Source organism: Molossus molossus, unplaced genomic scaffold, assembly GCF_014108415.1.
Source record: "Molossus molossus isolate mMolMol1 unplaced genomic scaffold, mMolMol1.p scaffold_m16_p_3, whole genome shotgun sequence".
Taxonomy (NCBI): Eukaryota; Metazoa; Chordata; class Mammalia; order Chiroptera; family Molossidae; genus Molossus; species Molossus molossus.
In genome coordinates this window covers 62,116,789-62,260,967 of record NW_023425366.1, presented here as the reverse complement: position 1 = coordinate 62,260,967, position 144,179 = coordinate 62,116,789, and positions in this window count along the sequence as shown.

Sequence of the window (144,179 nt, the reverse complement as noted above, 5' to 3'; positions counted from 1 at the left end):
GCTCTACAGAAGCTTTTTAGTTTGATACAGTCCCATTCATTTATTTTTGCCTTTACTTCCCTTGCCTATGGGATCAAATTTAAAAAATCTTCTCTAAGACCAAGCCCCATAATTTGAATACCTATGTTTAAGATTATTTAAGTCTTTCATTCATTTGAATTAATTTTTGTACATGGGGACAAACTAGAGTCTAGTTTCATTCTTACCACTCAACACCAAACAAACAAACAAACAAATTCAGTCAAAAAATGGGCAGAGGACCTGAACAGACACTTCTCCCAAGAAGACATGCAAATGTCCAACAGATATATGAAAAGGTGCTCAACCTCACTCGCTAATAGGAAAATGAAAATCAAAATGGGATACCATCTGCACCTGTTATAATGGCTATTATCAAAGAGTTAGGTAATAACAACTGTTGGAGAGGTTGTGGAGAAAAGGAACCCTCATTTGCTACTGGTGGGAATGTAAACCGGTACAGCCACTATGGAAAACAGTATGGCGGTTCCTTAAAAAATTAAGAATAGAGTTACCATATGACCCAGCAATCCCTCTTCTGAGTTTATAACCAAAAAATTTGAAAACATGTATCCACAAAGATATATGCACCTCTATGTTCGTTGTAGCATTATTCACAGTGGCAAAGTATCCTTCAATAGATGATTGGATAAAGAAGATATGGTACAGCCCAGCTGGTGTGGCTCACTGGTTGAGCATTGACCCATGCACCAAGAGGTCACCAGTTCCATTCCTGGTCAGGGCACATGCCCAGTTTGTAGGCCCAATCCCCAGTGGAGGTGTGTGGGAGGAGGCCAATTAATGTTCTCTCTCATCGATGTTTCTCTCTCTCTCCCTCTCCCTTCTTCTCTCTCTAAAAAAAATTAACAAAGGAAAAAAAAAGATGTGGTACATATATATAATGGAATATTAGCCATAAAAAAAGATAAAATACTGCCATTTGCAAAAACATGGATGGACCTTGAGAATACCATGCAAAATTAAATAAGTCAGTCAGAAAAAGCTAAGAACCATATGATTTCACTCATAAGTGAGGATATAAAACTGAAACTTGTAGATATAGACAACAATATGGTGGTTACCAGAGAGAAGGAGGTGGGCATGGTAAAGGGTAAAGGGGACCAAATATATGGTGATGGAAGAGAATTTGACTTTGGGTGGTGGACACACAATGCAATGTACAGATCATGTATCATAAAAATGTACATTTTAAACTTATATAATCTTATGAACCAATGTCATCCCCAATAAATTTAATTAAAAAAAAAACAACAGCATAGTTTTAGTAATGTTTCATCATGCTGCTGGAATACATTCATTTAATAATTATTTTTGAAAGGTCTACTATATGCCAGGCAATTTCTTTATTGTTGGGATACATTATTGAATACAAAAGTCAACTATCTCTGTCTTAGAATTTATATTTTTAGTAGAAAACAGACAATAAATAGTCAAATAGTAAGTAACTAAATTGTAATATTTTAGAAAGTGGTAAGTGCTATGAATAAAATTAAAAAGTAGAGCAAGTTCAGGAGGATGGGGGTTATAATTTTAAGCTCAGATTCTTCCTCACTGTGATGTATTGGAACAAAAACCTGAACAAGGTAAGAATAGCCATGAAGCTATCTGGGATGAGAGTGTTCGAGAAAGTAGCCCATGAAATGTGTACTGGAGGGACAGCGGGGGTTAGAGTGTCCCGATATTTCCAGCATGCCTTGTCAGCCATCTGACAAGGTGGGAAGTCAGGTCTCTCCTTCACTCAATCAAACATAGTACATGCCTGCTCAGCACCAAGCACTCTGCCAGGCTTTTGGGAAGATTGACATATTTCCTGGACTCTCAGCTTACAATCTATTAGAGAAAGTATATGTTAAACACGTAAGACCTTAATAATAAAGTGAAAAGTATTCCAAAGTATAAGGATGCTGCAGAGAAATATAATAGGAGAATTAACTTAACTCAGAACTCTGTGTTGATTTTCCCAAGGAAACAACTTTCTGGTGAGACCCAAAGGACAAGGAAGAGTGAGGAGCAACAAGGAGTGACTATTACGTTCTAGGTAGGGAGTTAGTCTGTGCAGTAGGAACTGAAGCAGGTCCGCAAGTTTATGGAGTTAGAAAAAGGCCAATGTGACTTGAGCATGGAGAATAGGAAAAGTGGCTTGAGTTGAGGCTGTTTGCTAGATTACTTTGTCTCTGAGATACTGTAATAGATTAATTGTATTCCCCCCAAATATATGTTAAAGTCATAACCCATGGCACCTCACAATGTGATCTTGTTTGGAAATAAGGCCACTGCAGGCATAATTAATTATTACTAGGTCATACTAGAGTAGGGTGGGCTGTTAATCCAATATGATTGATGTTTCTTAGATGGAGGAAGAGATTTGTAGGCACACAGAGGGAAGATGTCATTTAAAGAATGATGCAGAGATTGGAATGATGGAGCTATAGGTCAAGGAGTGCCAAGGCTTCCCAGTTTAACTAATTACACCTGCAAAGACCCTTTTTCCAAATGAAGTCACATGCACAGGTACCAGGAACTGGGACTTGAACGTATCTTTTTAGGGAAAAAAATTCAACCCACTATATTATCTATTGTTCTTCTCTCTAAAGAATAATCTATGATCATGGTTTTGAAGTTCTTACCATCTTATATAATCCTGGATAATTTGGTTTGTATTTCCATCACTATAACTAACTGCCATGATAAAAATCATCAATAATGCTCTAATTGACTAATTCTTTACATAATTTCTATTTTTAATTAAATTTATTGGAGAAACGTTGGTTAGTAATCTTATATGGGTTTGAAGTGTAGACTTCTATGATACATGATCTGTATATTGCATTGTGTGCTCATAATTTTTAATTCTCATCATACTGACCTTTTAATGTGTTGTCCACTTCTATCTTCTTCTTAAATTCATTTAGAGAGAGAGGAAGAGTGAGTGAGAAACATCGATGTGAGAGAGAAACATTGATCGGTTGCCTCCTGTACACACCCTGACTGGGAGTCAAACCCATAATCTAGGTACGTGTCCTGACCAGGAATTGAACCAGCAACCTTCTGTTACATGGGACAATGCTCCAACCAACTGAGCCATCTGGCCAGAGCAACCATTTAACCCTTGGTTTCAAACTCACATTTATACTTTTCTTGTACTTCTCTAAATTTTTTATTTTCTTTGTGTTACTCTTTTCCTCTGCCTGCACTTTTAAGCACTGGTTTCCTGAGAGTCCTATGCACTTTCTTCTGGTTCATTCACCCATCCCTGTGTATTCACTCACTGAGTACAAGTTGATGACTTTCAAATTTGCATCATTAACCAAGCCTGACTTGAGCTCCAGATTACAATGTTCAAATGAGTATCAAAATCTCTGCTTAATATATCCCAAACTGAATTTACTGTTTTATAGCCTAATCTAATCCACTTACTCTATTCTTTTCTTTTTTTACTTTGCAATTTTTATTAATTTATTTTTGTTACAGATGACCCCCCCCCTCTTCCCGATCCTGCCCCCGATCCCCAGTATTGTTGTCTATGTCCATTGGTTACACATATGTGCATATAAATTCATTGGTTTAACTCATCCCTTCCCCCGGTCCCTGCCTCTGAGGTTCATCAGTCTGAACCGTACTCCTTTCTATGTCTCTGCGTCTATTGTGTTCATCAGCTTATTTGGTTCATTACATTCCACAAATAAATGAGATCATGTGGTATTTGTCTTTCTCTGATTGGCTCATTTTGCTTAGCATAATGCTCTCCAGGTCCTTCCAGGTCATCTCAAAGGATAAGAGAGCTCTCTTTCTTATAGCTGCATAGTGTTCCATTGTGTATATGTACCACAGCTTTTTGAAACACTCATCTATTGATAGACACTTGGGCTGTTTCTATATTTTAGCAACTGTAAATAGTACTGCTATAAACATAGGGGTACATATATTCTTTCTGATTGGTGTTTCAGGCTTCTTAGGATATAATCCCAGAAGTGAGATTACTGGGTCTAATGGCAGTTCAATTTTTATTTATTTTTTACATTTTTATCCTCAGATAGAGTGAGAGGGAGGGAGAGAGACAGAGAGACAGACAGAAATATTGATGTGATAGAGCCATATTGACTGGTTGCTTCCTGCATGACTGATCAGGGCCAGGGACCAACCACAACCAAGGTATGTGCCCTTGACCTGAATCAAACCTGCAACTCATTGGTCCATAAACTGATGCTCTAACTGCTGAGCCAAACTGGACAGGGCTCAATTTTTAATTTTTTGAGATAACACCATATTGTTTTCTATAGTGGCTGCACCAGTCTTCATTCCAACCAGCAGTGTACCAGAGTTCTCTTTTCTCCACACCCTCGCCAGCACTTGTTCTTTGATGATTTGTTGATGGCAGCCATTCTGGCAGGTGTGAGGTGATACCGTATAGTTGTTTTAATTTGCATCTTTCTGATGATTAGTGACATTGAATATTTTTTCATATGTCCTTTGGCCATTTGTATGTCCTGTTTGGAGAGGTGTCTATTTAGGTCCTCTGCCTATGTTTTATTATTTGTCTTCCTTTTATTGAGGTGTATAAGGACTCTGGAAATTAACCCCTTATCTAATGTATCATTGGCAATATTGCTCTTCCATATAGTGGGTTCCCCTTCCATTTTGATGCTTATTTCTTTTGCTGTGCAGAAGCTTTTTAGTTTGATGTAGTCTCATGTATTAATTTTTTCTTTTGTTTCTCTTGTCTTAGGCATTGTAACATTGAAAATTCTGCTACTTGCAATGTCTGAAGTTTTGTTGTCTACATTTTCTTCTAGGGTTTTTATGGATTAATGAGTCACATTTAAGTCTTTTACTCATTCTGAATTTATTCTTGTGTATGGTGTAAGTTGGTTGTCTAGTTTCATTTTTTTGCATGTAGCTGTCCAATTTTCCCAATACCATTTATTTAAGAGGCTGTCTTTACTACACTGTATGCTCTTGTCAAACATTAATTGAGCATAGTGTCTTGGGTCAATTTCTGGGTTCTCTGTTCTATTTCATTGCTCTATATGCCTGTTCTTATGCCAGTACCAGGCTGTTTTGATTACAATGGCTTTGTAGTTTAAACTGATACCGGTATTGTGATCCCTCCTACTTTGTCCTTCTTTTTCAAGATTGCTGTGGCTATTCGGGGTCTTTTTTGGTTCCATATAAACTTTTGAAGTATTTGTTCTAGTTCTGTGAAATATGCTGTTGGTATTTTGATGACGATTGCATTGAATCTATAGATTACTTTGGGTAGTATGGACATTTTAATGATGTTGATTCTTCCAATTCATGAACAAGATATATGTTTCCACTTTTTTATATCTTCCTCTATTTCTTTTTTAAGTGACCTGTAGTTTTCTGCAAATAGGTCCTTTATTTCTTTGGTTAAGTTTATTCCTAGGTATCTTAATATTTTGCTGCAATGGTAATTGGGATTGTTTTTTTAGTTTCTCTTTCTGTGAATTCATTATTAGTGTATAAGAACACCATCAATTCCTTGATGTTAATTTTGTATCCTGCTACTTTGCCAAATTTGTTTATTAAATTTAGTAGACTTTTGATGGAGTCTTTAGGGTTTTCTATGTACAATATCATGTCATCTGCAAATAATGACAGTTTCACTTTCTCCTTTCCAATTTGGATCCCTTTTATTTTTTCTTCATGTCTGATTGCTGTGGCTAAGACTTCCAGTACTATGTTAAATAAGAGTGATGAAAGTGGGCATCCCTGTCTTGTTCCTGTTCTTAAGGGAAATGCTTTTAGTTTTTGCCCATTGAGTATGATGTTGGTTGAAGTTTTTTTATATATGGCTTTTATTATGTAGAGATATGATCCCTCTATTCCCACATTGTGGAGCGTTTTTATCAGAAAGAGGTGCTGGATTTTGTCAAATGCTTTTTCAGCATCTATTGATATGATCATATGGTTTTATTCTTTCATATTGTTTATGTGGTGTATCATATTTATTGATTTGCAAATATTGTACCAGCCTTGCATCCTTGGGACAAATCCCACTTGGTTATGGTGAATAAGTTGTTTAATGTATTGCTGGATCCAATTTGCTAATATTTTGTTAAGAATTTTGGCATCTATATTCATTAGGGATATTGGCCTATAGTTTTCTTTCTTTGTAGTGTCTTTATTTGGCTTTGGAATTAGAATTGTGCTGGCCTCATAAAACGAGTTTACAAGTCTTCCTTCTTCTTGAATGTTTTGGAATAATTTGAGAAGAATGGGTGTTAGTTCTTTGAAGTTTTGGAAAAACTGCCCCTTGAAGCTGCCCAGCCCAGGCTTTTGTTTGCTGGGAGATTCTTGATTACATCTGCAATTTTCTTAGTTGTTACTGGTCTGGTCAGGCTTTCTATCTCTTTCTGGTTCAGTTTTGAGAGACTATGTATTTCTAGAAATTTGTTTATTTTGCCTAGATTGTCCAATTTGATGCATATAATTGTTAATAGTATTTGTTAATTGCTGCGACCTGTGCAGCTCATCGAACCAGACCTGAGGAGGGGTGATGGGAGACTGAGAAAGACACAGAGACATTATAGAGAGAAAAGTTGGGGCCAGGTGGAACATTGTTTTCTGATGAAGAAACAGTGACTCCAAGCTAGCTCAGCAAGTTTATTATTTAGCTAATTGAAGGGGAGGAGCGGGGGAGGAGTTCAAAAGCTTCATTGTTTTCAAACACCAAATGTGTCCATTGGCCTCTGAGCTCAAGGTCCAGACTGTCAATACATTCTTGCCCGCGGCTCAGGATGCTTCTTTGTGGGCCTTGCCAGCATCCAGGGTCAACAAGTGGCCTTGGGACTAAAGGCTCCTGGGTGAGACCATGCAAACACCGCAGGAACAAGAGACTTTGGCTCAGACGCCCTCCACATCGTTTTTTGTTTGTTTTTCAAATCTTCCATTTTTCTGTCTTTAAATGCATGCAGTGAACATCTATTTGGATTCTTCGGAGTTGGGCTCAGAAGATCAGCAGCTGACTTACAGGAGAAAAACAGTATTATTAGAGCAATAACAAATCCAGGCAAGTACCATGCAGTATGTTTAAGAAGATTGAAAGGGTTGAAACTTTTAAGTTCATCCAAAATTTCTTTAGCCAGTTGTGCTGGATTAACAATATCATCATGGCTATTTTCAATATTCTGTATATGTCTACGCAGTTGCTGCAAATCAAGACTGGTATTATTATGAGTTCATATTCCTTGGAGATGTAACATAACTTTGTCCCAGTTCCACTGGGTCTTATTTTATGGGACTGAAGTAACACAGATAAAACTGTAAGGAGCATTGCAAAGCAACTTTTGTCGAGCTTTAATGCTCTCAACTTGATTTCCTAGCCCAATAACTGCGGCTTCCAAAGCATTTAATTTTGCTTCTAATTTGGTGTCAATATTTTCTTGATTGTGTAAAGCAGCAGAGGTATTTTGAGTGAAATCATTTATAAATAGGGCATTATGAATACTTTGAATCAGGGCTAAAGAAGCAGTTACATAGAAGAATAAGACCCACAATAGTGACAATGCCAAAAATAATCAATCTTAAAACTCTTTTAGCCAAGGTCATGCAAGCAACACAATTTTCACAGTTTCCGCCTTTTGCAAACTTTTACTTTTACCCTTTAAAACATTACTAACCCTTTTATTCCCATCTAATAATGATGATAAAAAAGGGAAGAAGGGTGAAGTTTCTCTTTGTCAACTTTCTGCAGGTGTGGGGTTGTCGTGGACTCCTAAAAAGAATTTTTTAGATAATTTCTTGGGAAATGGGGTGACAGGGTCCTTTTACCTGTGCTAGAACAAACTGTCCAGTTGTCTGGTTGACTAAAATTTGCAGTCAATTTTGTACAAACCTAGTCATCAGGAGCACAAAGTAGGGTCTGAAAAGTAATAATAATAAGGCTAATACTAGGGACCCTATGAAGAGGAGTAACCAGATTAGTTTAGGCAAGGCTGCTTAACTATTATAGCCAATTTCACAAAACTTTGGGTAACCTTGAAGTCTCTCACACTCTGGGGCTAAAGTCTCATCAGGGGGATTAACCTCTTTCACAGCTGTAGCGGCAGGTGATGGGGACGTCTTTAAAGACTCATAGCCTTTCTAGGCTTTCATCAAGTCTTTTACTACACCTTGCTTCTCCACCTTATTAGCCTCCTGCACAGGATCAGGGCAATCTCTAATTAGGGACTAAAGAGTAAATGTTCGTGCCCGAACCTTGTTCAGGACTTTCACTGTATCTCTGCCTCACAGGCACTTCCCTACCTTTTCCCAGGTTTCCAAGTTGATTATCCCCTCATTAGGAAACCAAAGGAAAGTTACATTTACATATTCTAAAAACTCGAAGAATTGATATTTCTTTACTGAGCATCCTCAAGCCTTAATCACAGCTCTTAACATAGACACATAGAGATCTCTTTCTTGAGACATAGAATTTCCCATATTTTACACCTGGCAATCAATCAGTTCCGCTCCCCTACCTCGCTTTTGCTTCTTAACGTGAGCACTTCATGGAGTAGCATCTCCTCGTTTGGGGCTTCAAGTTCCCCAGTTCTCAGGTCCCTGTTCAGGCTCCATTTTGCCGCGACCTGCTCAGCTAGTCAATCCAGACCTGAGGAGGGGCGACGAGACTGAGAAAAACACAGAGCCCTTATAGAGAGAAAAGCTGGGGCCAGGGGGGACACTGCTCTCTGGATGGAGAAACAGTGACTCTGAGCTAGCTCAGCAAGTTTATTATATAACCAGCTGAAGGGGGGGCAGTTCAAAAGCTTCATTGTTTTCAGACACAAAATGTATCCATTGGCCTCTGAGCTCAAGGTCCAGACTGTCAATATATTCTTGCCCATGGTTCAGAAGGCTCCTGTGTGGGCCTTGCCAGCACACAGGATCAACAAGTGGCCTTGGGACTAAAGGCTCCTGGGCGAGACCATGCACACACCACAGGAATAAGAGACCTTGGTTCAGCTGCCCTCCACAATTAATGATCCTTTGTATTTCTGTGGTATCAGTTGTACTTCTCCTGTTTCATTTCTGATTTTGTTTATTTGGGTCCTCTCTGTTTTGTGGTGAGTCTAGCTAAGGGTCCATCAATCTTGTTTATCTTTTCAAAAAACCAGCTCTTTGTTCTATTGATCCTTTAATTGTTTTTTTGGTCTCTATGTCATTTATTTCTGCTCTGATCTTTACTACTTTCTTCCTTCTACTTGCTCTGGGTTTTCTTTTTTTCTTCACCAAGGTAGGGAAGCTTTCTGCCACTATTTCTTGAAATATATTCTCTAACCCTTACTCATTTTCCTCTTCTTGTTCTGGAACTCCTATGATGTGGATGTTGTTATGTTTCATATTGTCCCACAGTTCTCTGAAGCTATCGTCCTAATTTTTAATTGTTTTCTCTTTTTGGTTCTCTGATTAAGTGACTTTTTCTATCCTATATTCTAATTCACTGATCCGGTCCTTGGCTTCCTCTACTCTGTTGGTTATTCCGTCCAATGTGTTCTTTATTTCTGCTTGGTGGTTTTTTATTTTCAATTGTTAATTTTTAGTGTTTCTATATCTTTACTCATGCTATTGAGCTCTTTACTCATGCTGTTGAGCTTCCTCATTATCATTACTCTGAACTCTACCTCTGATAACTCACTTAACTGCATTTCATTTATCTCTTCTTTGGTAGAGTTCTCTTGTTCTTTTATTTGAGATTTATTTCTCTGTTTCACCATTTTTGCCCTCTCAGTGGGTTTTGGAGCCTGACAAATTTTCCCTGTGGGTGTTGGTGTTCCGCTGGTTGTGGCTCCCTCTACTGGTTTTGGATGAGTGTGGGAGGACACATGTTAAACATCACTGTCAAGTCTTACTTTCCTTGGAAGATTTGCAGGCCCAGGAGAGGTTCAGTTATCCTCTAGCTTTTTTCCTGGAGGCTATTTATCTCAGTTACTTGATAAACCTTGGGTTGTAGCCTCAAATGAATGAAAAATCCCTCAGGTGTTCCAGGATAAGAGGATTTCCAGTGAGTGGGGAGGATGCTTGCCAGTTGTTAATGGGCTTCAATTTGCAATTTTCTGGCCTGGCTTGGTGGTGTTAAATTCCTGATGGATGGGCTGTTGCTTCTTCCTGGGGCTCTGGGATGAGGCTCTTTGAGTAATATGGCTTCTGTCCTGTGAGAGAGCGATTCAACACAAAACTCCCATCTCTCCAAGCTCCTAAGTCTCTCCACACAGTTCTAGTCCAGTCTGTCCTCCCTCTGCCAGAGCCCATGGTGAGTGTCTATAGCTAATTTAGTGCTCTGTCCCAGTCCTCTGTGCTATAGAGCTAGCTTGGGATTTTAACCCTGAGGGAACTGCTCACAGCTAAAACAGCTGCTGTCTGTGGGCTCCCAGCCCACCTTCTCATGCCTTTGCAGTTTCTACCAGGCTTGATTTAGTGTCTTCTTACTGTCCTTGGTTGTACGGGTCTTCTCCAGCTATTTTATGTTGGTTTTTCCCAATGATTTGTCTTTATTTTAGTTTTAATTCCAGTTTGGTCCTGGGAGATGGTCTGTGTAGCTTCCATTCACTCTGCTGCCATTTTGGAATCATCTCACTTACTCTATTCTTTATCTAATGAACAGCATCACCTTCTACCCATTCATCTAATCAGAGACCTGGACGTTTAGTTAGATCCCTCTGCCACTCTCATTTCTCACAATCATTTAGTTACCAATCCTTTTTATTCCTTTTATCTCCATTGCAGTGGCCTTGGATCTTAAACATTTCCAGCTTTATACTTTTTTAGTCTACTCTGTACTTTACCATCACAGGGAACTTCCTGAACAAGAACTTTAGGATATAAATCTGCATGACCCCTTGAGTTATCTTTTACTGCTTAGAGAATAAAGTTCAAACTTTTTAACATGGTGTCCACAATCAGCCTGTGCCTATAGTCTGTTTTTGTTTTTTTTTTTAACCTGCCAGCATTTAGATGATGCTTTACCCATACATACCCAGATGGCTGCATTTCTCCAAATATGCCAGCTGATTTTCATACCACTCTGTTTTCCTCATCCTCATGCCTATTAATAAAGCCTCATCCCTCAATCTACCTTGATGAATATCTTTTATCTTCCTTCAAATCTAAACTTTAGCATTGTATTTTCTATGAACTTTCTTCTCTGAGTCTCCCCATTTCCCACAGAAACAAATTTCCCTCCACTTTGAGATGTTCTATCATCATCTATGACACTTTATGAATTTAATGTGTATGCATCTTTTTCCTCTTCACACTGGAAATACCTTGAGGGCTCAGACTATCTTTACTCATGTTTTTATTCCCAGGACCTAAAAGAGTACCTACAATAACTAGTGCCCAGTGAATACTTTTTAAAGGCACAGAGTATGCAGTTTCCATGTACATCATTTTTAAAAGGAGCACAGTGATTTTAGAATTTTGATTTCTCTATGTACCAAATTATTTCTCTGAGTTATTCCCAAAGAGGAGAATATTGAAGAAAGAATATTTAGGGAAGAAAAAAAAATCCAGATGAATATAAAATCACTTCACAAAATAATGGATAACAAAATACTGTACATTGAAATTTTGCCATGTTCTACCTTCCAGTATACTCTGTGGTTAATCACTTTTGATTTTAAAATTCTAATTTGATCAAAAGATCATCACTCCATGCTCAGTAGACACTTTAGGTAAGAAAGTATTTTTTTAAGTCAGCGATGGCTGGTGAATGGCTAATTATTGTCTCCAGTTGAAAGGAGTTAGCCAACTTGTCCATGTTATAATCCTGCAGGACAGAGGGAGGTAGCGACTGTAAACAATAAGAGGAAAATCTTGCTTGAACTATGCGTGTCAATAAAGGTTTCCTCACAGTGAGGAAGCTGCTCTGGGCTCATTTTGAATGTTTAGTGCTGGGTGATGATGTTCCTGAATGGCTTTCCTCCTTTCTTTTCTCCCTACTTGGACCCCTCCCCTAAGGCTCAGGAACACGGTAGAGATGCTTTTTGACAGACAAGAGATAATCTTACACTTGACTTCCAACATCAAGGCATTTTAACCGCCACACTTTATATTGAATAATTCATGGGTATTCAAGCTTTACTTCACTCCACAAAGAAAGTGCTTTCTCTTAGCAGCCACAGTAGATATGAGCAGCTAATTCATTATTTAAAGAGATTAAGTATTAGCAACTGGTACTGGCTCTTCAGAGCTCTCTGTATTCCCTTTGCTCATGTTATCCCCAGCCTCTCCACTGCCTAGAACAATTTTTAGATTGATTTTACCATATTTAAGTCTTTTAAGAAACAGATCTACCCCCAAACCTCACTATTTTCAGACTGCTTCGTCCTATTTTAAAAACGTAAAGCAATGTCTGTGAATCTCTGTAGGCTCATGGGAATACATGCAATTCCAACACTTTTGCTTTCAGTTAAGAAAATGTGGCAGGTGGGAGGGATGTAAGAAATCTGAGTTGCTCAGATTCACAGACCACTTGCTGCAATAGGCCACGGAAGGCTTGGGTGTTTTAAACAGGTGGTGAAAGGGAATGAATCCTCAACTTTTAAGCATTGTGACTCTGAAAGGGAAAGTCCCTGTGGAGAACTGTTCTCTTTATGTTTCCTGAGAAAAAGAGAGGAGGAAGGATTTGAAATATCTGTTTCTCTTTTGTAGATGGATCCTCAGGTTGGATCTCATTCAGCACAATTTTTCACTCTTTTATTTCCAGTTAAGAAAGAAGAAATTTTGACAAGAGGGTATGAAGTTTCACTCTCTGTAGACCTTGACAGAGGGTAATATAACAACGTAATCAGGTCTGGAATGGTGAAATAGTGATAAAAAAGAAAAAAAATATACACACACACACACACACACACACATATATGTATAAAATTTCTTTAAAAAAGTACTAATTTAAAAAAATATATTTCTAAGATATGAAATAAAAGAAAACATTGGATATTATGTTGCTTAAAGTAATAAAAAATGCTTTTCTTAATTTTACATTTTAGATTAGAATTAGCCTATTCCAGGATTGTTTTAAAGTAAATATTCCACTACAGTGATAAAATAAATTGATGTTTTTATTTTTACTCTATATGGTCTGAAAAACTGGGTGCCTCTAAAACTAAGGAACTATGAATTTGTATCACTTTCTTTTTACATTAAAAGATATGGGTTATAATTGAATTCCCTATACCTCTACTATGCTCTTTAATTTGGGATCTCTTTTACTTACTGTATAGGGAATTTATTCCCTGTATAGGGAATTTATTATGTGCATATTTCAATCATTCAAACATTTCTTGAATGAGAAAAATAAAAAACATATAGTTGATGATCAAAAATATTTATTTATTGAATAATTGAACTTTAAATAAGTCTAGATATGGACACATTGTGAAAGTTTTGCTTTGAAAGGTAGAAAAATGAGTCTGCATCAGAGATTAAATGACCTTTTATGTGTTAAAGGCAAAGTCCTATACTGACAAATTGCAGACAGAAGTAAGACACTATCTTCACCTCAGAACACTTAGTGTCTACATTAGCCTTAAAGCCATGAGAGAGGAATAGAGAGGAAACTCACTGGAGACTAGAAGACCACCAAAGTTTTTTCTAAAGCTGATATTCTACAAGCTCTACAAGACTCTTTCTCATCTAATATGCAGCAAGAAGCCCAAATTAAAGTTTTCCATGTAGAAGAGTGCACAGTGGTACATAATGTGGCTTTTGAAGTTAAAATGACCTGTATCTAAAACATGGTTCTACAGTGTAATAGCTGTTGCTACCTTCTGACACTGGTGTGATCTCCCCATGCCTCCTTTTTTCATCTGTGAAATGAGGATTTTAATGGTATCTCCCTCATAGATTCGAGAATGAATGAGATAATGCCTAAAAATTGCTTAACATACACCCTGGCCAGTTGCTCAATGGTTAGAGCGTCGACCCGCGGACCAGAGAGTCCCGGGTGCGGTTCCCTCTAAGGGCACGTACCTCAGTTGCAGTTTGTCCCCAGCCCCAGTTGGGGTTGTGAGGGTGGCAACCAGTCCATGTGTCTCTCTCACATCGATGTTTCTCTCTTTCTTTTCCTCCCTTTCTCCCTCCTGCTCTGTCTGAAGATAAATGCAAAAAATGTCCTCTGGTGAGAATAAAAAAAAATTGCTTAGCATAGTGCTGAGCATTTGAGAAACATTCAATAGACCTCTTGATAAACCATAGAACTTATATGCATGTATGTATGAACAATGGACATGGACAACAAAGCTGGGGACAGGGCAGGGAGGGAGGGGGAGGAGGGAATCAGTGGGGGAAAAAGGAGAAACATCTGTAACAAAAATTAATTAATAAAAAAATGTGTTTTGGAAAATTAATGTGGCACTGACATAGAAATTTAATTTCCAGTTAGCATGGTAGAAGTGTAGGAAACTGTTGCATTGTACAGAATTAGGAGTTTTATGAAATGCTCCTGGTATTTTGACTTAATTTAAGTAGGCATTCCAGATCAGATGTACCAAAAAGGAGAGAAAACATTTGTATACTATTGTTGAACATAATTATCTATAGATATCAAAAGATACCTGCTCAATATAATAAGTAGCTATTGCTTCCATTGGGGTGCTTTTATATATCTTCACTGAGGTAAAATGTTTTTAAAAGAAAAAAAAAAATGTGGTTTTATTTATTTTGCAAAGTTTTGTAAACATTTTTAAGTTTTTGTAAAAGCTTGATATTATGTATTATGTTATATATTGATTATTTTAAGCATGACACTGAGATAGAAATGGGAATTGCAAGTCTTGTTTCTTGAATGAGAAAAAGGATTAGAGAATGAGAACCCTTCTATTATCATTTCCGAGACTTAGAACCTTATTTAGGAATCTAAATTTTCAAAGTCAAGATGGCCTGGTTGGAAATAAATCTCTAAGTCTCATAATTTAAATTGTGAATCTCAGAATTTAAGATTTACCTATTATATCATCTGTCATATAGAATCAACATGTTTCTTCTACTGGATTTCTTCCAGAGATATTTTTAGACAATATTACCTTATTTGAATACACACACATATATATACACACATTTATAAACAAAACTTTCCAATGTAGGCAGCCACCCCACTTCCTCTACATTGATGAAATCTCAGTAAAGAGGAGAAAAAATGGGGAAGACTAAAATATATATTTATAAATAATTTATAAATCATTCTAAAACTTGACAAAAGTAAGCTATTTTTTTCCTTTGTAAGCATGCTTACTTTGATATGGATTAAAAGTGCTGACAGCCAGTCTGTAGGAACAAATTGTGTTTGGCAGTTCTCATTTGCAATTAGCGAAGGGAGACCATTGCTCAATGTAGGGCCACCTAATGGATGTTGAGTTGAGTTCTACCCACAATTATTGAATATTGACCATATGCCCTCCTTGTGCCATATGCTAGGGATTTAAATAAGACATCACATTGAAAACTCAAGAAGCTAACAGTCCTATGAGGATGCTTTCAGTTGAAGGTAGATACTAGACTATTTGTATTATTTTGACGTGTATAGCAAGTATTTTATTACTAATAATAGTCAAAGAGTTAAAGTTTGGGAAGGACATTTAGTTTTCATCTGTCCAAAAGGATTTTCATCTCCTATAATGATTTTACTCTTACTCAGATACATTCTGATATGATTTTGAGAAGGCTGAGAAAAATCACAGACTCAGTAACCTCTGGTGACCAGACATTTCTGCTCCACAGCTGAGAGTTGTGTGTTAGAACATTTATAGAATTTGTAAATTGTGATATTGTAGTTCCTTCCAATGTCTTGTTCATTTTACCCATGAATGCACTTTTAATGAAAAGGTAAAACTAGAGAAAACAAGGATGTTTAGAGTTTTACATATGCATCATATTGAGAATGATGCTCTTTATATAAAAACGTGTTATAGCCTGTATATACTATATATTTTAATAAAAATGAGTTGTGTTTAATTATGAATATCCTTTAGTATTACATGATTGTTCAAATTATTAATATTATTTATTGAGTAGAATTCTAAAAAGTTCAAATTCATATTTAAGAAATACATTTTAATATCAAATTAAATATTATTTTTATTTGTTTTTTTCCTATAAAAACATTTTTTTAGATCTTTAAAAGTATGATTTAATTTTCATGCTTTAAAAATACTTTTTTTGAGTTTGGCCAGTGTGGCTCAATGGTTGAGTATTGACCCATGCACCAATGTCACTGGTTTGATTCCCGGTCAGGGCACATGCCCAGGTTGTGGGCTCAATCCCCAGTTGAGGGGGGTGTGGGAGGCAGCTGATTGATGTTCTTTCTCATCAATGTTTCTATCTCTCTCTCTCCCCCTTCCTCTCTCTCTAAAAATCAATAAAGAAAAAAGGACTTTTTTGAATGTTATAGCAGTGAAAATAAGACAGTATTATTGGTTTGTTTTTCTGATTTTCTTTGATCTTTTTACCTTTTTAAAAAATATATATAGTTTTGCCACTGAATTGTATGGCTCTTGTAAGCATCATCAGACACATGGAATACAATGGGAAGAGAAAAAGTTGGGACACAGTGGCCTAGTGGATTTCAATTGCATCTTTTCTCCATATTCTCCATTGTCCTATAAACAATATTTTAACAATTCTTGAGATTTATTAAATTTATAATGCTTGGCAAGCTAGTTTTGCCTCTGATGCTGTCAACCTGTCCATTTTACAAACCTCAAATTTCCTGATTTTTTTTTGTCTTATTTTGAAGAGGGTTAAGATTGCCCACTTCTCTAATATACTAATATTAGGGTTGAGCGACTCGTTCCAATTATTGACCAGTTCTGTCCAGACAAAGTAAATGAGATCCATTTTCAAATGCTCTTTGGAAAGAAAGCATTCTATTTAAATGCCTGAGGTTTGAATGATCAATCTTATTTCAGTTAATTGTCTTACTGTGTAAATTTTACATTTACAAGAAACTAAATTAGCATATGCAGAGTAATTCAAGAGTAGTAAGTTATTCCAAATTTTTTTCCAAACAACAGGTGTGTTTTAAAATAATGTGAGTCTAACAAGGCTGAAAAAGTTGAATGTATCTAGTAATAAACAGACCCATAAGAAAATAAAGATATATTGCTGGCCAACTTTGGTGTCAAGATTGTGAGTTTTAAAAGTTAAGTAATCAAGAGAGATGTGATAAAACCTTAGAGATTATGTTATCAACAGAGGAAAAGTGAGAGAAATAAACAAATCACTCAAATTCTTTTGGTGATTTTTAATGTATTACACTAATTCACTCTCTAAAAACAAAAATAATTAACTCGATAAATAACAATTGATCATAGAATTCTAGTGACTTTAGGATGACTCATCTTTATGACTATTGGTAGTCCAGCATTGGTCCATTAATAGTTAGATTTGGATTTAAAAGTATTTCTTTCCTTTTAACAACTTAAAAATTTTTTGCCACTTCAACTGTAGACAATTTTCAAAAAATGAAAACCATTTTTGTTTATCGTCCCCAGAGTATCATTTTTTAAAATAGAAGTTTAAATAATGGGTTCTAGAACACTTGGATCAAAACAGAGCAGATGTGGTATACTCAACTTTTGTCTCCAAAGGCTGTGTTATTACCCATTAATTCTAGTTAATGTAGACAAGTTTGAGACATTTTATCACTGAGAAGCATTATTTAACACAGTTAAAATGTCTAAGAAAATAGGATTAGAATTACTTCAGAATTTCATAATTTTAATGGTTGTTTTTATGTTAGTCAACTGTATTTTTAAAAGTTAAATTAACTCTCTATTATTCATATTCTTGTCAGTGACAAATAAGATAATGTAGAATACAAATATGCAAAAACTCAGTATGATTTGGGAAATATCATGTGAATTTCTGTTGTCTATTTATTTATCTATCTACGCAGATAATCTATCTCACATCTACTTATAAAATTTTAAAATATGATTACTAGATAAAAAGTAATAAAAAGCCAAGATCAAAATTGAGCCATGTAAAATCTATAAGATGAATCATTCTGCACATGGGAAATTCATGGGACAGTGATTTCTTGTGTGAGTTTGACATACAACAACACATAGAGAGAATTTTGTCAAACCCTAGGTTGACATTCTGTAGGAGTCCCTGGACTCAGATTATAAGAGAAGAAACACTCTGCCTTCCAGAAACGTTTATATATAAGGAATATGGCAAATGAAGGCAGACAAAGGAAACTGAAGTTTTTAACACTTGAATTTTTCCTTTATTTCAGTTTCTGAGAATGACTGAATAAATCTTGAAATTTGCCTATTCACAAAAGCCTGCCTATGTTGTCTGCTATCTATCTGTGTATCCACCAGAGAAACTTTAAATATAAATTATTTGATAGTGTCAGGACTTGCAGTATTTCATATAAATATATAGATGACTTTTGTACATAATGGAGGCATAATTTATAACTACACTTAAAAATCTTAACAATTTGAAGAAAGAACATCTTCAAAGTAGCAAATGCTCTTGAAGCTTCTTACAAAGAACACACAGGTCATAATTATTTCCTGCTAACTCAGGGTTAGGAAATATTTTGCTCCTAATACACGAAAGTTTGCAAGAGCCCCTGAAGTGTTTTGCCTCTTTCCTGAAGAGTTCATAGTGTTATGCTCTGGAGCACCGGTACATCTACTTTTATATTTTATTCTGTTTCAGCCACACTCTATGTTCATTCTTGTCCATGAGCCTTCTTTTGAAACCACCCTTCTGTTGATCTCCTAGCTTCATTCTACCATAATTTATATATTGTATACTACCTTATGCTGAGAGTCTTCACTTAATAGAATTTTTTTCTAGATATTGGTTTAACTAGGCTCCAAGGAAACTCCCGGGGAGCTATTCCATGACTGTAACATAGCATATTGTATTCAGAGAATTGCTGGAGAAATTATATTATTTGTACTTCTATATACTATGGGAAAAGTAGTTGATAATATAATTGATTAAAACACATGCCATTTGTCTGGCCGGTGTGGTTCAGGGGTTGAGCGTCACTCATGCACCAGGAGGTTGCCAGTTCGATTCCCGGTCAGGGCACATGCCCAGGTTGTGGGCTCCATCCCCACTGGAGAGCATGTAGGAGGCAGCCAGTTGATGTTCTCTCTTGCCAATGTTTTTATCTCTCTCTCCCTCTCACTTTCTCTCTTTCTCTCAAATCACTAACGGGAAAAACAAAAACAAAAAACAAACATTAAAAAACAACACACACACATGCCATTTACTGTGTCACATTTACAAGTAGGGAGTGTTACTATACATCTAATGCTATGACCCGTCCATTTTGAAATTCTATCTCTAGCATTTATGACTTTCTCATATTAACCTGATCAAATAGAGTTTACTCCCTAGAGACAGATCTAGCTCACTAGTATGCATTTTTTCTTTCTGTTTTAGCCCTTCTGTCTCTATGACTGTGGAGGTAAACCATCTTTAGTTTTTCTTTGAGGGTCTCCAAGCCTTCGTTTTTTGGGGGAAGAACAGAAATCCTTGTTTAGACCTTATTTCTAAACTTTGCTCTTCATGAGAGAAATTGTGTAGGTAGGTGGTGGCTGGGATAGTGAATGAAGAGAAAATAGGGAAACCTTTCCAAACTAGCAAATTATTTGATTTTTACTTAGCTACTGTTCCTCTTATGCATAGTTTTTGTTGTTGTTGTTGTTAATCCTCACCCGAGGATATTTTTCCATTGATTTTTTAGAAAGAGTGGAAGGGAGGGAAAGAGAGAGAGGGAGACATCAATGGAAGAGAGACACATTGATTGGTTGCCTACTGCATAATACCCACCAGGGCCAGGGATCAAACCTGCAGCCCTGGTACGTGCCCTTGACTGTAATTGAACCTGCATTCCTTTAGTCGGCAGGCTGATGCTCTAACCACTGAACCAAACTGGTCAGGGCTCATGCATAGTTTTTTGGCCAGAAAAACCAGAGGGAAAGACTACAAACCCTTCCCTGACCCCTGATACATTAAACATATATTTTGTTTGTCAATTTGTACCATCCATCTTGGCTATTTGGAGATTTCTGGGACTCTTGTTTAGTATTCTTTTTTCTTGACTTTTTATTTATTTATTTATTTTTTGAATGTTTTTATTTTTATTTTTTATTAATTAATTTTTGTTACCGATGTTTCTCCTTTTCCCCCCAATGATTCCCCCCTCCCCCTCCCTCCCTGCCTTTTCTCCAGTTTGTTGTCCATGTTCTTTATAGATGAGGCTTCTCTAAGTTTAGTTTTAGATATCTGATGTGGTATTCTAATTATTTTAAGAGAAAAAAATGATACTTTAAAATTTAGAGACTTGGATTTTATTTAAAAGGCTGTAGAGGGAATGAATGTTAAGTAAAGTTAACTTTGCTAAAGAGCTTTAACTACTCAAGTAAAATTTGGAGTTAAGAGAATGAGTTGCAGGCTTTCCAAGAAACCTTACACCAAATAATTTTCATTGAAGTTTTAGGAAAATAACTATTAGTTCTTAGATCTAGAAAAGAAAAATACCTGAGGTCAAAGCTAAAACCTAATTCAGATCACTTGTATTAAGCTCTGTTTAAGAGGTTCATATTTTTATATTAAAGAAAAAAAGCGATTTTCCCCCCATTTAATTCTACAAAATAGTCTCTTTGTTATGGAGATTTTGGTCTAATTTGTGTAGCTGGAGCCAAACTGAATTGCCATTTTTGAGTCAAATTTGTGATTGACTGAATCAGACCATTATTACTGGAAAGTGCAAAGAACGTTTAGCTGGAGCTTTTGAGGTGCTGAAGACATAACAATGTCTGTAGGCGAAAGACGACAACAGTTACATTTTTGTATGATATGACTGGACACTTATTAAAACTGTTTTGATCAGAACCCAAAGAAACAAACATATGCAAGTATATTCGAGCCCTTCCATGATGAAATAATCAAATCGCTCACACTTTGCACTGAAATGTTGGTGAGAAAACATTCCTCTGGGCTGGGGAAGTGGGGCTGGAATTGAGCTACTAAAACTATGGCGATCTTCGACTTAGCTAATAGACCCTTAGGAGAGACACTGGGCTCCTGTTTTGAATTACTAAGCTATTACTGTTGAATTTTGTGTAGTTCGATATCCCTGGCTTTCCATTTAGCATTTACTAAACCACTTACAGGATTTCCTTCTGCAACTAGCTGAACTCAGCTCTGGCAGGGACCTGATAAAGTTCTAGCCCTGGATGAGAGTAAGAAATAAAATCTCTGTGCATTCCTGTCTTCTAGGGAGGAGAGATAAACAGTCCCATAAAAAATGTATGTCTACTGTATTACTCTCTTTAGGAGGTTGGTTTGTTTTTTTCCTCCCAGTGCAGTGCATTTTGAGGACCTAATACCAGCTACTAAAAAGTTATCCTGTACTAAAAATAGAAGACATTTGAAAAATGTAAGTAGTAGCTAGCATTCAAAATGTTAAATGAATTTGAAATTAATTTCAATCACATAAATATCTAAAGAACTCTTGAACAATTGGATTGTATTATTTCCATTAGACGATGCTTAAGGTGTAGGAAGGCAAACACTCGGCCATGTGCAGTTATGTCTCTAAAATACTTTTGGTTTGAAATTATTAGCCTATATGGCTGATTCAAATAGCTGTTTGGAGAACTCACAATGTCCCTTGTTTTGTAGCATTTTGTTTTAGCTTCAAAGAATACAGTTATTAATAGTAGAAATATTCAGAGCTAATGCCTTATATAAGAGATTTCTATTATGCATTTATTTAGCTTTTAATAAACATATTAAAGAATTTAGATTTGCAAAGAATTTCAAAATTTACCAATTGAAGTAAATAGTCATTTGGGAAAACTATTTATCTTAAAAAAATTCCTCTGAGAAATGAACTTTGAGCATTTTTCAACTTGACACATCAAGTTAGTAGTAGGTTCCACACATGCAATAGCTTGTTGCTATTACAATTCCTTAAACTGTAAGCAGAAATTTGGGAGGGATTCGGGAGTGTATTTGGGAGAAATGGTGTTTATCTTGCTTTTAATTGACTGCGCTTTTGGCAGTACTTTTCCTAGCCTAACCTGATAAAACTTCAGGGAAATGAGCCATGTTCCTCTTCTTAAAATATAAAAATAAATTAAAAATTCGGAAGACCCCTGTATTACATCACTCCTGGCAGATCTCACTTTCTCACAGCTTTTACTCTCTATGTACTTACATATAGCCATTCTAAATTCTCTATGCCCCAACTGAGTCCTATCTGGTCCTCGGAAGAAACAAGGAAAAGCTGCTCTGATCACTGATAGCACAGCTCTCCCTATACTTGATGACTTCTGACTCCTGGCTGCTCTGTGGTGACAGAAGCAATGTGTGACTCATCAGGGGCTGCTCTTGAGTCAGCAACTGATAAGACAACTGGCTGTATCTCTAAAAGATTCCTGGAGTCTGACACTCACACTCACTGGCTTAGGAGTACAAGAATGAACAACAGAGGATGATTTCAGGAGAGGATTTTTATCCTCATCTGAGCTTTCAGACTACTTTGTTTTCCATTATACACCCAAACTTCAAGTTTGTGAAAGTTCAACCACTTGCTGATACATAAAGGTGACTTGAGTGGTACTGCTGTAGAGGGAGAGGCAGTGCCGCATGATAAGGGACATAAGGGACACCAGGAGGTCCTCCTATCAATACTGAGTCATCAGAAGCAGAAATTCTTTGGGAAGGAGCAGAGATTAGTAAAAAGAGCTTTGGAGACAGACAGCCCCGTACTTGAATTTCTAGTCTTCCACTTAATAGCTGAGGGGAAAGTGGGAAAGAAAAGGTTGGAGATTATAGAGCTGAGGTGCTGGGACTGGGTTGGGGCACCATGGCCAGCGATGAAGACCTTAGACATATATATGTGTGTGTTGGGGAAAGTTGAGGTAACATGAGAGAATCATAATAAAGGAGAGGTGAGATGGAAAAATGCTAAATACTTTTGAATAATAATAATAAAATAAGAAGTTAGAATAAAGGATAGCTAAATCTGTTAATGTTCAAATGTATTACGATGTTTACTCTCTCTCACTCTCTCTCTCTCTCTCTCTCTCTCTCTCTCTCTCTCTCTCTCTCTCCTGCATACCAGCAATCGTGTTAGCCACTGGGAAAGCAAAGAAGAACCATAGTCTTAGTGCCATAAGTTTTCACACCCCCTTGTATTTCTCAGCGTAGTTTTGCATAGATTCTCTTGTTCTATGTTCTCAGCAAGTTCTGACAGAAAGATACTTTGTCTTGCCAGAGTATGTAGGACCATAAGATGTAAGGAGATGTTCTATATTTTGATCTGATACCTTTCCATATGACTTTGTAACAAGTGTAGAACCATAAAGTCTAGAGAACGCATGACTACCTCAGCTGAGAATTATTAGGTACTAGAAGACATAAAGCATGGGTGTTGAGGCAGAGATGTGTCTCTCTCGATCCCTTTTGTGAAAGTGTCCTGTGCCCTGGAAAAAGGGTCTCATTCCCTCGAGGAAGTGCCAGGATATCTATCATGTGCTCCTAGCTGGGGATTTTAAAGAGAACTTTCCCGAGCAATTGTGAGGCCCATTCTCTTCCTGGATGGTAAACTTGGGAACGTAGCACTTCTGTGCACTGAGGACAATATACAAGCTCTAGGGTGAGAGAGCATCTACATTCTTAAAACAAGTTATGGAGACAGACACGTAGGAAGGCATTTTTCCAGATGAAGGGGAAATGAGGAAAGAAACTTTCAAAAAATGTCATAGGAGATATTATCCATTATCATTAAATATAAATACACAATATAGAATGCAATTAACGTTATTTTTGATTCCTGGCAGAGCTCGAGATGATGGTTTGTCTGACTGCTGTAGGACATCAGTGAGTGCGACAGGGCTTCATTGGGGAGGTGAAAGGAAAAACGAAACCTGCCAACACAACAAATGGAGCTGCTTGGTGCAGACAGTAATGCACTTTGCCATCTCGGTGGGAACTGGAGACCGCTGTGATCATGAAGAGCACGGAGGGCCAACGGGGCGCCCAGCTAGGATGTTTAAGGACATAAGTGGTTATGAGTTATATGACGGTGCAATAAGGAGCGATCTTTGGAAACCAGCCATTAAAACTGAGTTGCATTTTAGCATTAACAGGTTCAAACAATGAAGGTGGGTGAGACCTTTATTTCAAATGCATTATGGAAAATTTCAGAGCAAAATCAAATTTAAGTTAGCAGTATTTATTTAATTTAGTTTAGGAACTAAGAAAAAATATATTAGTAGGCAATATAAATTGTCTCTCTAACCCCACCCCACCCCCTCACCCCCTTCACCCAATGGCTTCTCAATGCTCTTAGGAAAAAAATCTAACTCTTTATCATGGCCTCTTTACCAGGTCTCAGCCATCTGGTCTTGGCAAGCTCCTTCCTGCTTGAGAGGATCATCTTCCCCAATGTCTTGAAATTCTAAGCACTGCTTCATTCTTCAAATTTTAGCTTAAATGTCAACTCTTTGGGAAGCCTTTCCTGATTCAGGCAGACTCCACTTCACCTCCCCTGCCTCTTCTGTTATTCTTATTTCAGCCCCATATTTTCTTCCAAAACTTTCTATAATTTTCCTTATTTTTTAAATTTTGTGGCATTTTTTTTGGCCTGTCTTCCATCCAGAGTATATGGTCCATGAGAGAAGATCATGTTTGTTCTCCTCATCACCCTGCTTCCTCTGTGGAGCAACTAGTAGGACTATATACTCAATACAAGTTGTATAAAGAAAAAAATGAAAAATATCAGTTATTTATATTTAAATTTTCAACATTCCGAGAATATAGGGGACCCAGGCTCCGAAACTGCTTGTATTGGATATATTCAGAGCAGGACATAGTCAGGGTTTGAGGAGGTGGGCAGGCCAGTGATAATGATCTGTGCACGCAGCAGTCAGGACGCTCTGGTGTGGCACTGAAATGTCTGATGACACTATTGTCATGAAAACGGGAAGTTTTGTGAGCTGACTGAAAACAACAACAGCAGCGGCAATATATACTACTACTTGAGATACATAGGGATCTGTTGCAATAAATTACTTCAGATCCAGAAAGAAACTGTATTCACTTGCTTTCGACATCATATTTTCTTAGTTCACTGAAACAGAGGAAAGATGAGATTAATATGTGCAGAAAGTACCCACTCCAGGTCCCAGTTTTGCCTCAGTCTTTGCTCCATGTGGCAGGCATTGGCAATACAGTGATGAAGAAAAACAGTATTCTTGGCCTCACAGAGTTTATGGTCTTGATTCTTATTGAGATTTTTGTTTTTAAGCCTTTGGCATTTGCCCAAGAACATCTACCCACAAAATTTCTCCATTTCTTTGTGTATGTCTTGAAGCATTTCTAGTCTATCTCTCTAGATTTTTCTTTAGTGTTTACCTTTGTCACTGTGTTTGAATGTGTAGTAAAATCTTAATGGAAAATAGTACTTTGAAACAATGTAATTCTTGTTACCAGTACTGTTTTTTTTTTTTCTTTTCTTTTTTAAATTGAAGAATTAGAATAACTAGTTGTGTGACATTATGCTTTGGGGAAAATATGAATCTGGTACTATTTTATTGTATAAGTGTGCCCCCTACCCCCCCCACATACATTGGTGTGAAGCACTCAAATTTTAAACAACAGCAAAAATAAAAACAAACAAAAAAAATTTTTGTATTCTCAAATGCAGTGCATAACCTATAAATTAAACATGTCAGTACCAGAAATTAGAAATTACTCAGTATGAATTTATTTTCATTCCTTGTATTTAAAAATGAAATTCTGAACATATTATTATTATTATTATTATTATTATTTTATCCTCACCCGAGGACATTTTTCCATGTTTTACTCAGATAGAGCGGGAAGGAGAGAGAGGAAGAGAGAGAAACATCAATGTGAAAGGGACACATCGAGTTGCCGCCACCCACATGACCCAACCAGGGCCGGGGACAAACTGCAGCCAAGGTACGTGCCCTTAGCGGGAACCGAACCCGGGTCTCTGTGGACCGCAGGCCGACACTCTAACCGCTGAGCCAAACGGGCCAGGGCTGAACATATTATTATAAGCATCAATTATCACAATGTTTTTTAATTCATCATGGCCTCAAAGAATTTCAAGATATAAAAGACATTTTTATTTCTTAGAAATATATTCATTTTTTTTTACTATTTATTTATAACATTATTATGTCTGATTTTCATGGTTTTCTTGTATCTTTCCAAGTATAACTTTAAAAAAAAAAACACCTCTTTTTAAATTGAACTTATTGGGGTGATATTGGTTAATAAAATTATACAGATTTCAGATATACAATTCTACAACCCATCATCTATATATAGTATTGTGTTTATCAACCCAAGTCAAGTCTCCTTCCATCACCATTTATCTTCCATTTCCAACTTCTTCTACCTCCCCCACTCCCTTCCCTCTGGTAATCACTGTACCTTTTTCTTTTTTTTCTCTTTGCTTAATCCCTTCATCTTTCTCACCCAGCCCGCAACCCTCTCCCCTCTGACAGCTGTCTGTTTGTTCCCTGTATCCATGAGTCTGTCTCCACTTTGTCTGTCAATTTATTTTATTCATTAGATTCCATATATAAGTGCAATCATATGGTACTTGTCTTTTCCTGACTGGCTTATTTCACTTAGCATGGATACTTAAGTTAGTTATCCTAACTCCAATGAATTTAATACATTATTTCACATCTAATAGAAAAACTGCATTTTTAGAAAGGAAAACACATATGACTTATTTATATGTAAAAATATAGTAAATGCCTGAGTGGTTGAGGCTGTAGCAACATCCAATACTACTTCTTTTATATTTCATTTGGTTTTTAATTTCTCACCTAATGTAGCATCTATATTAGATATTGTTTTGACAAAAGCTATCTATCTTCAATGTAAACTCTAGTGGCAAAAGAACATTTTCTTATTATTTTTTATTTTTATTAATGTAATTTATGAAAGATGTTTTAAACATTAATTTGGAGAACTATGAAAGAATGTAAGAAGACAATTTATGTATTTTTAATGTGCTTTTTTCTGATTATGAAAGTAATAATGTTCATCATATAAAATTGATAAAGACCATAGAGAAGCTAGTAAAAATTATTATGTCATAGAGATAACTACTGTTAAAATTTCCATGCATGTCCTTCACTTTTATATGTGGGTATATGAATAACTATACGTGTAGCTTTTAAATCTGACTTCTTTCACTTGTTATTACATTATAAGCATTTTACTTTTCACTAAATATTCTTTAAATTCTATGGTTTTCAGTGGCTGAATATTATTCCATCAAATTCTGTAATTTATTTAGCTATTCTCTTGTTGTTGGGGATGTAAGCAGGTCCTAATTTTGTGCCTTGACCCTATTAAACAATATATGTAGTTGATGGTGAATAAAGGGTTATTAAAACTAAAATATAATAAACAAAATTTGAAAGTTGATTAAATCCCTTCAGGAGAAGATAAGCAACAAGACTTTTTGGGGATGAATGGAAGAAAATGAGGAAAGTGGAAAGAGCAAATTCACACCAAATGCATCAGGTGAAACCAGCAACGTTGTTCTGCACTGAGAGGGTCGGGGGCACAATGGGTGGGCCTTACCACAGCTTTTCTGTGAAAGGCCTTTTATTGGGTCTGTCGATTCGTTTTTGCTGTGTAACAAAACACCTCACTATTTAGTAACTTAAAACATTACACTTAAAATTTTTTTTTTTTTTCCTGAAAATTCTTTGCATTGTTGGGGCAGTTCTCACCTGGCTCAACTTGCCTTTGGACTGCATGATCTGGGCTGGCCTCATCACATATCTGGTGCTTTTGATGGAACAGCTGAAGTCTCCACATATGTATGACCTCTCATCCTTCAGTGAAGCTACCTGGACTTATTTATGTGATGTTAGAGGGTGCCATGACTGTTTATGACAGTCCCTTTAAGTTTCTCCCATAATGCCTTTCAAAGGGTGGCAAAAATAAATCCTTAAATTGGTTGGTGGTGAGTCTGTTCAGGCAATTGTGCCATTTCAGTTATTCTAAGGCTTTGAAATGTATAAGAATCACCTTTGGAGCCTATTAGGATAAATTCTGATATGTGAGCTTTAGGTCCAGAGGGTCTGGTTCAGTTTGTTGCAGTGGGGACTAAGAATATTATTCAAAGTTAGTACCTTTAAGATATTCTGATGCAGATAGGCCAGATTTTGAGAAAATTATTTCAGGTTATGACTCTGTGTATTACAAAGTATAAGGGAAATTTATAAAATACATATAGATGATAGATAGCAAGATTTAAAAATTGATATCCTGACTTGAAAAGAGTAGGTGTGTTCATTCCATGCTTTTATTAAAAAACAAAAATGTCATTCCCTTCTCCCTTTTGGCTGGCACTTCCATGGTTGTGAGATAGGCTCGACTGGGAAAGCTTGGTCTCTAGAGAGTGGAAGTTGTTCAGAGTTGAATGAAAACCAAGAGTAAGAACCCATGAGCAAGACCTGGGCTCTGTTTCTTATTTGGGGGAAATGGATATGGATTATAAAACCAGAAAATATTTCAAAAATCAAAATACAAACAAGCAATCAGACTCATATGGATGAAGGTATATTAACTAAGGACTAAACGGAGTTCCAGATGTGACAAACAGAAACAAGAGGGAAAGAGTAGACGATGGTGGGGATCTAAGCATTAAAAATGCTGGCTCATGAAGGTTTACAGGTACATGTCAGCCGTGCAGTTAGTGGGATATTAAAATTCAGGATCAGAAAATTCATTAATTTGTGGAATGCAGTGCAGATTGGAAAGAACTATCCAGTTCTGGAATACCAAGTTCAGAGTAGAATTAGAAGTAAAAATGGTTCTCAGTTCTGATCCATCAAATTACTATTACAAAGCTTTTTATAGCTTCCTTCTCTGGAACAAAGCCTGACTTGCATGATGAGAGAGGCATGTGAAAGAAAATCATCAAGAAAGACATTCCCTTGGGACATTTTTCTAAGGTTTGTTTCAGGTGCATACCACTAATGTAAGATGTTCAATCAGCCAAATACCACCTTTTCTTCTTTAATCACCTCTCTTCACCTTTTTCCCCATGTCAAGTTGGAACAGTCAATCATTTTATTTCTATTGTGGCCAGTATTACTATTTACCATGAAGTATGGCCATCTTTCTATATGATTTGTTTAAACTACTGGACACTTTATTCCTTGAAGTCAGGAACTGTATTTATCTTACTTCCCCATTGTATGACACAGTACCTTGAACACGAGAGATATTTAACAAATGCCTTATGAATATGCGAAAGAAGAGATTAGTTAATTTAAATAAGGGGACTAAGGTCTCAAAAGATTCACGACTTGAAAGGAAAATTCTCAAAATCTATGAAACATCATTTGGTTATTTTCTGTAGTAACATACCTGTGCAAGTTGTTTTCCCATTTTAAAACTGAATTGTTTATCTTTTTTCATTGGTACGTATCTATAAATCCTGGTACAAGTCCTTTGGCATATATATATATGCATATATATATATTGCCAATATACTATTTCATTCTTTCATTTTTTAAAAAAATCTCCAAACATAAAGTAATATATATTGTATGATTCTGCTTTATGAAGTTTAAAAAGCAGGTAAAACTTACCTATTTTGCCCTTTATGGTGTTGCTCAATGGTTAGAGTATTGGCCCACATACTGAAGGGTCATGGGCTCAATTGCTGGTCAAGGGCATGTATGTGGGTTACAGATTCCATTCCTGGCCCAGTCTGGGCACATGTGGGAGACAACCAGTTAATGTGTCTCTCTCACATCGATGTTTCTCTCTCTCTTTCTCTCTCTCCACCCCCATTCCCCTCTCCCTTCCACTTTCTCTAAAAAAAAATCAATGGAAAAAATATCCTTGAGTGAGGATGAACAAAAACAAAATAAAAAACTTACCTAATATAAGAGAAGTCAAAATAGTGCTTACCTTTGGTGGGTTGGGAGTGTTAATGACCAGAAGGTGCAATGAGAGTTTCTGTGGTGTTCACAACATTCTACATTTTGATCTGGATGGAGGTGACATAGGCATATGTTTTGCAAAAATTAATACAGCTGTACGTTTAAGAGTTGTGCCCTTTATGTTGTATCTCGTTAAAAACTGAAAGTCAAGAAAGAAATGCATGAAAGAGCCTTTTAAAACAACATCTGCTTTAGTCGTTGTCAAATGAGGGAAGCTCAAGTCATTAAAACGAGGGGAAAAAGCAGAATTCTGCTCTTTGTCAGTGTGATTCAGACCAGCCCATGCACACTGGGATATTTCAGAAGTACTCTCTGTTCAGTACACTGGCGTAAGTGTGCCCCCAAATTAACCAGCCATTTTGAATAATTTAGGTATATTAACCATCGTTATCTCTCAGCCTTTCAAATTTACCACGTGGGGATATCTAAATAGTCTGTTGAGGGCATCACATCAGCCAAAAGGACTGTGTTTGTTGAATTCTGGTTCATGTGGCCTCTTGATGCAAATCATAAATCATGTGGTATAAGCAAATTTTCAGTCATTAAACTACTTCCAGTTAGCACTCTGCAGGGAAATATTTTTATTTTCCTCTTACTTAAAATTGGGTTTAAAGCTCTCTAGTATTTATTACATCCAACTTGTGGTCCCAAATGGAAATGTTCTTTAGCTTTTACTAGAACAATCTATAGAACTCTTTGCCTAAATGGAGGGTCTGGTTAGATTTCTTTTCTGGGTGACTGCTCTTTTGTTTATTGAAAGAGAGGAAGATGCACAAAGTTGTAAAGTGATCATCATTTTTTCCTGTGTGATACCCTCATACAATATTAAACTGCTGTCTAAAATTTTTCATTCTAATTTTAAAGAGTTGCAAAGGATATTGTTTCTAGTTTATTGTAAATGTTAACATTCTAAACTGATACTACAGCATCTCTCTTTTAAAAGTATACAATAGAATCTAAATACTACAGTGATTTCACACCACCATCCATTTTATTTATTTCAATTTTTTTTCCTTTATTGATTTTAGAGGGAGAGGAAGGGAGTAAGAGAGAGAGAGATAGAAACATCGATGAGAGAGAAAAATCAACTGGCCGCCTCCTGCATGCCTCCCACTGGGTATTTGGCCCACAACCTGGGCATGTGCCCTGATTGGGAATTGAACCAGTGACCTCTTGGTGCAGGGGTTGATGCTTAACCGCAGAGTCACACCGGCCTGCCCAACATCATCCATTTAAAAAAAATGAACTAAATGCCTTAAAAGCTGGAGATTTTCCTTTTTGAATTCATACTGTCATCCCATTCTCCCCAAAAGATTTAACCTAATAACACATTTTTATGCTTAAAAATCTTTTATTGTATACCTTATCTTAATTTGTGACAACAAAAAATATTTATAGAAAGATTAAAACCTCTATTTGCTCTGATCATAAAGTTATAAATGTTAAAATTTTCTTCAGGATTGAATTATCATCACAGCTATTATTAGTGCATAATTGATCAAACCAACATATAATTTTATAAACCTTAAAAAATTATTAAAATTTAAAAGTTCTTTTTTTTTATTTGAAAGGCATCATATATTCATGTTTGAATAATATTTTTTACTAGAATGAGACAAGCTTTATATTCATTTTATTCCTACTTTTTCTTGTTGTAGTTGAAAACATTGATAAATATTTTTACATAAATAAGTAGATGGAAATGAAGTTATTTTTATAGGAATGTCACTATTTTAGTTCTTGTCAAAAGTCATATCATGATGTATCATTAAAATTATATTTCAGCTGCCAACTTGATCATGGCTTCCTTCAATTACACTATAAGCAAAGAATTAGAGGCCATTTGACTTGCAAAAGGATTTATTACCCAGTCAATAGTCATTTACTTTCTCAACAACATAAAGGCTTTCCCAAAGCTTTTCAATTGACAATCATTCCTGTTACTTTTTCACATTAAGGCACCTTGTTTAACTCAATACACTTAACAGGTTGGTGAAGTAAATATCATTTATTTCAATACATCTGTGCCAATAAACATTTCTTGAAGAAGCACTTCTTATAAAATATTTTGTACATATTGTCATCAAAACTTTTAACTGTAGACTTAACTCTTTTGATTCTTGGAAAATGTTCACCTTCTAACCTAATTGGAAAGTTCAGTTTTCATTGTCAAGTCAGCCAAGGCAGACTTACTTTGTCACAAAAATAGCAGACTTACTTTGTCACAAAAACGTCTGTCTTTGTTTTTCAATGAAAAACATTGATATGTTTTCTCATGATAAGCCCATCAATTCTGATTCCCAGAAGTGATTCTGATGGATAAGTCAGGAACTGACTCTTGACAGGAATTTGTCCCTTGGACCGAGTGAGGTGGCTGCACCTTGAGTACTGTGTGTCTCGGTGCTCACAGGAGTCTCCCTCCGCAGCAGTGTCAGTAGGCAGAGAGAGACAACGTGGAGTAGGCAAAAGAACTGCCTTCACTCCTGCTATCTACTCACAGTGTATCTAGTGCACATCATTTCAATGTGGGCCAAATTTTACTGTTTTAAATTTCACGCTTAGCTGTTAATGGAAATAGGTATAATACTTGTAAGGACAGGCATGAAATCAAATCATGTGTTTATTTTGCCTTGATTTAAGAAGTCTTCACAGATATCAGTATTCCAAATTGTTCTTTTATTTGGCACCAGGGCAATGTATACTCCATGGTAGTGCACTATGGTGAGAGTCTGGATGAATAAAGACAAGTGTGTGCTTTTTCTTTTCAAAGCGGGGAAAAAGTGATCATCAATGGGCAGGTGGGAAAGAAGAATCGATCTGATTCTTGGACTGATTTCTCTGAATAGACTATATTTCCTGTTTGAAAATAATGTGTCTATCATAAATATACATATGTCTAAACAAGTATGAAAACAAATGAGCTGAAATGAGTTTGAGTGGTGGCCTATTACTTTTAGTATTTAAATTTAGCAGATGAAAGACAAAGCTTTGTTATATTATTATCCTTTTAATGGACAAGGAGGCATGCATTGACTTATATTTCCTTTTACCTCTCTTTTTAATTTTCAAAAAGACTTTATAGTTTTAGAGCAGTTTTATGTTCACATCAAAATCGAGCGATTTTTTCATATACTCCTGCCTCCTACATATGCATAGCCTCCTCCATTAACTACATCCCACCATTACATTATGATTTACTTGGTGTTGTACATTCTATGGGTTTGGACATGAGTATAATGACATGTATCCATCATTATAATACCACACAGAGTATTTTCACTTCCCTAAAATTCCTCTGTGCTTCCTCTATTCACCCCCCCACACACACACACACACATCCACGCATCTTTTTACTGGGTCCACAGATTTGCTGCTCCTTTCAAGCTTGTATGTGCTGGAAAATCACAGGATGCTATAATATTTCAACAGATTTGAGAGTTAAGAAAATGACTCGCAGAGTTAAAATGTAAGATCCTGCCTTTTCTGAAAAGGTTGCTTACTGTAGAGCTGGAGAATAAGATAGGAGAATTCATAGAAAATAGAGTTTGTTTGAAACTTAAGGAAATAAAAAATGGCATTGGATTTAGTACTTTGAAGAATTCAGGCTACAAATATAAGAAAAAAAGAGAGCATAGGTGCAATTTCTGCTCTTTATGCATTTAAAATGTTTTATTTATAAAACAAAGTCTTAATTCCAAGTAGTTACCCCATGCCTGGTAAGGAAAAAATGAGAAGTATCAGGAGATAATAAAGCCTGTATGAAATCATGGCTTATTAATTCAAATGCACAGTACTGTTTCTAAAAGTATGGGTTTTTTTAAAAATAAAAGTTATACCAGACCATTTAAAAATTAGAAAATAAATAGATATCACCTATAACCTCAACACTTAGAAACAACATAGTACTTTTTCCCCCGTCATTTGTCCATGCAGGTGTATTTTCATATAGTTTAAATTATATTAGATATATAATGTGGTTTGTAACAGCTTTTGCTTATCATAATATTCTGCTAAATAACTAAACATATTAGAAACCTAATTTTAAAGACTGTTTAGTATTCCACTATATAGATGTATCACAATTTGTCATTTCCAATTTTCACTCTTATAACTTCTACTGTGATGAGTATCTTTTTCTATAAATCATTTCGTACACTTCTGGGGGATTTTTTTGTTAGGATAAAATAACAAGAGTTTTTAAAAGCTTTTATTGCTAAATTGTTTTACAGAAAGTTTGCTCAAATTGGTGGTACCACCATCAGTATGAGAGAAACTATTTCTTTATAGAGTATTAGTGCTAAAAATTCTCTGCTACCTGTTTAGGTGAAAAGGAGCGTCTCATATTAGAATGCACATTATTCCCAACTCATTCACCAGTTCTCTGTGTTAACTGGTTAGGCTTTAAAAATATTGATGTATATTACCTACAAAAATATGGAGATTGAATAAGCAGAACAGCAAACTTAAAATGTTCCAGATTTTTGATACATATATTATATAGATTTAATAATTTTAAAATGTGATTCTTTTTTAAAGTATTATTTATTTCAATAAGGTTTAATGTTGAAATTTCTACCTAGTTTCTTTCTTTTTAGATTTAATATGCCCTTCAATGTATGCCATAGTTTCTCTAAATGTCTTTTCAATGTTATACTTGTTTACAGTGTAGTAGGCAGAAGAATGCTCCCCAGAGATGTCCATCCTTGGGCTTGCTGCTTAAATGTCATTGTATCATTAATGCTTTTTTTGGCCATTCTATTTAAGGGCAATATCTTATTTGTCAGGTTGTCCTGGCCCACCTAGTGTGCTTTATTTTTCTGCCATCTGTGTTTTACTTTTACTTATGTGTTTTACTATTCCCTGTGGCATATTCTTGTTTTATCTATTCTCTTTCTCTCTCCTTCAGGAGATAAACTCCAAGAGGGATTCTACTTAATGTGATCCCTGCTCTATTTCTGTGTGGAATAGCACTTGACACATAGTAGGTGCTCAAATACTATTTGTTGAATTAATGATTGAATGAATGGAATCTGATTCCATCTCAGAATGGCAAAAGGGTTTTCCCAGGAAAGTTACCTGTGAAATTAGTTTTGAAAAATGACTCACAGTGACTCTGAAGGGGGATGAAAGGATTTTGAAGGCAGAAGAAAGGGCTTAGCAGCAAGATAAGAGGCCAGGAGACTTCCTCTGTCACAAGTATAGTTATCTTCCAAAGTGATTAGACTCTAAATGGATTAAATTAATTATATCAAGGATACTGAGCCTCCCCTCCAAAAGAACTGGTGAATTGTTTTATGTGCATGTCTTATCTTCTCAACTCAGAAAGGCAAATTCTTTCCATTACTTGTGGAAAGAAGAACATGGAATATGGATAGACAACTGCCCGTCCAAGGCAATGGAGGCGCAGTGGTATTTTATAAGATGAATGAGAGCACTAACCATGGCCATGAATGTTTCTGGTATTATGGTTTGCGTATGTAAGGATCTTAGAGGGATGGAGAGTCTAACTTGGGAAAAGCTTTCCTATCATTTGGACAAAACATTTTGTTCTGCTTCTGGCTCAGTGTTTCTGTTTTCAATTTTCAAAGGCAATTTTGGTGACAACTGTGCTTTTGGGTGATTTTCCTTATAAGTTTCATAACCATTCAAATCTAGGGAGTAGTAGAACATGTCAGTAACTCATGCAGAGGATAAGGAGAGGGAATCTTTGAAAAGCAGTTACTCAAGGCTGTGCAGTGTTAGATGGCATGTAGAATTACAGAAACATAGCATTGCATAATCATTATAATTTAATGAAAGGAGTAAAAGTAACAAAAATGTTCCAATTGTCAAAGCTAGCCCTTACTGAAGGTATACCATATCCAGACACAATGATGCATGATTTCATAGAGTAATTATTTAGTATTCATAGCAACCTTATGGGACAATTACTATTCTACTTATTTTACAGATGAAGAAAGTTAGGCTTGGAGAGACAAATTTACTGAAGTCACAAAATTAGTAGTAAAGCTAATACTCGAACTCAGATCAGCTGACCTCCAAGCTTATACACCATTTTTACCTGAAAACACAGTTACACATTTAGAAGAAATATATAAATACAGTTGCATATGGGGATGCATAAATACAAGCAATAGTACAAGGAATACAATAATAAAATAGTATAAGCAACTGGATATATATATATGTACACACACACACACACATATATATGTTTATGTGTATAAAAGTATATAAATGTACTTATATACATATGTATACTCAGTTGCTTGTGTTATTGGAGCATTTAAAAACAAGTAAGTTAGTCTTTGTTCTTGTGCACTTGGCTACATTTAAATACCCAAATGCAGAAATTACTGACATTCCTCTGTATTCAATTATATTTGAAGGGTTGGTGGAAAGTTTTAATGGTTTTATTAAACTTTTATTTTTTTCCTGAAACGTCAGAAAAATAAAAATGTTTTTTCCAAAGTGTATTTACTTTTGTTTGTTACTTTTATATTGTTAAGTAATATCTGTTATTAAGGAATCTAATGTATATAATAATCTGGGTTTTTACACAAGCCCCTGTGTAAAAGTTTGGCCTTTTGTGAGGTGCAGCGACTTTCTCAGTTTCGCTCAGTGCCATGCTGGAGTCATTCATCAGTCTGTGGTGCATCCTGGAGCACTTCGCTGGTAGCTCAAAGAATGTCATCTGTTAAAGCTCCAGAGAATATGCCGGTTCTGTAGAAGCATAATGAGTTATTACAAAAAACAACAACACACTCTGGAGATTCTGCTGAAGTTTCTGCAAATAATCCTCAGTGCCTCTGTAAAAATCTCCATGTTTCTGGAATTCCTAAATTATCAGTAAAATCTTATTCATTTGATATTGGTATTTTAAAACCAATTCTAATGTGAATTTAGTCACCTAAATTGCACTATCTGTACAAATACGAACGCTGGAAATTAGGCCCTAGGACAGTGTGCCTCTAGAAACGGTTAATATCAAGCAATTGTTTTAAAACTCTGAAAATAGAGTTTACTCACAATTTGTAAAGCATCTAGCCAAGAGCAGAAAGGAAGAGGATTAAAGCACTGCTTACATTTTACTTTTTCCTTCCCCTCTGTTTTTCTAATCCCTTGTCAAGTGCTAATTTGTGTCAATAGCAAGTGGTGTGCCTCAAGGAGCAATCTCTTTATGTGCTTGCTTGGCTCACTTAAAATCAAATAACGTTGAATTTATGTATCTTTAATTCAAAGGTGTTTTTATCCTTGGGCTCTGTTATTCTAAATTATTAAACTGTACTTTCCTAAGATTGAAAGAATAGAAATGTACATGGATGGAAAGCAAACTACAGTTTTGTTTCATAAAATCAAACTTTTTTTTTTTAAACTGGAATCTTCTGTTCCTTTTGCTTTTTTTGTTGTATAGTATGCAACAAACATGTACCAGAATGTAAATATTTAGAAACCTAAAGTGTAGTGTTCTCTTTTGCCTCTTTCATTTGATGCATATCCAAATTTCTTTACTAAGTACATTTCTTCCAATGAATCCCAACCTTTGGATATTATCATACAAAACCCTTTCTCACTGGAATCCCGTGAAGGAAGAACTGCAGACATGCGTGACTGGGAGTAAGCTGCCCCTTATACTAACTCCACAGCTCAGATTGCTTCTGCTGACTCAGAGACTCTCTCCACAACGGTCTTTGAATATTCTGAGAGTCAGAAGGACAGAGAACCCTTGCAAGTCATTAGAATGGCTAATTAAAATAGTTAAGGTAATTGATCAATATTCTATGCCAGTCACTGTTCTAGGTATTTATCATTTTACCTCATGAAGTCTAACAGCAACCTAATGAAGTAGATACCATTATAATACTCTTTTTTTTTTTTTAATGAGGAAACTGAGGTACAGAGAGAATCAATAACTTGCTTATGGTCATCCAGTCAGAAAGTAGTAGAACCAAATGAACGGAGAAGTCAAACTCAATCGGTCTGATTCCAGGCAACCCCTTTACCCACCGCTTTAACCACTAAGCATATTGTCCCTTTATAGCGAATATAAATACCTACCTCTTGTGTGAGTTTACTTTAGCTGCCGCAGAATACCGCAGACTGGGTGACTTAAACAACAAAAATAAATGTTCTTAAGGTCCTGGAGGCTAGGAGTTCAAGTCCAGGGTGTTGGCAGGTTTGGTTTCTCCCCAGGCCTTTTCCTTTGATTTGCAAATGGGCACTTTCTCCATGGCCCCTGCTGGGGCATCCTGAGTGATTCTGTGTGTTCACACGTCCTTGTTTTATGAGGATACTACCAGATTGGATTGGGGCCCACCCTAAGGGCCTTATTTTTAACACAACGACCTATTTAAAGGCTCTATTTCTCAATATAGCACAGTCACATTTTGAATCCTGGGAGTCAGGGTTTCCACAGAGAGGTTGGGAGGACACCGTTTCGCCCACAGCTCCTCTGGAGTCTGTGGCTCCAGAAATCCATTTCTGGATGTGTTGCATTAAAAAATGCGTCAGTAGCCCTGGCCGGTTTGGCTCAGCGGTTAGAGCGTCTGCGGTCCCGAGAGACCCGGGTTAGGTTCCCGCTAAGGGCACGTACCTCGGTTGCAGTTTGTCCCCGGCCCTGGTTGGTCGAGCGGGTGGCAGCCACTCGATGTGTCCCTTCACGTCGATGTTTCCCTCTCTCTCTCTCTCCCTTCCTCTCTCTCCCTCCTGCTCTGTCTGTACAAAAAAAAAAAAAAAAAAAAAAATGCGTCAGTAAAAACTTCATTCTTTATTCATACTTCTCTCAGTTAATGTGCACCTGACGATTTTGTCAACACACTTATCTCCCGTCCCCTCCTCCTGGAAACATCACCAGGGCTCACGACGCTCACAGGTTGCCGCTGCCACGGCGCCCTCGCAGGTCCCCAGGCTCCCGCTGTCGGCTCCCTGGAGGCCGGCTTCTCCCAGAGAGGAGGCCCCTAAGTCCTTGGTCCGATTTCACGGTTCTCTTACGAAAATTTGCATGTACCAACCTAGTTTTCTTTCCCTGTAGCGCTCCCCACGTGCCTAGCAAAGGGCGAGGGGAAGGGCGTGGCCTCGTGGTGTTCACACCCCTTTGACTTTTGTCCGCCACCCCCTCTGAGCCTGCGCAGCGAAGGAGCGCTTTGGAGCAATCGTTTTCACGCTGCTTTATGTGAGCGAACGTTATCGGTCCTGTTTACAGATGAGATAACTGGTGTCTAAAGAGATTACGTTGTTTGCGAAGTGTTGCAGAGCTAGTCAATAGAAGAGCTGCAAGTCACACTTTGGAGCTTGGGTTCCTAACCATGGTCACATATAGTGGTCTGGCTTTTTTTTTTTTTTTTTAATATTATTTTCAATTTAATGCCTTAGGAAATAATTGGGGAAAAGTCATACATGTTCCCCTCTAAGATTCCAAAACTTGTATAATTTCAAAAGATATCCCATCTTTGGGTGACTAAAAGAGGTAAGTCAATTATGAATCTTATAATGATGTGTCTAGATTTAGAGGTGTTTCAGGTACCAGTTTTTTCTCTTCCAGAGGTCACAGTTTCATATTTTGCATAATTCTTCAGAGGCTCTGGTGCTGTGCAGATTTCAGGGCATGTAGCAGAGTGAGCCAGCTGGTCTGGATCCTCTTCCACCTGCTTGGTAGCATGATAGCATCGTGCTTAAAAAAAAAAAAAAAAAAAAAAAAAAAAAGTCTTATTTTAGTATTCTGGTAAGAACTAGTATTTTCCTAAGCATTTGTCATTGCTGTTGGTAGCCAGTATGTACATTGGGGTGTTTCCTTGGGAGAGTCTTCTTCTCAAAAGTTCTAAGAATGTGTTTTTAGAGTAGTAGATAACCCAAATATGTTTCAGAAGTCTCTGTTTCAGCCTCTAGGAGCTATGGGAACATTCTGGGCTAAAGAGTACAATGAGTGATATGGTTTCCATCCTGGCTTTGATTATTGATATATTTTTATCATTGTTTATGACATTGCTGAACAATTTCTCCCTATTTATTATGGTGAAGAATATCTAAAAACTCATTTAAAGGGGATTATTACAATTATATAAGGTTAACACTTTAATCCTCATGATTGTCAGATATTAAAGAATATGGAAATTACCAAAATAAATACATTTAAATTATAAAATGACTGTACTCTTAAGCAATTCATACCCATATATAAAGTGTCCTGTATGCAGGTGCTAAACACAAATGGAGCCCTGATAGGATCTGAGAAAAAGAATCCCATGTTCCAAGTGCAAGTAGGAAAGCCAAATATTGCACTTATTCTGGCTCTGGGAAAAGTACATACTGTTATATTCCGGCACATCAGAATTTTCCAGGGATGTGCCTGGTGTCTTGGAGTAAAGCCAGTGTGATTTTTCTGCCATCTAAGTCTTGCTTCTTTATAGGTCTCTTTGCCATGTTCATTATGTAAATCATAGCTTCCTGTCCCTGAATTGTGAGACTTTTCTCTTTCTCTATACAAATGGAAACACCCTCATCATTTCCCAGAATTTTGCAGATATAATCATATGTTCCTTTATAGCTACAGACTTGATTTTATACAAATGTATGAGAGACAGAGCTGATAAAAGGAAGTCAGTCATAATCACCCATACTATTCAATAATTACTATTACTTTTATTTATTAATATTAATATTTAAATAACAATCCCTATGTGTTTATTTTTGGCACAGAGAAGAGCATTTTGTGTTTCTGTTGTTTTACTTACTCTTGGAAACTTAGTCCTAGAATTAAAAAAAAGCCAAAAACCTATGGTGTTATGATATTCAATTTCAAATACATTTTACTGGTCCTAAAACTCAGTTTGGCCTGAAAAATCCTTTTAGGATTTTTGGAGAAATATTGTAAGTTTTTAATTAATTTAGAAAAATTGACAAATCCGACATCAAGAACTCAGTAAAAATAGAAATTGATATCATTTAGAATCACTGAAGGCTATCTATCTATAATTTTAAAAACATTATTTAATTAGAATAAGTGATTAGTAATGGTTTACTTTCAATGAGACTTAGAGATTCACTTAATTGAGTCTAAATAAAGTAACACATGAATTAGTAACATTTAAGAATATAATTAAAAGAGCAAATGGGTTATATTGATTCTAAGAAGAATGTATCTAATTAAAATAAAGTCAGTCAGAAAAATTCCAATATTGCCTAAATAGCGTAATGAAATGATAGTTGACTCTCAACTTTCGAGGGAGAAAGGAATTTTTTAAAGTCAATGATAAGGGGCAGATTTTTAAATTCTAGCTATACTGAAGATTTTGGGTGGGATTTATACGTCTTGAAATTCTCAAATTCTGTTTTCCGTAAATTTATATTATCTTATTTGTAATTACTCCTGAATCACTTTCTGAAGACACAAACTGATTCCCATTCATTTCTAAAGCTGGACCACCACTTATACCAGCACACTTTGGAATCCAGCCACACTACAGAGTGTGGACTATGGCAGAAAGGGGAGCAGGGCCATGTCAGCAGGCTTGGAGAGCATTCAGAGAAGCTCACAAAGTGGCTGGGTGGTCTCCAAATCCCCAGTAGAAATCCCAGTGCAGATTAATGGGGACCTGACTGAAATCGTACATTTATTTCTTCTGAAAACTGGCAGTAGGTTTTGTGTCGTGGGTCCCCAAGACCACCCTCAGGCTCGAGGATTGAAGGACTCGAAGGACTCAGAAAAGCTGTTATAGTCACGGTTTTGGTTTATTACAGTGAAAGGATACAGATTAAAAACAGCAATGTGAAAAAAGTGTGAGGGGCAAAATCCAGCGGAAACCACTGGCAGCTTCTAGGTGTTCTCCCCCAGGGGGTTGCCTGGAGAGGTGCTTAATTCTCCTGAAATGATGTGTGACAAAATATGTGAAGTGCTGCCAATCAGGGCAGCTCACTAGGGCCTTGGTGGCCAGGGTTTTGAGTGGGGATCTGTCACACAGGTATCCCCATGAATGCCCTCAGCTACTCAGATTCCAGCACCCCCAAGTCAAAGTGATATAGAGTGACCCAAAGCTTTAGGAACACAAAAATATTCTTATCAGGCAGAATATTCTCAGGGCTCCGAGGTCATCTCCCAGGAGCCAAGCCAAGGGTCAGTCTTGAAGTCAGTCTGTCTTTGGAATGCGCAGGGTTTGAAAAGCCCGTCTGATAAGTTAACCCTTTTCTGAACAAGTCTATAGCACATAATGATAGATGAATAAGTATTTCCCTGTGACTGTATTCAAGTACATTTTTCAAAGTAATTAAGGAAGTCACCTGTCAATAAGAGTTCTATGTATGGGATAAACTATTGTTCTGAATATTATATTAGTGGAGAATTTAGTGAATAATACAGAGTTCTAGAAGGAAACTCATGTAGCTCAGTATTCTTCAGTAAAGGAAAGAGTACATTTTCCCTTAAATCAAATATTTATATCTTTTCCCCTTGTGGGAATTCATTTTTCTTTGGAGGAGTCAGAAGGAAAAAATATAGAACCCCAATAATTTCAAATAGGAGTGTAATATTTTTACAGGAAGCACTGATTTATAAACCCAACCCCCAGATGTGCAGGCAGGTTTATCATCCAACTATAAATGTCTAAATGCATAATGGAATGCAAGGTCTAATTTCTACAATGTATTTGAATGATGCATTACTCATTGATAAATGCAGCTGAAGTTAAAGAAAAGAATTCAACTATTTTTTTTTAAAGGTTGGATATATAATGCGTTATTAAAGCTTTTAGATAAGATGCAAAAATATTTAATCTAGTATTATGGAGAAAGATGAAGGAACATTTGACAATTGTTATTGGTTTATTTGCTTTCTTGATTTATAAAACTAACAATCCCTTTGAATTTTTGGAGTAAACTCATATCTAGTGGTGACAGAGGACAAGTGGTTAATATTAGAATCAGCTTACCATGAGAAATGTATATTATAGTCAGGATACCTTTTGCTAACAGCTCATGCTGGCACTAATTAGCTCTAATGTAAAAATAACAGAAGCCATGCATACCTCCTAATTTTATGTGTATTTTGGAGGTTCTATTCTCCCATGAAAATGATTTCTTCAGTTAAACCTCCATAATGACGGATCATACATTATAAATTCAAATTATGTCAATGTATATTTTATATGTTACAATATATTAATATATTATGTTATAAAATATATAATATGTAAAATATATAAATATGTTAACATAGAATATATTAAAATAGCTACATTACTTATGTTGTTTCATAAAACAATAGAACTGAATAGATACAAAAGAATGCAACTGGTTTTTAATTAAATCACAGCTGGAAGAGAAAGTGTGATATGGATTTTGACAAAGAGCAGAACAGTTACTTATAAGGATTGTACTAGATTCGGTTCTTCATTAAAGGCTGTAAGTGTGGGGAAGCATTTGCCATATTTCTTCAAATACAACTTTTATAATAAGAGACCAAGGCTTGAGCCTAGGAAGTCCCGAGCTCACAGCTTTAGATTCAAGAAAGATCAATAAATTTTAGTTTTGGAAAAGGACATACAAAAAGGCATCAGAAGTGCCCTGTAGAGCATTTCTTAAGGATTTCATTTTTAACGGGCCAATTTAGTAGCTGCCTCCATGGTTCTTATTAATTCTCATTCTTCTAGCAGTTGTTTTTCTTTTCAGACTTGACAATTCTAGATAGATGAATGATGACAACTTGATTGGCAGTTTGACATTGCTCAATAAAATAATTCATTTTTGGAATGAATTCAGTGTCCAGTGGCTTAGAAAGCTGCAAATTGTATATGTCAGAAATTTGTTATTATTTTCAATAAATGCTTCTACTTATTTCATTATCAATAATATAGAGAGCTAGAATTAGTGAGAAGAATTTATAATGAATTGTTTTTGTCTGTTTGTTAAATGAAGTATTTTAAAAATCAAAGGTCGGTGCAAATTCTCTGTTCTTAAGTACTGCCTTCTGAAGTAATTGTTACTGGAAAACATTCCAATTTGATTTTATTTTTTGTTAAACGTTTTTAATATTGACACTATTGCAGATGTCCCCCATTTCACCCCTTCTTCCTTTGCCCACCTCTGCCCACCCTCACTTCCCAGAACCTTGGCCTTCACTACACTATTATCCATGTCTTTGGGTATACATATATGTTCTGTAGCTAATCTCTTCACCTTCTTTAACGGGCACCCCCAGCACCCTCCCCTCTGGCACTCACCAGTCTGTTCCAAGCATCCATGCTTCTGGTCCCATTTTGTTCTTCAGTTTATTTTGTTCGTTAGATTCCACATATTAGTGAGATCGTATGTTATGTGTCTTTCTCTGACTGGCTTATTTCCCTTATAATACTCTCCAGGTCCACCCATGTTGCTGCAAAGGGTAAGAGTTCCTTCCTTTTTTACAGCCATGTAGTATTCCATTGTGTACATGTACCGCAGCTTTTTTTTTATCTACTCATCTGCTGATGGGCACTGGAGCTGTTTCCAGATCTTGGCTATTGTAAAAATTGCTGCTATGAACATAGGGCGCATATATTCTTTTGAATCAGTGTTTTGGGTTTTTCGGATATGTTCCCAGAAGTGAAATCACTGGGTCATAAGGCAGTTCCAAGTTTAATGTTTTGAGGAAACGCCACAGTGTTTTCTACAGTGGCTGCACCAGTCTGCATTCCCACCAGCAGTGCATGAGGGTTCCCTTTTCTCTGTGTCCCCAACAACACTATTATATATATGGGTGAAGTGCACTTTCAGGGAAGCAGATTTTGGGCTGATATGTAGAGATGAGTTTGTATTTATTGATTCTTTCTATTATTTTTTAGGGAGAGGGACGAAGGGAGTGCTAAGATTTTCCTCATAATCCACATTTTTTATATCCTTTCACTTTACCAAAGATTACTTTGTGTTTCCATAGATTGTGAAAGAAAATGGCTTCAAACCTAACACACTAAAACAGTGACCTAAATAAAGAGGCAAAATGAAAGTGAGGCTAGGAACTGAATACTTTGTTTTCTTGACAATTAACTTTGGATATTAGTGCAAAGCGAGTGGTGTAGGGTATAGGTGTGGGTAGGATGTTCAGAAAGGGAAGCAGAAAGTATTTTATTTGCATCACCAAAACATTGGTTCAAAGTAGCCAATACTTCATTTGATCTTTTCTGCCTAATTGATACTCTGTGACTTCTATATTATTATAGTCTCATCCCAGAAAATGAGCACATCTTAATATAGTAGATTTAGATTTCTTATAATACCAGTAAGTATGGTGTGGCAGATTTCTTTTTGCAAGTAGTTGCAAAGGCAGTTTGCAAAGGCAGTACATATGCCAGACCACATGCATCTCTTGCAATGTAACATCGATACTCTTCCATGGAGAGGTGGGCTTTGTTCCCTCTCCTTGAACATGGGCCAACAAACATAACCACTGCCTCTAGCAAGAGAGTGCAGCAAAAGCAATGCAGTGTGACTTTGGAAGCTGAGTCATAAAAGGCCAAATGACTCTGTTTCTCTCTCTTGGGATGTTTAACAAAGGAAGGCAGAGTTGCCATGTAGGAAGTATGGTTGCCTTGAAGGCACCCTAAAAACAGAGGATCTCGCCCTGGCCGGTTTGGCTCAGCGGTTAGAGCGTCGGACTGCGGTCCGGAGAGACCCGGGTTCGGTTCCCGCTAAGGGCATGTACCTTGGTTGCAGTTTGTCCCCAGCCCTGGTTGGGTCGTGTGGGTGGCAACCACTCGATGTGTCACTTTCACGTCGATGTTTCTCTCTCTCTCTCTCTCTCTCACTCTATCTGAACAAAATATCGAAAAATGTCCTCGGATGAGGATAAAAAAACAAACAAACAAACAAAAAAACAGAGGATCTCTAACTGTTCCAGCCCCAGTTATTTAAGTCTCAGCCCAGGCACCAGACATATGAATGAGTGAGTCTCCAGATAATTCCAGATCTCAGACATTGAGCAGCACTAGCCAACCTTGATTTCACTAAAACCCCTGACAAGACTGCAGATTCATGAGGGACATAAATGTTAATGCAGTTTAAGTCAAGTTTTTTAAAATTACTTTTCATTGAGATATTTTATTTCATTATATCAATTTTATTATTTGAGATATCATTCACATGCCATAAATGTCATCCTATTAAAGTGTACAATTCAGTTGTTTTTAGAATATCTACAAAGGCTATTCCAGTTAGCTCCCTCTGGCTCCTAGAGTGTATGTAGCTCCATTCAGTTTTAGATTAGCTGAGTTATCTGTAGCTAGAGCACTGGCTTTGTTTATTTTCCAGGTTTGCTCAGGCTACATGGTGTGTTCATTGTACTTCCAAGTATAAAAGAAGATTTAAAACTAACCATAAGAATTTTACCTCTTTCAACTTCAGAAAGATTCAAAATAGAATACACCTGCAAGGGAATGTAACTGAATTCCATTAAGCAATCACCTGCCAATATTAGAATCTTGAGAGGATGGCATTAAATATCTTGTTAATTTAACTATGCTCATAACGCCAAGTCCTGAAATTCTGTTGAAATCATATTAAACTAAATACGAAATAACTCAAAGTAGCATCAGAGACACATTAAAACATAAACGAAAAACAGCACACAAACTATGTAGCCTGTTTGTATCGCCCCAGAGAATTAGATAAAGAAAAACAAACATAACCTTTTCAGTTGTTTCTCACAAGGGAAGAAGAAATGAAACATTTGATTATAATTGTTTTAATGAGCTGTGATTCAAGATGATGAAGCTATAATGGTTTGGGTAAAAAAATATTCTGTTAATGAGCTTTTATTTCTATCAAAAATCTACAAGATACAAAACTCTCCAAGGATCAAGTTTAGTGGCAAGCAGTGTTTGCTTTCTGAAAATTAAAATCCCTAATATTTATCTGTTTTGTTTTCAACAAACATACTTATTAATTATTATTAAGTATTACCACAGAAGAGATGTATTCAAAGAATACAAGCAAAACTGAACAATAGATATAGAATATGTTACTAGTTTTCACACCAAACTTTGGCTATAAGATAAGCTTCTTTGTCTGATTTTTGGGAGTCTCTGAAATCTTTTTTTATAATTTACATATCCTACTCTAATTATGCACAAGCAGAGTAGTCAAAAAAGTTATGAGAAATGGTAAAAACACCCTGTCCACTTAAAATAGGACATTATAAACTGATATTTGTTTTGGATATCCACTACGACTTCCTCATTATTATAATGCATGTTCTCAAAGTGAACACTCTACCTAAAGGAAAGTTTAGTATCTGGTGCGTAGATTATCTACCACTAAGTGCAACTTTTTAACATGACTCAAGATAGAACAAAGCAATATGGGAATTAATATTCAATCTTATTATTACAAATTACAAAAGATTAAATCTGGCCAATTTAATTTATCTGCATATTAGAATTCTAAGTAGTTGCTAATGAGAAACAGAAAGGAAATATGTAATTGTGAAGGGTTAATGAAAGAGATTCCATTTAGATGGGCAGGAAGTTTGGAAAGACTGACACAAAGGGGCATGGTTTGTGAAGGTGTCACTGTAACAGTGCAGTCCCAAACTGAAGTCCATTCTCATCAGGGGAGAGAATAGCTTTGGATTTTGAACTTCTACCTGTAGTCAATTGAATTTAACCTCTAAATTTTAGCTAGCTAATGGCAATATTTTATTTGGTATAACATGCATACACAAAATTATATTTTTTAACCAGCTTTGTAGTGTAAAGTAGAACAATTTGAGAAACTATTAAGATGAAAGAGAAGTTAGTGTTTCCAAACTTCTCCTTAGCCTAGTTTCATCTCCCTTTGTATCTCAGTTTCCACAAGTTTAGGCATACTATCGGACTCTTTGTTATTATAAATGTTTAGATATTGAAACAATTTACTTACAAACCTCATATATTGCCAAGAAGCAGGGAAATATAAGAAAACATTTTATTTGTTCATTTCTGTAGGTGTGTACATTATGATTCATACGCAAAAATTTAGAAAATAGACTTATCTCCTCTTTAAAGGCCAGATAAGGAGGAGGAGTACTACTACTAGTAGTAGTAGTAGTAGTAGTAGTAGTAATGGCTGGCAATTGTTGATTGCTGACATTATAGTACACCCTATTCTAAGCACTTTGTATATATTATCTAATTTCATCATCACAAAAGTATTATTAAGTAGGTATTGTTTTAATCATTATATTACTTAATAGTGAGGAGACCATGGCACTGAATCAGAATTAAGTAGCTTACCTAATGTCAACAGTAAATGTCAAATGAGTATGTCCTAATAGATGGAAACATTAATTTGGGGGTTATAAGGAAATCAATTTAATCTTATTGCTACTTTGTTGAGATGAAAATGAGTTAACAAAATGATGTTTCCAGTATATATTTTAAGCTGTTTACCACATATATGAAACAATTGATATTATATAATATGTAGCATATTTCTAAATTTTCCAAAATAATATTTATTTATTTAACAAGTATTTATTGAGTCACTGTCATCACCTGCCTTGAGGCTCTAACCGCTGGGAATAAGGTAGTAAATATTTTGCCCTAATTTAATTTATATTCCAGAATTATATCATACATGACATTTGGCAACTTGATTCTCTCAAAATTGTGTTTTGGAGATTAATCCCTTCACACATAAATTAAGTTCTTTCACATTTTTAGTTAGTATACCATTGTATAAATGTAACACGACCAATTGATCTTACCAGTCATAAACATTGACACATGTATCAATTTTATATTATTGTAAAGGATGCATCTGTGAACATGTCTCCTTGTATATATATATGAGAATTTTTGTCTGATGTATGTTTACATATTAGAGTAAGCTATTTGTGCTGCTATTAGAAGCTACCTCCAAATTTCAGTTGCTCAACACAAAAGAAGTTTGTTGCTTGCTCAAATAAAATCTGTTACAGGTTCAGGAGACTAGGGCAGCTCTTTGTCCTGTTTGGCTCAGCATTCTCTAGGCTGCTTTGATCTTTTGTTCCCTACACATTTGTATATTCTTCCACAATCATCTTGGCAAGGCAAATGGAAGCTCCAGGGTTACAATGGTAATTCGATATCCAGCAACATATGACATCATCATTTCTGTCTCCTAACCATTGGCCAGAACTAGCCCCACCCAAAGACAAGTGGATTTAGGAGTATGGTTCTTCTATATGCCCAGAAAGAAAAGAATAGTTTTATTTATTTTTTCCAAAATCTAGCCATAGAATCACCCTGACATGGGATAAACACATTTTACATTTATAAGATATTGGCAAAATTCCTCCACAAAGTGATAGCTTCAAGTTTCCATTCCCATGAGATTCTGGCAGAACCCTTGTTTCCTCACAGGGATCAGGGCTTGATTTTGTCCGACGTTATAATTTCTGGCCAATCTGATGTGTGTAAATTATCTCGTGATTTTAACGGCCACTTCTCTGGTTACTGGTGAGGTTGAATATTCGCTAAAGGTTCTGAAATAGAAAATCCATCTCTAGTGTTTGCCTTTTGGGAGGCAAAATGTGAAATGGGAGTAAGGGTGAATATAGAGGAATTTAAGTTTATTTGCATTGCTATATTACTTAAAAATGTAACTTGAAAATCCAAAAAATGTGAGCAATTGTTAAATTGTTAAAATTCAGATAAAAATATGTCAATAGAAGAATACCTTTCTTTGGTTTCCATATTAAAGCAAGTTAGTGTGTGTGTGTGTGTGTGTGTGTGTGTGTGTGTGTGTGTGTGTGTAATTCTAAGCCCAGGACAGGTTTTTTATTGATTTGGGGGAGAGAGAGAGAGAACCATTACTGTGAGAGAGATACATTGATCAGTTGCCTCCTGTATGCACCCCAACCAGGGGTCGAACCCACATACTAGTGTTGTGCCCTGACTGGGAATGGAACCTGCAACTTTTTGGTGTATGGAATGATGCTCCAACCAACTGGGCCACCCGAACAGGGCTCCAGTTTAACATTTTTAATTATCTTTTTGACTCACTGTCTCTTACCTCTATAGATGATGCTTGTGTTTCACTGTAACCCTGGTAACAAAACATGCCCAGATTCCCAGTAAGCTCCTGAGACTTGGTACCTCTGTCCAGCTTCAATTAACTTAGCCTCTAGATATTTGGCCATTAAGAGAAAGAAAACATTTGCTTAAATTCAAGTGAAAATGAAATTGTACCTAAGAACCCATAAACGTGAGATTCTGCGAGAATGAAAATAGTGATCTTTCTAAAATCACGGTTCTTTAATGGTGAAAAACTGAAAGCTTTTCCTCTAAAATCAGAAAAAAGACAAGAATGCCCACTCTGACCACTGATTGTGTGTGTGTGTGTTTTAATTTTATTTTTCACTTATAGTTTACATTCAATTTTTTTTTGTATTAGTTTCAGGTGTAAAGGATAGTGATTAGATGATAATATATTTTACAAAGTGTTCCCCCTCCCCAACATTTCAGTACTCACCTGGCACAATATATTATTACAATACTATTGACTATATTACCTATGCTGTACTTTATATACCTGTGACTGTTTTGTAACTACCAATATGTACTTCTTAATACCTTTACTTTTTTCACCATGACCCCCAACTCCCTTTCCTCTCACAACTGCTTCTCAACATAGTACTAGAAGTCCTAGACAAAGCAACTAGGCAAGAGAAAGAAATAAAAGGCATCCAAATTGGGAACAAAGTAAAAGTGTCACTTTTTGCAGATGGCAATATTCTTTATATAGAAAACCTTAAAGACTCCACCAAAAAGACTATTAGAAACAATAAACAAATATAGTAGAGGTGCAGGATAAAGTCAATGTATAAAATCTATTGCATTTCTATATATTAACAATGACATCTCAAAAATAATAATAACAAAAGCAATTCCATTTGCAATTGCAACAACCACAAAAAATACCTAAAAATAAACTTAAAGCATGTGAAGGACCTAAACACCAAAAACAAGATATTATTAAAGGAAATTGAAGAAAACATGAGAAAATGAAAGATGTTCCATGTTCATGGATGGGAATAATCAACATAATTAAAATGGTCATATTCAGGTCCTCTGTCCATTTTTTAAATGGATTGTTTGTCTTCTCTTTGTTGAGCTATATGAGTACTTTGTATATTTTAGAAATTAACTCCTTATCTGATGTATTATTGGCAAATATGTTCTCCCATACAGTGGGTGGTTCCCTTTTCATTTTGATGCTGATTTCTTTTGCTGTGCAGAAGCCTTGTAGTTTGATATAGCCCCATTTATTTATTTTTTTCTTTATTTCTCTTGTCTTAAGCAATGTATTGGTGAAAATTCTGCAATGTGATATGTCTGAGATTTTGCTGCCTACATTTTCTTCTAGGATTTTTATGGTTTCTTGACTTAAATTTAAATATTTTATCCATTTTGAGTTTATTTTTATGTGTGTTGTAAGTTGGTGGTCTAGTTTCTTTCTTTCTTTCTTTTTTTTGCATGTGCCTGTCCAATTTTCCCAACACCATTTATTGGAGAGACAGTCTTTACTCCATTGTACGATCTTGCCTTCTTTGTCAAATATTAATTGAGCATAATGTCTTGGATCAATTGCAGGGTTCTCTGTTCTGTTCCATTGATCCATTTGCCTCTTCTTGTGCCTGTACCAGGCTGTTTTGATTATAATGGCTTTGTAGTATAACCTGATATCCAGTATTGTGATCCTTACATTTTGTTCTTTTTCCAGACTTCTGTGGCTATTTGAGGTCTTTTTGGTTTAATATAAACATTTGGAGTATTTGTTCTAGATATGTGAAATGTGCCATTGTATTTTAATAGGGATTGCATTGAATCTATAGATTGCTTTGGGTAGCATGGACATTCTGAATAAATGCTTCTCAAAAAAGGACATACAAATGGCCAAGAGACACAAAAATTGCTCAACTTCACTAATCATCAGAGAGATACAAATTAAAATGTCTATGAAGTATCATCTCACACCTGGTAGAGTGGCTACCATTAACAAACAACAAGTGCAGGCAAGGATGTGGAGAAAAGGGTACTAGTACACTGCTGGTGGGAATACAGACTGGTACAGCCACTATGGAAAATAGTATGATGTTTCATCAAAAAATTAAAAATGGAACTACCATTTGACCCAGTCATCCCACTTCTGGGAATATATCCTAGGAAGCTTGAAACACCAATCAGAAAGAATATATGCACCCCTATGTTCATAGTAACACTATTTACAGTAGCTAAGATCTGGAAACAGTCAAAGTTTTCATCAGTAGATAAGTGGATAAAAAAAGTTGTGGTACACTTACACAGTGGAATACTATGCAGCTGCAAAAAAGAAAGATATTGTACCCTCTGAGACAACATGGAGAGACCTGGAAAGTATTATGCTAAGAAAAATAAGCCAGTCAGGGAAGAACAAGTACCACATGATCTCATTTATATGTAGACTCTAACCAACAAAATAAACTGACAAACAAAATAGATCCAGAGACTTGGAAGTTGGGAACAGACTGACAAACCTCAGTGTGTGTGTGTGTGGGGGGGGGGGGGCGCAGGAGAATGTGGGGAAATGAGAAGAGATAAACCAAAGAACTTATGTGCATATATGCAGAACCAATGGACACAGACAATAGTATGGTGAAGGGAGGTCAATGGGGGAAAATAGGAGGGACATCTGTAATACTTTGAACAATAAAGATAAATTTAAAAAATACACAAAGGATGAGAGAGCTAATAGTTGTAAAATTAATAAATACTCATTAAGTTTTTGAAAAATAAATAAATAAAACAGCCATATTACCCAAAACAAGATACAGATTTGGTGCAATTTCCATCAAAATTCCAATGGCATTTTTCAAAGTAGTATAGAACAAAAAGATCAACAAATTTATATGGAACTACAAAACACCCCAAATAGCTAAAGCAGTCTTGTGAGAAAAGAACAAAACCAGATGTTCACACTCCCTGACTTCAAATTATACTACAAAACTACAATAATCAAAACAGCATGCTAATGGCAAAAGAAACAGACACAAAAACCAATGGAATGGAATTGAGGGCAATGAAATAAACCCAGATAAATATGGGCAAATAATTTTTGATAAAGAAACCAAAAATATACACTGGAGAAAAGAAAACCTCTTTAGTAAATAGTGCTTAGGAAATTGGAAAGCCACGTGCAAAAGAATGAATGAAACTAGACTGCTATTTGTTATCATACATAAAAATCAACTCACAATGGATCAAAGACCTAAATATTAAACTGGAATCAATAAAATACGTAGAGGAAAACAAAGGTACTAAACTTATGACCCTTAATCTTAGAGAGGATTTTATAAATTTGGCACCAAAGGCAAGGGAAGCAAAAGAAGAAATAAATGAATAGGACAATATCAAACTAAAAGGCTTCTGCACAATGAAAGAAGCCATCAACAAAACAAAAAGACAACCATGAATGGGACAAGATACTTGCAAAGAATACCTTTGATCAAGGGATTGTATCCAAAATGTATAAATAACCCAACAAAAAATCCTCAAACAATCCAATTAAAAACGGGCAGGGGACCTGAAATGACATTTTCCCCTGACATACAAATGGCCAACAGATATATGAAAAGATGCTCAACTTCACTAGCTATGTGGGAAATGCAAATCAAAACCACAGTGAGATATCACATAACACCTGTTAGAATGGCTATTTATCAATAAGATGAGAAATAACAAGTGTTGGAGAGGTTGTAGAGAAAAAGGAACCCTTATTTATTGCTGTTGGGAATGTAAACTAGTACAGCCACTAGAAAACAGTATGGAGTCTCCTCAGAAAATTAAGAATGGAAGCACTATATGACTCAGTAGTCCCTCTTCTATCTACCTGAAGAAATTGGAAACATTTATTTGTAAAGATATATGCACCCCTATGTTCACTGCAGCATGATTACTATCATTACTTTTTAATCCTAACCTAAGGTTATTTTTCCATTGATTTTTAGAGATTTGGAAGGGAGAAAGAGAGAGAGAGAGAGAGAGAGAGAGAGAGAGAGAGAGAGAGAGAGAGAGAGAAATATGGATGTGAGAAAGACACATCAATTGGTTGCCTCCTGCACAACCCTGACTGGGGCCGGGGATTGAACTTGCAACCTAGCTATGTCCCTTTGGTTCATGGGCCAATGTTCTAACCACTAAGCAAAACCTACCGGGCCCACTGTAACATTCTTCACAGTGGCCAAGACGTGGAAAGAACTGAAGTGTCCCACGATGGATGATTGGATAAAGATGTGGTACATGTATACAATGGAATACTACTCTGCCATAAGAAAAGAAGAAATACTGCCATTTGGGACAACATGGATGGATCTTGAGAATATCATGTTAAGCAAAATAAATCAGATGGAAAAAGTCAACCATGTGATTTCATTCATATATGGAATATGAAACAGAAAGCAAAAACGAACAAAAAAGATAAACATACAAAAAAAACTAATAGAAAAAACAACAACTCATAGACACAAGCAACAGTATGGTGGTTATCAGAGGGAAAAGGAGTTGGGGAATGTAGAGACTATTAGACATTAGACATATGGTGGCAGGAGACTTGTCTTTGGGTGGTGAACACACAATATACGGCTTATATATTATAGAATTGTACACTTGAAACCCATATAACCTTATTAACTAATGTCACCCAAAACATTTAATAAAATTAAAAATAAGTAAAATAAATAAAATTATGACTTGAGTAGGCATATTTACAGAGAAAGCAGTTCACTGTATTTGTCATCTGAAAATAGATATGAAAATATTTAAAATTTCAGTAGTTTATGCAGATGATTATTTTTAATGTCCTTTTGATTTACATGTGTATTTTTAGAAGGAAAATATAACCAACTTTAATATCAATAGTATAGGTTAATTAAGCTAATTGGGCTTCTTCCCAAGTAAATATATTCTTTAGTCTTAATCTCTTGGTCATTGAGTTTGAAACCAAAGTTTATTTGCTTCTTATTTTCTCTGGAGAACTTTTGTTCCAGTAATAGATTTCTTGTGAAACATACAGTCATATTGGTTCATTTTGAGAGTTTTCTTCATGTTTTTCAGTAAGCAATTTAGTCTGAATTCTGGCTAAAAAGTTTTGTTGTTTTTCTGATTTTCTCTTTCTAGGGTTTCAATGTGTGTTATTCACATCTAACCTGAAGAATTTATTTGGTTTCACAACGCAAAATTTTAAATAAAGTCACTGTGTTTTGCAATTTTTTTCTTTTTTCTTATCTGTGAACATTTCCAGAATTTAATTCTTGGACATTTCTCTTTCTTTTTTGTATGCTTTTACTGGATCAACTATGACATGATTCTGAATTTCACTTCCATGTTTTTGGCCCTCCTTTTTACAGAATTTCTTCCATTTATACTTTGGTTAGGCTCCAAAAGGTTGGTTGCAGTCTGTGTGCAAAATGACAATTAAAATGAGTAACTGCTAACATGCTCTGATGGTATTAGGCAGAGTTGATTATGTTTTTCTTCTCCTCTGGCTCATAACTTTGTTTGAGTCATAAGATAAACTTTTCATTTACCCCAGCTTCAGAGGTCTGTATCTCAACTGCTTTTGGGACTTGCTCCCTTGGTGGATTATCTCTTCAAACTAAACATAATAAAATTTAAGATCATTTTCTTTCCAAACAAGCTATGCACTTCTCCTTAACAAAATAAATAAAAAAAAAAAAATGATACCATAAAAACCACTGGAACTGAGTCTCTGAAATGCTTATATCCTCCCATTCATTTTATCTCATACATTCATTTTTATCAAATCCTGTTTATTCTTCCTCTGAACCTTCTCTGAGGTCTGTACATTTCTTGCCATTGCCACGATGAATAAACTCGTTTCAAAATGAATCATCCATGTACTTTGAAGATCACAGCAGAATGCCCCTGCTGTCGGTCTTCCAGAGCTCCTGTGCGGTCTACGACCTACTGACCTACCTCTGCACTCATCTTCCCACGGGGCCAGTTTTACATGCCAGTCCTCAGCTCAATAGCCTGTATTGATCAACAATTTCTTTTATTTCTTTATTCTTAATTTATTTAAAAAATCTTCACCTGAGGATATTTTTGCATTGATTTTTTTAGATAGAGTGGGAGGAAGGGAGAGAGGGAGGGAGGCAGGCAGAGAGAGAGAGAGAGAGAGAGAGACATCAATGTGAGAGAGACATATCGACTGGTTGCTTCCCTCATGGCCCTCACCAGGGCCCGGATGGAACCTGAATCTAAGGTATGTGCCCTTGACCGATGCTCTAATTGTTGAGCCAAACAGGCCAGGGATGATCAACAATTTTGTATCCAGCCTCCTCAAGATGGCATCAAATTGCACAATAATATGGTTTCACACTAATTGCTAAAAATTGATTTTCTATCTCTCCAAGGTGCATTTCATCACATTATTTCCTCATAGATGCAGCCTGCACATTCTCTACTCCTAGCTTTTACTCCTTCTGGTACTGGCTCTGGACTACTTTTCCTCTTTCTTCATATAAATCTCATTGATATTTTAAGATCCAAGTCAAGTCTCACTGCCTCTTGAAATGACCCACTCCATTTAAAAATATTTTTATTATAAACACAACATAAACTCAAAATAGAGGGTTTCAAAAGTCCAAAAAAGCTTCAAAAAAGTTGTAAAAAAATAGCAGACCCCAATCTCATCTAGTGCTGTCTTGTTTATTTTCACTTTGATCATTATTTTGATGATTCTCCTGTGGAGCTTCAACTATGTCTTATCACCCAGTTTCCATGGCACCTTTAACTGCATATAGAACCTTAACCTCTGGAGAGCCATAATTTCAAACAATGATTACAATTTTGAATATTTCTTCCTGTCTTTTAAAAAAATGTATTTTTTGTGTTTAATATTTTTATATCATATGTTAGGTCAAACTTTCAACAAAACTTTTGATGATTCCATGTCATTTTAATGTATAAATTTTGCTAACATTCCACCATAATTATATGTATTTAATTTAAAATAATTGTTACTTTATATTATAAATGCTATGGAAAGAGCATTTTTAGATATAAGTATTCATCCAATTTCAGATGATTTATTTAGGTTGATTGAGAAGTGGAATTATCGGGTTAAAACTATGAAAATTTTATAGCTAAAAAATTCATATTGTCAAATTGCTTTCAAGGGAGGTCTTAGTAATTCAAATCAAGAGTGCCTGTATTTACTGTGATAAAATAGTGACTTAACAGTCTTTTCTTTTCTAATGAGATTTTAAATGGTTACAAATGGTATAACTTTAGAAAAGTTATTTAATCTCTCTAGTCCCCAGGATCCTCTGTAAAATGTAGATAATAATAATCTTTACCTCACAGGTTTGTCGTGAGGGTTTAATGTACATAATTTTTTTTTTTTGCATACTGCCCAACACAAAATACAGAATCAACAAGTGGTAGTTATTAGGATTATAATTGCCTATATGTTACACAAATTATATTTTATTCCAATTATGTTTTTTTTTTACTTTAGATTTCATGCTAGCAAAAGAGAATTTCCCAAATGGTTTCTTTAACTTAATGCTGAAAAATTTCACACATTAAAGCAATTTTAGGTGCCACAAATAGGAAAATGGAGATTTCTTTAAATTATTGCAGGTTTCACCATCATAGTGCCCAGGCCACGTTTCTTCTTTCTCTTGAAGTCTCCAAACCCAAGCACTGTCGGTCAGTTTCTCACCACTGTTGCAATAGTTCCACACAGACCGTACACGTCTTAAGAGGCTTCCATTAAGCTGCAGTAGAAGATGACAGGGAGGTCCATCTAGGTTTTGTGGAGCCTGAAGCTCATAAACTTTTAGAATATTTTTAAAGAAAAATAATGATTAAAAACTTGCCAGTGTCTCTGCCAGTTCCTTGCAAGGGCATGGTAGGAGCCCTATAGTTATATTAGCTTCATGGAAAATCAACAACTGCTCATCTGCATGCCCCACCACATTTTGCAGGATACCTTTAACCCAGTAGGCGCACCATGAACCTTTGCTAACTTGAATGGGAAGGGAGACTTGAATACGAATTACAGAATTATCACAGATGCTTTAATATTGTATATAGATCAAAGTGTTAGCTGCATTCCTAGTGATTCCCTCATAGCAGTGATTTAGAAGTATAAATTTGCTAACAGCATGTTATATGAAGGACAAAATCCTCCCTTGCTTTTTCTTCTGATACCCATTACAACCCCTTCATGAAGACACTGCACAGAGAATACACCCATCTCCAACAAAACTTACTCATTCCTGCCAGCTCACAATGGAGGTACTCACTAAGTCCTTTTTTTATGTTGTTACTCTCTAAAATTATTCCAATAAAAATGGAGAAGTTGGCTATTAGTTTCATTGATAAAATTAAAGCTGATTGCAGATTTTAATCATGACTGAGGGCATTTCAATGGTTAAAGAAAAGAGATTTGTTCTCTTTAATAAGGGACTGCTTTTCAAACTATTTTGCTGATTTCGGACACTGGATGATTAAGAGTTTATGAGATCATTCCTAGCCAGTTTAAGCCCTGTCACTAGAAATAAAAGATATATATATATATATTTATTCCCTTGTATTATGAAATCCAGAGAGGTGAAGTCCTATTTTAAATTTTTATTTTTATTTATTTTTTCCTCACCTGAGGATATTTTTTCCACTTATTTTTAGACAGAATGGGAGGGAGGAAAGGGGGGGGGAGAGAGAGAGAGAGAGATCAACATGACAGAGACACAATTGGCTGCCGCCCATGAGCCCGAACAGGTCTGGGGACAAAACCGCATCAGAGGTACATGCCTATTTATTTATTTATTTTTTATCTTCACCTGAGGACATTTTTGCATTCATCTTCAGATAGAGAGGGAGGGAGAGAGAGAGAGAAACATCAATGTGAGAGACACACATAGACTGGTTGCCACCCACACAACCGCAAAAGGGGCCGGGGAACAAATTGCAACTGAGGTACATGCCCTTAGCGGGAACCTAACCTGGGTCTCTCTGGTCCACAGGTCCATGCTCTAACCACTGAGCCAAACCAGCCAGGGCCTATTTCAAGTTTTGATTGCCCAAGGACAACAACAAAAGTAGGGAGATGAATAGTGCTTACTGGTATATGCTAAACACGGCTGTTGTAAAGATGAAACTCCTTTAAATTGAGGAGGGCCTGTTCCTGCATCAGGCTGCTGCTTTCTATCCATCGGAGCCTCTTACGTTGAAAACACATTTAAGCAAGCTTACCCTGCCACTGTCATCAAGGCTTTAATTATTGCTCTTTTAGAAAGTCCATTTCTTATTTATTTCTTAACCGAGAACAGGCACTTTAGGTGAGAGTACGAATCAGCTGCTGAACCTCTTTTTCACCTGAACACCTTGTTGAAAACTGTTTAGAACCCTGGCTTCATACTTCCTTTACAATAAAGAACAAAATGCTCCCGGCTCGATAATTTGACTTAGGAATGGATAGATTCTCACATCCTTAAATTCTGAAAGGTACATGAGATGGTCTGCTCTAAATGACGGGTTGCCATGGTTACATCCTTCTGTGGCTCAGATGGAGATAGGGGCCAATTATCAAGTTTTGTTTGGTTGATTTTAAGTAGTTTGTTACCTGGATACTCAACAAATAAGAAAACTGAAGAAAAAGGCTTATTTTCTTCTTCCTTAGAAAGGAAACAATCATTGTGGGGGAAAAACAAACAAACAAAAAATCCCCCTCAAATTCCCACCAACATAGTAAATTATTTAGTTCAGACAGAGTTTCTAAACTATTGACTTTATTTAGAGACTAGCGCAACGCCTGTGAACCAAGATGGCTTTAATGCTACAAACTGGATTTTTTTGTTAGCTCTGTTGATTCTGCAATACCAGCTTTAAATAATTCTCCTCCTTTCCAAATTTGTCTGGTGCTTTTCCAATTTGTGTGTGTGTGTGTGTGTTTGAATAGTTACTCCTTTTGTCAGTTTTGCTGCTTGGCTCCCCCTCCCTCCCATGGTGGAAGTGAGGTTGTTAATTAATGATATTCCAGAGGCAATTTCTGGAGTGACTATTGGAAAACCCTTCTTAATTAACAAAATGATAAATTCCCCACTGCAGCCCTGCTGCTGAGAAGTTCATCTCTGTCATTCAAAATCCACAATTCTAAAACATCCTCCGACATTCGTGTGAGGATGTTGGGCACTTACATTCTGGATCTTTTATCAAAGGTTCCATAGGAAGCCGGAGAAGGAGAAATGAAGAGTGAAAAGGAGAAGGAAGAACTGGACGAAATTAAAATGCTATTCTGTCATTGTAATAGTTCACATGGGCACTGTCAGGAGAGCGTTTTAATTTTGTCAAGTGTGTCTGCCACTCATTTATTCCATCTCTGCTTGTTATCGAAGTTTCAGATTAAATGTAAAGATATGAATGTATTGCCATAATAAATTTATAAGCGGATATTTAAAGAGCAAAGATTTGAATGACACAAATGAACCTCGGTGTAGCAGTAAAGTGGGTAGGATTTGCAGAAAGATGCCACAGAAGTCAGAAATGACTACTGGAATCACCTTAATTAAAAAAAAAGAAAGAAAAACTTGAGCTGCCTGAGCCTCCATAGAAGGTATCTAATATGAAATTAGGCTTACTTTACATTATTTATGCCACCTTAAAATAATCTAATAAAAGCTTTAGAAAATCTGATTAAACTGTATTATTCTAATATAAGGCAAATACTTAGACAATGAAAAACTAAGCTGTTAAATTTGGGGACAGAAGGTAAGATTCCAGACAAAGTTAAAGCCTCATGTTATTCAAAATATGGATTTATTTGAAAGATATCTATAAAATACAATTCATCTTTTAAAATTATATTTTGTTATGTAAATAGTAATTCCAGTGTAATAAACAATAATAACTTTCAAAGGATGCCTTATTTTACTTCCATTATGGGTCTAGTATTTGTTTAGATGTCATAGCAAAACCACATAACCTGAGACACTCTTGTGGGGTTTGCATAACATTGATATTCATAATAAGAAAGAAAGTGATGCAAGGCGGCACCTGGCTACTATTACATGATGTATGGTTACAGCTCAGAGCACAGGGCTGGGAAGAAGCAATAGGGAGTTAGAATAAGGACACAGGGATAAATTGACATTATCCTGAACAGACCTGACTTTTGTAATGACAATCAAACAGCAGATAACCCTGAAGGCAATCTGAAAATGAAGAATAAGGTGGTCATACTAGCAGATATGAAAGGAGATGAGTAAGCTTTTCTGAAATGTCTGAACTAGTATTGAAAAGCATGTCCTTCAATTGTGACCAACACTTCTTTTTTCTTTTCATACCTGCTGCCTTCCGGCTAATAGAAGGATTCACTTTTGCTTATCTGCTTTAACACGGCAGAACCCCAGTGAGGATAAACTTTTAAGGATTGTTGGGAAGAGGGAAAGAAAAATGCATGCAAATATAGCAATAGATGTTTCAGAATAATAACATAAGAAGGTCCTTGTTTAGGCTGGTTTTCTGCTTTTATTCAAAGATTACTTCCAAAATAATATCTGACTTGGGCTTAAATGGAAAAGGAGAAAATGAAAAAGTTTCTTACTTAGCTTTAGATCTAGTGTTTGTTTTAAGTTCAGGGTAGATAGTAAATCTTAGGAGCAGTTTAATCAGTTAGTTTAGTGCTTAACAAATAATTTACAGGACTAATAAAGGTCATGCTTTTAGTAGACCCCTTCAGTAAATTGGGGTTAGTGGCAAATGTTAGGCACTTTGGCAAATGACCGATGGCAGCAGATTTTGTCTTGTAAGTGATTTGGATGTGGTAGTTGCTCTATCACACTTTCAAACAATTAAATTAGATTTTATTATAAAGTCAAGCTAATAGTAAGCTGGATATTATTGGTTAATAACTGTTCACACAAAGTAGGAAAACTTATTTTAATATATGTTGGATGGATCTTTGATAAACAATATATAAAATTGGATTCAAAATGTGGGTGTGAAGCAGGGTCACAATTTATAAACCACAACTGGAAGTGTGCACTCTACTTAACTGATCTTTCTCATGCCCTCCCCCGTCACGGAGGAGTGTGCAGGGAGGGTGTTGGGAAAAAATGTCAACAATCGGTGATCTCTTAATCTTTTCACATTTAAGAAAGTCTCATATAAAAATGCTAGCCTATTGGAGTTCCTCCTCCACCCCCAGCTGGCATCTGGGTAGACTGGTGGCAGGAGGGAGAGTGTGACTAGTTCCTCTGACCTCGATGGTTGACCTGAAGCCAAACACCACTGAAGTCCATGGTCCCAGCTATTTGCATGCAGGCATACTAAAAGCTCACCAAAATATCTTAACCTTGATCTCAGGCCTCTACTATGTCACCAGTCCCCTCAGAACCTCCACAGCCCCCTCTGAGACGTGCAGAAAGTTCTAAGCCCCTACACACAGACCGTGGAGGACTGTTTCAGGCTCATGGCTCCAGCCAGCCCCCTGTGCCGGTGCTATACCACTTCCCTCCTCAGTCTGCACGCCATCTCCCAAGGCTCTTTCTCAAATCTGCAACTTCTCTCAAGCTTTGGAGAAAGAGGCTTCTTGCTATAATGTTCCCAAGTTTCCTCATAGATGTTTAGAGTCTCTACAGGCTTCTCCTCATTTAGTCCTTTTTCGCTTTACCTCTGGTTCTCACCTTGATTTTGACTCTACTAGGGATGTAAGGTTGAGAGTGTTTCTACTTTCTCTCATGAACAGAAATAATTTACTGTAAGCATTATATTAGGCAGGGTTGTCTAGAGAAAAAGAATCAATACTCTCAGTCTCTCTCTCTCTCTCTCTCTCTCTCTCTCTCTCTCTCTGTATCTCTAGGAACAAGATTCATTATAATTGGAAAACTGGAGCATGGAGGTTGAGAAGGCCCATGATCTGCCATCAGCAAACTATAAACCCAGGGAAACTGGTGATGTAGTTCCAGTCCTAATCCAAAGGCCTGAGAACCAGGAGAACTGATGGTATAAATCCCAGTCTGAGAGCAGAAAACCAATGTCCCAGATCAGTAATCAGGTTGCGAGAATGAAGTCTCCCATCCTTTGTCTCTTTGTTCTCTTCAGGCCCTCAATGGGTTAGGTGATCCTCAACCACACTGGGGAAGGTAATCTGCTTTACTAAAGTTAGCAGATTCTAATGTTGATTTCATCCAGAAATACCCTCACATACTCATTTAGAAATAAAGTTTAACCAAATATCTGGGCAACCTGTAATCCAGTTAAGTTGGCACATACAATGAATACTCATAGTCATGTGCTCTTTTTCAACTTTATTGCATTCTTCCTATTTTGTCTAATTCAAAATGCAACCCTCAGTTCTTAAATCTCATAAACTCATGTACACTCGTTTCTCAGTACCTCTCTGACCTTATCTTTCACTAATTTCCCTCTTGCTCATTCTGTTTGACATGCATGGATTTCCCCATTGTTCTTTGAAATATAGAGGCTCCAACTCAGGGCCCTTCACTTACTTTCTGTGTGTGTGAAAATTCACAGGTACCAGATACCAGCATTGCTCACTCCCTCATTTTTACTTAGACCTCTGCTCAAAGATTCTCCTGTCTTACACACCCCTTTCCGTCCCACGTTAGGTAAATTGGGACCCTTCCTCCGACATCTCAACTCTCTGTTCCCTTTATCTTTCTTTGTTCTTTCTTCATAGTACCACCCATTTGAGTATTTTTTACTTGTATACATATTTGTATAATCAGTCTCTTTCTACTAGCATATAAACTATGAGAGTAGAGAGTTTGTTTTATTGAATGCTATATTCCCATTACATATGAATTCAACATGCATATATATATTTGTGATATGAATAGTTGATAATGTTGGATGATATGTAGGATGATGAACTGGGGGTAAAATGTTACATTATCTTTCATTTGAATTTTTCTGGGTGAAGTGGATGAGGTTGCGTATATGTTCATATATTTATTAGACACCAGACTTTCTCCATTTGTGAATGTTCATATTTTTTGCTCATTTTTCTATTGAGTAACTATACTTTTTTTTTTTTTTTTTGTATTCTATATACTTTCTCCTTATCTGTTACATACTATACAATTATCTTTACTAGGATATGTCTTGAAATTAAATGAATGTGTCTTTTAGCTAGGTTTATGGACTCTGTTGTCATAGCATAGGTTTTTGTTTTGTTTGTTTTTTATCCTCACCCGAGGACATTTTTCCATTTTTTGTTCGGATAGAGTGAGAGGGAAGAGAGGAAGAGAGAGAGAGGGAAACATTGATGTGAAAGCAACACATTGAGTGGCTGCATCCCGCACGACCCAACCAGGGCCAGGGACAAACTGCAACCAAAGTACATGCCCTTAGCGGGAACCAAACCCTAGTCTCTCTGGACCACAGGCCGATGCTCTAACCACTGGGCCAAACCAGCCAGGGCTCATAGCATAGTTTTAAACTATAATATAGTCGATTTACTACCCCTATGTTTGTTATTTAAGACATGTTCTTTTTTACTATGACCATAAAATATTATCTAAATTTTTTTTTCCTAAAAGTTTTATCTTTTGTATAATAGTTTCTGTTTTAAAAAATATACTTTTTTTAAATTTTTCTTTTAGAGAGAGAGGAAGAGAGAGATAGAAATACCAATATGAAAGAGAAACACTGATTGGCTGCCTCCTGCACGCCTACTACTGGGGTTTGACGTTGCAACCCAGGCATGTGCCCTGATTGGGAATTGAACCGGGACCTCTCAGTCCATGGGAGGATGCTAACCCACTGACCCACACTGGATAGGATATGTAATAGTTTCTTAAGCTGTCTAGAATTGATTTACTAAGTGGTGTGGAAAGGAATTGAATTTTCTTATACTACTTGATGATCCTATCTATAGACACAAGAAACTGTCTTCCATATAGATAAAAGTGATCTAGCACTTCCTATTAAATAATCTGTGCCTTATTCACCAAAGTGCAAATATTTAGCTGTATATAAAACTGTCATTTATCTGTAGGTACATTTCTGGACTCTTCATTATGTTTCATTGTCCAGTAAGCCCCCACCTCTTGCTTGCCTTTTTCTTCAAACTGGTCATAGTTTTTGGGCTCTTTACTCTTATATATAAATTTTTATATCTATTTTTCAAGTTTCATGAATAACCTTGTTGATTTTACTCTGCTCTTTTGCTGGTTTTCTGAGTTTGCACCAGTTATTTTGAGTCATTACTATTATTATTACTATTATTTTTAATCCTCACCTGAGGATATTTTTCTACTTTTCTTTTGTTGTTGTTGTTCAGATAGAGTGAGAGAGGGATAGGGAGAGAGAGGGAGAGAGAAAGAAGCATCAGCGTGAGAGATACACATCGACTGGTTGCCTCCTGCATCACCTCCGTCGGGACAAACTGCAACCAAGGTATGTGTCCTTGACCAGAATCGAACCTGCGGCTCCTTGGTCCATGGGCTGATGCTCTAACTGTTGAGCCAAACCAGTCAGGGCCATTTTTATTTTTTAACACATATATTTCATACTATAAGCTTATTTCTTAATATTGCATTAGATGCATTTCCCAATATTTTAAAAATGCAATTATTTCATTGCCATTCAATTCTAAATAGTTTACAATTTCTCATTTACTCTTTAACCAATATATTATTTAATGATTTAATTTTTATTGCATGCTTTATTTAAAGATTTATTCTTTAAGATAAAAGCCATTTAAAAATGTACTTTCAGTTTCCAAAGATACACTGCATTGTATTTTTATTTGTTCCTTACAGTAATGTATTTTTATTGTTTCTTACTTAATATGGTCAGAGAACATGATCTATATGGTAGTGATTTTTTTATATTTGTTGAGATTTCTTTGTGACCTAACACTAGGTCAATATATGTAAAAGTTTCTATATGTGCTTAAAAGGAATGTGTGTTTTATATTTTGGGAAGCACACTGTTCTATGTGTATCTAATAAGGAAAGCTATTTAAATGTGTTGTTTAAAATTTACATATCTTTTTAACATTTTTGTCTGTTTTGTCATTTTTCAGAAGGAGAAATGTTAAAATATCCCATTTTGATTGAGACTTTGTTAGTATTTTTCCTGTGACTTTTAAAATCTATTCAAAGTTATCTTTTTAGGTACATGTATGGTCAATTATAATATCATGTTGGTGGATTGTTTTAATATTATGTAGGTTTCTTTTGCACTCAATTTTATTTTGTCTGCTATTGATCTTGCTGCATCAGCTTTGTTTTGTTTAATCTTATGTATGAATTAACTGTATACCCTCTCTCTGAGGAATGGTACATTGTCACATTTATCTAGCCACTGGCTGGGGTCCTAATCCAAACTAAGATATCACTCGATACCCAGAATATTGCCAACTACAAGATTTAAAATAGTACCTTTTCCTGATTTCATGATTCCACTGTGGATGTGAATTTGGGGTTGCCTCATTCAGGGTCAAATTTTGCATTTAGATGGTTGGTCCTACATTCTTCTTGTGGCTCACTGTGGAGGACCCTGGATGGCTTGCATGTGAGTCAGCTAGGGTGAGACGCAAGACTTTAAAATTCTGTAACCAGTATCCACTTTCTCTCATTTGCAATAGGTTCTTAAGGAACTGAATAGTAATGTGTAAGAGGACTTGCAGATTGATTACATGAGGCGTTAAGGTAACTTTCCCTGAGTAATTTGGAAATGAGGGAAATAAGATTGTCCCTAGAGAGTTACGTTGAACTAAAATTTGTACACACCTGTATCAATGCTGGGAAAAGCTAAGTTCCTTCAAAGACACCCCACAGCAAACTGTATCCTGAATAAAGGTATTGAAGGAAGAATTTGTCCATCCATAAGGGGAATAGTCAGCCATGAAGTCTAGAGAAAGAACAGTCACAGAGATAAACAGTAAATGTATCCATGCAGCTTTCCCAGGGAGGAAACTGTCCTCAGCTAAGTCTTTTCAGTGGTGTGTCCCCATTTACTAAACCCTGATTTCTGAGGGAAAGACTGCAGCAGGTTCAGCCAGCAGTGTTCCAAGCCTCACGAAAAACACCATCTCTCGTCTACAAATGGAGACACCAGGTTTCTTCTCCTGATGCCATCACACATTGCTTTAGCTAACTAAATCCTCTTGTTCTCATTTCATGCTCATTGAGCAACCTCTTGGTTATTATTTGGTTTCCCATATAGGTCTGCGTGTAGAGAAAAAATTGGCTGGTCTTCTGGGTACGAGCACTCTGATTGCTGAAATAGAAGTATTCCTCCCTGTAAATTTACAGCAAAATATTCTGATTCTGATTTTACTTCCCATGTGTTCTTTTTAAAAAGTGATACTGCAAATAGTTTTAAAAGGCAAAGGTTATTGATTTGGAACATGCAGGCCCATTTCTTAATCGCTTTTATGCTTTTCCATTTTACTACGCTTTAAAAAGCATGCCATTAATTTGTTTGCTATGTTTTGCTATACAAACAATGCTATAAGTGTGTCTTTTACACACTTAGTAAATATTTGCAATTATGTCAGTAAGATTCATTAATCTTCATCTTACTGATACCAATGTTTCTTATTTTCAAGAAAGAATGCACCTATCACGCTCACGTGAGTATTCTGGCACATGCAAAGGTGTACTGCATTGGCATTTATATTGCACTGTTTATCTGTCTATACCTGTACCTGTGTGCTGTTTTATTGCTGGAGCTTATATAACAGTCTTATGACTGATTCAGTGAGGGAATTAACATGAAGCCTTGGAGAGATGAATTTTCTTATAGGTCCTGAAAAAGTTAAGCCTGCAAGTGCAAGGAGCAGGGCCTGATTAAGGAAAATTCTCAAAGATAATGTATGTGACCCTGAGGCTTCCTGTGAGAACTTTCCCCGGTGACATTCTGACATCACAATATATTTTAAAATGTGTACTATACCTTTTATCATGTATTTAAGTAGGTTACTGAAAAAATTGTAAAGCCACCTAATTTTCCCTACCTTAGTTTATCTCCTAGTACCCTGATTCCAGCACAGTTTTCTGACTTTCTGCTTAATCCAGAGCTAAAAGAACTGGTCACACAACTCCCTTGTCACTTACTGGGATTGCCCTCCAGCTTTCCATCTCGTTCACATCGTCTTGAGACCTGCCTGGTGCACAAGGACTGTGGTGGAACTTGCAGCCTGCCACTTTTCGGAAGACTGCAGTTCTACCTGGTAACAACAGCAGCAACCATTTCATTTACCATGTGTTCGCCTTGCCACAGCTGATGGGTCCAAAATTAGATATCTTACCCAAACCAGGCATTCTCAGTGTTTAACTGAGAATACGAACTTATGTCCGTTCTTTATAAGTTTTTGAAATAATTTTAACTTCAAACAATTTAGGATCAGAGAGTTGGTTTGGACAGATATCTTGACAAGAATAAACTTAAATAATATGTGGTAATAAGAGATTGGGAGAGAAGACATCCCGAATTATATATGATCCCTTAGTTCTTAGTTTTAGAATCTTTCTTCCTGAAGCTCAGGTGCATCTCTGTTCTTGAATTCCTTTATCCTTATACTAAATTTTGCCTTCTTTTTATAAAGCTAGCTAAAAGGGTTTCGGTTAGGACTATACCAGGAATCATATGTCCCATTCTACCCTCTTTCTATGACTGTCTTGAATACGAAGCTGTGACCCCGAGTCAGAATTTTCCTCCAGTCTTCCAACCCACATACAAATTCAAAATGGCTTATCAGATGTAAAACTACTTCTACTCTTTGTGAAGTTGTTTATTTCATGAAATGGAAGCTTGCTCACTTTCACTGAAAATTAATTTCTATGCAAAATATTCTGATGTGTTTTATATTCATGGAATTTTGAAGTAAAAATTATATAATTGTTAAATAACTTGGAACATTACATATTTATCTCTATCTCTAATAGGTATGCGTGTGCATACACACATGCATAAATACATATGCACACACATGTGTGCACACACAAAGACCTATTTTTTTTCTCCTAGGCTAGAATTTCAAACAATTTTTTTTGTGAATTTTAATCTTCATAGCAAAAGCTGAAGCTTTTTTCCACTTATGGAGTTGCAGTCTTACCTTTTAAAATTTCCCAGTAGAGTTTCACAGAATAAAAATGATTCCTTTATAGAAGAAAAAAATCCCTTCTTTCATTTTTGTCTGTACTATAAAAGTCTATTCAGTTCCCATGTAAACTCCAGTTTAAAATATCTGTGTGCATGTGTTTGTCTATGTGTATGGTGAAAAGCACACTATGAGGAAAAACTCTAGTCATGCAGGCTGATATTCAATTTCTGACAATGAGTTCAAATGAATATGGCAAGAAGACCCTTTTGTCCTCTATAGAGCGAGCTCAAGGAGCCAAGGATGTTGGAGTTGGAGCAGGGTAAGGGGAGGTTCTCTAGAACGCGTGTTTTATTTCAATTGTTTTAATGCATTTTCTGGATTTTTCACTCTAAACATTTATATATGATTTTCTTCAGTAAAGCTCAAAAATAAAAACGTAAGTAGAACAAAGGCAGAGCCCAGCAGATGCCTGGTGGAGGTGTTCAAACAGACCCAAACCAAGCCATGGACACTGCTCGAATACAAGACCTCTCACAGAAGGATGGTGTCCCGGCCCTGGGGCTCACTGCAATTGTCTGCAACCTTTAAAAGCCTCAGGGATTCCACAGCCACAGAATCCTGCTCTAATTCCCTACCAGAACTCTAACAGCTAAACAGTCTTCCCAGATAAAACTCTTCTTTCTCTATCTTCTTTTGGGGTGGGTAGCATAACTAAATTTAGACATTAGGCTCCAGCCACGTTCAAAGAGCAATTCACGTTATCAAGTAAAAACACTATGTATGTTGATACTGATGAGGATGCCACTTAGTATCTTGTTTTTTTTACATTACTTATATTCATTAAAATTCATAGGCATTAAGTTGGTAAAACTTTCAAGCAAGAAAACATTTCAAGACTAATGTACTTGTTCTCAAGCCTTCATTTTATACTGGAGAGAACAGATAGTGCTACCTGGAAATTTTTAAAGACCAAAAAGGGGATTGCTATAGGAATTTCTTTTATTTAAACCACATTTTATGGAAATATAAATCTATATTTTTTTTAGCTGTGGCAGGTTATATAATCCAAATCCAAAATGGAGATCTGTGTCAACTTCCCTAATTAATGTCAATGAACTTTGGCTATCCTACCTCTGATATCAGGGAATTTTTCAGGTTATAAACCAGTCTATTCTACGGATGGCTAACTTTAACTGAGTTTCCTCCTTAGAGTGCGCTATTCTTATTTTCTGCACAGTCAGGTATGTGCTACTTTCACGTTACTATTATCACAAACTGTTACAACACCACTGATGAACCTAATCAACCCAGGTGCTTAAAATATGTAGGTGTTATATTTTCAAGCAGAGAAATTAAGAAAAATCAGCTTCTTTCTTTTGGTTAAGATCCCTGTAAGTTTAAACTTTGAGCACCAATGTCTCTGAACAAAGAGCACCGATAGACTGAAATTGATTAGACAAAGTTTAGAAGACTTTGCCTTTCCCGAAGGTAAGCATCTCAAGAAGCAATGTGGTAAATGGTGCTGAAACCATATGCTTATTGGATTCAGTGCCTCTCCAGACAGATGGAAACAAACAAACAAAATAAGACTGATTATGCTCCCATGCAAGGGAGGAACAGGAGTCTAACTGACTGAGTAAAATTTGAGGCTGGTATAGACTTCCTTGACCAATTCTGCCCTATCACACACAGACAAGGAAAAAAAATGAAGAAAACTCTCTTTTTCCATTAAGATTTATCAAAATGTAATTCTTCCATGCCTTTTCCTAAGCCTTTTTCTACTCTACAGAACTTCTCACTCTCTTTTTGTGTCTAACGGTCTCCTGCACAAGTGTCTAGCGCAGGGCCTACCACAGGATTGCACCTACTGGCCAACAGGCCCAGCAGTGTCAGCCAGGTTGTAAGAGCTCCTCGATGGCAGACACACGTCTTAGTCAACTCTAGAAGAGTAGTATCCTCGTTTCTGACACTGCGGAGATCATTTATATTTATTGAATGAAGGAAGGAGAGAATAGAGAACTATATCTTTTTTTTTTTTAATGCTGTACCATTTTTACTTAGCCTATGAAGATTGCCATAGTAAGGGTTTTATGTAAACTGAATGTTCTAGAAGATTGAGAGTTTAATCTTATTAAATATCAGGGTATTAACTTTAACAGCTTTTAAAAAATATTTTTGAATTATAGTTTACACTCAATATTATTTTGTATTAGTTTCAGATGTACAGCGTAGTGGGTTTAACAATTATATACTTTGCAAAGTATGCCTCCTGATATTTCCAGTACCCACCTGGACTATACATAGTTATTACAGTATTATTGGCTATATTTACTATGCTGTACTTCACATCCCATGACTATTTTGTAACTGCCAATCTGTACTTCTCAGTCCCTTTATCTTTTTCATCCAGTCCCTCAACACCCTCTCCTCTGGCAACCATCAATCAGTCTGTTCTCTGATCCATGAGTTTGTTTCTGTTTTGTTTATGTTGTACTTCAGATTCTACAAATAAGTGAAATTATATGGTATTTGTCTTTCTCTGACTAACTTTATTTTACTTAGCATAATACCTTCTAGGTCCATCCACTGTTTTCCACAGTGTCTGCAACAGTGCACAAAGGTTCCCTTTTCTCCACATCCTCGCCAACACTTGTTATTTGTTGATTTATTGATGATAGCCATTCTGACAAGTGTGAGGTGCTATCTCCTTGTGTTTTTAATGTCTCTAATAATTAGTGAAGTTTAGCATTTTTCATATGTCTGTTGGTCATCTGTCCTCTTTGGAGAACATACAGGTTGTCTCTTCATTTTTTAAATTGGATTTTTTTTTGGTGCTTTTTTGGTGTTGAGTTGCATGACTTCTTTTAAATTTTGGATGAGAACATTCCCTTAGTGAAAGTCACTTATTCTTCTTTCTGAGCAGCAGCTTTCTCCCAAGTGGAATTCACCTTGGTTGACTTGAACTCTGCAGTTCTTTTTGCTTCTCTATTGTTGAAATCTTGTCTGCCCTGGCCAGGTGGCTCGGTTGGTTGGAGCATCATCCTGTACACCAAAATGTTGTGGGTTTGATTCCAGATCAGGGCATATACCTAGGTCTTGGGTTACATCCTTGGTCTGGGCATGTCTGGGAGATAACCAATCAATGATCCTCTCTCATATCAATGCTTCTTTCTCTCTGTCTCTATCTCTAAAAATCAATTAAAAAACATATCCTTGGGTGAGGATTAAAAAACTCTTGTCTCTAAGAGCCCAGAATATAAGGGTATGGGATGTGAATCAAATTTAGTAAGTAGAGGGATCCTAGATGTAAGGAGATATGCTTCATGATGCTTGTTTTATGACTCTGCTTTATTGTTCACGTGGCAGAAAAGTGAAAGAATGGTACAACACATGGTATATCACCATTACCACCGAAGCAATTTGTATCGCTTTCTGTGAGTACACTGTCACTGATCTAATTTTTACTAAATGTTAAGCAGTTTTCTGTGCTAAAAATATATTGAGCTGAAACAATGGATTAAGAAAAATGTTCTAAATCCTGTCTTGTAATTTTCATTTAGTGAGTCTAAATTCCTTAAAGTATCAGCCTTTAAAATTGACTTGCAGAGATCTTAAGTTACGGCTCTGAATCTCTTTAGAGGGGGTGCTTATGAATATTAACTGTACCTTAGGATGCACTGTGTTGGTACAAAACCCATTTGAGCACAGAATTAGTGAGAGGTGAATGAAGAATAATGGGCTCAGTGTGTGGAGTTTAAATATTCGAGAGAACAGACTCTGTATGGTATTGTAAAATGTCTTGTAGCTTCATTTCTGATTTTGAAATGTTACAGTGCTTGCTTATTGTCACAGCATGATCTTCAGCACAGTTGGGTAGTGCTTTTTTAAAGTAATGCAAATGCATGAATGTCAGAAATACCTTCAAATATCAGGGACTGCATCTTTAAGGAGTACATTTGGCATTAAACAGCCTTTTCCAGCTAATGAATTTCTCAAGTTACAAGAATAATGGCCTTTTTAATCTTAGCAAGAGTAATTAAACAGACATTTGTTATTAATGATGTTGTTAATGGCAGAAGATATTGAATTCTCACTTTAGATATTATATGGCTTGAGAATGATTATTTTGAATATCAGGCATATGACTGTATGATGGTTTGAAAAGTACATCTCCTTAAGAGCATTGTAAAGTTCTAGTTATTTAAGATAGAGAAAACTCCCTTAACTTTTACAAACACTAAGGACACTAAGTATTTCCTCACCAAGGCAGAACTAGCCCTTAGGGACAAAGAGCACTTGTTTGAGTCCTTCTATCCTCATCTCCAATGGTGGTTTTCTTCTGTGGAGATGGATCTGTGGCAGCCCACAGAGCGAGAAAGTACTTATCAAAGTTGTCTTCAAAACAGAAAGGTGGATGAATTTGCTTGGCGATTCTATGTCCATTTCCCTTTCCTACAAGTTTCCTCAATTCTGTTTAGAAATCCAACGTATTCCCAGCTTCAGAAAGGCATTCTAATTAATCAATTTATTCATTCATTCAACATATATTTACTAAGTTCCAATGTGGCCTGTCACTGTTCTGCATACTGCGAATGTAGCTGTGAAACAAGAGTAAAACAAAATGAAACAAGAGAAAAATATAACAAATAAACAAAAACAATATGCAAAAAAGACAGAAATTCCTACCGACTGTGATTGGGATTGATGAATTGATCCAGGCAGAGCCAATCAGGCCACAGCATCCCCCAGTGATTCTCAGGGTTCAGTGCCAGTCCCGGACCTGTGGGTCAAATGGCTCCAGTCAAACCAGAGAGCAGGGGTTATATCTCTGCTTGTGGGAAAGAATTTTTTTTTTACTCTTTTTTCTTCTAGACATAAACATAGCAACAGCAAGGCCCAGTTGCCACTGGAAGCCATTTATGAGTGTGAGGGAATTTAGGACAAATAAAAACCTAAGGATAACCGTGGGGGTTTCTACCTCTGCTCTAAATGTGTCTGAACACAGATAATTTTCAGAAATTAAATTAAATACTTTTGTGGCATAAGTGAATGGCTGTGTTCTTTATTATGAGAGCATATTAAGCATGTAAGTTAGATCTTAATACCATTTAGGGCAAATAAAATATGCTTTGGAAATTTCCGAATCAGGGTAAAGGGCGTATTTACAGCAGTCATATTGAGGGAGCTGCAAGGTTGAGTTAATATGTACTCCTAGGAGCCATGAGACTGAATTTTGAGGGTGCCTGATGAAGGGGGCCAGGACATGAGCATGCTCCTTCTCACGGAATTTAATGCCCTATCAGGGACCCCAGGGCAAGTGGAAAATTCAATGTTAGAGTGTCTCTCTGAAGCCTGGAGACTGTGATGTCCCCCACGGAGTAGAGTAAAATGCCTGGATTGCAGCAGCAGATTGTGGAGAGGGGATTAAAATGTTCAGGAAAGTGGGTTTGCTGTAATATGTATATATGTGAGGTTAAAAAACCCACCATTAGGTTACATAGTAGTGAGGACCCAGGAGACACCCTGTTCACCAAGGCCATTGGAAGCTCACTGGTGAGAACAGTATCATCATCTTTTTTTTGTTTTCATCCTCACCTGAGGACATTTTTCCATTTTTTTTTGTTCAGATAGAGTGGGAGGGAGAGAGAGGAAGAGAGAGAGAGAGAGAGAGAGAGAGAGAGAGAGAGAGAAACATCGACGTGAAAGGGACACTTCGAGTGGCTGCCACCCACATGACCCAACCAGGGCCGGGGACGAACTGCAACCGAGGTATGTGCCCTTAGCGGGAACTGACCCCAGGTCTCTCTGGACCGCAGGCTGACACTCTAACCGCTGAGCCAAACCAGCCAGGGCTGGAACAGTATCATTATCTTGGAGAAGGTTGGTGGTGACTCTTCTCTGCAGGTCAGGGCTCATGACGGGAGTGGCAGTCACTGAGCTAGGATCTTCACAAGCTCATGAGAATGCTAGGACTCTGAAGCAGAGAAACTGATGTAGAGGTGCTTAACCACTACAGGTGTCACACTTATTTTAAGAATCGGCAGGTTCAGAGGAATAGCCAAGGAGACTCTTCACAGGGAAGTGTGGTGATTAATAGAACATGGCTTTCCTGGGTCAAAATAGATAGATATCATGTGAACTACTTTATATACACAATAAAAAGAGGAGAAGAATGGATGAGCAGATATCTAAGGGCCATTGCCTGAAAAGGAAGTTACATTTTCTGGCCCACTGTGGGGACCAGAGTCAGTTTTTAGACATAGATTTCAGTGACTGATGGTTTGGCTTGTTCCCTCAGAGAACCCTTGGCAATACAATGTCACATATACACTGTAATAATTCCCTTGACCTTTCCTCACAAGGATTTATGGATATTTATTTGGGTGCCCATGAACTGGAGACAGGAGAATACCAAGTATTTCCAGGGCTGTTTTACCCAGGGTCTGAGCTGACATTGATACCTGGAGACCTAAAGTGTTATCATGTCCCTGTTAAAGTGGGCAGAAATACATGGGTCAAATAATCAGTAGACTATGGCTGAAGTTCAGCTTGGAGAAGCCCACTGGGTTCTTGGCCCCACACAGTTGTTTGCTCAGTCCTCAAATGTAAAATTTAGGTTAGAGATACTCAGCAGTTGGAATAACAAGAATTGAATTCTTAGTCTACGGACTAAGAGCTATTGAGTGGAGAATGCCTAGTAGAAGACTTTGAAATTGTCTTCTTCCCCTAGTATCACCTCCAGGAGAGATAACAAAAGTTAGAATCACCCTTGAGGATCTTAAGGATGCAGGGGTGTTAATCTCTAACGTATCTTTTTTTTTTTTAAATCCTCACCTGAGGGCATTTTTTCAATTGAGTTTTAGAGCATGGAAAGGGGTGGGGAGGGAGGTGGGGAGAAAAAGAGAGATGTGAGAGAGACACGTCACTGACTGCTTCCCTCACAAGCTCTGGCTAAACCTGAAACCCAGGTACATGCCCTCGGCTGGAAATTGAACCCACAACCCTTTGGTCCACGGGCCAGTGGTCTAACCACCAAGGCATACCATCTGGGGCTATCATCTCTCTTTTTATTTGTTTAAGTATGTTTTTATTGATTTTAGAGAGAGAGGAAGGGAGAGGGACAGAAAGATAGAAACATTGATGAAGGAGACATCAGTTGGCTTACGCCTGCATGTCCCCTACCAGGGATCAAACTTGCAACCCAGGCATGTGCCCTGACCAGGAATTGAACTGGCAACCTCCTGGTGCACAGGACACTGCTCAATCCACTGAGCCAAACTGGCAGGGCCATATTTCTTTTTAATTCATAAGTCTTGCCCCTCAGAAATTGAATAGACCTTTGAGAATAACTATACACTGTTACAAGCTCAACCAAATAACAGCCCTGATTACAGCTGCTATGCTGGACGTGGTATCTATGCTTGACTAAATTAATACATTCTTGGGTATATGGCATGAAGCTTGAAGTAGCACTTTTATTCTTTTCTATTGTAGTCAGAAAAGAGATTCTGAAATAGTTTGCATTTACATGGAAAGAAAAAAAATATACATTTACAGTGTTGTTCCAGGTATACAGTGAGAAAAAGTAGGTTTACAGGTGTAATACAAATTAATAATACTATAATAAATAAATAAATAAATAATAATACAAAAATAAGCTGTGTTTTGCGTACTCACAACTGTGAACTTACTTTGCTCACCCTATATAGTAATTCTCACACTCTCTGCCATAATAAAGACAGAAGATATCTGGACCATCCAGACATCCCACAGAGCATCAGACTGATTGATGATATCAAGCTGGTGAGGAAGAATGAGAAAGAGGTAATTAGCATGCTGAAGATGTTAGTTAGACACATGTACCCCAGAGGGTGAAAGATAAACGCATTGAAAATTCAGAGACCTATTCTAAAGTTTTTAAGGGTCCAGTGGTCAAGGACATGCTGGGAATTTTATCTAAAGTAAGAGACAAATTGCCACTTGCATCCCCTACCACAAAGAAAGCATAACATTTGGTATGCCTCTTTGTGTTCTAGAAGCAATACATTCCATTCTTAGAAATATTGTTCTAGCTGACATGCTAAATGATACAAAACACTATTAGCTTGTGTGGGGCCTGGAACAGGAAAAGTTGTTGCAGCAGATTAAGGCTATAATTCAAGCAAACATCCCCTTAGGGATGTTTAACACCCCTGCATCATCTACACCCTTTGATGTGAGAGGTGTGGAAAAATATGAAGTGTGCAGCTCATGGCAAGCCACTGGGAGAATCATATTGAAGGGCTTACAGTTGCAGAGCAAGGCTGTGCCATATACAGTGAAACAGCCCCTGACATGTTATTGAATCCTGGTAGATACCCATATTAGCTGGGTTCTGTTGGCTGCTCCAAGGCATTTAAATCGGATGGAACCAGCAGCAGTCTATCATAATAAAGGGTAAATTTACATTGAGCCTGAGAAGACTAGAAAGCACAAGAAAACTGTATAAACGGCCAACTTAACCTCTCTACTTTCTACGTCAACCATAGTGGTTGTACTAATACCCTTTCTCAGCTCTTGTGTATGGCCATATGAGGATGTCTTCTATGACTGTTAAAGGAGGAGAAAAAAGCCAGAGCTTGGTCAGAGACAATTTTTCTAATGTCGATATCATATGGTGCACCTGGTTACTAATTTGTGTGAAAGAAGTATTCTGAGGTGACAGTATGAAGAATCACGAGTAATTCAAATGGCCTGAATGGCTTCTTAGCAGCCTGATTGCCAATAGAAAGGCCTGGGGTAGAAGCTGTGGATGGGTACAAGGGAGGAAGCATAAAATATAAAGACCTTTGTATGACTTGTGAATACTTATCAGAAAGCTTCAGTGTGGAAGTGTCTTGGAAATACAAACCAGGTAAGAATGACTCAGTTGCCTCTATCATCATCCACCACAGAACTGGTGTAATGAACATGTGACTAGAGGGGACCCAGGAGCAGAGCTGAAGGCTTCCTATGCTCCCAACAGAGTGATTTTCACTTACCAAGGCCAACCTAGCTATGACCAAGGCTGAATCTCTGAGATGTGTCTGTTCCTTAAAGAGACCAACCAACTACTGGAAAGTTGACTACATTGGGTCTCTTCTGTTCTGGATGGCCTATTGGTTTGTTCTCACAGAAATAGGTAACTGTCTGTCTTTATTGCCCTCCTAGTCACCACTGTCCAAGGACTTTCAGGTTCCACAGGTGTGAAATTCCATAATACACAGAATCCTACCAGTGAATCCACTTCACAAAGAAGTGCAAGACCATAGACTATGGGGTCTGTGTTTTACATCAAACATCACAACATCCAGAGACTACCAGGTGGATAGAGTGTTAGCATGGCCTCCTGAATACAGAGCTGAACCACCAGCTCAGAGGCAACCCTCTGGAAGTATGCAATGCTATGCACCAGATGTATCAGAGGCTTCTATATGTCATTATGGCTGATAGAGAAATTCATGGGTCTGGGAATTTGGTCTCTATTGAGGTTAGGAAGCAGAAGTGGTACTTACTATTATTCACATTGATCTACTGGGGGACTTTGTACTTCCTGTTCTTGCAACTTTGGGCTCTCTAAGGTAGAGCTACTGGTCCCTACATGGAACGTACTTTTCCCAGGGATGCACTCAAGCGTTGAAAGAGAAAAGCCACTCATATTCCCATTTACCTTTTCCCATTTTTTTTCTGTTGGATTAGACATAAATACAAAACTGCCTGGCTAATCATTCAGTCTTAGCAATAGTTATATCTTCTCTTGTGACACCCTAAAAATCTCTTCCATGAATTAATTTTTACATTAGGAATTATGGGAAAATAGCTATAAGAAATAAGAGAGGATACTGACTTCATCTTTCTTCTCTGCTTCATGTCATGTGCCTGGATTGTCTCTGTGGCCCCAGAAAGTTATAGGTCAGAAAGCTATGGATTCAACAGCTCTGCTTGTGTGCACAAGTGGCCCAATTCCTTGAGCAGAAGGCTTGTGGCTTATGTTTTTTCAGTTGAAAGAACAGTGCTGGCCACATAGGAGGTACCAAACATACATCTGCTGTATGGACTGAATGAACTGTATAAGGTAGCTTTGCCAAGAAGCGCTTGCCTTCAACGTTTCAATAAATGACTCTGCGCCATTGTTTAGTCATTCTTGTTACCAATACAAATTAAATCATGGAGTGATTTGGCATTTTCATTGAGATTCGTTTAAACCAAAGATTCAATGGGAAATTATTTCTCAGTGGAAAGAAAGCACTTTAGTTAAGCTTGGGGGCAGCTCCCATAGTGACATGTGATAGTATGCATTTCCTTTGCTTTTAAACATTTCTTCTGAGAAAAAAATAACTTGAGCAAAGCTGTAAAAATCCACCAAGCTCCAGAGACTAATTTACAGACAGCTGAATTATGTGCATCTTTGAGTCCATGAGTTCAAGCTCTGCTGACTCCAGGGCTTCCAGTTGACACCTTCTGGGAAGCCCTGGTCCACGCATTTTCTCATCAGGAAACTCAGCCATCTTAGTTTCAGGGTCACTGGAATCACATGCCTAACCTGATGCTTTTTTCATTTTCCAAAATATCAAAATGAGGGTTTATTTTTTAAGAAGGGGGAGAAAAAAAAATCTGGCTTCAGTTGTCAATTTCCTCTGTTCTGTCAAGATTAGACTAGTAGTTCTGAATAATTCTGGCTCATTTTCTCAAGGGACCAGGCCTGAAATAATCCAGTGTTTATTTTTATACAAATTCTCACAGTACTACAACATTTCAGCAACTTCCTGGGATGTTTCTAGTTTTTCACAGGCCAAAAGGCCATTCTCAGAGGTAGCTCCTTCATGTAAACCTAAAAATGGCACTTTCCCACATTATAGTTTATCAGGAAGTTTAAAGTTCAATAGTCCTCCTCTCTTTTCTTTCTCGTCACAGAGAAAGGAAAAAATAAGGGGCAGTTCCAGCATTTTTTGCTCGTTCGAGCATGGTCATTCCTTTTCACTATTCTGGAACCTGGGAAAGAGGCAAGGGGATCGCAGTGTATCTTGGCTGAGAAATGGCTGGACTGGGAAACAGGACTCTCTGTCATTCCCTGTGTCGCTCTCTGTGTGACCCTGACCTCTTCCCAGCATTCCTGACCCCACCTCTAAGTTGGGGAAAATAATGCTCGTCATGTAACCCTCACCGAATTCTCACAAAGTTATTCGGTTCTGTGCTGAAAAAAGGGGAATCATGTTTGGAAGGCCAGCTCTGAATTCTGCACAACTGGGTCTCTACCTGCCTTCCTGGATTTGCCCTCGACGACGAGTTCTCAAGAAGCTTCGTTCAGCCCTGCCTGGTGGTGGACTTGCTGTCTCGCTGTATAACGCGCAATTCTCTGCCCCTGTTCCTTTCTCGGTGTTTGCTGCTGCTGCTTCCCTCCTTCTTGAAACTAAGTTCAAAGCCAGTTCTTCAGTTCAGGCTCACTCTTTTCCTTCCTCAAAAATCACATAGCTTTTTTCATGTGATATTTCCTGGGCATACATATTTCATGCTGCTGTATCTGTAAAATCTATTATACAAATTTGTTGGTATCCTTTATCTCTTCTAATGGAAGGTATGTTCTAGAAACACTCAAATAGCTGTTTAATTGACCAAACAGCCTTTCCATCAGCTCCTCAGCTGGGTTTAAGTTGGGTTTTTACCCCCATGCCTTTCTGTGAACACGAGCATATTGTTGAAGTTACACACCAAAATGTGGTCATGGTATGTGTGTTCAGGCTTACAAAGTGGTAGAAAAATCTGTTTAAAATTTTTAGCATAGAGTGTTAAATTCAAACCTAGAAGGCAAAAATCAGTTAGCTGTGCCAGGTCCAGAGCTATATTTAAGTTTATTGTTTCATAAGTCTGGTCTATTTCAGTGTATTGTTCTCTGTACAAGGTCTCTCGGTAACCATGCATTATAATAGACTGTTGCCAGCATTCTCAAAGTTTTTGAGATGGATTCTTGATTACTTGCTTCCTGCTCCAGGGATTCTTGCTGCTAGGATTGTCATTAAACAAAGCAAGCCTCCCTGGCATTGTATTCTGACAAACAATTTGCACCTTTGTAAACTGATTAACGGAATGAGTTTGTTTTGATAATTGATCCTTGACATGTATTTTAAAGGACAGCAAAATTTTAGAGGATTTCTATATTTGTTACAAATGCTTTTCTTGGAATTTTAAAAATAATTTAGAAACTCTAGTAAAAAAAGAACATCAAGAAACAAATTAAGACTGGAGACCATTATTTCAATTATTATGGATGTGAATTAACAAAGATTTTATCTTCCAAGGGTAATTTCACTTTGATATATATAAAATAGTGAACATATTTGTGATAAAAAGTATAGAATTCAATATTCTTAAAATACTAATAATTATACCAACTGAAAAACATATAAACTGTCATCCCCCTCCCCGCAAGCCAAAGTGAATGATGGAATTTCTGGCACAGAGGCAATGGCCCATATGCAGTACAGCACACAGCAAATTTTATAGTCTCAAGTATTATTACTGTGAACTAGTCTGTAGGAAGACCAACACTGGAATCTTTGTTGATTAACTGGGTTAAAAACATGCTCCATATTGACAACTGTTCTTCATTTCATGCTCCAAGTCAATAATTCTGTCAGTCATGCAACCTTGGCAAGTAAGAAGGAAAGTCTCTCCCAATAAATCTATTGTAATCACAGCATAATTTGACAGCCATTCCCCTGTTCTCCAGCATCTAGTTACGTTCTGTTTGTTAAGTTTTTTTTGAAGAGCTGAGGGAAAATTTATACAAATATCAACAGATGTCAAAAGAGCTTGAAATGAAAAAGAGACGCTAAAATAAGAGGGAGGATTAGGGATAGTAACTGATACACTTCGCTCAGGTGGAGAATTTGGGAGACTGGTCATTTTGGTGGTTTAATGAAATCTAGTTTAGTTGTTATATAGACTGTTATATATATAATAATGTGTTAAAAATGGAAGGGAGATTTTTTTAAACCATCAAGAATTAACAGTGTGACACTAGCCCTTATATTTTAAAAAAAATTGCTTTTCCACTCATGTGATTCTAGGATTGGAATCCTATTCAACACTATGAGGGAAATGTAACTAAACATAGTTGTCAACAGACTTAAAATGACAAACACTACCACACAAAAATTTCTTTTCCAATATCTCTTGAGGTAATAAAAAGAGGAAAAGAGTAGATTTCATTCTAAACAGTATAACATTTTTATAAGGACTGGAAAATACATGATTCTGACATCTTGAACTCTCTCTCTTTTTTTTTTAATCCTTACCCGAGGACATTTTTCCATTTTTGTTCAGATAGAGTAGGAGGGAGACAGAGGAAGAGAGAGAGAGAAAGAGAAATATTGATGTGAAAGGGACACATCGAGTGGCTGCCACCCGCACAACCCAACCAGGGCTGAGGACAAACTGCAACCGAGGTACGTGCCCTTAGCAGGAACTGAACCTGGGTCTCCCTGGACCGCAGGCTGATGCTCTAACTGCTGAGCCAAACTAGCCAGGGCTTGAACTCTTATAATTCCCCTAGGAGATGACCAGAGATGGATTTTGATAGAAATAAATTCCCATTTAAACTCTTTATAAGCACTTTTCTTATTATCCAGGTAGTAGCCCTTTAGGCACTGACGGAGAAAGCAGAGTGAAAATAGTATATGTTCTTAACTGGTTAATGAAAATTGAGATAAACAGAAGAGTTGCTTAAATATAGATTTTTCTCCTCACATAATTTGTCTCATTAAAATGCTTTTAATATTCTGTATTCTGATTTTCCTTGAAGGAAATATTGTTCTACAAAATTCCAATGAGACATGCTAAAAATAATGTCTGTGACAGAAATGTTAATTTCCTATCTAAATAATTAAATTTAAAACTATTGCATTTTATATTTCTAAAAAGATCATTAGATCCTTTTCCTTCAGGGAAAACTGAGACCCAGAGAGCATAAAAATCTTGCCCAAAGTCACAGAGCTAATGATTGATAGTCAGGGTTGGGTGGAACGTAAGTTACTTATCTCTACTCTCGTTGTCTGTCTATTTTGCTGAGCCATCACTGCTTGCTTGAAAGTCTGCTTTCCTTCCTTCCACTGCAAGAGGGAGTCTTGAAGTCTGCACACAGGACATGCAGTGTAGTAACTTGGTGGAATGTTAGCTGCCACATAGGAAATTAGTAGGCAAGGTTTAGGTTGAGGGACAATTCTGATTTCTATTTAGTAGAAGTTTATTCTGTGTAGGTTACAATATTGTATATTAGCTGGAAAATACATGATTAGGAAGTTTCTGTTGTCAGTCTAGGGAATCCCAAAACATGACTGGCTTTATGTAAATTGTGAAATAAATAAAAGTTTTTTGTTGAACCTTCAACTTTTCCAATTAGTGTCTTTTATTTCACCATCTCTATAGTGTCTTTTATCTGGGATCTAACACCCTATTATTTCCATTTGATTATGCCACTTAAAAACCTAGATAATATCAATCATTTTTAATTTATTGTGAATTTGAATGAACATGCCACCTCTCCTTAGAATATTTGTATTTTGATATTTCATTGTAGAATAAAAGGCCATGGTTCCCATTATAAAAATAAATTCAGGCACTAATTATGAAGTTAAAAATAAAGTTTTACTTATGGGCACAATTCATTCTGGTCCCTTGAAATAATACAGCCTGTGTAGTTGTCTGCTCTATTTACTGTCACCCTAAGACTTCTTTTTGGGCATTTGCTTCCTAGAACAATAACCACTGGGCCTCTACCTTGTATCAGAATTTTTAAAAGGAGTCATTAGCTGATTTTTCATTTGATTCAGTTAAATTCATGAACATTTATTAACCTACTTTGTATTTGTATTATACTTAGCACTATGAAGAAGAGAAAGATGAGTAAGATATTAGATTATCCTGAAAGATCTGGAATATTCCAGTGTATTTTGGGATAAAACTGTGGTTTGAACAACAAATTTTTTAATTTTCTGTTTTCACTGCACAAAACATGGATTCTAGATTCTTTTCTACCAATTTCATACTGTCATTACCAACTGATACAAGTTTGTATTCTATTTGAAACCCATATGTCATACCTATTGGACAGCATAGTGCATCATTTCTCAAACTTTTGGGACTCAAGAGCTATTTATAGTCTTAAAGATTATTGAGGACCAAAAAGACATTTTGTTTTTGTGACTAGTATACACCAGTATATACCATATTAAAAATTAAAGCTGAAAAAGCTTAAAACTATTTATAAATTCATTTGAAAAATACCATCAATGCCATTACACTATATAAATATAAAGTAACAACATATTTTTTTAATTAAAAAATACATTTTCCAACATACACATATTTAATGAAAAGAATGGCAGTATTTTGCCTATTTGTAAATATCTTTAATGTTTGGCTTCATAAAAATCATATCTGCTTATGAATTCAATCTATTACATGTTGTTATGGTTACATAATATTAAGAAAATCTAGTCTCATCCACATATATGGTTAGAAATACATGATATATATATATATATATATTTTTAAATATGTTTTCATTGATTTTTTTTTTTAAAGTTAGAGGAAGGGAGAGAGAGATAGAAACATTGATGTGAGAGAAACATCGATTGGCTGCCTCTTGCACACCCCTTACTGGAGATTGAGCCCACAACCCGGGTATGTGCCTTGACTGGAAATTGAACCAGGACCTCTTAGTCTGTGGGTCGATGCTCAATCCACTGAGCCAAACTGGCCAGACAACAGGTGATATTTTAATAGCATTTTCAGATAATTATGAATACTATGAATTCTTTTGCTACTACACCAAAACTCAACAAGTGGTAATAATTTCTTAAGGGTTATTTGCAAAGTATACTCTGAGATCGTGCCAAGAACTTTTATAGTTGTTACATTAAAATCAGTTAGTCTATTTTATACTTGAAATTTATATTTTACCTATGCATGATTTTGTCACATCATTACTGACGATTTAGAAAATACTAAGATATTTGTTTACATGATTATGCATATCTATGAAAAGTTAACACATTTATTATATAATATCAATAAAACACAACTCTTTAATGTTACCAGAAATTCATCAGAAAAGTCTGTAAGTCTTTGGAAACCATCATGATGAGAGATACTAATTTCCAAAATTCTAAGTGGTGCATGAAAGCTTAAATTTTACTTTTGGCAAAAAAGATACTGTCCAGATAGTTTTCCCTGAGGTGATAGAGTCGTTTTTGTCACTTCCAACATAATGTCCAAAAATTAAGCAAATCTAAATAACAAAGTTCAATGGAAATGTGAACAATCACGCAGTGCTTTGCCTGGAGAAAGCCATTATCCTTCAATATGCAGAGGGGTTTACGGTGTGCTTTCCATTTTGCCACACACAGAATACTTAAAAGATGCATTCTCAAGACTTGAAATTTAATGGAACTGGCTTTTTATTTACTTATTTATTTTTAAATATATTTTTTATTGATTGTTTTAGAGAGAGAGGAAGGGAGAGAGAGATAGAAACATTGATATGCGAGAGAAACATTGATTATCCGCCTCCTGTGCTCCCCCTACTGGGGGTCAAGCCTGCAACCTGGTCATGTGTCCTGACCAGGAATCCCACCGAGACCTCTCAGTCCATGGGAGGACACTCAAGCCACTGAAACATACTGGCTGGGCTGAAACTGACTTTCTAATTTTATCTTTTATAGTGAATGTTACAGTGAGTAGTATATAATGACTACTAGTACAGTTCAGTGTCACTGCTCTGATTCACTAGCAGGTGCAATTTTACCCACCATTTGTACCATTAGTGCAAATGTCAATAGAGTTAATTAAAAACAACAACAACGACAACAACAAAACTTTAAGATCATTAGGAAACTAGTTTGAGCTTATGGACCCTGACAGAGACGGAACTCCTCTGAACTCCTTGGACTATCCCTTGGCAACTGTTGCTAAAATGGACAGAACACTATATTAGAATACAATCTAGTCTGATATTTATTAGCTGTTGTGGTGATAAAAAAATAGTTTGCTTTTCTGGGCCTCAGTTATTTGCAAAATAAAAGGGAAGTGGAAATCTTTAGCTCTAAAATTGTATTCTTTACTGATATTATTTGCATCTATATTGCCACCACATGGCAGGCAGAATAATTCTAAGTCATGAAAATAGTCATTTGTCCACTGTTCGAGCTGTACTTTGTGTCAAGTAAGGAACTAAGAATGTTAAATTTAAATATTTTCTTACCGCGTGCCATTTGGGGATAGGAAGGTCATTTGTTTGTAATTATTCTTTTAATTTTTGAAATAATTCTCAGACTCTTTACTTTTGTGTGATTCTAATTTTATGCATTTATAGTTTTGTGTTATTTTAATTTTTATATAAGAATTTCAGATCTGGTAACAAAATTCAAAGCTACCATTTATTGAGCAACGTGTTAGGCACTAGGCTGGGTACTTTTTGGTCATTATTTTATTTAAGACATTGAAGCAATCAAAATACTCAATTCCACAAGGTTCTCACTGAAACTAATAAAAGTAAATTACTAGTAATGGAAAGAAATATGACTTATTTTTAAAAACCGTACAACACAAACCCTTTACATATACAATTCTAACATGTAATAGCTGATTTATCGCAAGGTTATTTTTCTTATGTATCTTTTGAGACTTGAATGTTAAAAAATATTTGTGATACATATACAAATATATATGTAACACAAACAAACACATAAATATGCTTTATCTAAGGAAATATCATCAAGATTTTTGCAAGCTAGACAGTAGTAAGTGGGTAGTACAAGGTAGAAGTCAAGATATTGTTTACAAAAAGACCATTATAAACAAATTTGGAAGTAATTTAAAAAACAGAAGTGTACTTACACTTTCAGTGTATGCGGTTGTGTTTATTGTAGGGCATGATCTTTTTCTTAGTCCCTGAGGAAACTGACATCTGTATTTGATTTAATGAACTTCTGTTTGTTCGTAACCCATGCAAAGGAAAAGAACCTAGTGCATCTATGAGCATGCCCAGCTTTTCAACTTTGGTTCCCAGAACTCAAAGCAGGCGCTCTGGGAAAGAACTCATAAGTTTTTACATGTTTTCACAGACCAAGTCACTTAAGGTTTGCTCCCCTTTGAGTTTACATATGTCTTTAGATTGATAAAAATAAGTTTTTGTTATATTTTATTATTATTTTAAGCTAAGATCAGAATCTTAGCATGAACTCGCATTAATATATGTCATTAAAACCTGCTAAATCCTGCTCCCATTTTTTGGCCCGAATTCCGAATAAAGATTTAGAAGAAACATTATAACTACAGTGGTGTGTCAGGGAATCAAATACAGTGTGATTAGATCAAAATCAGTCTCATGCAAATACCTGTTATTGAGTTTTACCCTTTTACCTGTAAGGGATAGCTAATATACTGTGAAAAAGCTCTTTAGTGGGAACCTTTAAAAATGTAGTTTTGTGCTGATGCTAAACTTTAATAACTAAGGCTTCTTTCCATGTTTTTTAAAAGCCTGACAATAATGGTGCAGTAATTACTGAACTAATGTTATCAATTCCAGCAGATATCACATTTATTAAACAGAAAATGCTATGTTGCTCTTCATCAGTTAGAAATGTGTGTAATTGAAATATGAAAATGAAGTCTGTTGGAGTATGTGATTCATCATGAATTCTGCAAGCCCTACACTAACTCTCCTTTTCCTAATTAAACTGTCAAATTGAAATCTTATAATTAATGCAACCACATGCCTTACACTAGGTTTTCCACCCTCATGTAAAGCTTAATTCAGCAGAAATTTTGCAAGAGCCTTCTCTACGAAGAAGGCAATTCTTTTCCTCTTCTAATCTCTTGGACAGAAATCCTGGCCCTTCCTCTCCCCGTACAGAATATTGTGTGGCGTGAGATTTCTGTTCTTTGCATGATTAGCAGTGGGGTGGGCTGGTGGTTGCGTCAGGGGGCTGGGAATCCCTGCTTTGAGTTTGTCCTTGTGAGTCAGGAGAGAGGAAGTTGAGAACTGGAATGAGATCTTCTGCATTCCTTCGGCATTGTGTATTTCTACATCATAATGGGGCTTTTTTCCTTTGTTGCTGAAATTTAAAGACTGAGGTGGATTCTTTCCTGGTTAGAGCTCTGAGGACATAGATTTTTACCTTTGTTCAGTAATACTTGATGGAAGAAAGTGATTGACAGGAATTTACTTTATACCCAGGGTATACACTTTACAGATGAGTAACCCTCGCCCTGGGTGGAGTATAAATACTGAATTTTGCTTTGGCAAAGAGATATGTTAGAGTATTTTACCTAGAAAGAACTTATTTCTGCATATTTCTGTCCCATCACTTGGGTGGTAAAAAGATTTTATCTCTTGTGTTAACTCTGATCTGTTGGTCGTTTCTGCCTGGGTTGTTATCTTAAGAAGGATTGCAGATTTATTTCTGGCTCAGCTGGGCGCAGTAGTGCTGGGATCAATTTGTAATGTCTGATATGGTAAGGCAATGGGTGTGGGCAGCAAAGTGACTCTTAATTTCATCCCTGGGATTGTCAGGTCCTTATAGATGCCTTTGTCAAATGCCTTCTCATTATCTGTGATGTCTCTAGTCTCTCAGGTTTATATTAGATTCTGTCTCTGGTCAAACTTTAGTTTGTCTTAAGTTTTTCTTAGAAACAGTTTTTGTACTTAGTTTTCTAATCAATATTTTTGATTCTCTGGATACTTATCATTTTTTATAAAACAATATTTTCACTAATCTCAGCTTCTATATAGATGCAATGCTCCTCTGGTTCGATTGGATCTATAAGTCTAATTACACTAAAAAATGACTCATAGTAATTACTAGGAGTTCTTTGGCCATTTTACCATGTCTCTCAACCCTTCTATTTTTTTCTGTCCTGTTGCTATAGCCAAGGCATGCAGGAAGTGTGGGCCAGTTTCTGGAGAGTCACAAACTGTTAATAATAACAGTTTCCGTCCAGCTGGTGTGTCTCCGTGGTTGAGTGTTGACCCATGCACCAAGAGGTTGCTGGTTCGATTCCCAGTCAGGACACATGCCCAGGTTGTGGGCCTGATCCCCAGTGGGGGCCATGCTAGGGGTGGCCAATAGATGTTCTGTCTCATCAATGTTGCTATCTTTCTCTCCCTCTCATTTCCTCTCTCTGTAAAATCAATAAAGAATAAGAAAAAAAAATTAAAAAAGAAAAAATAATAATAACAGCTTCCCTCAGTCTCTCTTTGTATCAATGGTCCTGTGAGTGTCTAGAACTCTGCAATTTGCTAGTGAGTGGGAGGGACTAGGGAAGAGATTTTATTATATAGAAACAAACTGAGAACCGAGTTTTTCTCTGTGTGTCAGTAATGGGCTTTGCTGTCCAGGTCTCTGTTGAACAATGGGATTCCTGCAACGGGTTTCATCCTTTCCTTCCCCACACATGTAGAGATTGTAGTTACCTAAACCTAGGCTTCAGCTTGGGGTTTTATGTTTTTATTTATTGTGTACACATATATTTGTAAAACATATACAAATACATGTAGGCTTTACGTGTGTTTATGGGGGTGTATTTTCTTTAACCATTCCCATGTTGATTAACATGTAGTTTCACTACTAGCAATAATGATGTATACATATATTACTGTGAGGTGTTTTGAGGGATAGATACCTGAGAATATAGTTACATTTTTGATAGATAATATTCTGATTTTCAAAATAAATGTTTCAAATTAGAATCTAATAATCTAGTGTATGATATTCTCACAGCATTCACAACTATCAACATTTTCAAATTAAAACACTTTTTGTTAATTCACTGTGGGAGAAATCGTGTTATTATTTAATTTTTATTCACTCAATTACTAGTGATGCTGAACATATTTTTTTATTCTTCCATTAGCTATTTGTATTACATCTTAGATTGCCTATTCATATCCTTTGCTTATTTTTCTGTTTTTTTTTTCCTTTCTATTTTTCTTACTGTTTTGTGAAAGCTTAGTTATGTGCTAAGAATGTAAGCTGATTCTTATGCATTAAACATTTCAAATACCTTCTCCAAAAATGTCACATCTTTTATATTGTTCAAAGTGTATTTTATATCCCAGAAATTTTAGCTTATATTTAGAAACAAGGAGAAATAGTCTATCACTAATTTTCTAGGAGATTTCAGATATGACTTCTAAAGCTCTTTTCACTTCCCACTAGTTTATTCTAATTCTTCTGCATATGTGTGGGTCTTTCATCTTTATTAAATTTACTTTTGTGAAAGGTGTGAAATAGGGATATAACTTTATTTTCTAAATACATTGTCAATGATCTGAACACCATTTATTAAAAAACCCAACATTTAAAGTTGATTTTAAATGCCACTTTTTTCATATATTAAATAACCACACTGTACTCTAATCTGTAGTTTTTAAAATATTTTGATATTCTGCATGGCTGATGCTTCTTATTATGTTTCTTTTTCAATTAATTTCTGGCTGTTTTCCAAGTCACTAACGTGTATTCAGTGATTTTCTTCTTGGGCACCTTGGCTGGTCTCCTCTGCCATTCTCTGCCACACAGGGATTGCACGGGTGCTGGCTATGTCTATAAATATTGAATATTGCATTTTCTCACAAAATTTCATGAAGAGATGAAAATTGGAAATTTCCATCATTTTAAACTCATGGTAAATCTGTCTGCTTCTGAACAAATGCTATTTCCTTGGTATCCATTTTCATTAAAAGCATTTGCCACAAATAATATTCTTGTTAAACAAGGAGTTTATATGCTTTATGCAAGGAAATTATGGGACATAGCCTGTTTTCTTTCTTTCAATTTGTTTATAACGAAAGCAATGCATGTCATTTTTAGAAAGCACATATATGCAAAAAATGAAATATACAATTCCATCATATAGTGATGACTATTACAAACTTTTTCTTTTTTATGTATGTTTAGCACATTTTACTATTGTTTAGCAAAAATAAGCCCGAATGTACATATTGTTTATTTACTACTTTTTCACTTATAAATTTTTTTAAATTAACAATCTTTTCAAACATTACATTAACACCTTTGTATTACTGTGTCATGATTGATTTAACCATTAATTGTGTGGGGATTTGTAGTTTATTGCATTTATTTTTAATACTATAAAAATCACTGCAGTGAATAACTTTTTAACTAAATTTGTTGTGGATTTATGATTATGTCCTTTAGGAATTCATTAGCAGAGTTGTTAGATCAAATATGTACATTAAAATAATTGTTATACCTTGCCATTTTACTCTCAAGAAACCCCAACTACAGTGGCATTCATATCTCTACACAGAATATCAATGTTCTTTAGTCCATGCGTGTGCATGGAGATAGACTTCATTTGACTATAATCCCAACTGGGCATCTCAGCGAAAGCTCAGCCAGGGGATTCTGAAAACAGAGCTGGAGACTGTGGGCATTTCTCCAGTTCACACTCTTGGAACTGTTCTGTGTCTCAGCATGTAGTCTGTCCAATATTTAAGTGGAGTGACTTAAAAATACTTGCTGGTTGGTGGCCAGTTTTGGATAATGTTATATGGGAAGTGATTCTCAAAGGAGAGATTATGGGAGGAAAAAAGGAATAATCATTTTCTCATGGGACTCAGGAAAATGCTAATGCTCTCTGATAAATGAAAATGCTACCCGGGTGTAATGAACAATTGTTTGTTTCTAGTCTATTACAGCTTGTTCCAGAAGAGTGGTTCAGAATGTAGCCAATGTAGTCAGAGAGGGTGGGTTCTAAGCTTAGCTCTGCCATTTACTATCTGTATCAACTTGAGCAGATGATTTTCAGCTTTCTGAGTCTCAGTTTCTTCAGCTTGTTGTCAGGGTTAAGTGAGATAATTCAGGTAAGCCCTTTGGGTAGATTTTGGAAAATAATAAATGTTCAGTAACTGTTAATTAATACTATTATTAGCTAACGGTAAAGTAGAAAAACAGACTTTCTGGTGTCAAAAAGTAAATAGGAGCAATACCTCTTTTACAACTAGTGGTTTAAGTTTAACTGGACATTTTTCTTCTCTTATTCTTCCTTCTGCTTCTGATGAGTAAACCAACTAAGAGGAGGTGAGGGAGACAGAGAAATTAGCTATGACAGAATTATGATATGTTCAGTTTCTATTTGGAAAGTAAGCTGCTTATTTGGATAGACTGGTAGACAATATTAGCTGGATGCAGAGGACTAGACAAGAGTGAAGCATGTATTTATATACATTTCTATTAATTTGAACAATTTTTTAAAATCCTCACCAGAGGATATTTTTGCATTTATCTTCAGACAGAGTGAGAGGAAGGAGAGAGAGAGAGAGAGAGAGAGAGAGAGAGAGAGAGAAACATCAATGTGAAAGAGACACATTGATTGGTTGCCACCTGCACTACCCCAACTGGGGCCGGAGAGGAACCGCAACTGAGGTACGTGCCCTTGACTGGAATCGAACCTGGGACTCTTTGGTCTGCAGGCCAATGCTCTAACTGCTGAGCCAAACTGGTCAGGGCTAATTTGAACAATTTTATGTAAATATATCAATTCATGTTAAGCTTATATTGCTCAACATTCCTTAGCTAAATGAGGCCATCTGGGAAATCCAACTATGTTCATTTCTCAGCTATTGTTCATGTATTCAAAATTGATGTTTTCAATGTTTTCCTGTCAGAGTTTTGGCCACTATATTCCAAAATCATTTTTAGTGGCACATTCTATTGTGGCCAAGAGAGTCCTAGGTTCACCCTAATTATCTCCAGCTTTAATTTAAATCTGTTTCCTTTTCTTTTCTCTTCATAGAGAGATAAAAACTTGACATTTTCATGATAAAAATGTCTTCACATATGTGAAGACAATAATTAACTAATCTCTGAGGTCTCTATTTGGTAGACTAAAAACCTCTATTCCTTTAACCTTTCCTTTCATTCATTTGTGAAAGAATTGACTTAAAGTGGTTTCAGACTTTGTCTTCCTCTGTACTTGAACTGTCACCTCTTGAACTTCGCATTTCAGTTGGGAAGTTTATGATTTTCTTTTTCTAGGACACACTGTGATTTAATAATGATATTTAACAATAATGTAATGATTACATTAACATAAACTCAAAGATATCTCTTTAATAGTAATAGCTGTTCATTCATTTAATACATACATATTTTTTACTATGTTCCAAGATAGGTGCTAGGAAAAAATTTTAACTATGACATACATAATCTCTACCCTCATGAAGCTTACATTCTAGTGGGGAAAAAGACAATTAACAGTAACAAGTAAGATAAATAATATGACTTCAGATAGTGGTAAGTAACCTAAAAAAATAAAGCAGGGTAAATGATAAAAATTGGAAGGAGGAAGTTCAGGGGCTATTTTTAAAAGGGAAGTTAATGCCCTGGTGAGTTTGACTCAGTGGTTGAAGCATCAGCTTGTGAACAGAAAAGTCATGGGTTCAATTCCGCTCAAGGGCACATGCCTGGGTTGCAGGTTAGATCCCTAGCCCTGGTCCGGGTTGTGCAGGAGGTGGCCAATTGATGTATCTCTCTCACATTGATGTTTCTCTCTCTCTCTCACTTGCCCCCTCCCTCCCTTCCACTTCATCTAAAAATCAGTGAAAAAATATGCTCAGATGAGGATTAACCAAAAATAAATAAATAATAAATAAATAAATAAATAAATAAATAAATAAATAAATAAAAGGGTGGTCACATAAGAAATGACCCTTTATACAGAACAAGATTATGTTAAGGAGCTGGCCATATACAGATCTAAGGAAAAGGGTTTCAGGCAGAAGAAAGGAGCCCAGTGGTGCCCAGATGTGGAAGAGTGTCTCATGCTGCAGACCAATGGGAGTCATTCAGTGGGGGTGAGGTAGACAGTGGTGTCCCTGTGTTAAGATAGGTTATTTCGCTAGGTCAGATGGCATCTGGAAGGTGATGATACTGAGTTTGGATTTTACCTCCAGTATGATCAGAAGCCACTGGATACATAAGAACTGAACAGAGTGGTGATGCAAGGTTTTATGAAATTCCCATGGTTTGTGTGGAAATTGACTATTGGAAGAAATAGCAGAAATAGGAAAACATATTAACAACAAAATTTCTCTCATACTCCATAAATATCTTTTAAATCAGTATGTCTTTTTTACCTCTACCCTGTGGAACATAAAAAGTTCAAAAGAAGACTCCTTTGGAATGCTATGTTGTTGCAGGTCTTGAATAAAAGTGATATAAAATGTCTCAATGTAGTGTCTCATGGGTTAGGAATCAGTTTCAGTGCAAGGTCCAGGAAGGCTCAGGGAAAAGCTCTAAAGTGATCCTAGAACTCCTTTGTTTTATCTGAGAGAGAATTTTATTTATCCTGTGCTCAAGAAGGGTTGAAAACTACAATGGGTATGGAGATTGAAAACAAAATAATTAGAAGATATGGTCCAACCTTTTGATGAAAGCAGAAGACATATGTAAAATAACTACACATGTTGATGATGCAACTGGCAATTTATCAAAGTATGATTGGTTAAAGTTTGATACTTTTGTTCTTTGTTGTATCAAAAGCTAACTCTAAATTTAAGTTCCCTTTTATATAGAGGCAATGATTTGGCATACTAAATCTAATATTTTTAAATCTTTTATTTTTAGCTTTTCACTTTGATAAACAACAAAAACAATATAGTTTACATGTTTTTCAGTTGGTATAATTATTAGTATTTTAAGAATATTGAGTTCTGCACTTTTTATCACAAATATGTTCACTGTCTTATATACATCAAAGTGAAATTAATTACCCTTGGATAACTTAGAAATCTAAGCCCACAGCTGATATTTTCCTCTATGGAAAGACCTACTCTGAGCTAAAAAAACCTGACTTACAAATGTGTGTTTGGATTTCAAGCTATTTTCTAAGATGGTGATTGTATTCTGTGCACTCCATAGAGGAAACTGGAAGGACAGACCAGAACTGAGTGGGGTTCATGAGCAGCCATGAAGTACATAATGCATGTTTTTAGTAACAAATGGTTAATGTTTCCTCTGCTTTCACTTGAACCTGACTCATCTGTTGCTTGATATTTACTGGGACTAGAGGAGTTTTTTTTTTAACCTTTTGAGCAAGTTGGCTCTGTGTGCAATTATGCCCTAAAATGGAGCCTTTAGGCTGTGTTTTGAGGGGTAAAAATAATCACAGCAGAACAAAAGTGATTCACCTCTCACTTTGCCAGAGAAACGCAGACGAAAAGAGCAAGAGAGTGAAAACATATTTTGACCACTGCGAGACAGGCTTGTTGGAGACAACGCGCTCAGCTCCCGAGTTTTTTATGCCTCTTTGTTTCTTCGCTAAAACATCAATCTTGTTAGCATGTAGTTATCCAGGAACCTGCCTAAGTATTTTCTTAGGATGATTTACTTAACTTGTCATTTGTTGAGAAAAAGAAGCCCCTCTTTCACGCAGTTCTGGCCATGGGTGGAAGTGACTTCCCCATCCTGAGCGATGGAAGTTTCTTTCTTGGTCATACAGTGTCCAGATTCCAGAGCTTGGCCTCCCTGGGAGGAGGGGCGCTGTTGCTGAGTAGGCCCTACTGTACACATTAGCACAATTTTGCTGGCTTAGATGGCAGTGTAGTCACATACTAAGTTTACTTGCGTGAGGAGGAAAATGAAACTTACAGAGAACTGTGATTTCCCGAAGGGCGAACAAAGCAGAGGCAGCATTTGGATGGTGGAAGCAGAAACGAAGAGTGTTTTGTTCCACAATCCTTGGGATAGTTAAAACTAGCAGATAAATAATGGCATTTTGATTGATACTCTTCATCAAGATGCTGCTACCAATTTTGAAGTTTAAGTTATTCTTTCATTTGTCAGTACATGGTAATAGACCGATTTCTTATTATATAGCTTTTAAACATAAACATCCTCTCCGGGCCTCACATCGTTTTCTCCTTTTTACAGTAACCAAAGTGCCGGCACTCACTGAATGTATTTTATAAAGTTATGTTAGTTACTCCCTACAGATACCAACTATAGTAATGTGGCCTTTGGGGCTGTTATTTCAGAAAACAGCTATGCACACACACTTCGTCCCTCACCCCGTGGAGTGGGCAATAAGCAATGTGCTTTGTGCACAGAACTCCGCCGTGCCAGCTGATAACACCAGAAGTGTACACCAAAAAACTGAGGGGTCCAGCGTGGCGTTGAGTAGATACAAAACTTTTATCCAATACATACTTCGTTTAAATAGATGATTTCTCCCCAAAGAATTTTCATGAATAATATTTAATTAAAAAAAATGTTTTTCTTTATTGATTTTAGAGAGAGAGGAAAGGAGAGGGAAAGAGAGAAAACCTGATGAGAGAGAACATCAATTGACCACCTCCTGCACGCCCCCACCTCCTGCAAGCCCCCACCTTCTGCAAGCCTCCACACTGGGGATCTGGCCCACAACCTGGGCATATGCCCAGACCAGGAGTCGAACCTGCGATCTCTTGGTGCATGGATCAGTGCTCAACCCCTGAGCCACATGAGCTGGGCCATTAATAATATTTTAGAGTAGGGCTCTTATTTTTTATTGTTGGGTTGCTAGACTCTGAAACTATGGTGAGGAAGCTCTGAAAAAAGCCAGGGATGAGATATTTAACTTTGATTTCTGGCAATAGTTAACCAAGAGGAAAGGTTTTCAATTTATATGGTCTTACCACTCTATTTTCTTTTTCATGGCTTAGGAGAAATTCAGACCTTATTTCTTTAATATTAACTACATTAATTCTGATTATCATGATCTGAAATCAATATCTTTTGCTTAAATAAAAATTTTCTTTTTCACAGAGAAATCTTTCTGCATTAGAAATTATACTAATGTTAAATATGATCCTATAGAAACGTGAAAAAAAAAAAAACAACTTACTGCTATAGCAGGGTTTTTTGTGTGTTTTTTTCTTGATAGATATATTTTGATGATTCTTGTCCAAATATCTGTTTGATTAGGAAGAAAGATTCTAAGGAAAAGTGTTGATATCTTCTCTTCAAAAGTTTCCCATGATAATAAAAGAACTTCTACTTGATTTGAAAATTTATGCTTTTACACAATTAGCAGTTTCAGAATTAATCTGTTTTTCATTTTCTGTAAGTCAAAACACCACACGAGGTGTGCTTTTGCAGGAAGAGAAAAGGAAGAAAACAAAAAACAATAATATCTTCCTTCAGCACATTCTCTTTTTACTTAAACATTTGTGGAAGTGAGAATGTGTCTGTGTTTCCAGCAACAAGCTCCAGTCATGATGGCCTCATGCTGTAAGAACCCACTCCAAAACCTGCTCTCTGTGTAGCTTCTCAGATGGAAAGACCAAAAATGTGTAATTGGGCTAGCTCAGCTGCAGGGCTACAGCACTCAGCACCCCACACTGCTTAAGATATCAAACTAAGAGTGTTAATGCCAACCTTAGGGATCAGCGGGTTCCAAAGACCCATTGCTGTGATTCCATGCTGGAATTTAAATAATATTTTGGATGTGTCACAGAATGTCTCCTCTCTCTCTGTGCCTCTTTCCCTTCTTATCTCTTTTTCTCTTATACACACACACACATACATACACACATACGCTTTTTTCCTTTCTTATGAAGTATTATCTTCTAAAAAGAAAGTAGGAAGTCATTCAAGATATATTTTAACACTCTATGAACAGCATCTTGGACTTATATTAAAGGATATTCACTGTACTCATTCTGTAATTCATGGGTCAGACCTAGATGTCTCTGAAATGTCTCAAATATGTCTCTGTTTATGTGCTTATAGACAAATGTCAATCAACTAGAGTTCTCTTTGCATGACACATAATAGACAAACTTTTTTCCCAAAGTATATTTGACATTTTACTTCAGAGAGTTTCATGTAGAGGGGATTTGCTGTTCTGTGGAGTCACTGCAGGGTAGTTTTGGCTAAATTAAGACTGACTCCTCAAGCATCAATATGATGACAGCTTTAAGATATAAATGAGGTTAGCCCAGACTGTATCCACATGCTTGTCTAAGGGTCTTCATAAACACAGCATGTCCAAAAGAGAACTCCTGATTGGCCACTCTCACACCTCAGTGGAACAGTTCCTACCGTTCCCTCCTATCTGAGCAAAGGCAACACTGTTTCCATCTTTGATTCTTGCCTTTTCCTCAACATTCACTTACACATACTACATCAGCATGTCTTTTGATTGTCTTCAAAGGGTATTTAAATGTGACCACCTCTCTACATTTTCGTCGTTTCCATGACCACTGGTCCAAGCCTTTGTTGTCTCTCTCCTGGGCAAGCAGAAACAAGTATCCCCATTGTTTTTCTTGCAGTTCTCTTATTTAACTTTCTTCAAAGACAGATCAGGCCATTTCCCATCTAATGACCTCTCATTACTCCTAAGATAAATCCAACTCCTCTCCATGGCCTTCCGAGTCCTGCGTCATCTAGTTTTTCCAAATGGAAGTACCTGTCTTTCCAACTCATGTGTCTCTAACACACCATTTCACAGGTCATTTCAATGTTTGGCAGCATTACTTTCTCTTCTTGGAATGTTTTATCCCAGCTCTTCATGTGGCTGGCTCCTCTCATTGTTTGTGAATTACTTCAAATGCCAGTCCTTAGGGATCATTTCATGCTCACCTATCTAATACCCCATCTGAAGGGCTCCAAAAAAACTCCTTCTCCCAGTGTCAGCCTCTCTCACTTCACTGTTTTTCTCTCCATCACCCTTCTACAGTTTATTGTTACGTATTCCTAATTATTTATATCTCCCCCAATGGTGTAAGCTTCATAAGAACAAGGGCTTTGCCTTTTCCACCAATGAATACCCAGTACCATGAACAACACCTGGCATAAAGCAGATATCAATGAATATTTGTTGAATTAATGCTGCTATAATGAATAAAGTTTCATATTTTGGGATATAGCAATGATATTCATAAAAACACTTGTTCTCTTGGGGTTCTGGAAAACATCCTATAAAACTGACAACAAATATAATACTTAGTTAAAACAAATATAGTAATTCCTTTCTGTATAAATATAGTGATACTTGCCTCTAAATGCAAGTGAAATAGAAAAACTCATTATACTTAATCACTTATTTAATTCTGGAATTTAAGAATGAACAATTATTTTTTACTTTTAAAGAACTTAGTTAGTATAGAAACTTATTAAGCTCTAAGTATTCAAGAGGTAAGCCAATAATTTAAACATGTCAGCAAAGACCAAACCTAGTATGTGAACCCAAAGTTCATTAATCCTATTAGCAAGAGCTAATGTTCTTTAAATTCTTTCTGCATCAAATATTTAGCAGCTATCATTTTATTTAATTTCACAACAATGCTATGAATTTATTATTTCCATTTTGCAAATGAGAAAGCTGAGGCTCACTGAGGTTAAGAAATCTACCAAAGATGCCGCTGCACATAGTAGTAGAAACTTGAAAAGAACGAAGCCCAACATTTTCATTGAAATGTTTGAGCTCTTCATCCATCTCTTTGTTACATTTTGTCCTGCACATCTTTATGATGTATTACAATGAAGCCTCAACATGGCTTTTTAAAAACCATGTTAAAGTGTGCTTAAGTTTGCACGCAAGATGCAGGGAACAAACTTTGGCAGCATATCAGAATACACTTTTACCTCATTTCTAGCTGTGGCTTGTTCCTTCTATCTTGGAAACTGGAATTTTGATCAAACTGGGTGATAGGAAACACATATATCCTTCAATAACTGGTCAGAATAATAAATGTCCAGAGCTGGCATGGGACACTGTGGAGGAAGTACCATAAATTTCATGCCGAATCAGCTTAAGAAGGCAAGCTGAGGCCAGAGTCACAGCTGTCATTTGGCTGTGGGAAAGAGTTCAGAGGTCCCTTCTACTGTTCATTCCCATGAACTTGAAGTTCTCAGAGGGGCACTCCAGGAGGTGATGCTCCATTTTTTGTAGTAATGTGACCCAGAACATAACAGATTGCTAGTAGTTAATCAACAGGTTTTGATAAAGTCTAAACCTGATTTATTGCTTTTGCTCAAGATTGGCTTGTATTTTTACATATGTACAACCATACATAAACAGCTTAACAGAGCTAACAGAAGCCATTTCAAACTATCAAATTGACATTTCCCACTAATATTTTATTCCCTAGAAAATTCATAGAAATTAGAAACAAAATTAAATATTACAAGCTTCCAAATAGAAGTGACCTTTACCCACAAGTGTAATTTTTGTTTATGTGGTATAAAGTTTATGTTAAGATTTTCAAAATTAATTAAATTAAGGAGACATTTCTTTTGTCATGGAAGACTGTGTCTTAACCCAAACATAGAATATTGAAGATCATTATAAGAATGAAACTCTGCCATATGCTAAGATCTGGTATTATTGTCAAGATCTTTTTGGACACTATGTTCTTAAAATATTTGATTAGTTTAGGAATGTCATGATTGGCAATTTATTAAAAAACCTTTGTGGTGTTGTGAAATTTGATGATGATGAGAGAGTAATAATGATAATAAAAATAAAACAATAACAACTATTGAGTTTTAAAACATGCCAAGTACTGTTCTGAATGTTTTGTATTTATCAATTTTTAGAAATTCTTATAACAATTCTGTAGCATAGGAACTATTCTTGTCTCCATTTCACAGGTGGTAATTGAGGTTAAGTAATTTGCCCAAGGCCAAAAAGCTAAGTTGTGATTACAAAAGTTATTTGGCGATAATTATGATAAAGGAAATGGGTTTTGCTATTATTCTACTAGGAAAAGAACTTGTGAGAGGACACAGTTAATGAAGGAAGTTAAGAATACTAGTTTTGCCACTAGATTTGCTGAATAGTTGACGTCCTTTAGGCCAGATGACATAGTTGACAGAAAATAAAGAAAAAATAATAAATACCTTTTCCACACTTTTATTGTATTTTTATTAAGCCCTTTAGGTCTTGATATAGTACATCAAATACACAAATATATCCCTTGTTTTGTGCTCCATTTTGCCATTTGATTGACCATTTTTTAAAAGCCAGTGGATCTAGTAGAACCAAGAATTTGTTGATTTGGGGAAGAATAGAAAGCAGAAAAGTGCCAAATTCTCCAGGGCAATGTTTGGTTTATTTTGACTCTTGTCTTCCTATCAGCATACCTTTTGGGTACTATCTTCAGAATTGGAACACCCAGAAAATGTTGACTTTTATTTTTGTTACTCCTCAATTTGAGGATTTTTTTTTTTTCCTGTTGATTTTGAGAGAGAGTGGAAGGGAAGGAGAGAGAAGAGAAAGAGAGAGAGAGAGAAACATGGATATGAAACACATCAATGAGATAGACACATCGATTAATTGCCTCCCGCACACTCCCTAACCAGGGCTGGGGATCAAAACTGAAACCTAGGTACATGACTTTGAACTCAGAGACTCTTTGGTGCTCGGGCCAGCACTCTAACCACTGACCAACACCAGCCAGGGTGAACGTGTTGACGTATTAATGCTACTCAAATGGAAGAACATGTAACAGCAGAAATTAGAGTGCAGTTTCTAGCAAATAGTTTGGAAATCTAAAGCAGTGTTGAATGAAAGCAAACTTCTTGGTCTTTAAATGAGAACACCAGTGAGAGAATCAGTAACAACTGCAGTACTTCAGGAAGAAAGAAAAAAAGTCTGTTGTCCATTGTGGTGTGCAGGGTTGATGTTAAATTGTTAAAACATTGTCATTGCATTTTATTGAATGTTAGCTAATTACTGATGATGAATCTTATTTTTTCTTTGTACAATTTGAACATATTTCAAGATGAATAGGCAGACTACTTTGTGGGCATATCTGTGCTATCTTTGGCATCTGAAATAGTTCCTTATTCTGTAAAAGCCAGTATAAGAGACACTCTCTTCTCTTTAAGCTAATAACTAAGTTGATTTGTATGCTGGCTCTTATCATTATTATTTACTCCTCCATCATATGAATCCCCCATAATCATAATCATCAATAATGCCTGCATTACCTGAGTGTGGTGGGACCAAAACATTAAAATGCAGAAATGTTCATATTCCCTGATGTATAATTATTTTAGAATTTAAATAAATGTTGGCTGCATTGTTTCAACCACACATGGTGAACATTACTACTGTCTCTGCAAAGCTAAGAAGGTGCTTTCTGTATTTTATTTGTTTGTTTATTTGTATTTTTATATTTATGTCTCTTGCTAAACAGGCCTTGGAACAGCAAATAGTCAATTGGTATTTTGGGAAAGTGTTTATTGAAAATGTCATGGGGCTTTTTGTGCTGTGTTTCTGTGCACACATTGTATATATGTTTGAAAATATATGTGGCTTTCTAATTTCAAAAACCACTTATGGGGGTGTGGGTACCATGGTCAGAGTTTTGGGATCTAGATGAGTAGATAGACAACCAAAATCATCAGTTCTGCACTTTTTCTCCAGTGGCAGGGCTGTACAACATGTTTACGGTAGAGATGACATGACTACATTTATTGGGATACAGAAAGCTTTTATTTCCCTGGACTTCTCCAGCAAAACCACAATGATACCTTAGAAGGAGACTGCCCCCCGCCCTCACCCCAGCTGCTCTTTTATTCACCACAGTCTAGGGACATTCTTGATCCCTGATGCTCATTAAGAAAAAGGTATAATTGTTCTTGTTTACTTATCTTTTTAAAAAAACATTAGAGGACTTTGCTAAAATAAACAAACTCAAGAGCTAGTCTATAAACACCTCAGAAACATTATGGACTCTCTTGGTAAAATAGGTTAAACCCGAACTATACTTGGTGTTGAGACAGATACTGTGACATAGAAAAAAGAACATTTCAATATTTTGAGGTTTTTGTGTAATAAAGGGTTAAAGAAAAGAAGGAAAGAGACAGCGAAGTTAGACAGAATCCAGAGAAAAACAGTTCAGAGAGTAAGTCAAGTTTTTCCTCTTCCTTTCTACTAGCAGGGACCTTGAACCTTCCAATGGACCAAAAGAACTTTCCTATTCTTTTGCCCCTTGGCTTCTGAGGCTAAACAGTTCTAAATCTTTACAAGTCACAAACTATACACAATGCTGTCAGTTGGTCTCTGAAATAGGCTGGGTATTTATTTATTTATTTGTATGTATGTATGTATGCATTGCAATTCTGCATCCATGAAGATAAATCACCATTATCTTCATAATTGGGTAAAGATTTTAAAATAGCGAGTACCTAAGATCAATTATTGACAAATATGGCATATGAAAGGGAATAACATGTATATGTAGGCTAGAAATTATTTCTATGACTTAATTAAAACTAATAGTGCAACTGGAAAACTAAGGACATTGCCAAGAAAAATAAACTGATAGTGAAAAATGTAGCAATATGATAACTATGATGGTGTTAATAATTAAAACCTACTAATAAGTCTCTGCAAATCAGGACATTGGGATCAGTTGGGTAGAGACTAAATGATCTCCACTCTTGCTTAGCAAGAGGCAGCGGGAGCCCATAGTATTGACACATTCTGGAGGTGGATATAATATTCATATTGACAAGAAATAAAGTGTTTTTAAGAGTACTTTAGCATTTAGTAACATCTTTTAACATAAGAAGAATTTGATGGCATTAATTATAATAGTCCTATCCATTTGTTTACCAAAAAATCCAGTAAGAAAGCTGAGTAGGTATTTATTAAAACAAGAAATGTGCATTCAGATTTAGGGTTTATTGCATAGAGTAATCATTTACTTGCTAGGGAAAGATTAGGAGTTTATTAAAAATAATTTTGATAATTCTGTGGAAAAGGTACTTAATCCAAATGCTGTGAATTTTAGATGAAAAGCTATCTGAGACACAAGTATTATAACAAACACAAGGACCTATCCTTATGTTATCATCTCTTACAATGCTTATCATACTATTTCATCTTTAAACAATCTTTTATTGCTTATATTATAAAATGTTTCCCTGATTTAAAACAATATATATTCACTTTAGAAAAGTTGAAAAACAAAGAAGACAGGGAAAATAATTTAAAAATCACCTGTTATACCCCTATTGGAATAATCAGCTTTCTCACTTGTGAACAATTTAGTGTTCTTCCACTCTTCTATGTGTCTGTGTGTCTTACATATTCCGTCTTACATCATGTATGAAAGCTGCCTTTTAAATTGTAAAGCATTCTCAGACATTTCTTACAGTTTCTTGTCTTAATAAATAAAATCTAGTTAGAACAGATAAGAAAATAATGGTTTGCACAAATAGAAGATCATCTATTCCTTTTAGATGGAATTGTAGCACTGCAGACAAGTCGAGGTGTCGAATCTGAACTTATTCTTCAGCAGCCTAACCACATAGACCAGCACCCAGTAAGACTGAAGAGTTGAAACATTTATATTTCTAGGTCAACCTGCCTAAACTGTATATCGTGTCAGATTGTCTTGTCTTCCTTGCACACTGTTAATAAGGCGTTTTTTTCTTCCTCCTTCCTGCCGTGTAGTGCCATTTACATCATTGACTCTAATCATAGCAGACTCCTTGGATTTTAGTAACAGTGGGCTGCAGCGGATGGAGTTAAGAACAAACAAGTGTAAAACTGATTTTATAAAATACCAAAGTCCTGCTAATAGGAGAGTCAGTGCAATAATTACAGCTCATGCATTTTTGACCCAGTTACTATTTTTCACCCTGGTCTCTTTTGTAGCATAAATCATTGCTTATGAAAATAAAGTTTTCTATCATCAGTGCTACTACTACTTCATAACTTATAGCAAAAAAAAAAAAAAAAATATGTGCCCAGTGAGCTTCTGAGTATTCTCTGTAAATGCATATAAAGAGCTGAGAGAAAGTCAGGAATATATCAATTAAGTGGGACAAGAAAGCTACGCTCACTCACAGCCCTGAAATGGAATCAGCCCTGAAAATGAGGCTAAGCAATCTGAGCTGTAATAGAAGAAAATTTGTTTCTCATTCCCACAGTGTTTGATGCAGTTCAGGGGAAGCATCATGCAATGACTCAGGGATGCAGGCTGTTTATGACTATGGCTTTATTATTTTAACATGTGGCCTCCAAGGTTGCCACAGCTAAAGGAGAGACAGATGAGGCACAGAAGCTTTGATCGTGGCTGTCTCCGTCTGCTGGTGACACGTACCTGCTCTCACTTCTTAGTCCATTTGCCAGACTAGTCACGTAGCTTCAACTTAATTGCAACAGAGGTTAGGACATTTTGCAGGGTACATCAGTCAGGATTCTACTAGAGAAGCAAAACCAGTAGGAAATATACATGTTAAGAGAATTATTACAAGGAATTATTTTGCACAATTGTCTGGCTGGACAGGCAAGTCTGAAATCTAGAGGGGGCCCACAAGGAAGGGGAAACCGTGAGGAGGCTGGAACTCAGGCAGAGGCTGGCTCTGTCATCCACAGGAAACTTTCTTTTCTGTCTCAGGGAAGGCTTAGCTCTGCTTTTAAGGCCTGTCAACTGACTAAATCAGGTCCACCCAAATTATCCAGGATAATCCCCCTTACTTAAAATCAAATGATTATGGCCTTTTACTAACACCTGCATGCTTCCTTCACAGCAATACCTAGCTTAGTATTAGATTGGATTACTGTAGCTAGCCAAGTTGACACATGGAGAAAAAGAACATTTCAAGGGAGCATGTGGAATGATAGGTGAGCACTATTGATCTCTGCCAGAATATGAGATCATTATACCAGGTCTCAGGCATTACTCATTAACAAGTACAACAAGAAAGAGCTGGGAAAGAAATAATCAAATCAGTGCCCCTGTGAGCTGATGTGTGAGAAGGAAGAGAACCATCATTTATATGAGCTGAGCTGCATCATTTATAATTATATCATATTTATATTTCATCATCTAGGCTGAATTAAAATATTATTGGAGACATTTAATCTAGAAAAATTTTATCCAGTTCTTAGAAACTTGTCAAGCACAGCAAAACACCTCATCATACTAATTTTTCCTAGCAGAGGTTATTTTGATATTTTAAGTGTGTAATATTAACTACATTTTTATGTCTGTTGTCCTTGTTTTTCACTCCAACTATTTTGCTACATGATGCTGCTATTATCACCGAGCATCTCATGCATATTTGTTAAAATTTTTATGAGTCAGTCCAAACTGGTCTGTGTCTTTAATCTTAATGCTACAGAACTTAGATTTTACTCGAAGTTTAAATGCCGTCTCTTAATTATTTTCCTTCCTTTTCTTATGCCTCTTGGCACTGCCTTTGTATTCCTCTTTTGCTTCTCATTAGCAACCCACTGAGCTGCATCATCTTCTCGCGGTGGCAACGGCAGGGCAAGATAGCTCTAGTTTAGTAACTTCATATGACTACAGTCAGCTGGTCCTCCCCTTTGCCCAGTCACAGCTTCCATCACTGTTGTCAGTGATAATGGCTGGTGATGCATCTTCACCTGTCTGCCTGTGCTCTGAAAATAATATTTGCCAAGAGTTGGCCAGACACAAAAGTGGACGGAATCAAGCAAGTCTTCCATCTGCTGCCGGCATTTGCTGTCTGTATTCACCCTGCCTATTACCTGAGCAGACAGAAACTTGCTTCCTCAGACATCAGTTCTACCAGGTGAGGAGCCAAAAGCAAGCCCTCTTTGGCCAGGCTGTGCTCAACTTTTCTCTGTTGGAAGTTGCTCTTTGCCAATTAGGCAATACGTCAGAGCTAAAAGCTGCAGGAGACAGACAAAGCGATGCAGAATTAATGGACTTCTTTGTGCCAAGGTACAAAAATAATATTTGGGTAGTAAACATTTTTGTTTTAAGGTCAAAGTTAGTCCACCTAGGAACTGCTATTAGATTGGCAGGTGATTTATCAGTCACAGACAGCGCTGCCTTAGGTGGTCTTATAAGAAAGTGATTCTGTTCACTAAACCAAAGGGTGTCCTTCCTTATTGTCTACTGGGTCAAGACCTCACCTTACTGTAACATACCTAAATATGGATTTTCATTGCAGAATATCATTAATACGTGGTCTATTGAGTAAGCAATATGCATTTTTAAAATTGTCTAAACACCTCTTTACATGCCAACACTGGCGATAATTACCAAATGTCTATATAGAGAAAAACAGGCAATTCAAAAATATTAATTTGTGCTATTATTTATGATACACATGTGCTAATTTTCCCCAAATATAGACATTTGGTAATTATCACTAGGACTATTTGTTGCCATTCCAAAGTAGATACCAATGAAATAGAAATAGATTTTTTTTGGTAAAAATTTAAATGCTGAAAAATTCTCATTATCTTTTTGCAGAGTACAGTTCTTAGTTTACTATTCATATTTCATGTAATAATTTGGATTAGCCATCTGGTTTGTTGAGGGTTGAAAATCTGTTTAACACCAACGCAGAAATTTTGTTAAAAAATATAACAAGTCAAAAGAAATCACAAATGTTTTTCAGGTATTTCACAATGCTAATAATGAATAACTTTTAGAAGATGGGATGTAAATTTGCACTTTTATCCTTAGCACCTTCCTTTTATTTGTGCAATTTAGATTCACCTGAAGCATGCTTTTGAAACCTATTTTTCAGGGATGTGTCAATCCAAAATGTGAATGGTTGAAATACAACATGTCTTACAAAAATTTTATGTTAGACCACCCACATTATTCTAGTACCACTTTTTTCCTTATCCAAATGGTTGTTCGCTCAATGGATTGGCTAGATCATTTTCTCAATGATTCCAAGTCTATATCCCTGAGGCTGAATTACCTCCTCTTCACCCCATGTCTTCAGTAGAGTCCAACCCTCTGTTACTCATCCTGGATGGATATGTTCCATTCACACTGGGAGACTGGGAAACACAGTGTGGATTTGTCAGTACTGATATATCACTTCATGAGTGTAAAAAGTGTGTGTTGCATAAAAAGTGGATGTGTAGTGTTATTCTCATATTAGGTAGCACGTTCTCACTATTGAGTCCCCTTCCATCTATGGCTGAAAAACAGGCTGCTGCCTATAGATGTGAGTGTATGTGACTCCAGCCCAAATCATGGACCCACACACACAGCAAACATGTATTCTGATTTAGCTTACTGAATTATTTTTGCAGCCATGCACTGTGCCCAAGGTGTTGAAACAGCTGGATAAAGCATTCTACCTAACATGTATCAGTCAGGAGGATGTGGGTTGACATATCTCTGGCATTGGACTCTGGAGGCTAAACTTTGGTTTCACAGCTCATCCGATTATGCTGTTAGAAAATATTCTTTGAAAGGAAAGAGTATTTAGTCCCATTTCACACAGATGAGGTGTTCTGCTAAGTAGGCCCTCAAACACCACCAGTTAGAAATGTAGCTTCGAAAGGAATCACTTAATGGAATTGGAGAAGGATCTTCTCTGTTCCCGTCAGGACCGGGCCCAAAGCTGAGTAAGAGAAACACAATAAGCCTGTTCTAATGCCCAGAGAAACAACTGGGAGGGGGCAGCAGGTTGGCTTTTCCTATGGCTTTATTTCAATAGGGAGAAGAACGGACCCTTTCTCTACATGACCTCTCATTCAATCGTCTAACCTCTGACAAGGACAAGGCCAGGAACTGCTTCTTCCCTTACAGAAGTACTGTAAGTCTTAAGCACGCAAGTTTTTTAACAAAATGTATATAGAGATATGCATTGCATTAAAAAAAGAGATTCAGAATACAAACCTAGGTACCTGTTAGTCTTCTGAATTCTTTTCTTTTCTCCTTAAACTTTTTAATCTGGAAAGGAATAAAAAATGATCCATACCTTACTCACAGGACAACACTTACAGTGCTGTCAGTAACAATTCATTTTTGTTGTTTTTGCTGTTAATTTGGCTAAGGTGGAAAATAAAGAAAGAATATAAATGAGTTAAAAGGCTGATAAGGATATATGTGCAGACTAAGCATTTCTACCCAAAGCTACACACAGGTACTGAGGTGTTGCAGATAACACTGACTGTTTGAATACAACAACACTGAGCAATTAACACTAAATTAGTCTCTCACTGTAGGTAAAGACACATCAAGTTTTATAGGCATATCAAACTCAGTCCAGTGCAGCAGAAAAATACCATGGGACAGCCTTGGTCACATCAGAGATGAACATTCTAAAGAACTATAGGTTTTTCCTATTCAAATCTCTTTCCATAAGAAAAATGGTTCTTGATTGCATTGCTTTTGTTGGAGGTAATTATTATCACTAATTGATTAGGGATAGAAAGATAAAAGTAGTTACAAATGATATGATCAAGGCTTATGAAATCTCAGGTGGTGCTTAAATATTTGGCAATGGATCTGGAATGAATTCTGCCCTTCATTCTTGTCTGTTTTATTTTTCCAAGGCATTTGGTGTGGATAGCATACATTGCTGCATTTGTTTCTGGCGTTCTCTTACCTAAAGGATGGAAGAACTACAGTAGAAGGGGAAGGAAATGTGTGGGTGGGAAGCAGATAGTATAGGTGTCCTCAGGTTAAGATTACTGTAGTTTGCCTGGCTGGTGTGGCTCAGCGGTCAGGCATCATCCCATGCACCAAGAGGTTGCTGGTTCAATTCCTAGTCAGGGCGCAAGCCTGGGTTGCTGGCTCCATCCCCAGTGGGGGAGTGCAGGAGGCAACTGATTGATGTTTCTCTCTCACATCGGTGTTTCTCTTTCTCCTTCTCCCTTCCTCTCTCTGAAATCAATAAAAACATATTTTTTTAAAAAAAATAACTGTTGTTTAGAACAGTGTAATATCATTTTCATGGGCCCCAAAATATCTGAATAGTAATTTAAAGGCTGGATTAAAAAATCTGGGTTTAAAGGCAGTGATTCGGTGGTTTTTGTCTTCTGGATATTTTCTTGCTTATTATGTCCGTTTTCTACCCTCTTATTTGCTATTCTTAAAAGTGTAGTGCTATGCACACAGAAGATACTCTGTACACATTGATTTATATTGATGCATGAGGCAATTTAAACTATTGTTTTCAGATTTAAACTTTAGGTCGTTTTGTTGCCACATCTAGGGTGCTTAATTTTGTATACTTCTTCCAGTGTGACTCTAATAGGTATCATTTTTTTCTGGTCTGTAATATCTACATTCAATCCGTTCTCTGGGGCAGGAGACCCTCAGCAAAGTAGCTGTTCCTCCAGGTCCTGACAGGTTAAGTCCAGGCAGTCAGCTATTGAGATTCTAGCAAGGAGATAATCCCAGAAGGAGCTGTATGACAAAACATACTTTTAAAACTCATTCTATTTATAATCTATAATCCTTCGTCTCAGGGCTGTTAGACACTGCCCTTTTTTTTTTTTCTTTTTTGAAAGCTGTCCTTTTGAGTGCTGATGTTAGAAGCACAGTCTCAGAGCATCACAGAAGCCACTCCATTCCCCAGCTGCAAGCTTTAGGGTTAGTTTTAATAGCATGCCAACTGCAAAGCTGCACTGTCTACTGCAGGCTATGGCTAATTCAAAACATTGAATCGGATTGGGAATCCCATTTGCTGTGATTACACCATTAAGCTGCAGTTGTCTACTTTCACACACTCCTGTGTTTAGTATTAGTGTTGACAATAATAAAAATCATAATACTTTTTTCACCAGAAGTGAAAAGCTCTTTAAAATGGCCTTATTACAGGTCTCTGTCAAATATTCCTAGAAAATATCTTTACCTGAGTTTCCCAGTTGACGACACTGATCTTCACAGAATCAAAACGTGAAACAAATTCCCCTAGGCGGAGTTTTAACTTTAGGTTAAGGGTTCACTCTTCTTAGAACTACTAAAGGAAAACTCGATAAAAACACAATCATATAATCCTATTATTCTAATAACTTTTATATTTCCTTCTCTCAAAAGAAATACTGTCTTTTTTACTTAAGTCTATTTGAATGTTAAAACTGAAATCTAAGCATATTCTTGAAGCAATAGCTAAACTTAACCTGATCTTGAATAATACCAATGTATTGTTTTAATCAGGTATAAATGTTCTTCAGCCTTATCCTGCTCCTCTCTATTTTAGAGATCAAGTTCTACATATTCATTATTGAAATGGTCAATTGTTAGAGCTGCTCAGGCAAGTTACAATACCACACTTTGAGGAGTGGCAGTGTTCTGACCAAATTATCTGGATGCTCTTTATTCATGATTGCATCTTTAAACTGGGTGCCATTAATGCTTAGAATTAGGAACCTCAAGAGGCAGCCCGCACCAGATCAGGATTCTGCTCCCAAGGTGCTGCATGATTATGTTGTGAGATATTTGTGGAGAGGTTTATTTTGGGCTGGTTGAAATTAGCATTATTGTTTACAAGAATACCATCTCACTGATCAAGTTAAAGTACATGCCTAATAACCAACATTTCTTAGGCTTTTATGTTGCCCTTAATTAGACTCTTCAAAGTTAATTAGGGGAACAAATGTACTTTTTGTTCTTTTAAGTCCCCTTTAACAGCTTTCTCACACTTAAAATGTTCCCACATTTATAGGTCGCTTGGCTTCTGCTTTAAACCTACTGGTTAACTGCTCATTGGTTAAATTCTCCTTCATTCACAGAATGCAATCCACTCTGTTTTTTGGGGTGTCTTTGATCATACCCCCCCAATTGTCACCAGTTAATATGATTTATTTTTAGATGCAAAACTATTCATTAAATTTTTTTTGTTCCTGTTTGGGAACAGTGTTTTGCTCAAGGCTTAGTAACTGGCAAAACTAAATTCACGGAGCACAGCACACGCGGGAGACTAGGATGGTTTCCCTAGACCACTGCACAGAAAGCTGGAGTGTCCGTGCTCCCGCCATGGGTGCGGGTGGGTGTGGAGATGTCAACTGTAAAACTGTTTTCATTGGAATTAAAATAAAAACGACTGGCCTCACTTTCATACCTATGATATGTTTGAATATTTTTCTCAGAATTATTTTTCTTTATTTTTAATAAAGGGCTTATTGAATATAGAAAGCTGGCACTCAACATCATAAACTAATCCCAAGGCTGTGAGATTTTTCAGCCATGGTGTCTGTCTGCTTCGTGCCACTAATGGTAATCTAAGACTATTAGAAGGGAGCCGAGTAAATGAGAAATAGTCTTTGCATTAGAGCAGGAGTCTGTCACTCTCCTGGCAACCCTGCCGAGAGCTACACATCAAAGCCACCACACTGTGCTAATAGTGTCACTTATCCCACAGCCTTTACACTGTCCCATATGCAGTTACTGTGCAGGGGGTGTGCACATGAGGGTGAGAGGGGAGTTGACAATGTGCTAGAAGAAACCGTGGGAGATAAACGGAATGCGATTTATCACCTCTAATCCTTGCAATGGAAAACATTTAGGAATAGCAAATAATTGAGATCTTTCAGAAATATGTTTTTATTGAAAACAAAACAAAAAAAATCTTGCATTACTTATAAACCTAAAAATGCAGGAATGAAAATAATTTTTTAAAGTCATGAGAAAATCCCTGATATGTTTATTGAAATGGAGGAAATAAATTATGTCTTCAAACAATTCCTTAAATCTCTTTAGCTTTGATTATATACCTAAAAGAAAGTTTTAAAAAAAGCCTTCATTATCATTTTTGTATGTGGCAATCACAATCATAGATATCTACATAACTCTTATGTTTGTCAAATTGAAAGCAATCTGTGATAACGTATCTATAGTCCACTTATTGCCATCTTCCGTACTGGGCTTCCTTCTGGGCTCCATATAGTTTTTGTTGTATTTTATTTTTTGTCGTTGTTGTTTGAATGTTTAGTAATCACTGACTGGTACCAGACTGACAGGTTGAGAGGGTGAGCAGCATGCCGACAGCCCCGGTGGAGTCAGAGACAGCGCCTCCCAGACCGACCGGAGAGGTGAACAAGCTGGGCCTCTCCTCCCCCCTTGGCTAGTCCCACAGAGCGCGGCTGCCACCTGGCCCAGGAGCTCCCACGCCTTGGCAAACACACCAGCCTTGTTTCTAGGTCAGTTCGCTCAGTTGTTCTCTTAGGAACTGAGCTCGCTGTAAATGCTTCTTTGGAGTCCTTAAACAATCCAAAGGGTGTGGGTGAAACGGGGGAAATCGAAATGGCCGGGTTGAAGTTTGCCTTTATGTTTCAAACAAGCAGCAAGTAGGTATAAAATATTTGCCAACAATGTTTCTGTAATCTGGGAAAATAAAAAACTAACACTTTCACAGAAGAGAAAAACCTCTAGACAAAAGCATTTAAAACAAACAAATACCTCCGCTTCTCCAGATTACTTCAAGACCTGTTTTGCAGATTTTGGCAGTTAAACCTCTTGTTTGGAGGTCAAATCTTACCATTTCGGCTCATTGGATTAGAACTTTTAAACAACTAGAGATGAGATCATAGCAGAATGGTCCCGAAGTTTCCACATTTTAATCTACAGGCGTCTCTGAGTCCATCTTCTGGTCCTAGTTTAATCTTACAATTGTAACATGGGCAGTGATGGGATTTACCATCCCTGTTGGGGCTTTGAGGATACAAAGATATAATGAGGGGCAACCTCTTCACAAGAATGAGGAAGAGAAGCTTTAAAACACAGAAAAGGGCCCTGGCCAGTTTGGCTCAGGGGTTAGAGCATCGGCCTGCGGTCCTGAGACCCAGGTTTGGTTCCCGCTAAGGGCATGTACCTCAGTTGTAGTTTGTCCCAGGCTCTGGTTGGTCACGCAGGTGGCAGCCACTCGATGTGTCCTTTTAACGTCGACGTTTCTCTCTCTCTCTTCCTCTCTCTCCCTCCCGTTCTAGCTGTGGAAAAATGTCTTCAGGTGAGAATAAAATAAAAAAAAATAAAAAAAAGCAGAAAAGGGAAAACTGTAAAAAGGGTCCTTCCTTACAAAACGTGAAACTTAGCATCTTTCAGGGTGGGCCAGGGGCTCTGTGGTCTGACATTGGGCTTCCATGTAGGACAATATCACAGAAATGAAGTGAATTTTGTCAACCCCAGAAAAGCTGTTCCTCTCTTCAGTCTCATCCCAGTTGCCAGCATCACAATCTACTGAAGCTAGAAACCTCTGAGTCATCTTGAGCCTCCCTTTGCTCTTACCCTTCCCTCCATACCCTGTTGGCCAAGTCCTACTGATTTTCCCTCTTACGTAACTCTTCATCATGGGCTTCTGTCCTCATCACCACTGCACAATCGTTTGGAATGACTGTTTGAGACCTTATTTTTCCTTCTTCATATTCCTTATCCAATACTATAAGTTAGAGGCAAAAAATAATATTCATGTGTAGTCTTATCAATGCTTGAAGACAGGGGGCCTTATGCTCCACTATTTTCTGGGTGCAACTGCCTATCAGTTGGATTTGCCAGTTCTGGTTCATACTGCCAGAGGTCCTCTCTTAAACTACAGGGCTGTGCTGGAGTGTGCTTTGCTATCATTACATAATCTCCAGTCTCTTCTGGGAGAACAGCCTTCCTCAGGATCAAAGCCTCCTCAATCATTTTCTCCATAAACCTTGCCACCTTTATCTCTTCTCATCTCCCACATGCCCCTACGCTGCAGCCATAAGGAATTTCTCACTATTCTTTGAATATGCCACTCTTTCAAACTGTGTGTTTTCCCATATGCTGTATCTTTTCTTGGAGTGCCCTTCCCTCCTTTCTCTGCATGGTAAACTCCCACTCATGCTGTAAGACCCAACTCAAATGCCATCTCCTCTCTGAAAACTTCCTCACGTCTGCAGAGAAGACTGCCATTCAGGGATCCACTGGCCTTTTGTGAACACCTCTTTTAAGATAACTGCAGCTGGTGCCACCCCCAGACCTGGGCAAGATTTAAAATTCAAAAGTCTCTGACCCTTTCCCAGTTGAGGAGAGGTCCTTGTGGTCAAACAGGTAGGCTATCTGAAGTCTTACTTTCCCCTTTCTAAATTATGCTTTGTATACCTGGTACAATAAAACTCCCTACCCAAATGACCCTGATTCCATCTTAGAAACTGCTGAGGTTACTTTCCCTGGGTCTTCCCATCTGAGAACAGCCCATATGTGTCAGCACCACTACGTCTGAGGGATGGAGCAATGTGGTTGGGGCTTAGACATGTTGCCTACAGTGTCCACACACATGTGCCCAAAGCCCCTCATGGTAAAAGATAGAGCTGATGGTGGGGTTGTGAAAGAAGGGACAAAGGTTACAGGACTGGGGTCAGAGGGCAGCCTCTTTGATGACATTAATTTGCAGCCTGGAACTCTGAGGAATCCAGAAATTCTAAACTTCAACCTAGAAATCCATGTTGTTTAGAAGATATATTTGTCCAGGTAGAAAAACAAAACATTTTATTTAACTATTTATAGCTTCATTCACAACATAAAAGACTTTTCAAAGAACAGTATCTAAATTAGTTAAAGTAAAAAATCAGACGCTGAGTGAGAAGCAGACTCATAAGCCCTTGGTGATCATCAACCCATAGCAGGATAAGAGATGGTGACATAGGAAGCACCAGAATGTCCCTCCTTCCACAGATGCACTGGATGTACAGCTACACACAGAGCAGTTCCTTCTGAGAGAAGTTCAGAAACGAACTGACTCCTACACATTGAGCAGATGAGAAAATGAGCACAGTGAAATGGGAGATAAAAGCTGTAACACACTCTTGCCTTAGACCCCAACCCTGGCACAGTGCCAAACAATCAGGAGGGAACCCCCAGCTCCCAGCTTCTCCCTGAGGAGTGAAGGGTTTGAACTGTACATCTAGTGCCCCAGCTTTTAAGCTCTCACCCAGGTACAGGCCCCCGAAACACCTATTTCTAAAAGACCATGGAGCCTGCCTCCACAAGATACACAGGACTACAGAAGACAAAGAGGCAGTTCTTAATGGGTGTACAACCACTCCCCAAGACTATCCTCCCAGGGCTCAGGGCAGAGGGAGCAGGCAATGCCCATCTCACAGGATTTCTCTGGAAGGGGTTTAAATGCATACTTTATAAGCTGCTGCCTGAGGGTTTCACTTCTAATCGGCCTGCATCTATGTGCTGAGATCTTCCCCTTTGGCGCACTGATGGGACACACTCTCAACTGCTTATCAGCTCATAATAGACTGTTCTAACTATAAGATAGTTTATGTTAAGTCTCATGGTAACCTCAGAGCAAAAACCTACTGTAGATACACAAAAGATAAAGAAAGGAAATCTAAGCATACCTCTACAGATAAACATCAAATCACAAAATAGAGAGGAAGAAAGAAACAAAGAAGCTACTAAATAGCTGAATAACAATGAACAAAATGGCTACAGTAAGTCTATACCATCAATGATTATTTTAAGTGTAAATTCACTAAATTCTACAATTAAAACCAAAATGGCTAAATAGATTAAACAAACAAACAAAAAAGGACCCAACTATATTCCACTTATGAGACTCACTTCAGCTTTAACACCACAAAGAGAATGAAGTGGTGGGAAAAATATATTTCAAATGGAAATCTAAAAAAAGCAGGGGTAGCTATTCTTACATAGCACAAAAGAGATTTAAGACTATAACAAGAGACAAAGAAGGTCATTATATAATGGGAAAAGTGTCAACTCATCAAGGTGTTATAATAATTGTAAATATTTATAAATTCAACTTCAGTATATCTAACTATATTAGCAGATCTGAAGTGAGAAATAGACCGAAAAACAATAGAAGGAGGAACAGGCATAGCAATGAAATTAAGAGCTGTTTTTTGTTTTGTTTTGTTTTGTTTTAATAAAGAGACTGCTATGAATAATTGTATGCCAACCAAAATAGATAAATTTCTATAAACTTAGAACTACCAAGACTGACTCCTGAAGAAATAGAAAATCTAAACAGACTAATTACTAGTAAGGAGATTGAATCAGTAATGAAAACCTCCCAACAAACAAAAGTTTAGAACTAGATAACTGGTGAATTCTACCAAACATTTAAAGAACAATTAATAGCAATCCTTCTCAAACTCTTCTAAAAAATAAAGAGTGAACACTTGAAAACTCATTTTATGAGACCAACATTACCCTGAGACCAAGGTCACACAAAGGTTCTAGAAACTCAAAAACGAAAGGCCAATATCCCTGATGATCATAGATGCTAAACTCCTCAACAAAATAATAGCAAACTGAATTCAACCATACATTAAAAAATACACTATGATCAAGTAGGATTTATTCTAGGGATGCAAGGATGGTCCAACATGTGCAAATCAATCAATATGATACATCACATCAGCAATATGACGGACAAAAATGATATATTCAATAGATGCAGAAAGAGCATTTGAAAAAATATACATTCTTTTATGAAAAAACACTCAAGAAACTGGACATGGAAGGCCGTATATGACAAGTCCATAGCTAACATTACACTCAACAGTGAAAAGGTGAAAGTGTTTCATCTAAGATCAGAAACAAGACAAGGATGCCTACTCATGCAACTTTTATCCAACATAGTTCTGGAAGTCCTAGCCAGTGTAATTAGAGAAGAAAAAGAAGTAAAAGCAAAGGGAATCCAAGATGGCAGCAGAGTAGGTAGATACTATTCTCACCCCTCCTAGGACCAAACTGAAATCACAACTAAATTATAGAACAATCATCTTGAATAACCAACTGAAGACTAGTTGAAGAGGTCTTATAACCAAACATTTACAGAAGAAGCCATGTCAAGACTGGCAGGAAGGGCAGAGACATAAATCTATCGAGCCCCACTCCCATGGGCTGCAGCTGAAGTGCCCACAGGGCTATCTCAACTGTGAGGATTCCCCCTGAGAAGTGTGGGGTCTCAACCCCAAGCCAGGCTCCTCAGCCCAGAGCACCAGAGCTGGGAAGAGGCACTCACATAACATCTGGCTGTGAAAAGCAGCAGGGTTTCTATCCATCAAAGAGAGACAAAAGTCGGCTAGAGACACAAGCATCCTCTTAAATAGCCAACACACAAAATTTTGTTTTTAGCCACTCACCCTGGGCTCTGGTGGAGGGAGGGTGGAGCAGACTACAGTTGTGTAAAGAGAGTCTGGGGTTTATGGCTCCGGAGAGAGAGCTAAAGGGTTAGCTACCAGGATCCCTGTACGGAATCATTTAATCAAACCATGGATGCCACCTTTCTTGGGTGGAGTACTACTCTCCATGTGTCATCAGCCTGAGGAAAAGCAATAGCCCCACCCTCTGGGCTCCCTCTCACCCCACCATGGAAAGCTTACACCTTGCTGAGGAGTCAGCTGCCTTGGCCAGGGTATAGAGGTTGGGGCAGACTCAGGGGGTGTCAGTGACTGAGTTGTGTTCATTTTCCCATGAACCTGACTAGTATGTCCCCCTCATGGGAGATCTGCTAGCCCCAGCCTATGGGCTCCAGCGGCTCCACTTGTTTGATTCTAGTGGATCTGATCTGCTAATTTTGGGGCAAAATCCCAGCAGACTGAGTTGTGTGGCTCTGGGATGGGGCCACAGCAACCATCTTCCCAGAGCCTGATGGTCACTCCCGCCTCACAGGAGAGCCACTAGCCCCATTCTCCTGACTCCTAGCAGTCCCGCCCAGCTGAGTTCTGCCTCCTCACAGCAGGGTCTGAGACAGACTGAGTATTGTGGCTCTAGGTCAGGGGCCATTTTTTCTTTACATGCCTGAGCCCCTCTTCATATGGCAATTATTTTTCAGTTTGGGCCTGATAAAATATGCTGGCCTCATCATGATGACTCTCAGAGACCCCTCCCCAACACAAAGGTGTGTGAGTACCCAGCAGGTAGAAACTAGACTTGGTATACCCAGGGACATTTGCTGAGTGGCTTCAGACCCAGCACTGGAACCTGTATTAATCTGGTGAATACCACTCACCCCTATCTAGTGACTCACTTAGAGCCTACCTCTTGCAACTCTTGTACCAACAGAGGCTCTTTCATTGACTGAGCCTATCAGGCAACCAGCAGGTAAAGGCAGGTAGAGGTGGATCTCAGTATGTCTCAGGACATTTGCTGACTTTTCCCGGGTCCAGTGCTGGTAAAAGTTAGCTTTGGTAGGTAGCTTGGTCATTCTTGCATGTACCCAGCAGAGGCAGCCATAAGCTGTGGCTTGCTTGTAGCTCAGTTTGCCCAGGTCAGTCACAGGCAGTGCCTGACATTGGCCTTCACCAGAATCCTTCCCAAGAGGCCAGGAACTAACATACCCAGTAGTCAGCTTCAGAAAACATCAGAGCAGGATCTAATAAGCTTCACAAGCAACATATCCAAAGGGAGATCTCGGCAGGGAACAGACCCTGTCAAGGTGAATTCTGCTTCATGTCATCAGCACCTGCTCTGCACCTCACACACCATGGTCAGGCTTGAGCCTTATAGTCAACCAGCCTTGGCATCAATCCCAATAGCAATCAAGACTCAACTGCAACAAAAGGGTCCACATAACACACACAAGGGGCATTCCTGGAGCACTCAGCTTAGGTGATCAAGGAAACTATGCCAGTGGCCCCACAGGACACCTACTACATAAGGCCACCTCACCAAGACTGAGAGTCATAGATCTATCTAATACATAGAAACACACACAAAGAGACACTCAAAATGGGTAGACAAGGAAACATGCTCCAAATGAAATAAAGGGAGAAATATCCAGTAAAAGAACTAATTGAAACGGAAGCAAACAATTTATGAAATATAGAGTTAAAAATAATGGTTATAAGAATACTCCATAACATGAAAAATAACACAGAAACCATAAAAAGGAACCAGTCAGAAATAAAAAATAAAATATCTGAAATGAAGAACACACCGGGGCCCAGCTGGTGTGGCTCAGTGGTTGAGTGTTGACCCATGCACCAAAAGGTTGCCAGTTTGATTCCCAGTCAGGGCACATACCCAGGTTGTGGGCCAAATACCCAGTGAGGGCATGCAGGAGGTGACCAATCAATGTTCTTTCTCATCGATGTTTCTATCTCTCTCAAAACTCAAAAAAGAAAAAAAAAATGTTAAGTTTCTGACTTCTTAAAACACACACACACACACACTGGGCCATGGCCAATAATGCTGTTAGTTGGAGCATTTTCTTGTATACCAAAAGGTTGTGGGTTTTATTCCTGACAGGGTGCATACCTATGTTGCAGGTTTGATACCCGGTCAGGGCATGTACAAGAGGCAACTGATGTTTCTGTCTCACATGGATGTCTCTCTCTCTCTCTCTCTCTTCCTTCCCCTCTCTCAAAACTCAATAAACATATCCTTGGGTAAGGATTTTAAAAAAAATAATACACTGGAAGGAATAAACAAATAATAAGTTTGATGAAGTAGAGGATCAAATCAGTAATCTGGAAGACAAAGTAGAAAAAAATCCACCCAATCAGAGAGCAAACACAAAAAAGAATTTTAAAAAGTGAGGAAAGTTTAAGTCCGGCCAGTGTGGCTCAGTGGTTGAGCCATCAACCCATGCACCAAGGGGTCACTGGTTTGATTCCTGGTCAGGACACATGCCAGGTTGTGGGCCAGATCCCTAGTGGGGGGGCATGCAGGAGGTGGCCAATTGATGTTTTCCTCATAGATGTTTTTATCTCTTTCTCCCTCTCACTTCCTCTCTCTCTAAAATCAATAAAGAAGAAAAAAAATTTATTAAAAATTTTTTGTTTTAAAGAGTGAGAATAGTTTAAGGGACCTGCATTACAATATAAAGTGTAACAACATCCACATCATAGTGGTACCAAGGGGAAAACTGAGAGAGCAAGGAATGGAGAACCTGTTTGAATAAATAATGACTGAAAACCTGGTAAAGGAAAAGGACACACAAGTCCAGGAAACTCTGATGTCTCTTTCTCTACTTATAAGGATACTGAACCCATTACCAAGGCTTCACCCTCATGACCTCATTTAAATCCAATTACCTCCCAAAGGACGCAGTCTCCTAGTATCATTACACTAGAGGTTGGGGCCTCAAATATTAATTTTGGAGGAACATAATCACTTAGTTCATAGCAGAGATCAAGTCCTAAATTCTCTCGGCCATGGAATTAGTTGTTTCCTGAGAAATGTGTCTCATTTCAAATAACTTTTGCTGTTATTAACAGGACTCTTTTGTTTCCCAAGTGTGTTGAACTATATGGATTTTTTTCTTTTCTTCTGTTCTCAGCATCCAGTGGGTGGGTTAAGTCTCTACAGAATTATATCATGCTATGGATTTTTTTTTACTTCATTTTCCTAGCCTTTTTTCTTTTTTCTTTTTAAAATCTCTTCCCATTGTGCTATTCTGTTTTTATTTATTCTCACATTGAATCTGTTTTCCATATGGAATGACTGCCAGCCTTGACCAATATTTTGTTTGATATAGTATCACCTAAAGAAAATAAGTCAAGGATATGGGTTTATTATCTAATAATCTATTTTACAACTTCTTTGAATCTACTTAAAGTTTAATGACACAAAAATCTTAAATGCTTTTTAGAAATCGTGAATTTAAGATACTCTTCTTGTACAGATGAGGACACTGAAATTCAGAGAAAAAAAAATAACTTTCCAATCATTACATACCAGAACTAGAATTTGGTTCTTCTATTTTCAGGGCAATATTCTTTGCCTAGTCATTATTGCAGTATTTTCTTTGTCTAAAACTATTTTCTTTTTCAAAATTGGCTCCCACTTCCATTAGGAAGCATTGAATTAAGTCTGAGGTTCAGGTGCAATTCTGCCTCGGTAGATCAGGTTGGACTACATTAGTGATGAGAATTAGCACTTGTGTGTGCTGTGAGCTTAAAATAAGTCAAGGCTAATGGAAACCTTCCAATGTACCTAAAAGCAATTTAGCATTCCTTTCTGTTTTTGCTTTGGTTTTAAAAAGAATCTGCATATGTGGGGAGTTCTGAGGGGATCTAAATCAGGCAGGTGCCGTGCTTATATTTTCTGAAGCCACATTTTAAATATCAAACATGGCTGATAAAATGTAATCAGTCTTGTTTTCTTTGAGGTGTGGAGATATGGGGGCATGCACACGGACATTTCTATTTATGTTCGTGTATACATATATATGACATATATATAGCATGTAATATTTTATATATATATCTGTATAGTATGTAATATACAAACATATACAGATATAGATATATACACAGATATATATATATACACACACACACATAGATAAATATCTATCTATATCTATATATGTATATAATGATACATTAATGTTCTGGGCTATGTATGAATCAACTTGATTCTGATCCTATGGGATACAACAGACATAAAAAGTTGTGAAGATGGTGTGGCTCATGCAACTTCACTTAGCTAAATTAAATTTGGGTGGGCCAATTATTATCAGTACATAGGAATTAACAATCTGGATTAAGTTTAGGTCTCAGTCCTAATTAGCCCCTCTTCTTTGAATTAAACTGGCTTCAATTTGATGACAATGAGCATGGGAACTTTGGAGCACAGATAAAACAGCATTACATTTCACAATTAAATGCATAGGACATCGTAATACAGCAATTGTTTAGAACCTGATCGATCTAGTGACCATTATGGAGTGCTCGTGCATAGGCACAACTCTCCAGTGGTAGAAGATGAATATAAAAGTGGCTCAGGCAATTATTTTCTTCTTTCATTTATTTCTCACCTCATTTATTCCCATGCCTTTTTTGCATACTGCACACCAGCTACGTCTGCCTTCTTACTGTGGTATGTTCCCTTGTCTGGAACACTGTTCCCCAGAAAGTCCTGTGGTTTACACTCTCATTTTCTTAGGTGTCTACTTAAGAGTCACTTTCTCAGAGAAGCTTTTGTTGACCAAACTCTCTAAAGCAGCACTCCAACACCCTAATGCCTTCCCAATGCTTTTTGTTTTTCATAGTTTTTTTCACTAACAAGTTCTAATATATTGGTTTGTTCATTTGTTTTTGTCTGGCTTTTTGGTGTACTGTAAGTTCCAAGAGAACGGGGAATTTGTTCTGTTCTTTGCTTGTCTCCAGGGCCCAGAACATCGACTGCACCAAGTCAGTTCACCAGAAGACATTTTTAATCGGAAGAATGATTTAATACATTTATGTTATCCATTGTACCGTCATAGAGCACCTGCCACCTGCGGGGACATGTGCCTTTGAAGGAGGACTGGTTATAAACTGAGATAGTCATTCTTTCCCCAAACTTCTTTTTCTTTCAAAGAAGTTAAATCTGAAGAATTTTATAACTTTGGATTCAGTTTTTTACTATCAAATTAAAACTAAAAATGCTGCCAGGAAGGAGGAAAAGCCAGATTGGAGGGGGAGGAGGCGAGAGGTAGAAGAAGGGGAAGCAGAGAGTTGGGGGAGGAGAAGGCTGGAGGATCCAGGAAACCTGAGGAGAGGCAACAAAAACCAATTAAAGTTAATGAACTACAGCTAAGCTTTTTATTTTAGTTGTTCTCCCCCCAACCCCCACCACACACACGCAGTTTACCAGCCTCAACTTGGAACTATTTTTCTTGGAGAGACACTTTCAAAAAGTAAATTATTTCCTCTCTATCCCCACACTCAGGGCGGGGGAATGATACTTTAATCCACAGGAGCACGAGGGTATATTTTGTGCAGCTAGCTAGTAGATTTGTCACTTGGCCTTCGGCTTTGGTTTTACCACCCACTGAATTCTGGCAAAATCCCAGAATATCACAAGTTTTGTTATCCTCGATCTTCACATAAGCCGAGAGAAAGTCAGCCCTACTGAGTAGTTATCTGGAGACAGGAGGCGGAGGTCCAATTGTAGTATCTAATATTAGAAATAGAGACGCCTCCAATGGTTTTTGGCAGACTGAGCCTAGAAAGAGTGGCTCTGGCTCTCCCACTCAAACGTCTTAAATAGTTTACATATCTGTTTGATTAATTTGGCTGGAAACATGATTGCAGTTAATGTATTAGGTATAAAAGTTTAGAGGAAGATTTTTATCTCAATTATTATACCCATTCTCTAGAATTACTTATTCTATCAAGTCAGTTATGTTTAAATGATGAGTGCTAATAATAATGAACCACTATCATATTTATTGAGTGTTCTTTATAACACACAACGCCCCCAAATTTGAATATGAATGAAATACATTTCACTGACGTTTTCTATTCATTCAAAAATTTGGCCAAATATCACATTCAAATGTATAATTCTATTCTAAAATGCAAAAAGTATTATAAACTGATCTAAATTACTTCAAAAGACATTTAAAATCTGAACTCCTGACACTCAGGTTTTTCATTTGAAGTGTGGTTTTAATACGCTGCGTTTCGATGATTCCTTTTTCAACCTATTGCCTTCACCATAGGCCTAAAGTTGGAATTTTTGTCAGTTTTTTCCTTCGCTCCCATTTCATTCCATTCATTTTATTTTGGATTTCTAAATGATATGTAACTTGTGTCTTCTTTCACAGAATTTAAGAGTCTTAGAACTAAGAGTGGCCTTACCGAATATTTGTTTGGAGGCTAACTCATCTAACTCTAACCCCAATTCCTTCTCTATACTTGAAAAATTCTGGGGTCCTCACTATTGCTTGAGGCAACCCATCCTTTGTTGAGAACACCTAATGATTATAAAGATAATCCTTATATTAACTAAAAACATATGTGTTTATTGGAACTTCCACTCATTGATCTTGGTACATTTGGTGATTGATTCATTTATTCACACACTCACTTGTACACACACTCAATAATTATTTATTTTTTAAGACTCCACCCTGTCCAGAGGCTATACTAGCTCAGGAACCGAGAGCACCACAAAATAGATCTGTTCTTGTGCACACTATCTCTCTCTTTTTTACAGCTGGAAAGACAAGCCAGATTTGTAAATATAAATATCCTCACTTCTACTTTTGTTGACACAGTATATATATATTTGTTTATCCTCACCCGAGGACATTTTTCCATTTTTTTTTTTTTGTTCAGACAGAGTAGGGGAGAGAGAGAGAGAGAGAGAGAGAGAGAGAGAGAGAGAGAGAGAGAAACACAGAAACACTGACATGAAAGGGACACATTGAGTGGTTGCCACCTGCACGACCAACCAGGGCCGGGGACAAACTGCAACTGAGGTATGTGCCCTTAGCGGGAACCAAACCCGGGTCTCTCTGGACCACAGGCCGATGCTCTAACTGCTGAGCCAAACTGGCCAAGGTGACACAGTATATTTTTTAACTTTATTCTGTTTCTGGTCACTTTCTTCCCAGAAAGACTTTGTATGTGAATATGCCTTTTTTAAAATGGGCACACAAACCTGAGGGGGATTTTTCACAATTTTCTCTAGTCAAAAAACAAACAATGAAAGCATTACCTTCCATATTTGAACACATATTTTTTCTCAATATGTCTTTTGTATCCATATATTTCAGTGTTGGTCATTATGTACTCACATTATCTGAAAACTGTAGATTTTGAAATCAAGATGAAATACAATTTGGACAAAAATTCTCATCTTGCCCTGGCTGGTTTGGCTCAGCAGTTAGAGCGTCAGCCCGCAGACCAGAGAGACTCGGGTTCGGTTCCCGCTAAGGGCATGTACCTTGGTTGCAGTTTGTCACCCGTCCTAGTTGGTGTCATGTGGGTGGCAGCCAGTCTATGTGTCTCTGTCACGTCAAAGTTTCTCTCTCTCTTCCTCCCTCTCTATCTGAAGATAAATGCAAAAATGTCCTCAGGTGAGGACAAAAAAAAAAAGAATTCTCCTATTGTGCTGGTGTGTGTGTGTGTGTGTGTGTATGTGTGTGTGTGTGTTAGTGTGCATGGAGAGAGAGAGAGAGAAAGAGACTCACTTCTCCTTTTTACATTTTTTCATATTAAAGTTTATCTTGCCAAATAATTATTCTCCTTACCTATAGAAAAAGTGTTTGCAAGTAATTCAACAAGATGAACATTCCTCTTACCAATAGAAAAAGGGGATATGGCCCTGGCCGGTTTGGATCAGCGTTTAGAGCATCGGCCTGCGGTCCAGAGAGACCCGGGTTAGGTTCCCACTAAGGGCACGTACCTCGCTTGCAATTTGTCCCCGGCCCTGGTTGGTCGTGCAGGTGGCAGCCACTCGATGTGTCTCTTTCACGTCGATGTTTCTCTCTCTCTCTCTCTGTTCCTCTCTCTTCCTCCCACTCTACCTGAACAAAAAATGGAAAAATGTCCTCTGGTGAGGATAAAAAAAAAACAAAAACAAGAAAAAAAAAGAAAAAGGGGATATGATAGATAATTCACCAAAAAACAATGAATGGAAATGTTAAATAAACATATTCAGCTCTCACTTGTTATAAAAATGTAAATTGAAACCTTAATAAAATATATTTCAATCTGTCAAATTGCCAAATTTTAGTTGGTCTGTTTTCAAATGTTAATTCAGCACTCATGGACTGGAAGCTTCATACATTCATTTATTATGTATAAAAAGGTACAATCTTTGCAGAAGTCAATTGGAAAATATGGAAGAAGAGTTGAATATTAATAACATATTCCTAATCATATTATAAGGAAATAAAAATTTTGATTAATGATTTATGCATAAAACTGGTATTTTTATAGCACCAAAACATGAAATTAGACATTCGACAATAGAAAAATGATTAAATGAATCATAATACAATTACTACAACATTGCACATTTGCTACCATTTTTCTTTAAATAGTTTGTTGATTTTTAGAGGGAGAGGATACGAAAGGGAGACTGAGAGAGAAACACTGATGCCCCAAACATGGATTGAGCCCACAAACTGGGGCATGTGCCCTGGACCAGAAATTGAACAGGCAACCTTATGATGCACAGAATGATGCCCAACCAATGGAGCCACACACCAGCCAGGGCTGTGCTACCATTTTTCAAAAAATATTTAATCACATAAAGGACCGTTCAATGTAATTTCAAATGAAGAAAATAAAACAAAGTATTTAATTATCTCTAGACTGTAACTTTCATAAGTTCAAGAGTTTCTATTTTAATAATAGCGGACTGTCCCCCATGCCTGGAACGGTGCCAGGCACGAGAAGGCATGCTGTACATATTTGTTAAACGAAGTAATGAGTTAACATGCAGTAGGTTTCTACTTAAAAACGCATGTACACACATATACACAAAGTTAAAAAAGAAAACCACCAAAATCCTAACAATGTCAATTTCTGTGTGTTAGTCATTACAACACATTTTTTTAATGTTCAGTATTTTAAATTTTTTTGTGTTTCACAACTAGACAATATTTACCAAACCAATACCCTTATCATTAACTAATAATTCCAGCTGTGGCCATGTTCTTCATTTCTGCTTCTGTAGCTTTTTTTAAGAAGCCACGCCCAATAATTTCGGCACATTTGCCTTTCAAGTGTATGCTTTCTGAGCAGGACAAAATCCTGTACAGCACGAGATCGTTCTTGTCAATTTAGACACACTTTTTGTTTGCTTGTTTCTTTTTTTGTTTTTATTGAATTTATTGGGGGTGACACTGGTTAACAAAATAAGCACACTTTGAAATAATGATGGAAATGATTTTAAACCCCCTTTTTATCAACTTTATCAGGTATAGGCTCAGCCCATTCCTTTTCTATTCTGTTCATAATGATTTGCTATAAAATATTGTCAATGGCTTTTTGGTAGCAAAGTGCAGCATAGATTCATCCTGACCTGCATGTGTACTGACCTCAGTAAAAGAACCGAGGTTATTTTGGTTGTTTTGATCTTAGTGATCCTTGCAGTAATTGTCTCTTTCTTGTTCTCATGACCCAAATATTTGAAAATCAGTTCCAGAATTTTATCTGTACAATGTCAAACTTAACTTTCTCTTCTCTCTAAAATCTACATTTTGGAAGATAAATAAAACATCTGCTTGTTTTTTGGGTAGCACCTGGGTATCTCTCCCTGATGCTGTGGTCTCCCAAGTTCACCAAGGGTACGTAGATTAACTTTCACATCTGCAATTGTTGACTAAGTTGATTTTACCAGAAAACTTAAAGGATGCCTTTCAGTTTGCCATGAAGTTCTTTTAGATTTAGGTGTTAAAATACATTTTATGGCAAGCTGTTTTCTTACTATGTTTTTCATTTTTGAAATTAATACATATTTTACATGTCCTGGTAGAAGATCATCCTCCTTGATAATGAGGATTAAGGCGCCTGTGTGCCTTGCGTCCTTATGACAATAGCACCATTATCTGCTGAGATTATTCTTTAATCTCCCAGCTGATTTTTTTATACCATCTTCCAAATTTCCACCAAATTGGAGGGATATGTTTTCTTTTAATTTTCTATTTTAAAATAATTTAAGAATGTCAGCCCTGGCCGGTTTGGCTCAGCGGTTAGAGCGTCGGCCTGCGGTCCAGAGAGACCGGGTTCGGGTCCTGCTGGGGGCACGTACCTTGGTTGCAGTTTGTCCCTGGCCCTGGTTGGGTCGTGCGGGTGGCAACCACTCGATGTGTCCCTTTCACGTCGACATTTCTCTCTCTCTCTCTCCTTCCCACTCTGTCTGAACAAAATATGGAAAAATGTCCTCGGGTGAGGATAAAAAAAAAAAGAATTTCAGATATGTTTAAAAAACCAGTGCAGGTAATTAACCTTTTAGATTCTCTGAATGGTCACCCTCTCCCACCCCCTTCTTCAGCTGTTCAGGAGTACAGTTAGGACACCCCTTTACATCTAAATGCTTCTGTGTATGTTTCTAAACAAACAAACAAAAAATCCAAACCAAAACAAAACAAAAAAGAATGTTTTCTCATACAACCAGAGTGTATTTATGTAAGTCAGGAAATTGGCATCGATGTGGATGGGGTTCAGGGCCCACAACCCCAAAATAAGGCACCTTGGTGTGTTCTCTTAAGCTGAAGGAGTTGGAGGAAACTGTAAAGCAGGAAGCTCACTTTGACCCACCAGGCCTCTCTCCCCTTTTCTCCTGAAAGGAAAATATCAGTGAAACATACTTCACTTCTCTATTCCTCCGGTACCAGGAGGAAGCAAAATGTTCTTATCACCAGAGACAGGGAATTTGGGGCCCAGAAATCTCTACAAATAAATATTTTTAAAACCCAACTAACCCTTATCTTTTTTTTTTTTTTTTTATAAGTGAATCTTTCCTTTCCCATCTTTTATTTGCTGGAAGTTTCTTAACATTTTTTAAAAAATTAATTAATTTATTTATTTTTTGTTATAGATGTTTCTCCTTTTTCCCCCACTGATACCCTCCTCCCCCCCTCCACGCCCTGTCCACAGCTTTGTTGTCCCTGTCCATTATTCATGCATACATACATACATACATATAAATTCTGTTGTTTATCTTTCTCCCCACCCCCTCTTCTGGGGATTGTCAGTCTGTACCCCACTTCCACGTCTCTGGGGCTACCCCGTTCTCCCTAGCCCCAAACCCTTTGTTTGGTCAATTGTTCACAAATGTTTTGTTTCTTTGTCTGAAAGATATGAAAGCTTCCTACCTTGTCACTTCTTCAGATTTTTATTCTCTTCAGAAGGCTCCCATATATATCTAAAAGTTTAATTTAATAAAATGTGTATGCTTTTCTCCTGTTAATCTGTCTTTGTCAGTTTAATTTTCAGACCCAGCAAGGGACCCTATGAGGATAGAGAAAATATTATTTCCTTTCCTACAATATAATAAAATATTATTACAGTAAAAATATATAAGTAAAAAACATATTCAAATGTTGCCAGTTATTCTAATGTTATTTATAGCCAAATATTATTTTTTTCTGATTTGGGATCGTATGTTGCACTTACTTACTGTATCTCTTTAGTCTTCTTCTGGAGCAGTTTACAATATTTCTGCCTCTTTCATGACCTTGATAATTTTGAAGAGAACAGACTATTTTGTAGCATGTCTCTCAATTTTTATTTGTCTGCTATTCCTTCATGATTGGATTCTGGTTATGCATTTTTAGCAGGAATACCACAGATATGATGTTGTATTCTTTTTAGGAGGTACATGATATCCATTTGTCCCATTACTGGTAAATTAACTTTGATCATTTGGTTAAGGTGGTGTCTGCCAGGTTTCTCCCATAAACTTACTATTTCCCCCTTCATAATTAATAAGTATCTTATGGAGACATACTTTGAGACTTTTTAAATATCCTGTCTCATCAAATATTCATCCTCTAGGTTAATATCCATTGATGATTTGTGCCTGAATCAAATATTACAATGATTATATCCGTATATGAATTTCTAATTTTATAATTTTCTACATTAGTTAGCTATAAGCTTTTTCTTGAAAGGATGAATTTATCTATCTATCTATCTATCTATCTATCTATCTATCTATCATCTATCTATCTATCTATCTATCTATTTCAATTAGAAGTCCTCATAGATTTCATAGTCATTTTATTCAATGGTTCATAAACTATTATTATCATTATTTATTTTGATGCACAATTTGCCCTATTTTGGCTAATGGGAGCTTTTTCAGACTGATTTTTATTACTTTGACATGTCCTCATTTGAAGTGGGAGGGGTGCAATTTCTGTTTTTCTGGACTCCAAGATATTCCAAGAACAGTTTGTAGTTTTCCAGCTTCAAACCTAGCATTGGCCAATTTTCTAAGAATCTGTTTTCCTTAATCATAGAATGATGTTTAGGAACCAAGGTATATACCTATATCTATGTATATATATGTAGGCATAGATATGTATAGCTATATTTATATCTACTTATATATATAGCTATTTCATTATCTATCTATCCATCTATGTAGTTTATATTGATACCTCCTGTTAAAATTCAAAATTAGAATCCCTTCCTTTCCATAGTTGTTGCTGTCTTCTCAGGCAATGGGAAATCTGGCTGTCTATGTTTTGATTGTCAGAGACAAGCTGCCTTTCTGCTTAAAACCTCTGATAAGAGTTTTCAATTACAACTTAAATCTTTGAGTATGGGCAAAATAAAGATGTAGTAGACAACTGTGGACAATTATGGGGAATATTGAATTTTCGGCATATTTTCCCACCTTCTTTTAATATATTGCCTCCCCCTCCATACTCTTCACCCATGGAATGTTAAAATATCCATATATTTGGATTATCTTAAAGAGTATCACCATATGGTGGTCTTACTTTACCCTGAAGGGTCCTAAAGATGAACTTAGGATGGTGGTCTTACTTTACCACTGAAGCTCTTTGCCTATTGAATAGCTGGTTTGAATAACTGCATTGAGTCTGCTGTGAAGTCAGTGGTGATGTACCACATGCAGACCAGTGAGAGCAGTCCAACCTAGGCACAAGTAAAAAGGAAGACATATCTATAAAGAATTTAAAAACAAAAATTAAACCAAATAAATTCCGTCTGATTTATATTATAACCATGCCTCAGTAAATTTAAACATGCTCAGTGATAAAAATACTCTTCCTTCCTGGGATGGAATGCTTCTATCCTGTCCCATTAGTATTTCTCTGAGGTTAGTCAAATGATTCAGCCGATCATAGTACATGGAAATATAGCTAGTCTGTTCCATTGTCTCTGTGTTCTTCCATGTGCTTTCAAATTTATGTTTCATATTTATTTGCATTTGCAAGTGAAGAATTTGTGGGGTTTTTTTTTTTGTTTTTTGTTTTTGGTCAGAGTGACCAGATTTAAGGCAGTAAATAAATTACTACAGTTATTACTTCTCAAATGTGAATGATGAACAAACCCTTTTTAAAAGAAAAAGACATTCTCCTAACTCATTGAAGGACATACATCCTTGAACCTTAGTTTAAGAAAGAATGACTTAAGAAATATGTTCAGCCTGGCCAGTGTGGCTCATTGGTTGAACATTGACCCATGAACCAAGAGGTCACCAGTTTGATTTCTGGTCAGGGCACATGCCCAGATTGTGGGCCCGATCCCCAGCGAGGGGCATGCAGGAGATGGCCAACTGATGCTCTCTCTCATCAATGTTTCTATTTTCCTCTCCCTTCATCTCTCTCTCTAAAATCAATAAAGAAAAAAAAATCATGGTCAATTTTAGCTAGTTTATTTATTCAATTGTGAATGATCACTTCAAGGATATTTCTTTATAACTGATAAAGTATTCTTAAGTTTACCATCAAAATGACAAATAATATACAAAAAATATTCTATGGACCATCTAATTCTCCAGAATACATTTGCAAACCCCCCAGCGTTAGAAACACTGAGCTAGATTTTGAAGTTGTCCTCTTGTGTCATTCAAAGACACATCTCAGCCCTGGCTCGTTTGGCTCATTAGTTAGAGCATTGGCCCACAGACCAGAGAGTCCTGGGTTCAGTTCCCCTAAGGGCAAGTACCTCAGTTGTGGTTTGTCCCTGGCCCTGATTGGGGTCATGTCGATGTGGCAGCCAGTCCATGTGTCTCTCTTGCATTGATGTTTCTCTCTCTCTTTCTCTCTCTCTCTCTCTTCCTCCTTCTCTCCCTCCTGCTCTATCTGAGAATAAATGCAAAAAGTGTCCTCAGATGAGGATTAAAAAAAAAACCCCAAGCAAACAATGATCAAAGACACATCTCACACATATTTATTTTTATAGAGAGGCTATTGGATCTGAGAACATCGGCAACAGCACGAAACCTGTTTGCTTCAGCATTTTGCTTTAATCTTTCTATAGATATCAGGCATTTTCCCAAATGCTGTGACCTATTAGTTTTAATGGACAAATACCACTTATGCCTATGTCTTGGGTGGTGTCAATCTGAAATAAAAACATGCCAACTTTGTTAATATCCTTAACTTCTTCTTTCAAAATTATAAAGAGTCCATAAAAAGGTAGTGGGTCATACTAGAAAGCACTTTAGAATACGTGACTGTTATTAAAGTTTTGGAAGAGATACACTCAGCTGATGATAAGAAGGTCCAAGTTATGTTTTCACTCTCATTTTAGAAAAGCACTACATGAAGAATATCAGAATCTATGCTCCAGATAGGAAATAAACATTTCAGATAGAAGAGTTCTTACTTTCTATACTATAAAATTGAGAATTAATATTTAAAAATGATTGAATTCCCACAAACTTAAGCTTTTTTCTTTATGTTTTTAATGAAAATATAATTCTCTGAGGCTATCTGGGACCTTATTTTTTTTTTTTTCAACAAGAAGGACTATGGTAGTTTTAAAATTTATTTAATTTGATGTTGATCAGAAATGGAGCTTAATTTGAATGTATTTAAAATGGATGCTTATAGTATAAACTCTTTGTAGATTTCTAAAGTATTTGAATACTCCTTAATAAAAAAATTTTAAAGAGTTTACATTTTTTGGATGCCAGTGGGTTTTGTTAAACAATCTCTACTAATTCTGATGAACTCTTTCTTTACTTAGTAGCAGCATACATGTTCTGCTGATGGAAAATCTGAGTTCTAATCTAATCTTCTTATTAGCTAGCTTTGTGAAGTTGAGGGATTTCCCTAACCTCTCTCAAACTCAATTTAATCTTGAAAAATAAAAAAAGTATGAGTACCCACCAGTCCACCTCACAGTTATAATGAGAGATCAAATGGGATTAATACATTCAAAAGTGCTTTGTAATTTTCAAAGCACTATATAAATTAAAATATTATTTTTATTATTGAATATGCAAAATATTTTTGATCTGTCTACATTTGAATTTACTACATCCTAAAAATGATCGTCTAGAACAGTGTTTCTCAACCTGAGTGTGCGTCAGAATCACCTGGAGGGCTTCTTGAATGTCTGCTGGGCCCTCTCCCTGAGCTTCTGATCCCGAGAGCTGGGTGCGGCCTGAGAATGTGCATTTCCAACAGGATCCCAGGAGATGTTGCAATTGTTGGTCCAGGAACCACACTTTAAGATCTAGAATTCAGGGCTGTGTTTTCCCACATATAACAAATACCTGGTAAATAATACTATGTAAAATATTTAAAATAAATAACTTTCACTCCCTCGAGTACTTTTCTTGTGCTTTTCTTCTCAAGTCTTATTTCCATTTCTAGTAAAATAATAGCCCTAATGAATCAGACTCAAATGTTAACAATGTGTGATCATTTGCAGCATATTTCATGCTGTAGCTTCTTCATTCTGGTCCTGAGACCGTTTTCAGCTGAGCAGATTCCATGGTTGTTTGTCGCCAATAGTTATGACCATTTGAATAGAGTTGTGAGTCTGTAAATATGTACTTTACTTCCTGTGTGTGTATATAAAATTTTAAATTACAAAGAAAAATCATAAATAGTTAGCCTTTTCCTAAAATTTAAATAATTTCCCAGTGAGGTGATTTCAATCACAGTAGAGGAGAATAGAAGAACTTTGTTACTCATATATAGTGTTCTACCCATGTTCAAGGAACATATACGTTCTAAGTTAAGTTATTTTCAGAATATCTTGCCTTTTTGCACTTTGGGGAGGCCATATACACTTTAATAAATCCCTGGAAAAATTATGGCTAATGTCTCTGAAAATAAACCTACTCCTGGAATAGAAATGATTAATAAGGAACTTTTGATGACAAAGAAAAATAATATACATCTGAGTCTATGCAAGGGGAAATAGGAGGATGTAGAAGGGCTCATAAATTAATTCATTAATTTAAATGAATTAAGTATATTTTCCATAAAATGATCCTAAATGTACTGAGAGCAAAATGACTTGGAGAGTAACTTTTGTTTAAGTTTTCTATTTTAAAACCAAATTCTCAGATCAAGGCTCTAAGGAAGTTGGCTAAATTAGATGATTTCTTTTTTGTAAGTATTGTTTTACCAGGGACAGATTCCTTCTTAAATTAGACTAGTTCTTTTCATACAGTGCCTTCAGGAAGTATAGTTGGATCAAATGGCAAGAAATATCAGCCAGAGGGTTTATGCATGCTAAAATGTATGGCTAAAAGAAAAATACATTTTGGCTATTTTTATGGCTCTGAAGGAAAATCTCTCTTCCGGTTCTCTACCCTTAGCATGAATCATCAAAGGGAACTGAAAAAAGTAATGGCTGGAAATATTACAAAATGTTCATAGAGTATGTGATTGTCTCTTGAATGTTATAGCAAGGTTGTCTGGCACTTTCAGAGTGCATGACCACCTCACACAGGCATTATGTAAAACACCTGGTACGTAAAAAGCACATTTTCAAAGATGGGAGGAATTTGAAGTGATTTTGACCTCATTTCAGGAATTATATTTCTTAGACAAGAGGCCTACATTATTGTAATTTGGCCCATATGGAGACCCAATTTTGTTTTTGAGAAATCTCAGACTGTGAAGATTAGAATCTGGTAATTCATCTTTGTTAAACCATTTTTGAAATGATGTCAATTAAGTACTGTAACTATACTATAATCTAGGGAGAAGTCACTATACTGTAGCAATACATTACAATTTGAATTGCAAATGATAAAATTCATTCCTTAAAGATTATCCCCTCCTCCAATTTATGAAATAGAAACTTAGTTATTACAGCTGCAAATCCATAATATCCCTAGATGTCTCTTGCTGATAAAACTACCCCTTATTCCAAGGCATACAACTTAGTGAAGATCTGCAGGTGAAAGTCAAGAAATATTCTGAAACCCAGGAGAATGAGCCATATTTAGAATGCCAAGCAGAATTACACAAAAGGTACAAACTGAAGAATCCCTGCAGAGTTACAAAGGAGGAGAATCTGGCCTGTCGCTCAGGTTAGAAAGCAAAAAATGAAACAGAAAAACAAATATCATCTGCTGTGTGATAATGAAGAAAAAAGTTATGTAAAGGCAGCTGAAGAATGTTTTTATTGTTCTCACTTAGGCGTTGGGTCCAAGATTCCCAATCTGTTCTTGAATGATTTTCAAAATCAGGTAATTACTAGGGCTTGTAACCCCCTGTTAACAAAGTGGCAAGATCTACCAGACATCGATGTCTCTTGGTGGATTCTTGCTTGAATAAAAAATCCTGACTCGAAGTAGAGTTTTACTTAATTTTGCACATGACTTTGTTAAACATTTGTAATATCTGTAGGCACTAAACTGGTGCTTAAATATCTTTGATTTTTCTTTTGCACAAAGAAATAGTGTCGTTTATATATGTGTGATTAGATATTATATCTTATGACATATCATTTGAAATCTCACAGTTTGAGCATATGTCTGCTATTCCTCTTCTTGGAGTCTCTTTCTTTTCCAAGTAATTTCTTTCTTAGTTTGGATTCAATGTACTATTGCCTGGTTAACCAGAAAACTTAGAAAGGCATCTTTCTTTACTACATTAAAATGGATAAAAGTAACTGTTTCATGCATCTGTATTCTGCTTTTGATGATGTCAAAGGCCCATTTTTTTGCTTCCCTCTTCTTGCATTAATGATGATGAGCATTAACTTTCTGTACTTGTAATTAACCTTCAAGGCAGTCCATTATGGGACTCACACCTACCCATTACTGAGGCACTATTGACTAAGTCACAACAAAATTGGTTTAGGGCCTTAAGTTCAGTTGCCTGATAGGTAAAATTCTGGTTTAACTCCTTCATGGTTACTTGTATTTATCGTTTAGTAGATACCTGTAAAAAATAAAGGAAGTTAAAAAGTTGGTATTTAATGCTCCACCTGTCAGTAGCCTCAAATTTTGCCTTGTAGCTCATTAATATTCTAAACGTTTATTACATCAAACGTAAATGGGCTTCATTATGTCTATTCTGGACTGACTCTGTAATTTTCATTTCTGTCTATTTTTCTGTCTGCACTAAATTGGGTTGATATATACACCTCTGTTCTCCCTCACATTTAAATTAAGTCTCCTAATTGCAAAATTTAAAATGACTCCTGTCTTATTTTTTTATTTTAAATGTCAGATTCTTGATAAGATGCTGGCCTAATGGGCCCGTTAGTAATCACTCAGTCAATCAATGCAAGCTTCCCCTTGTTTTTATTGTGTCAGGTTAGTTCAGAATACTAGAGCTTCTCCCCTTCTTTGAGGTGCGATAGTCCTTGGGGGTGTTCAGTATTGATCTATGCCTCGCTCACCTTCTTCTTGTGGCATTTGAGAGGGACCACCAACTAGCAATTATATTGCAATCCCTCAATTGTGGTAAGAATGGATTAGATGTTTGCCAATTACTGTTCTCCTGATAATAATTCTCAGAGGGTGGGGCTCATCTTGTGAGGTTTTCTCAGATCCTGCCAATCATTGTCAGGAACTTTTAAATAGAAACACTTTTCAACACTTCAGAAGCTCTTGAAAAAGACTTATACATTTCTCTTTTGTTGTCTCTAGGTTTCTCACTGCTAATGACTGCTGCCAAGATGTATAAATGGAAAGGTTCAGCTAAGAGAAGAATCTGAGGTTTGAAAAGTTCCCTTCCTCATGACAATTATTTTCTTTCATTTTGTGATTGAGTTGGGACAGAAAATATAAGAGAAGGAGCAGAGGATCTATTTCAGCGATTACGGCTGGACCACCAGAGAGTGGCTGGTTCCATAGTTCAGCTTTCATGCCCGTCTTATGGCCTGAGACCCAGAAACCCAAAACCCGGGGAAAGGGAATTTAGACCTGCAGAGATTGAATGTAAATGTCTGGAATTCTTAAGAACAGATCATATCTGGCCTCCATAATTTATGGAAATGAAAAACAAGATGAATTCTAGAATAACTACCTCTATTTTGAATTTTGCAAAGCACTGAGGTTATATCAATATTTGTGAAGATAAAGATACAGAACTAGTCCTAGTTTGGAGGGACTTTTCTGGTTATGCACTGAAAGTCCCCTGTTCTGGGAACCTAAGTCCAGGGCAAACCAGAACAGTTAGTTGGTCACCCAAGAAAGAGATATGAGAATCATAGAGACAGTTTTCATTCTCTTGCTTTTATCGGGTTTCCTTTGAATAATATGTTCAGATATATACCTTAAGCATTTTGTTATCATATGTTGTAAGCACATGTTTTATCTTTTTTTTATTCAGTGAATTTTAGAAACGATCTGATAGATATATCACTGGAGAGGAGAGGAGGTACAGAATATTCAAAGCCATGGACTCCAACAGCCACTTTCATGGGTGAAATGGAGCGGTTCCTGTGCACAGGAGATTTTGAAATTGGTCAAGGTATATTTATATAGAAGGTCACTGATATCACCACACTCATGCTTAGTCACATATTCATTTCCTTAAAATCAGTGTTGTAGAATTCAACCTACTCATGGGCAAAGGCAGGTGTGATTTTGTCTTGAGAAATCCACAGAGTGAATGATCCACCTTGAGAGTTCATTTCATATCTCTATCGACGTGGATGATGTGTAGCTATGTTTACAAAAGTTGGCATATATGCAGAAACTAAGATGGGAATTTGAATCTCTCTGGAATTTTGCTCAGATCAATTTAATAAAATATTTATGAAGATATTTTTTTCTGTGGAGCTTCTGATTGGGCTGAATTGCATTGATGCAATGTACTGTTATAATGCCAGAGGAACTGAGCAATCAATCGTGGGGAAGTATGGGAACCCTGATAGTCAGGGTCCAGATAGCTAGGACTCAGAAGTAAAACTCACTTAAGATGGTGTTTTATGTGATGTTGTCAGCCTAATAATTGTGGGAGTGGTGGGCCTCTGAATTCATATGAACTGTGGGGTTCCTCGCAAGAGGAGAATTTTCAAATACCTATGTTGAAGGTAGAGAGGAAAGAAATGGAAAGAGTTGAAGCATGAAAATCCTTCAGTACAATAGGCTGATTATGCTATTTCCATACACTAGTTCATTTCATCTTTTTAATTTTTATCTTGTTATCATTTTCCAGCAAATAATATAAATTAGTAGTGACTCAAATAATGGAAAGATATAACAAAATAAATATTTTAACTAATGCCATCACAAAAATCAAAATTGGATTAAATGCTATAAAAGAGGCTCTAATGCCAGTTGGGGCGATTAGGAAAGGTTTTCTGTAGATGGAACTGATGAGTTATATTTTAGGAACTTGAAAGCTGGGTGGGCTGTCAGAGGACAAATGGGGAGAATATTTGGGCCGAAGGGAATGGTATTAGCAAACCTCTGGTTTGGGAGAGCACAGGGAGGACTGAGCAATCTAATTTTCTGGACTATAGGGTAGAAGTAGCAGAGAAATGAAATACACAATTACAAAGGTAGGTTAGGATTATGGTGAGGAAGATTTTAGGTGACAGAATGAAGGTGTGGTACAGTAGGAAATGGGGGAAACCCAAATAGATTTTAAGAAAGAAAATAGCACAATCCACATCTTGATTATATTTATATATCTATATATATCTATCTATCTATCTATCTATCGATAGATAGATAGATAGATAGATAGATAGATAGATAGATAGATAGATAGATATACACACTACTAACTTGGTGTAGGGCCGAAGACTGCGTTGAGTAAGGAAAGACTGTGTGCTGGGAAATCAGTTCAGCAGCTCTTATGAGGGTCAAAAACAACCCCAGCTATGAAGTGCTGGTTGATATTGGAGGAAAAGAATTAGATCAAAGCGTCACTGATGACAGTTAGGCTCTAGCACTTGGCACCTTATGGTTTGTAGAACGGGAGGAGAAGGGTAGAAAGATAATTCTGAATTTTACACATGGATGAACGGAAGATGGGTTGCTGGTTCAGATGAATAGAAATAAAAGAAGAAGGAATATGCCCTGTCAGTGTGGCTCAGTGGTTGAGCATCGACCCATGCACCAAGAGTTCGCCAGTTCAATTCCCAGTCAGGGCAGATGCCCAGGTTGCGGGCCAAATCTCCAGTGAGGGGCAGGCTGGAGGCGGCCAATTGATGTTCTCTCTTATTGATGTTTCTATCTCTCTCTCTCCCTCCTCTCTCTCTCTAAAATCAATAAAGAAAAAAATGTTTTAAAAAAGAGAAGGAATATATTTTTAGGAGATGGTGGTGAACAAGTTGACTTTGAAAGCACACAGGGCAGCCATGGGTAGCTCCCCTGACAGCAGCCGAGGAGCCTACTTTTGCAATTTTTTCTGAACAAAGACCAACTCAGGAAATTAATAAAAAATTTTTTGAAGGAATATATACATACATATACATATACATATATGAAAACATATTTGCAACTGAACTATATTTAAACTTTATTTTGCTGTTTATTATTGCTGGAGGGGTTTCATTTGTTTTTTTGACTTTTTTTTTTTTATTACCTAAACTAGACCACATATTTTGTGTGGATGATGAGAACTGATACTGTAGGGACAAAGGATTTGGAAAGTTGGGAAGAGCAAAGTAAATTTGGCATCAAAATGTAGCCTTCACTTGAGACTCAAGATATGAGGCCCGTTTGAAGAAAGCAAGATGCTAGTCAAAGTACAGAGGAGGGATGCCATTACGGCTGCTGGCTGAGAAAAGGAGGTTCTCTGTGACTGCCGAAAATGTGACAGCATGAAGGGGGTATGTGGATATAAAATACTATGTAAAAGATAGAGCGCACTGCTCGGCTGCTAATGAATATGTTATCAAAGGGGAGCGTAGAGTTGTGCCACTTTTCTGAGCGAAATCGTTGCAGGGTCCTCCTGAAATCTTTACTCCAGTATCTGTTCCTCTTTCATGTCTTTACAACTTATTGTCTAATGATTTCTAAACAAAACCCTAAGTACATTCTCACCAGCAGGCAGCTCTGTTTGTAGCTAAGCCATACAGCGGTGGTGCATTTCCCAGCTCTGTCAGTGGTTGTGATGAGGGTGGAAGTCTTGGCTAGAGAACCGTACGAGAGAAGGGGCTAGTCCAGGCAGCAGTAACAAACAGACCCTATGCTCTCAGAGCTTTGAAACAACAAAGCCTTGTGAAGGGCAGCAGAGGTTCTTCCCCAGGCAATGATCAGAGATCCAGGTCACTCTGCTTTGTGCCTCTACCATCTCAACACATGGCTTCCCAGGGAGCCACCAAAGGGGAAAAGAGACTCAGAGGAGGCACTGTGCTCCAAACTGCCACCACCTCGGAGTGATTTGTGTCATTTCTGCTGATAGTCTTTTGGGGACCAGAACTAGCCCTGTGATTTTAATCTAACTGTAAGGAAGGCTGGGAAATGTAGAGAACCATATAAGTAGTTGATAAGTGTTTCTGCCCCATCCAACTTTCCGGTCACACAAAATATCCCCTTGCTCCTTTCATCCCACTCATAGAACACACTCAACACTTCTTCAAGGAGATGGCCTGAAACTTGTTCAATCGCTGAATCCAAGTTAAAATACAGAAACTCTGTACCCATGATAGCTTATGAATTAGATCTAACTGTGTCTTTACTTTTTCCAGAACCCCATGAACTTTAAAGCCAAATTATACCTGCTGTCCATCCGAAACACAACATGGAATACTTTAATTAGAAAAATTAAAGGATTGGAAATAGCCAAAGTCCTTGGTTCATAGCAAATCTGAAATCCCACTGCACAGATAAAGTGAAAGCCCTTACCTTGAGGGGTGCGGTGGGCAGGGAAGGGGTGGGAATTTCCTTAGTTAGGCCATGATTCTGCTCCATTCTTTTGTCTATTGTTCCCAGTGCTCCCAGGTGAAGTAGAAGCTAAGGAATGTGCCCGCTTCAGCTTCAGCACCTTTTTTCTCAGCTGGTTTCCTGCTCTTGGAAGGCTGGGGGCCAAAGAATTGTTTTAAATCGTGAGCAGATACATGATTTTTAACAAGTCACGAGGTTTCTTTGGCAATGTAGTTGCTTTACAAACTTAATAGGTTCAAATTTATTTGTTTCCAGTAAGCTTCATGTTCCAGGTGCCAACCCAAAGTTCTTTTTTTAGATAGTGTCCTTTCATCTTCTATATGCTGTTGCTCCTAATACCTTTCTCAGTTTTATAGGGGCTACCTTGAGGCTGTTAGGCTTGAATTGAAAGACCCTGTCCTCAATTTTATCTTTGCAACGAGTCACTCTATTCACTCAGATTGTTTGCTGCGTCATAAATTACAGGCTGTACATGTGTCCTGATATAGGTTTTAGAAGAGACAGTGCATTACATCATCTACATCCATGATCCTCAGTGCCTTCCAGGGGAGACTGTCAATGTTTGGATACATTTTTATCTTTAGGGAGGCGTGTATGGTGCTAGTGGAGGCCAGGGATGCTGCTCAGCAGTCCACAATGCACAGGGCAGCCTCTACAGCAAAGCGTTATCTGACCCACAATGCCAAGAGTGTCAAGGTAGAGAACCCAGCCTCCCAATGCACGCAGACATATTCTAGTACCTCGCACCCTCAGTTATGTCAGAATTTTTCAACAATTTTTTGACTAAATTGAGAGAGCTGTTCACCTCTGTCAGGTTTCTTTGGAATATCTAAGATTGATATTATGGGACATAAAGTTAATATCCAGTGACAGTTCACCATCTTGGAGGAAACCAGCCATTGTTATTTTACATATTTTGATATAGCTATATGATATGGGCCCTGAACTCAATTCTGAGCTGATAGCAGCCATCTGACAATATTTCAGAATAAGGTGTTCCCAGTGTTTCTTGCCATAAAAGGTGGCTTCTGCAATATGTAAATGTAAAGCTTATCCCTTATCAAGGTCTAAAAACTTGATAAAAACTTAATTTAAAATTATAGAAATATAATTAACTAAATATGGTTGTGATGATAGCCAAAAGTAAATAAAACAAAAAAAATATATAGTTTTCATGTAAGGTAATATTAAAATTGTATTCCTGGGAAGTTACATGTTTTTATGTCTTTTATTTACCTTTTTAAAAAATATATATACTTGAAATGGTTTAAAGCAACTGATAATTAATTAGCATTTGCTTTAAGAGCTAATATGGTTATAGGTTAACTTTATTTTATTAAAATATTTTTTTTCTTTATTTATATTTAGAGATAGAGAAAGGGAGAGGGAGAGGGAGAGGGAAACATCGATGAGAGAGAACATCGATTGCCCACCTCCTGCATACCCCCAACTGGGGATCAGGCCCACAACCTGGCATGTGCCCTGACTGGTAGTTGAACTAGGGACTTCTTGGTGCATGGATAGACACTCAACCACTGATCCACACCGGTTGGGCAGTTAAATTGATTTTAGAATGAACTACTTAGGGAAAAGACCAGAAAAAGGCTATAAAATGAACTTTTTTCTACTAATAAGTTATTGCTTAAAATTGCTAGTCTTATGTGCAAAGAAATGCATTTTGAGTTAGAAGAGTTATATCATCTTGGTCTTCTAATCCATTATCAATACTTTTTCCATTTTTATCACTATATCTATTTCTTTCTGGTACTCATCTTAGCTATAAAGAGAAGTGATTGAAGGAGATGCCCTTGGGTAATGTATCTGCTCCCCAAAGCACACGTCTTCATCATAATCACGCGCTTACGTTGCTCAATAAATATAAGGGGACTTTCTTACAATCTGCTACATTATCTGTACTCTTTATGCCTTATTTTCATTTTGCCTTTTTCGACAGTTTTAGGTTTGAGGCACAGGGATTATCACTTTTATGTGATATACTTCTTTTTGCAGAGAAAGAAAAGCAGCCAAAAATTAGAGAAACTGTCCAATTTCTTATCAATGGTATTGTCACAAGTAGAAGCCAGCTTGTTCACCTTGTCCTTCACCCTAACATGCAACTCTTCTGTGCTAAGTCTTTTTTGTAGGGATGAGTAATACCCCAAATATTTTACAGCACAGTGATGAGTCACAAAGCAGAGGAACTATAAATACTCTTGTTCTCGAGAAACAATGACACTATTCTTTCACATTCACCCACCCCATATGCTGTTTTATTTAAGGTTAAGCTTTTTAAAAAACAACTTTTCCCAACTTTAAACATTTAATCTCCAGCACACGTTGTGTTTTCTAGTAAACCTTTTCATTTGATCTGATGCTTCTTACACGTATCTAAATCCTGCTCATCATGTCCTGCTGGCTACACCTAGCACCAGGAATTACTCTACTCCTATTAAAAAAAAAGAAGAAAAAGTAGAGGTGTGGATGTGTTTATAATTAATATCCTACTGGATCAATCAGCTGTTCCCTCGGAATGCTATGAGACTTTTGATGTATTCAGAAAATCTCTGCCTTGATCTATAGAAAGCTCTTTAAATACATACATACCATATAACTGCTACAGCTTTTGGAAATGTGATACTTGCAAATAAGGTAGTAAATAACATTAAGTTACAAACTCGTCTCTTTGAATAACCTAATTCCATGCTTAATTTTGAATCTTTCAGGGAGGCATTTATGTTTAAAATGTGCAGCCAACACTATACAGCTACGTATTCTAAAATGAACTACATGCAAACAAGATAGGCTTTTTAAAATGAAACGTGTATTTCAGAATTGTTAAGTAGTTGTGAATG